At 39.1% G+C, this 144179-nt stretch overlaps 1 non-coding gene and 1 pseudogene across 1 annotated transcript; both read left to right on the top strand.

Annotated features, from left to right (window-relative positions):
• The first annotated feature begins 25862 nt into the window (after positions 1-25862).
• Positions 25863-91921, top strand: LOC129399909 (uncharacterized; annotated as a pseudogene).
• Positions 61563-61688, top strand: LOC129400716 (small nucleolar RNA SNORA27). The gene has a single exon (XR_008627898.1). It is a non-coding gene; the product is annotated as a small nucleolar RNA SNORA27 (small nucleolar RNA).
• Positions 91922-144179: the final 52258 nt, after the last annotated feature.

The raw sequence follows: 144179 nt of genomic DNA, 5'->3' as shown, positions 1-144179 counted from the left end.
CTAATAACAGAAAGCTGGGCTGGAGCTATAGCACAGTACTCCTTGCTCACAGCCGACCTGGGTTTGATTCCTCCGTCCCTCTCGGATAGCCCAGCAAGCTACTAAGAGTATTTCGCCTGCATGGGAGAGCCTGGCAAGCTACCCATGATGTATTCTATATGCCAAAAATAGTAACAAGTCTCACAATGGAAACGTTACTGGTGACCCCTCAAGCAAATCGATGAGCAATGGGATGACAATGACAGTGACAGAACAGAAAGCTACAATTCAGATCATGCTTCTTTCATCTTATCAGAGAAATCATATATGCATTGCCAAAAGAGATTTTCTAAAAGTGCTCTTCAGAGCGTTGAGTCAAGTTTACAATAGAGTAAACCATTGAGCTTATTATAAAACCAGATAGCTAATAAGTGTGCAAGAATATGTTACTATTAGAAGTATTATTATAATTATATAATAAGAATTAGCATTTGAAGAGTCATAGAGAGAGCTCAGGATTCAGTGACATATGCTCCGGACCTGAGTTATGCATCAGGACCTGAGTTATATCTTCAGCACCACTAGGCCTGGTAGCCACCAGCATTGCTACATTTGAGTTGAGACCAAGCAGTGCCACCAGACCTTAGCATTGAACTGTCCAGTTCAGTTGACCAGCTATCATCATAAGTGCCCCTACAAAATACTACTGAAGATACCCTTCCAGAGAAAAAGCAAATTTACAAAAATAGTTTGGCAAATTTTAATTTTAGTTATTTAAATTCTAATAAAATAGGCATATTTTTCCTGAGCATAAAGAAATATAAAGTTTATAAAATTTAAAAACTATGGAATAATAGAGAAATTTAAAATGTATTATAATCCCACCATTTAAACTGTAGTCTTAATGATGTTGATAATGTGGCAATATCATTTCATCTGATTGTTCTATGATTGTAAGACATCTACAGGTTTTATTTGGATTCTGTTTCCCTAATCCAGTGGTTCTCAAACAGAAGTGACCATTGCCTCTTTTCCCCATGACTATGGCCAATGCCAATGTATAAAAGTATTTTCTTGGTGAAATAGGGATGATGAATTTACTCTCATCCAACAAGTAGAGACCAAGATGCTGCTAAACAGGTAAATAACATCTTACAATGTGTAGAATATTCCCTCCCATGGAAGAACTTTCAAGCTCAGGAATATCAATGGTGGGCAGAGAGAAAGTACAGTGCATAATGTGATTGCCTAGCACATGGCTGGCCTGAGTTTAATCTCTGGTACTTCACAGAGTTTCCTGAGCATCACCAGGAGTAATCACTGATCACCACTGGGTCTACCAGTGCATACCCATTGGGAACTTGACTCAATGCCCTAAAGAACACTTTTGAAAAATATCTTTTTGTGTTGACAAAAAATGTCAAGTGTTAGGTTGAAAAAAATCTATTTTAATCTCATCTCACATTGCAATGTGTAATGGTAGGCTTCCTACCCAAAATAGCCATTGTTGGATGTTATATGAACACTATGGAAGATGTAATATTTATAAAACATTTATTTATAAATTAATAAGGAGGGTATTTTTTAGTGACCAGTTGCCGTTTGAACCTCGTTGTTTAACTACACATCCTTATATTAACAGCATACAAGTATAATTGAAAAGCAAAATAAAAAAAACATTATTCCCTGTTCCAGATAAGTTATTATTCATTTTGTATGTCATTCCCCATTTTATATAACTTAATAATCTTACTGTGCTAAAAGCATCTATTGTGATATTTTGATAATCTTAGGTGAAAATTCTACGACTACACTTGAAATGATTTACCCTTTCAATTTACTCAAACTAACCAAATAATCAACTTTCACTTCCAACTCAAATCCTGTTACTCCCATTAGACTGGAAAATACCTGATCAGGGTACATAAGCCATTGTTACTAAGCATGGAGAAACTCAAAAAATCAGGATTGGATCTAGTTTGACTAAAAATAGTTATTTTTAAATAGATTGCTTGATCTTACTCATCCAAGTTTGCTTGATTATAAAATGACTTACCTTCAAGAGCTGCACTCATGACTTCAGAAAGTTGCTATAAGGCTTGAATGGTACTTGGAATTCTTTTCAAGTTTTGAGCTACAAGACACAAAATACTACAAGACATAAGAAGAAGATACAGTGACAGTCATCATCTCTAAAGTTCCCATTGATTGTCATTTCCCGACACTCAAATTCTATGTGATCTAGATGATCATTTATGTCTAAGGAATAAAACATGGTGGAAAAATCAAACACAATGTTGAAGATTTTGTCACGCAAAGGCCACACCTTTTGTCATGGTTGCTTCTTGAGTCATTCATCCTTGGAGAAAACAGTTGTCACACAAGTAACTTAGAAGTGAAGCTTCTGCTATTTGAGCCTGGATATCACTGCCATTTTAGTCAACAACTTTGACTGCAACATTGAAAGATACCCTTCACCACAATCAAATGACTAATTCACTCATAGACTCCAATCCCCTAAGAATTGTTTATTTGGTTCTGGGCATTAAGTTTGAATTATTTGCTCAAATATGAGTTCAGGGACTCATCACCTTTTCTCAGTGTAGTGAGATGTATTATCCTGGATTCTATGAAAGGAATACACAGGAAGGGGAGACAAACCTTTCTCAGCAAAACTGGTGAGAGCTTGAAATTTCAGACATTAATTCAGATTTCTTATTGTTAGTTACAATCTTTGCGCTCCTTGACAAATTACAAAAGAAAAAAGAAAGCCGAAAAAGAGAAGACAGAAAAGTGAAGCATCACCTAAACTCTAATATTCAAACATTAAAGAATGTGTGTAACTTTTCCCAAAACAACTCAGTAAAAACTATTATTTAGGGAAATGACACATAGGAAAGATATTTTGTCATTTTTTAAATTATGTTTGGCTGCAATCTTGTTTATTCATGTATTCATTAAAGCATACTCTTTACTGTGCATTGTATCTCAATAGACTTGACTTTCTTCTGTAAAAATTAAACATATCTTTGCTTATGAGGTGGAATTTCTGCAAGCCTTTATGTGAATGTTACTAAGAATACTAGTAGTCAATTTATTCCAGTGTGTGAATTCAGTCTATATTCCTCAGGTGCCAAAGTCAGCCATGAACTTTTTATTATACATGAATTAGTTCTGCATATTTTGAAATGCTATGTACTTCTCAATTATCTCTATACTTTTAGTGGATTTTATAATTAATTTAATTTTTCCTGCTAACCTGTTTCCAAACAATTCCCTTTCTCTAACTGAAGATTTTGTACCTGAGATAACGTCTTCATATTGATATTAACTACAGTAAAAGAACAGAAGGAATATAAATGTGGAGTAAATTTTATGGGATCATCTCTTTATTTATTTAATTAATTTAATTTTTTACCCATTTCAACTCCTCTCTACCCCTAAACCAAGACTCAAAGATAATGAAAAGAATGCTGATGGAAGTTGAGTTGATAGCACTTCTGACTTAGTTATAATTTGGACAAAAAGGTGGTTCTGCTATAAACTTGAATATGAGTAAAAATAAGTCAGATCTACAGATTTATGAGAAACTATGCAGAGGGAAGATTTGTTTAGCCTAACACTAATTTTTTATTTATCCCTAAACTTTTTAAATTTTTATTAGTAAATCACCATGTGGTACAGTTGCAAACTTACAAACTTTCATGATTGTATTTGGTTTACATCCCTTCACCAGTGCCCATTCTCCTCCACCAATGATCCCAGTATCCCTCTCACCACCCCTACCCCAACCCCCTCCACCTCACCCTGCCTCTGTGGCAGGGCATTCCCTTTTGTTCTCTCTCCTGTTGGATGTTGCAGTTTGCAATAGAGGTATTGAGTAGCTATCATGTTCGGTCTATAATCCACTTTTGATACATCACTTTCAGGTATCCCTAAATTTTGATTAGTGTATCATAATATTGTGACCTTTGACCCCAGACTCAACAGGACCTGGAAACAGAGATCCTTTGCCTGCTTCTCCCGATATCTGGCAACCCTGGGATCACACCCGGACGACCCACCCTACCGCTGCCAGATAAATACCTCATCAGCTGACCTCCACTACCCAGAGACTGCCACCCTCCAGGCTGTTTTCTGGACTGTGCGGCCAATTTGCGGCCATGCGACACATCATAAGACACTTGATGCCCATTTTCCATAATTACTGCACCATATTTGATGGGGTTCAAATATGGTGTGAACTATGAGAACACCTATAAGGGTGATTAGAGGCCACTATAAAAGCCTCCATCCCTCTCGGAGAGCCCAGCAAGCTACCGAGAGTATCCCATTCACATAGCAGAGCCAGGCAAACTACACATGGCGTATTCGATATGCCACAAACAGTAACAACAATGGGCCTCATTCCCCTGACACTGAAAGGGCCCCCAATATGGCAGCATTAAGAAGATATGAGCAAGGAGTGGCCTATAAAATCTCAGGGATGAACTAGACTGCCCAAACGAAGAAGGACTAAAATGACTGTCTGTACTTTCAACACATGTACGTTGACATCGGAAGCATCCATTGAGGACCTGATGGTGCAAGCTCAGAAGATCAAGTATGACATTACTGGACTGACCAAGCCTAGAAGGCATTGGTCACATCACGCCATTTCCGAACTGTTCCTCAGAACATGCAACAATAGAGACATCAATGGTGTCGGTGTCCTTGTCAACACTAACTTGGCCATGAGTATTGATTCATTCAAATGCCTAACAACCCGAATTGATTATACTTGAATAGATGTGGCTCACTGCCGGCAGTTTCTATCTTCATCGTCTACATACCAACATCCTACTACGATGAAGAAGAAACTGAGAAGTTCTACATGGAGCTGGAGAAGTTCTATAAGGAAGACCACACCTTATACAAGATCATTGTTGGTGATTTTAATGCCAAGATAGGATTGAGAAGGTTGCCCAAAGAACTCCACATCAGAACCCATGACCTAAAATGGAATGAACAGGGTGAGAGACTGTCAGAATCATCATGTTGACTAAGACCATCCATGGTAACCTGTAGTTCCAGAAGGCCGAATCTAAACACTGGACATGGGAGTCTCTAAGTGGACAGTTACACAATGAAATTGACCACATCATATTCAATCAACGGTTTTGCCTGACTGTGTCACTGTTGTCCCAAAATTCCAAACGGGATGGGATCACCATCTCCTTCATGCAAAATTCTACTTTATGGAGCAGGGAGAAAGGTCTGCAAAGTTTAAGTTTAGGAAGAGAACTCCCAGAATGACCACCAACTGGGAACTCTTTGCACTATTGCAGCAATATGGAAAAAAGATGCCATCATTGACAACATTGATGAGGAATACGATCGACTGGTTCAGCACCTCCATGACTGTTCGAGGAATGCTGAGAGTGGGAAAGCCACAAACAGACGCCTATCTTCAGAAACCCTCAAGCTCATTTGCCAATGTGGTTTGGCATGAACCTCAGGCAATCACAAGCTAGTGTGAATCACAATCATGAGTTTGCAAAGATGTGCAGGGAAGCAATAGAGGAAGACCTCAGAGAGAAGAGCAGCAATATTGGCCGATACGGCAGAAGCCAGGAAAAGTATTCGCAACGCTCGCCTGTCGTTCACCAACTACAAGACCAAGATGACTGCCCTCCAATGTCTTGATGGATCTATCACATCTTCCAGAAGGGCAATGGAGAGGATTATTTATAACTTCTACTCGGATCTCTTTGATAGCTTTGTCCACCTGCTCATGTAACAAATTCTGCAGGTTGGATATATCATTCCCAAAGTTCTCCCTTCAGAAATCTGAAATGCCATTTCGTCGGTAAAGATGCATACAGCACTGGGTCCAGACAAGGTCAGACCCGAACACCTGAAGAATCTGCTGCCAGTAGTCATCAATACACTGGCTTAGCTCTTTACACGCTACCTGTCTGAATGCTAGGTTCTGTCTCAATGGAAAACCAGCAGGATCATTCTGTTGTACAAGAAGGAATACATCCACGACTTCGGCAACTATCCCCCAGTCTGCCTGCTGTCCGTAGTCTACAAGTTGTTCACTCGAGTCATCCTGAATAGAATAGGCAGAATACTAGATGAAGAACAACCATGCAAGCAAGCTGGGTTCCTAAAAGGATTCAGCACGATCGACCATATCCACACAGTGACCAAGCTCATTGAAGTTTTGTGAGAGTTCAACATGCTGCTCTGTCTAATGTTCATCGATTTAAAGAAGGCCTTAAATTCTATTGAGACTGAAGCAGTCATCGAAGCCCTAGCCAAAAAAGGCATTCAAATTCAGTATATCAAGATTCTTCACGAGCTGTATTATGGATTCACCCCAGGATCTCACCATTTTACAAAGATGTGATCATCGATGTAAAGAGAGGGTTTTGACAGGGTGATACCATTTAACCGAAACTTTTCAGTGCCACCCTCAAGAACATCATGCAACATCTAGAATGGGAAGGAATGGTAGTGAAGTTAGACAGTTGGCAACTACACCACCGCCGCTTCGCTGATGACATCATTCTAATAACACGAAACATTAGCTTTTACCACACCTGTGGAAAGGTCACACTACAGCTGAATCTCACCAAGGCAATGTTCATGAAAAATGAATTAGTCCCTGGTGCTCCATTTGCTCTCAATGGAATGAACATCTCCGAATGTAGCAGCTATGTGTGCCTGAGTCGAGAACTCAACAAGAGGAACAACTTAGCCCCAGGAGGAAGAGAGCAGTGTGGAAAGCCTTCAAGGGCATAGAAGAAGTTGTTAAGAGGATGAATAACCTCCGGCTCCAGGCACATCTTTCAACTTCACTGTTCTTCCTGTACGAACATGCACCTCAGAGACCTGGGCCCTACGAAAACAGGATGAGAACGCTACTCAGGTATCCCAAAGAGGAATTAAAAGAGCTATTCTTGAAATACCACATTTCACTCAAGTGAAAGGAGGAATTCAGTGTTCTGACCCCTGTCGATGATCAAGAATCAGGGACGCTGTCTCGTTTTCCAAGGCATTAAAATCAGATGGGCTGGATATGTATGCAATTTAGAGATGACCACTGAACTAGAGCTGTTACTGACTGGATCCCACGGGATGTCAAAACACCGCATGGCTGCCCATGGTCAGACCTCTTTGTCAAGACCCTGAACGAACGGTTTGAGGCTCTTTGTGTTCCTGGAGCAAGCAGATACCATTGGGCTACAGTAGCACTCAACAGGGATGAATGGAGACGTTACTCAAGCAAATCAAAGATCAACACGATGACAAGTGACAAATGATATATATCATAATATTGAGCAGCAGTAAGATAAGGTGTTTAGTACTCCCAAACAAAACAGAATACAGTTCATTACCTACTGGCATGGAACTTCTGGAATTTTGAACAACAATGTATATTTAATGAAAGAGATGGTTTTTCAGCCTTTATTCCACTTGAATTAACACAGCTTACTTGGTACAGTGCCTATATATTTCATTGATAAATGACATCTGTACAGTTTTCCTAAGCACAGAAGGAAGGGTAATTAAAATCAACCATCTCATCTCAGAGATGTGTGAAGATTAATAAAATGATTTCTGAAAAGGTCCCTGGGATTTTCACAATAATAATAATACACCATGCAACATATTACTATGTAGTTTAATTTATAGATATGTGAGGTAGTTTATAAGACTTTACGTCAAATGAAAAACATAATTAGTGCTACATTATGCTTTAAAGGTCATTTTACATACAATGCAATGAATGTAAAAGTTGAGAATTTAATCATGAATTAATTTATCACACAGCATATGTTATTTATATTGTGAAACATATTTCAGAATTTAACTAATAATAAGAATTATATGATAAAGATGAGTTAAATGATCTTCTTCAAATACTTTCATTTGACTCAAAATCAGAAGAGGGCTTAGAAGGTAAGTTACTAGCCTTGCACATGGCCAACCCAGGTTTGGTCACTGGAATCTCATACAGTCTCCCAAGCTAAGAGCCAGCAGTAATCCCTGAACACCTGTCGGTGTGGACCCAAAAATACAAAACAAAACAAAAATAATAAAAATTAGATGAAAAACTTTAAAGAATCCTTTCCTGTTCTATTTCTATGTGAATTCTAGATTTAAAAACAGATACCTCCAGACCATAAACTTGTATGTTGGCAAGTATTTGCTTCAATTCTGTTTTCAAACTCTTAATCTATGTCCAGTATCCAGGCAGACTGGAGTGAAGAGGTGGAATTAAAAAATTGAATAGGATAAATCCCAGAATTCATGAAACAGTGATGGAGGACTGTGCTTGGATGGTAATCATGGAAATAGAAAGAACAGAAGAGATGAAATGCTGCCATGAATGGTCAGGTTTGGGACCAGAGAGATAGCTCAACAGGCTGGAGTACGAGCTTTGCATGTAGCAAGCCATGTTTGATCCCCTGCACACCAGATGATTCCCTGAACACTGTTAGGAGTTACCTCCTTGAGCATTGAGCCAGATGTATCCCCTGACCACTGTCCGGTGTGGATTTAATACCCCCACCAAAAGAAAATAGTAGTAGTCTAATCTGGTAACTGATAGCACAAAGAGTGGTCCTTTTGCCACTGCCAGTGGAAACTGCCGGCATAAACAAATAGAACGGTGTGGTCATGGATTATTCAGGTTATAGAACATGTGACTAATAAGCTGCAAACATTTATTAGTCACTTTCTAGAGACCAAGAAGTTCAGGTTCATGGCACTGATAGATCTTCTATTTAATGAGGTCCCCCAGTCTTCTGTGTTCTCATACAGTGAAGGGGCAGGGGTAGGACATTAACCTCATTTATCAGATCTCTGCCCTCACAACATTACTATTACAATGGGCATCTGGCTTCAATATGAGGGGAGGAGGTGGGGGGACACAAGCACTGATAGACATTAGCATTCTAAGTGGGAAAAACATAAATAAAATAGCAGTAACAGTTACACACACTCTAACCCATAGATTGAGAACAACCCTCCTTGGCTTCAAAGGCTGACTTGCTTTCCTACTAGGGTTAGCATTCCACCTGAGGCTCTCCTGGTTTGAATGGGAACTGGCCCTTTACTGCTCTCCTGGGTATTGCGGTTAGTATTGGTATTGTAATGATCCTGATGGATAGAGACGTTATGTATATTGACATTGTAATGGCCCTAACTTATAGAGAAGTGGGAGCAATTAAGAGAGCGACTTCAATCACTAGTTTACAAAGACACTGAGAAGCAGACAAATAAAAGGCAAAACCAGATAAGACCTAATGTACTGAGAGGTTCCTTAGAAATTAAAATGAACTGGTGGTCTGATAAGGAGCCTCAGAAAGGTGAATAATAGATTGAAGCTGAATTAAGCTGGTCTGTGACACCATTTGAAATCTACATCTCAAATCCTAACCCTTCTCTGGATTGGAAAAACCTGACGGACTGTTACTGTCAGAAACAGTCTTGCCTTCTCTGCCATCTGCACACTTTTTGAACTAAGAAACTGTCCACTAGCCTATGGATCTTAGCTTTAGCTTAGTGATTCACGGCCCTCTTCCTAATTTATTGCCAGTTGAATTATATGTTTATATTGTGGATTAGTGTGGATTGCCTTTAATAAGTCCTCTATTGTAATTAGATGTGATTGGCTTGAGTAGCAAGTGAAATAGTCCCACCCATGTGGCAGCAAATTTGAGATCTGAACCAAATAAATATTACAGTTGCCTTAATGAGGATGCTCTGTGTTCACCTCTCTTTTACACAGCACTCTGGATTTCATGGAAGCAGTTAATGCCTTCAACCTTCATTTTTGCTATAATCATAAGCAGATTCTAGAGGTAACACCTTTTGAAGTATAAGTAGAGGGAGCCATGTTTCTCACGCTTTGCTGGTCTCAGTGCCTGCCACACTGGATGATGGCTGGAGTTTAACAGAATAGTAATATATGTGTGTGTTTGTTTTGAGACCGTGTTCAGGGTGTACCCCTGGCTCTTTGCTCCAGAATTGCTCCTGGGTGTGCTCAGGAGACCATATGTAGTGCTGGGGATTGAATTTAAGTTAGCCATGTAGAAGGCAAGCACCCTACCTGCTGCATCTCTCTTGCCCCCAAATTAATTGCAATCATTTTAATAATTAAATAATCAAAATTTTAAAAATGTTCTAAGAAGCTAATGGCTACACAACTGACCAATAAAAATAGAAGAAGAAAACAAAAGGAAATGAAAACAAAGGAAAAGAAGAGAAAAGGAAAGAAAAAGGAGAGAAATGGAGGGGGGAGGGTAGGGAGGGAAGAGAAGGGGAGGGGAGGGGAGGAGAACCACAGAAGTGACATCAGTAGGAAAAGAAAATCCAAGGACCATTTGAAGCCAGAGGCTATTTGATTGGGAACACACAGGAGCAGGATTGTGCAGGAAAATATCACACACCAAAACACACACACACACACACACACACACACACACAAATCAAACATTTGTGTTAAAAAAAACCTTTTGATTCAAAAATTATGTAAAAAGCCATTATTCTTCAAAGCAGTAGTAGTAGTTCAACAAATTAATGTTTGAAAATGTGCAGTACACAAAAATGGTAAGTATAAGGACATCTGTAATAAAAGAAAAAGCAATACTGTGTAAAATAAGAAAATTGGGGAAAAATTTTAATGACTATCAATGTAATTTTATACGAATCTTGGACATTGTACTAATAATTGAACACTACCAAATCAAAGTGCACTTATACAAAGTGCAATAATACTATAGAGAGAACAAAAACAAAAAGAATATAATCTGAAATTGAACGAGGTTAAAACATGTATGATGAATTATGCATGTAGTATTATCTATACATGTGAAAATATTTACACATATAAAGTCTTGTAAGCAGTTTCTGGAAGGTGTTTTGAGGGACTTTCTCTAGAGAGAAAAGTTAGTATTAGTGAGAGCATGGAGGAGCAGGTGTAAAATCAGGGCAGTTTCTGGTTGTAAATAAAGATATCTTGAATTATTTGATGGAAAATAAGTCCAAACATGCACTTTTTTTTGTCAGACATATCATTAAATTCCATAAGCCTAGCAACAAAGAAAGCAGGATGTTTGATATAGGCAGAGGCTAATAATACTTCACCTCCTCTATTTCCTTCCTGTAACCAAATACTCTATTTTTAATAGAAACTAATAGACCGCTGGAGGTTGTACCTGAAATTAAATGCTGCAAATTTCTTAAACTTCTTGATGTTTATAACTCTGTATCATCTCAAATTACTGTGGGTGAAGATTTGGCCACAAACAGCAGTGCTCAGTGCTCACTTCTGTTAGAGCTTATTCCTGGCTTTGTGCTCAGGGAACACTCCCAACGGGGGTTCGGAGAACATAGGACTGGCTGGAAGTGGTCAGATGTGTACAAAAAGCCTTCAGCCTTGTGCTATATTTCTATCCCTCAAGTTAGTTTTCTTAGTTAATTTTGGAGGGTAAAATTAAAACAGGTTTTATTTGGAAGTTTTGAGGAATGGATGTCAGAAGGAATGAGAGAGAGAGAGAGAGAGAGAGAGAGAGAGAGAGAGAGAGAGAAAGAGAGAGAGAGACTATCATGCTCAAGAAGAGAGAACTTGAGCTTCTTCAGAGTGAAAGAGCCCCTTGTACACATGGCAGCATTAGATGTGAAAGTATGAAAATATGCATCTCAAGAGGGAAGATACAGGCAACACATGTGCTTGTACAGCAGAAGTACTCAGCAGCAACACATCGGCACAGGCAGTGCATAGACTGAGGAAATTGTTCTGTTGAAATTATGTGCCAATAATTTCAAAATGTATCAAATATAATCAGCATTGAAATAATCATTCATTTATTCCTATTAATATTATATGATATCATATTATTTCATTAATATTATAGAAATGCATAAGAGCTATGCTTAAGAGCATATGCATAAGAGCTATGCTTGGCATATTATGTTTCACTCAAGTGGGAGAACGAATCTGGAGTTCTGACCTCCATCAACAGTGAAGAATCAGGGATGCTGTCTTGTTTACCAAAATATCGAAAATCAAATGGGTGACTTAGAGATGACCATTGGACTAGAGCTGTTACCGACTGGATTCCACGGGACATCAAAAGACCGTGTGGCCACCCACCAACGAGATGGTCAGACTTCTTCATCAAAACCCTGAATGAACAGTTTAAGGCTCTTTGTGTTCCTGGAGTAAACAGATACCACTGGGCTATACTAGCATTCAACAGGGACAAATGAGATATTACTGGTGCCAACTCAAGCACATCAAAGATCAACGGGATGACAATTGATACAAGCGATATAAGTGCATACTATATAATACAGTTTCAATGATCAATATTATAAATTTAAATTCCTGGTGATTTTAAACTTTTGGGAAGGCCCAACTCCATAGCTCCTCATGAGTCTGCAGCTGTTCCTGGCAGTGTCAGACTGATGGGCAGGTGCATGTATGATGGTTCAGATCCCACCTGGCACAGCAGAGCTTGGGGCAGCATTACAAAGGGTCATCCGCTGGTGCTTGGTGGCCACCCAGGCCTTTCCTCTCCATGCCAAGGGTCACCTGGTGCCAGGAATCAAAGCAAGGACCCCATATATATGCCACCTCTAATTTATTATCTATTTATTTTATTTTTATACATCTTTATCTAGACTATGAGACACCATTAAAAGATTTAGAAAAAGGCATCAATAGATGAAAAGTTATTCCAAATATATGGATGTGGACATTAATATATATAGTCATGTGTGCCCTAAGGGCACGTGAGGAGTGAGAGGGGACAGCGCTAGGAACTCAGGGCAGGCATAAAGACTTTGGGGGAAATTTTTGTGTTTCTCAGACTTCTGGAAATCTTCCTGATTACAGAGATACTATATTTTCAGAATCAATACAGACAAATAAGATCATTCCAAAAGGAAGTTGAATAAGGTTATATAGGGAGAAAAATTAAACCTAGTAATTTTAAACCTATATATATTAGCGAATAACAGTTTATTTAATAGTCATCTGTTCATCCTGTCACTGTCACTGTCATCCAGTTGCTCATGGATTTGCTCGAGCAGGCACCAGTAACATCTCCATTGTGAGACTTGTTGTTAGTGTTTTTGGCATATCAAATGTTCCATGGGTAGCTTGCCAGGCTCTGCCATGCAGGCGCGATACTCTTGGTAGTTTGCCAGACTCACTGAGAGGGGCAGAGGAATAATACCCAGGTTGGCCGTGAGCAAGGTGAACGCCCTACCCGCTGAGTGATCGCTCCAGCCCTACTGTTCATTCTCACAAAAATCACAAAATCCCGTTGATCATCTAGTGGCTCGAGCAGTCTCAGTCACCTCTACATTTGTCCTATCCCTGAGATTTTAGAAGCCTCTATCTTCTCAGCCTCCCCAACGATGCCACATTGGAGGCTCTCTCAGGGTCAGAGGAATGAGATTCAGCTGGTTACTGGCTTTGGCATATAGACACACCATGGGAAGCTTGTGAGGCTGTCCCATGTGGGCAGGAAGCTTGCGAGTTTCTCCCAGAGGGAAAAGTAGGTTATAAGATATCGCTTCTGGGAGCTTGCTTTTAAATCTCTGGATGTTGGCTATTGATGGGATTACACACACCTGGGTTCCTCTGCCCGTACCTTCATGTGTGAGGCCTTTCCGAACTTGCGGAGAGGGGTCTTGAGCATGGCTGCGGCTAGGTTCAGGTGGTCTTCAGCTGCTGGGAGCTCTACTCGGGGCAGGGAGGGAAGCTGGAGCCCATCCGCTCCGAGGGGCCCCGGGGAAGACAGCCAGGCGTTCAGGCAAGAGACTCTTGCCGCACTGTTCATCCTACCAAAAGCAATTTACAAATAATGCAATATTAAGCAAAATTCTGATGGCATTATTTCTATGAAAATAAACAAAAAGCACTAAGATTTGTATGGACTTAGGAAGTCTTCAAAGATGGGGCCGGAGTGATAGCACAGCGGGTAGGGCATTTGCCTTGCACGCAGCCGACCTGGGTTCAATCCCTGGCATCCCATATGGTCCCCCAAGCACCACCAGGAGTAATTCCTGAGCATCGCTGGGTGTGACCCCAAAAAAAGCAAAAAAAAAAAAAAAGAAGTCTTCAAAGAGCTATAAACATACTAAAGAGAAGGAAGAAGGGAAATGTAGACTTTATTCCCTTTAATAAGTAAATCCATGCCATTCACATAGAAGGAAGTTATTGAAATATTATTATCTTTGTATTGTTTAAAGATGTTTTCTTGAATTGTTACTGTTCCTTTGGGGATTTTATTATAGGTCATTCGTTTTCCTTTAGATGTATGTAGTTATCCTGGCCCCATCTTTATTACTTAACACTCATGGTTTATAATGTCTTGAGGTATATCTATTTATATTTAATTTCCTTGGGACTTTTGGGACTACTTCTACTCAAAAGTTTAGTTTCTTTCCAAAATTAGGGAACACTGTTGACTGTTGTTTCCTTAAAATAGAATTTCTACCCCTATCTCTATAATCTTCTGGACTCTATGGAATGCAGATATTGTTTTTACTATTATGCTCCCATACACAGTTGCACTGTTTTCACGTTTCTTATTCCCTTTTACTATATGCTGTTTTGTCTAGATATATTCCACCACATACTTTTCAACTTATTGATATCAGTTATATTTTCTTATTATTCATCCTCTTCACTGATTTTTTTGACTCAGTGATTATACTTCTCAAGTTTAGTATGTCTGAAGCATTTCATTTTACCTTGTTACAAATTTCATAGTTTGTCCACTGTTTGATTTCATGCAACATGTTTATAACTTAAAAAATATTAAACTGAATGGCCATGATCCAGAGACTGACAAATAAGTCTCCCAAGAGAGCCACAAGTTGTATCACCCTATCCAAAATGCTTAGAATCACTGGAGCAGGTGGCTGCTTTCGTGGCTGAGTGAGTTTTTATACTCCAAAGTGAGTTTTCATACTCCAATCCATATGACAGGCTTGGGTGGAGGGTAACTGAAGATGGTAGGAAGGTGTTATGGTGGTGGGATTAGTGTTGGAATACTGAATGTGGTAAATTACTGTGAACTACTTTATTAAAAAAAATAAAATCAGGAGAAATATAACTGTTCTCAAAGCAAGCTATGTAATTTTACTATATTCAAAATTTTACACAGATTATTATTTGCTCTGTATTTTATAAAAAGTTCTTCTGGTTCTTCCCTTTGTTTTATATTATACATTATCTACTATACGTTCAGCTCAGTGACTGTCTTTCCATAGCAGGATATAATGTTATGACCCTCATCCAGGACACAGTGATGGCTGGTGCTTATATGCTGACAGTTCCACACCTATATATGTGCTTTGAGGTCTTGTGCCAACAATATAGAAGCTGAAGCAATACAATTAAGCAATTATATTGCTGAAGCAGTATAATTTAGTTGGTGGGTACCATAAATTCAGTCCTCCAAAAGAGTTGATAATGTCCAAACTTCGTGTACAAGAGATGGGAACTGGTGAGATGGTCAATCTTTCTCTCCTCTAGGTGGATTCTATAGTATAAACTTTCTCAGAATCTCCAGGTTATAACTATCTCTTCTCTACCATGATCTAATCAGGCTCTGTATTATATGCACTGGACTCTGTCAAGCACATACAGACAAGATAGCCTGGGTTTAGGCTTTGGTCAGACAGCTTCTCTGTACTCACTGCAGGCCAACTTGATGTGGGCAATTCTCAAGTTGGACGGAAGCCAGAATTAATTATAAAAATGACTCAGAAAGTGGGCTGCACTATCACTAAGTATTTCAACACTACTGGATATGCCCAAGTTGGGTAGCGACCCATCGCAGAGGTGCCATCTGTACGACTCTGCTGTGTCTTCTGGGCTGTCTGACCTCTCCCACCATGGTGTAGACATCATGACTCAGAGAATAAAAGTCAACATTCAACATCTAACTCCGTGGTGTCATTTTCCTTCACATTCAGAACAAGAACCCACTGCTTAGAACATTATCAAGTTAACAAATAAATGATCAAATCAAATCAAAATGATCTATTTATTGCTATGAAAGAGTTAAAAGAGTCAAACTGCAAGATTTAGAAAGAAATAAGTGTTTTATCGCTTTCTTAGAAATTAAAAAAAATAATCTTAACATAACAGTTTTTATCATGCTATATGCTAGTTTGAAATATTTACTTTAAGCTTGTTTGTCTGAAGATATTTCACATAAATTTAGAGGAAGCATTTAAAATACAGCTAATCTTGGGGGAGGTGGGAGAGAATTGGCATGGCTGTTTTAATATGAATTGAAAGTATTTGCAGAAGCCAAAAATCAGATAAAATGAAAGATACATACAAAGCAGATACAAGTTTCATAGAAAACTAGCTCATAGAAAAATAGTTTATGAAAGTTCTAGTAGGTAAAAGCTTAAAAATACTTAAGAATTTGGAAAACTTTTATATATGTCTTAAAAATATGCTATGTGTAAAACATAGAAGTGCATTTATTTACCAGTAATTTTTTTTGATGATTCAGAGCCAGAAAGAACATAAATAATACATTAGGATGGGGCTCACAGAACGATAGTCCTTAGATACCATTCTAAGCTGCTTGCCCCAGAAGTTATTGCAGGGCATGTGAGAACTTCAAGTGAGTGCTTGGATATGATTTCACAGTAAATTCTTTCACACTACATAGAGAAAGATGGGGGCAAGGTGTTTCATAAACTACTGTACTACTGTACCACTGTCATCCCATTGCTCATCGATTTTGTTCGAGCAGGCACCAGTAACGTCTCCATTGTAAGACATGTTGTTACTGTTTTTGGCATATCCAATATACCACAGGTAGCTTGCCAGGCTCTGCTGTGCAGGCAGGATACTCTCTGTAGCTTGCCAGCTCTCCGAGAGGGGCGGAGGAAATCAAACCCAGATCGGCCATGTGCAAGGCAAACGCCCTACCCGCTGTGCTATCACTCCAGCCCTCATAAACTACTATGCTAATTAATCAAAAAGACCCTCAGAATCAATGAGATTCGAATATCAACATAAAGGAAGACTCATTAAATGTGATTCCAATCGTGAGCAACTTGCTGACATCACAAGAACTTCCTTTTACTTCGGCTATGGCAGTTTGTGCTGTTCTTTCTGCCTCAGTCTTTCCCTAGACTGACAGGAGCCCAGCTGTGTCTCTACATCAACTGACAGATGCTGGTTCTCAAGGTGAAGTCTTTCCTAATATTGTCAGGTTCTATCCCCTGGACCTTCCTGAGAGGACAGAGTACTGATTTTCTGCCTCTCCATGACCATTTTTCCCTAGAGCCACTTTGAGTGACTCCAGTAAGACCCGAGAAGCCAAGAAGCATGACTCACAGCCACCCACACAGGCCTACGTTTTAACCTAAGAAATGCAGCTTCTGAAAGTCAACCAAGAGAGGCAAAGACAGAAAATGCAGAATCCCTAGAAATAGATCTCGCTATTTTGGTCTCAGACAACACAGATTTATTAAGAAATCAAGCAGTAGGTGGGAGGAGTTTCCCCTGGGACCTGTGCAGAGTTGTATGAGAGAAACCCGGCTGAAAGAAGGAAGCCGGAAGAGGAATAAAAGAAAGCAATGAATCTTAGGCTTCATTCCTCAGCATGGGAGTCCATGGACATACAGAAAGCACAGAGAGTGGCCCAAAAAAATCCCCCTCCAGAATTACCATGTCTGGGTGGGTGACAAAGAAAACAAGGCAATGACATGAGCAAGACAGAAGAGAAACAAAATACAACCACTGAAAATGTCACATGCAGTAAACTCGGAGAAAATTTCAAGATCAATACCACAAGACAAATCTGGAAAGTAGAGAGGTATCTCAGCAGAAACCACTGATAGTAGGGTAATATTAGGATGAAACAGGGTAACATAAACATGCAACAGTTGAGAGACCCTAAGATGACTCACTGTTTGTTTTTTGTTTTTATTTTTTTATTTTTTTTTCAGACTGTAAAAATTTATTTTTTTTTGAGGGTACAGTTACAGATTTATACATTTTTGTGCTCAAGTTTCTCCCTTACAAAGTTCAATAACCCATCCCTTCACCAGTGCCCATTCTCCCCCACCAGTAAACCCAACATCCCTCCCCCCTCCCCAGTCCCGTCTCCCCCCACCCCACACTGCCACTATGGCAGGGTATTCCCTTTTGTTCTCTCTCTCTGATTAGGTGTTGTGGTTTGCAATAAAGGTGTTGAGTGGCCATTGTGTTCAGTCTCTAGTCTATATTCGGCCCGCATAAGATGACTCATTGTTATCAGGTTTCTGCCTGGCAAACTCAAGGCTGTAAGTTCAAACTCAGGTATACCTAACGGTGCTAAGGCACTCTGACTGGACCCAGTAGCTTCCTCAGAGGTTCAGAGAGAACTGACGGCAAGTGAGAGATTGTGAGCCAAATCCTTGCAATGGCGCATGCACTTGGGTAAGCCCAATACGTCCCGTGGCCTGGGATTCCTGAAAGGAGAAATAGGAGAAGTGATGCAGCAGGATAAGATGACAAGAGAGCATGCAAGAGAATAAACAAGGAAAATAGAAACCTCAGTAGAATTGAGATTTAGTAGGACAAACAGAAGGTGATAATGACAAATTTGAGAAGCTCTCCCCAAATAGAAAACATTTGAGGGGAAAGTATGGTTAAGTACAGAGATCATTTTAATTTTGTTTGTTTGTTTTTGGAGGGATGGTTGAGGTCATTCCCGAGGTGTTCAGGGGTTCTCTCATGCAAGATAAAGTACCTTTCTTCCCCTGCTATGCTCTCACCCTAATCATTTCTGTTCTTGAGATGAAAGCAAATAGATAAGCACTAACCAGAAAGAGATAAAAGGATAAAATGATCCTAGGTAGACAAATTTACAGTCACTCACCTTATTAAAAGCAAAACTGTAGCACTGTAGCACTGTCATTCCGTTGTTCATCAAGTTGCTCGAGCGGGCACCAGTAACATCTCGAATACACCGCATACACTGATGGTAGCTTGCCAGGCTCTGAAGTGTGGGCGGGATACTCTCAGTAGCTTACTGGTTTCTCCGAGAAGAATGGAGGAATCAAACCCGGGTTGGCTGTGTGCAAGGCAAACACCCTATCCGCTGTGCTTTCGCTCCAGTCCTGTGCTATCACTCCAGTTCAAAGAAAAATTAATTAAAAATATTTACACAGGTGGTATTTCTGAACATAATTAAAAATCTGTCATTTTGATTTTTCCTTGAAATCAAGTCAAAGACAAAAATTATAATAATATTAATGGAAAAATACTACATTCATCGATAGCCTTGTTGGGTGGGTAATTCTTTTAGGCATGTAACAGGCATTCATTGAATTTTTTTCTCATATATTCTTACTGTTAGACAGAGGGCACTAAGTTTAAAAAAGACATGAATTGGGGATACAGGGCCAGCCCCAGCTGGGGCCGGCGGCTCGGCTCCGGCCGGCCGGGTTTTCAGCCCGGGTGCCCATGTCTCTGCAGAGCCGGTGGATGTGGAACGAGCAGGAACCAGAGACAGCTTTAGGAATTGGGGTTCCAGCAAGTGCTTGCACCCATGTATGGAGACTGTGAACTAACTTTGTCTACATGCTGTTCCAGGAAGGGAAATGATTCATTTTCAAACTTAAATCTTGGCAGACTTAATTACTATAATATAGAAATTGTAAACCGCGCGGCCGCTACTGCGGCTACTGCGGCCGCGCGACATTTTATCTCTTCATTCTCATCAGTGGAAAACTTATTATCAAATATTTCCCTGTTAATAGAGCTGTATTCTTAGGGGATAAATTCCAACAAAAATAATGAGTCTGTTTTGAAACTCTAACAACAATACTGAGTTATGTGTTGAAATCTGGAATGTAATCAAGGTAAAGAGAAAAGGAAGTGAAATTATCACTCACGTGCGGGGTGGGTTGGGGGGTGAGGGGTGGGATGTATACTTTTTGTTTGTTTGTTTGTTTTGTTTTTGCTTTTGTTTTTGTTTTTATTGGTGGTGGAATATGGGCACTGGCGAAGGGATGGGTGTTTGAGCATTGTGTAACTGAGATATAAGCCTGAGAACTTTGTAACTTTCCACTTGGTGATTCAATAAAATAAATTAAAAAAAAATATAACAACAACCAAAAAAAAAAAAGACATGAATCACTTAAAGCTTATGACAAAGATTGCAAATGTCAAGAAGTAAAATTCAAAGCCCAAATTATAAATATAGCCTTATATCTTGACACATAGGGGATTTTTCATTAACAATAGAAAACTTTAAAGAATATCAAATAGATTCTATGCATTCAGAATTAGGAAGCAGATTTTAAGAAAAAGAAATCATATCCCCAAACAGAAGAATGTGATAAGCAAGCACATAAACATATATACAAGACAAAAGGAGCAATTAAAATTAAATATGACACTATAATAAGCATATATCAACTTGTCTATTAGAGAAGGAACCTCTAGGGGAAAGGAAGATCGTAGGAAGGTCAGGGCTCCTGCTTTTCAAGCATAGAAACCTGGCTTGATGAACCACATGGTCCCACAACCCACCATAGCGTCACCAGTTGTAGCTCTGGAATACTCTGAGTGCTTCCTGATGTGGTCCTGGTGACACCCAGCCCACCCTGAGCAACATGGATGGCATCCTTGGAATGTAACATTCAACCATCCTAACCAGTTTGGTTAGAATCATTGGAAGTAGCATCCCAGGACCCCTAAACACTATGTGGGACACCCCCCAAAATTATAGCACAGCGGGTATGGTGTTTGCCTTGCATGCTGCGGACCTGGTTTAGATTCTTCCATTCCTCTTGGAGAGCCCTGCAAGCTACCGAGAGTATCCTGCTCACATGGCAGATCCTGGCAAGCTACCTGTGGTGTATTCCGTATGCCAAAAACAGTAACAAGTCTCACAATGGAGACATTACTGGTGCCTGCTCAGCAAATCAATGAACAACAGGATGATAGTGCTAAAGTGCTGAAATTTGCATATAAATGGGTAGACATGGAAAGTAGACTTCTGGGAGCTTCATGACTTCATTTTTTCGGGTGGTTTTGTAGTATTCCATTATGTAGATGTAACATAGTTTCTTTATTCAGTCATCTTTTCTTGGGCACTTGAGTTGTTTCCATAGTCTGGCTATTGTGAATAGTGCTGCAGTGAACATTGGAGTGCAGGTGGCTTTTCTGCAGTGTATTTTTGGGCACCCAGGAAGTATTTCCAGAAGTGGTATTGCTGGGTCATATGGAAGTTCAATTCCTAGCACTTTGAGTAATGCCCAAGTGTTCTCCATAAAGTCTGGCCCAGTCTGCATTCCCACCATTAAGGAGAGTCCCTTTCTCCCTGCATCTGTACCAGCACTGGTTGTTCTTCTTTTCTTTGATGTTTGCCAGTCTTTGGTGTGACATAATATCTCATCTCCCTGATGATTAGTGACGTAAAGCTTTTTTTCGTGTTTCTTTTGGCCATTTGTATTCCTTCTTTGAAGAAGTTTCTATTCATTTATTTTGTTTTTTTGATGGGATTGGATGTTTTCATTTTCTTGTAAACTTCTACCAGTGACTCATCTATCTTGGATATTCACCCCTTTTATGATGGGGATAGGGATCACTTGGGACAACAACTGAATACGGAAAGTAGGTAAACAGAGAAACATGGTAACCTTTCAGCACCAGTGTTGGAAACCATAATGACCAAAAGGTGAGAGAAAGAGAGAGAGAGAGAGAGAGAGAGAGAGAGAGAGAGAGAGAGAACAATGCTTCCCATAGAGGCAGGATATGGGTAGGGAAACTGGGGACATTGGTGGAGGAAAATGTACACTGGTGAAAGAATGGGCAAAGGAACATTATATGACTGAAACCAACCATGAACAACTTTGTAACTGTGCATCTCATGGTGATTCAAAAAAAATTTTTTTGATTAAAAATATTGATTAGAAACTGCCATTTAAAATAGAATTGTTAAGGGGCTGGAGCGGGTAGAGCATTTGCTTTGCACTTGGCCAACCCGGGTTCGATTCTCAGCATCCCATATGGTCTCCTGAGCACTTCCAGGGGTAATTTCTGAGTACAGAGCCAGGAGTAATCCCTGTGCATCAACGGTGTGACCCAAAAATAAAATAATAATAATAATCACAATCATGAAATCCCATTGTTCGTCGATTTCTCCAGCAGGCTCAGTAACTTCTCTATTCGTCCTATCCCTGAGATTTTAGAAGCTCTCTCCATTCAGCCTTCGTAACTGTGCCGCGTTGGAGGCTCTTTCAGGGTCAGGGGAATGAGATCCTGCTTGTTCCTGGCTTTAGCATATGAATACACCATGGGAAGCTTGCTAGGCTGTCCTATGTGGGCAGGAAACTCTCAGTAGCTTGCTACTTTCTCCCAGAGGGAGAAGTAGTTTCTAAGATATCCTGCGGCTGCTTTGCAGGATGTTTTGCAAGTCTCTGGATGTTGGCCGTTGATGGAATTACACACACCTGGGTTCCTCTGCCGGTACCTTCATGCATGAGGCCTGTCTGAACGTGTGGAGAGGGGCCTGGAGCATGGCTGTGGCTAGGTTCTGGTGGTCTTCGGCCGCCGGGAGCTCTGCTTGGGGTGGGGAGGGAAGCTGGAGCCCATTCCCTCTGAGGAGCCCCGGGTAAGACAGGCATGCGGGCAAGAGACAATATAATAAAAATAAAAATAATAATCACTTGTATCACTTGTAGCCCCGTTGATCTTCTATTTGCTCGAGCGGGCGCCAGTAACATCTCCATTTGTCCCTGTCGTGAGCTAGTGCAGCCCAATGATATCTGCTTGCTCCAGGAACAGGAAGAGCCTCAAATCATTCATTCAGAGAGTTGACGAAGAAATCTGATCATCTAGTTGGTGGGCGGCCATGAGGTCTTCTGACGTCCCGTGGAATCCAATCTGTAACAGCTCTTGTCCAGCGGTCATCTCTGAATTGCATTACATGACCGGCCCATCTGATGTTTGATGCCTTGGCAAACCAGACAGCATCCCTGATTTTTGATCTTCGACGGAGGTCAGAACTCCAGATTCCCTCTCTCACTTGGGTGAGACATGACATTCCCAGCATAGCTCTTTCGATTCCTCTTTGGGATACCCTAATAGCATTCGCATCCTGTTTGCGTAGGGCCCAGGTCTCTGAGGCATATGTTAGTGCAGGAAGAAGGTGGAATCGAAAAGATGCACCCGGAGTCAGAGGATCTTTGTTCTCTTAACCACCTCTTTGACGCTCTTGAAGGCATCCCACGCTGCTCTCTTCCTCCTGCGCAGTTCTGGCACCAAGTCATTCCTCATGCTGATTTCTCGACCCAGATACACATAGCTGCTACATTCGGAGATGTTCATTCCATTGAAAGCAAATGGAGCTTCAGGGACCAGTTCCTTTTTCATGAACATTGTCTTGTTGAGATTCAGCTGCAATCCAACCTTTCCACACTCTCGGTCTAAGTCGGCCAGCATTTGTGCCGCTTGGCTAATGTTTGGCGTTATGAGAACGATGTCATCAGTGAAGCAGAGGTGGTGTAATTGCCGACCGTCTATCTTCACTCCCATTCCTTCCCATTCCAGTCTTCGCATGATGTTCTCAAGGGCGGCACTGAAGAGTTTCGGTGAATTGGTATCACCTTGCTGCACCCCTCTCTTTACATCAATGATCACTTTCTTGTAGAATGGTGAGATCCTGGTAGTGAATCCACAGTACAGCTCGCGGAGGATTTTGATATACTGAGTTTGAACGCCCTGTTTGACCAAGGCTTCGATGACCACCTCTGTCTCAACAGAATCGAAGGCCTTCTTTAAGTTGATGAATGTTAGACAGAGCGGCATCTTGAACTCTCTCGAAACTTCAATGAGTTTGGTCATTGTGGGGATATGGTCTATGGTGCTGAATCCTCTTCGGAACCTGGCTTGCTCGCATGGTTGTCCTTCGTCTAGTGTTTTGCCTATTCTATTTAGGATGACACGAGTGAACAACTTGTAGATGACAGACAGCAGGCAGATTGGGCGATAGTTGCCAATGTCATGGATGTCTTTTTTCTTGTACAACAGAACGGTCTTACTGGTTTTCCACTGGTACAGAGCCTTGCATTCAGACAGGTAGCATGTGAAGAGTCGGGCCAGTGTATTGATGAGTACTGGCAGCAGATTCTTCAGGTGTTTGGGTCTGATCTTGTCCGGACCAGGTGCTGTTCGCGTCTTTACCAGCGAAATGGCGTGTTGGATTTCAGAAGGGAGAACGTTGGGAATGACATATCCATCCTGCGGAATTTGGTATGTGGGCAGGTGGACATGTCTGTCAAAGAGATCCAAGTAGAAGTCGTGAATAATTTTCTCTATTGCCTTTCTGGAAGATGTGATAGATCCATCGGGACGTTGGAGGGCAGTCATCTTGGTCTTGTAGTTGGCGAAGAACAGGCGAGCTTTGCGAATACTTTTCCCGGCTTCTGCTGCACTGGCCAACACTGCTGCTCTTCTCTCTTTGAGGTCTTACTTTATCGCATCTCTGCACAGCTTTGTGAGCTCGGATGTTAGCTTGTGGTTGCCTGAGGTTCGCACCAAACCAGGTTGACGAATGAGCTCGAGAGTTTCCAAAGACAGGCTTCTGTTTGTGGCTTTCTCACTCTCGGCATTCTTCGCACAGACATGGAGGTGCTGAACCAGTCGATCGTATTCCTCCTCGATGTTGTCAAGGACGGAATCTTCCCATGTTGCTGCAATAGTGCCAAAGAGCTCCCAGTTGGTGGTCATTCTGGGAGTTGTCTTCTTAGACAAAAATTTTGCAGACTTTCTCCCCGCTCTGTGAAGTAGAATTTTGCATTAAGGAGACGGTGGTTCGATCCCTTTTGGAATTTTGGGACAACATCGACATCGGTCAGGCAAAACCTTCAATTGAATATGATGTGGTCAATTTCACTGTGGAACTGTCGACCGGGAGACTCCCATGTCCAGTGTTTAGATTAGGCCTTCTGTAACTGTGAGTTACCATGGATGGTCTTGGTCGACACGATGAATTCAGATAGTCTCTCACCCTGATCGTTCCATTCTAGGCCAGGTGTCCCAATGTGGAGTTCTTCGGGCGACCTTCTCGGACCTATCTTGGCATTAAAATCACCAACAATGATCTTGTAGAAGGTGTGGTCTTCTTTATAGAACTTCTCCAGTTCCATGTAGAACCTCTCAATTTCTTCTTCATTGTAGTTGATGATTCACTACCCAGACACCGCCACCCTCCAGGTTGCTCTCTGGATACTTGGGCCAAACCTCACGCATGAGTGAAGCCCCACAAAGCCAGGTAAGCAGATCTTTGCGACCTTAGCTCTAGGTTCAATGAGACCTGGAAACAAGATCCTCTGTCTGCCTCCTCCAATCCCTGGCAACTGAGGGAGGGGTCCAACCCAGATGCCCCACCCTACCCAAGATAAATACCTCACTGGCCGACCTCCACTACATCCACTACCCAGACACCGCCACCCTCCAGGTTGCTCTCTGGACTGACTGGCCGCAAAGCGGCCGAGCGACACACCATAAAACACTTAATACCTATTATTCCCATACCATATTTGATAGGGTTCACATTTAGTGTGAACCATGGTAACACCTCTAAGGGTGATTGGAGGCCTCCCTAAAAGCCTCCGTCCCTCTCGGAGAGCCCGGCAAGCTACCAAGATTATTGAACCTGCACAGCAGAGCCTAGCAAGCTACCCGTCGCATATTCCATATGCCAACAACAGTAACAACAACTGGCCTCATTCACCTGTCACCTAAAGAGCCCCCAATAAGGCAGCATTAAGAAAGATGAGCAAAGAGAGGCTGAAAAAAATCTTGGGGATGAAGTAGACTGCCAAAACGAAGAAAGACTAAGATGATTGTCTGTACTTTCAATGCACGGCCACTGGCATCAGAAGCATCCATCGAGGACCTGATGGTGCAAGCACAGAAGATCAAGTACGACATCATTGGTCTGACTGAAATGAGGAGACATCAATCACATCACACCATTTTTGATACTGGAGAAGAATTATTCCTCGGAACGTGTGACAACAGAGGCGTTGGTGGCGTTGGTGTCCTTGTCAACACGAACTTGGCCATGAGCATCGATTCATTTGAAGGCCTAACAACCCGATTTGGATGATTACGCTTGAATAGATGTGGCTCACTGCCTGCAGTTTCTATCTTCCTCTTCATTAATAATAATAATAATAATAATAATAATAATAATAAAATATAGTTGTTAAAAAGAATCCATGCCAGTGGTGCTTAGGGCCAGCAGCATAACACACAGCAGTGTTCAGAGACCCAGTGTTCCTGGGGTCAAACTCAGGGCCTTGAACATGCTAGGCATGTGATCTACATTTTGGCTAGTTTCCCAGCTTCTAAACTACCATCTACAAACAATTAGATGAATAAGCAATATGTTCGAGGATATTAATATATTTTGATTGTCATTAAATTTATCCAGTAATTATAAAAATAATCTAAAACATATAACTACTAATTCAGACTATGTTTTGCACATGAGAAAATTCACGTTATGATATCTTGGAGTACTTACAAATTTTGATGATTTATATAAGGCACAAAACAAAATTGCATGAACTCCTAAGAGCTCTGATGTTGTCACATTCTCTGATGTTGATAGAGTTAAACTAGAAATATAAAAATTTCAAATAGAAACTTTAAAAATATAAAGTCATTGTCAAGAAAACATTGTAAAATGCAACTAGTATTAATTATCATAATGCTGCATGCTTATTGGTCATTTTAATTTTTGTTATTGACTAAACTGAAAGTACAAGTACTTACATACACAGATATGTAAGCCTTTCCACATAACGAAGATAGCTGAATAGAGAACAAAACCTAACTTGTTTTTATTTAGAAAGCTATAACAAAAATTAAACAGAACAGACTATTTTTTTGCTTTTTGAATCACACCCAGAGATGCACAGGGGTCACTCCTGGCTCTGCACTCAGGAATTACCCCTGGCGGTGCTCAGGGGACCATATGTGATGCTGGAAATCGAACCCGGGTCGGCCACATGCAAGGCAAATGCCCTACCCGCTGTGCTATTGCTCCAGCCCAGAACAGATATTTTAAGAGAAAGATCCATACTAAAAAATTTATAGTATACAATGGAAATAATGCAAGACTTCACTAGAGTAATATATTATTCTTGATTTAAAAGTACAATTTTATAAAGCTATCAATTATCACCAGGTAATTATAATTATATTTATAATTTATAAATATTTATCATTTCCAAATCATATACTATAGTACATATAATTATAATTAAAATTTTGTATATATGAAATTATAAACTTCTGTAATAAATGCTACATATATGAGTATACTGAGTGAAAATCATTATGTCTTCAATTTATATTCTATATGTTATTGGATTTCTTTAGAAGAAGGCCAAGGGAGGAAGGCAATGAAAGAAATAAGTAGAACTGGATACAGTGGAAGGTCATACCACACTAAGAAGTCATTGTTGAGCAGAGGACAATGGGACAAAGTAAGAATCAGACAGCAGTGGGAGCTAATAGCTTGGGTTTCCTTCTATATCTCCCTGGTTCAGCTGTTCTCTTCTTTTGTGTCCTCCCTTTATGTCTTGCTTTATTTTGCACTTTATATATGTTTTACTCACATTAGAGAATACTGATTATGTGATCTACCAATTTCAATCCAGGGTTTGGGTTAGTATTGATGCCCCGAGCCTTGCAGAGTCTCAGAGTGACCACTTGTCTCTCTTGGGACCTAAGTTTTGAAATTATTGAAAGGTGGATGGTTGACTGTCTAGCTCCATAGAAATACTTCAGAACTCAATTCCAGTTTATCTTTTTAGAGAAGTATATGCTGCCAAGACATTGATAGATTTTCAGAGAGGTCCCTACCTCCACACTTAAAATTTACTATTTTCTAGATCTCTTAAACATAGCAGGACCTAGAGAGATAGTACAGGGTTTCAGACACTTCTCTTGCATGCACCTGTCTCTTTCCTGTCCCTGGCACTGCATATGGATCCTAAGCAAGCTCAGGAGTGGTCCCTGAACAAGAGCCTAGAGTAGTCCCTGAGAACAGTTGGATATAGCCTGAACTAACTGCCCTCCCCCCCCCCAAACAATAGCTAAAGTGCTTTTTCTCATATCAACTTGACAGACTTCTATGAAACTCTCATATTGTCTCACCACTTTTATTTTCGCATACCTTTCCGTAGGCTAATCTTGGTTGTCATCACATCAGTTTTCTTAAACCAGAATTCCTCAATTATGTTCTGTTGACCCTCTTGTCCGGAACCCAGCCACAGCCATGCTCAAGGCCCCTCTCCAGATGTTAGGACGAGCCTTATGCATGAGGGAACCACCAGAGGAACCCAGGTTTGTGGAACTTGGATCTAAGATCTCCAAGCCTGCTTGGATCGGGACGGGGCCTTTTCCACCCAGATCCCCCCTTTTCCAGTAGCTAGGTGATCACACCCACAAACTGCCCCCAAGGACGTGTAATCCCATTAATGGCCAAGATCCAGAGACTATAAAATCAAACTCCTGGAAGCACATGGCTGCTTTGTGGTTGCTTTACGAAATATCTTATAGCATAGTTCTCCCTCTCGGAGAACCTGGCAAGCTACTGAGAGTTTCCTGCGTGCATGGGAGAGCCTGGCAAGCTCCCCATAGCATACTCATATGCCAAAACCAGTAACAATGATGGGTTTCATTCCCCTGACCCTGAAAGAGCCTCCAATGCAGCACCATTGGGAAGTATGAGTAAAGAGAGGCTTTTAAAATCTCAGGGCTAGACAAATGGAGACGCTACTGAGACTGCTCGAGAAAATCAATGATTAACAGGATGATGATGATGATGATGATGATGATGATGATGAAATTATAACAGAATTTGATTTATAAGATGGTAAACTAACATAATATTAAAATAAGCCCTGGTATAAAAAAAGCATTTGATAAGAATGGGAATTCAAATGAGTAGAAAGAGTAGAAAATTTAAAAACTAAAGTTGATCATTAATTGATCACACAAAATTATCTTTCAGAAAATGCCTCTATTCACAATAATAATAACAACAACAACAAGAACAACAACAACAACAATAATAATAATAATAAAGCATCAGGGAACAAATATTAAAAATCTAAGACCTATTTTAATAAAAATGATAAAAAGTAAATTAGATATAGTCCAAAATTCTATTCAATTTAAAATAGCAAAGCCAAATTTACAAGGTGTTTGTCCTCTGCCACATTAAATTTAATATCTTTGTGTAAATTATATGTGTTGTGTTATGTAGAATAACATTGGTTTGTCCTTTTTCGCCTTTCCACAGGGAGCTTAGGTTTACTGGGTTACTCCCATTAAAGTGCTCCCATTTCTCTGTGTTTATTTGTAATCTCTTTTTTGTGCTCCGTTGACCTGTAAATATTGTTTTACTTTTATCCTTAAGTCCTTTGCATAGTTAATTCAGAGCAATGTCTTTTTAGTATGGACATGCTATACCTCTTGGACATATGTTCTCCCCACTTAACCCTCAGTTACCCTTACTTCCTAGTACCCCAAAAGCAGGGTACAGATGAGGGACTGGATGGACCCAGGGCAAGTGGTGAGCTACCCTGGCATCGAAATGGGCCTGGCCAAAGTGCCATAATGCTTAACTGTAAGTCAAGAGCATGGTCATGGACAAATCCTGTCATGATCCAAAAAGTAATAATTAGATTTAGACCCTGATAGGGTTAGGAATGATTAATCCGGCCTGAGCACTATAGTCTGAGTCTGTGGTTAGATGCCTCCAGGAGAGCCACCCTACAAGCTCAATGTATCTCTTACTGTGTCCATACAAAATAACGAATATTGAGAAGTAGAATTAAGATGTTAATTAAGATGTTAAGCTATTGGACTCAGGAGAGTAGAAATACCCCTTAGTGGTATTTGCCCTTGAACTGAAGAAGGTCTTTTGATATGTTGATTTTGCTACTGGACAGGGTGTGGTGTCTACCCCCAATACAGAGAGTTGGAGAGGAGAGGGAGACACCGGGGAAGCAAGATGGAGTACAGGGAGACTAGCAAGGGGGACAGTGGGAGAAGAATATGGGGAAAGAATGCAGGAGCAGGCGGGTGGAGAGATGAGAGACAAGGCAGCAAGAGGGAGCTCAGAGAGATGAGCAGGAGACACAGGAGGAGATGGGAAAGAGGAATAGTTTGGGACTAGAATGAGGGGCTTAGGGAGGATGGAATAAACAGCAGCTGATCATCAAACAGCCTGGCCCTCGTTTCCTCCTTCATCTGCCCATAGCTTAGGGCCATCCCGGGTTGGGGAGTGGCCCGAGTCCACCAAACCAGGTCAGCAAGAGATTACACAGTGTTATTCGACCTTTAATGACCAAATAAGAAAAAAGGAAACTATTTGCAATATTTAATTTTGAATGATTAATTTCATAATAACCTTGCATAAACTTTTATAAACTTAATTATGCAAATATATTAATTCTTCAAAAAGATATCTATAATGAGATGACAGGCAGGACTCCGTAGAAAATTGATATGCCATGAGTTGCAACTGAGTCCTCAATCTAATTGGGACAGCCCTTCCTAATTTCCAAGATTTATTCAAGGGGCCTAGGCAGTGAATCCTCCCATCAGCCAAGCATTGGGAAATCCACAATGAAAAAAGTAGTTGTAAGTCTTCAGGCACTGGCATTCTCACCCCTTGAGTAGGAAGAGCTCTACATCCTATATAATATTTATATACTTAAATAATATATAATTATAGAGAAGTGTTGCAACTCCCCGTCACCCCCAACATAACTCTGCAAAGTGATGGGACTCTTCCCCCAATAAAATGAGTGTAAAAAGCCTAAGGTTTATGTAGATGGTTAGAAGTTAGGCTATGATATAACAAACTACAAATCTCCACTGAGCAAGCTGAACCAAATTGTTTCCTTCTACTGTAATGTCCATTGTACATCCAGATACTTTTCGAGGCAGTTGTTCTTCCACTATTGGCTCACTTCTCTGGAGACTGGAGTAAGTACTTACACACGTGTATTGGAATTCTTACTCTCTCTGCTGGAAGTAATATACTATTCAAGCTTACCTTTCAGTACGTTTTTATTAACATCAGTTAATGGTAATAAAGAATCCTGGCACTGTAATTCTCACTATATATTTGCAAGCCATTTTCTTATTGCTAGTAGATGGTCTATAAGAGAGTGAAGCAGAGATAGTCTTTCAGAAAAAAGAAATGAAGTTTGATGTGTCTGTGTCTCTCATGCAAAAAAATGGCTTGCAAATATATGGTGAGAATTACAGTGCCAGAATTGTTAATTTCTTCATGGAGGGTACCTGGCCAAACAGCAAATGTGAACTGAGCAGGAAATAAATTTCATCTCTTTGAAACTATTGTACTTATTATTGTAACTTACTAGATTGAAACTACTAGAGTTATCTGTTATAGATAATTGTATTGTTCTTTTTAGCTCAAATATTCAACATTTAGGAGTCAGAAAAAAAAACAAAGTGGGCAGGGTACTTGCCCTGCTTTCAGCTGACCTGGGTTCCATCCTCAGCACCCCATATTCCTGAGTGCAGAGCCAGTGTGAGCTTTAAACACCACTGGGTGTGGCCCCAAAACAAAGAAAATGGTTCTGTTCAGATGTTAATATGGATTACTTTGTAACTAGGGAAAATTTTCTTTTAATCTAGAAATGACATAGAGAAAAAAATCTATGACTGTCTAATAGCAGTTCCCTGAACATTAATATCATACCCTTTGTGAATTTGTATGCATAGAATCAGGTTTACTTTTGCCTTCTAGATATGTTAAAAACTTCTGGAATTTATGCTTCCATAACAACAGCAATTAATTCACTAGCAGGGAGTAAATGCTCAGTATTTACTGTTGGAGAGCTAATTTATTGAATGGAAGGATAAACTAATAAAAGCAATAAGAATAGCCAAAACTCCCAATCATGCTTTGTGTTTTAAGAAAATTTCTGTTGCTTTCCAGTGCTTTTAGGAAAATTATGCTTTTTTTTTAACGTGAACTTTAAAATTTTTCATGACTTTTTTTTAAAATCTTACTTTCAGTGGGTATACCTAAGGATAATGATACTCAATAATCACTTGGGGTGGTCCTCCCCACTATAAATGTGTGCCAAAGGACTATAAATGTGTGCCAAAGATGGAATTTGGGTAGGCCACATGCAAGGGAAGCACCTTAACCCCTGTAATATCTCTCTGTCCTTAAAATAACACCTACTTTCCTAGAGCCATAATTCATCATTAACATACAGGCAATTTGCAAGGTAGCTCTCCTATAAATTACAATTTCTTGACCAATCATTGTGTCTATTCCTACACTTCTAAGCTTGTATCCAGGTTGTACCCTGTACCTGAAATGCTGCTTTTCTCCTTACGGTCATTTTTTGGTATCTAAATAAATATATTCTCTAAAAAGACAACAACCTTTTTCTGTCCCTCTGTTTTCTTTTTTTTTTAATTTTTTTTTATTTTTTAATTTTTTATTTTTTTATTAGTTTATTTTTAATCAGAGAGTCATCGTGAGGATACAGTTACAGATCCATACATCTTTGTGCTCATGTTTCCCCCATATAAAGTTCGATAACACATCCCTTCACCAGTGCCCATTCTCTACCACCAGTAAACCCAACATCCCTCCCCCCCTCCCCAGTCCTGTCTCACCCCACCCCACCCTGCCACTATGTCCCTCTGTTTTCACAAGTCCTTATCCAAAGTTCTATTACAAAGTTACAGCACTGGTTGACCAGATTGCTAAGAACTGTTCTTGCTTGCACATTTGTCTTATGCATCAGTTAGAACCTCAGAGCTCCCTCTTTGTCTTTAAATTGCACTTAATTATCTGTAACTCAGGATTCGCTATCGTTGCCTCTCACACTACCCCACACCCAACATATTTCAACCTATGTATATGAAATCATTTCCTTGGCTCAACTGAAGAAACATTCTTCTTTCTAGCCTCAGCTTCTACATCTCCTTACCTTGGATTAGGATGCAATACTTATCTCTCTAGGAGACTCAGGGGAGAAGGATCAATCAAGCTAAGGTTTGCCACTTTATAATGAATCTGGAAAGTCTTGCTAACTTGGGCTCTTGGTTGCTTTTGACAGGGGTGAGCCGATTTTTGCACTATAGAAGGCAACAGTTGGAATAATGTCCATGTAGGGATAATAAAATTATTTGAAAATGTAATTGGAAGCCATAGTTTTGCTATAACCATTCATTGAAACAAATTACTCAGATAAACAAATTTATATACATCTACACACATACACACACACACATATATATATATACATTTATATAGAGAGAGAAAGAGAGAGGATGAGAGAGAGAGATGTTATGTTCAAGAAAGAAAATAAGCTTCTCCAGAGCAGGAAAATCAGAGTAGAGAGAGAAATGTTTAAGAGAGAAAGGGGTTTGAAAACAAAAGCAAGCCAAAAATTAAAAATTCTTTCAAAACACCAGTATTTATCTTAAGTGATGTAATTGTGATCAAGATATTGAAATAGCTTTTAAAGACACCTTACAGACCGAGATGACTTGAAAGTTTAAATTTATGAATACAACAATTTTTCTTTAATCAAGAAGGATTTTGATAGACTCAGTAAAAACATTTATTTCAAGATGAAATAATTTTTAGTGAAAATGTTGTAACATAATCTTTTATGAAGACTATCAAATGACTAGTACAGTGAAAATACAGACATAAAATCATGTATCATTTAACTAAAACTTTTAATTAAATTTGATATTAAATACTATATATTAAGAATTATTAAGTCATTATAACTTTCATATGTGTATCACCCTCAAAATATAGGAGTTACAAAACACACATACGGAGCATATATTTCTTTTTTATTTATTTATTTATTTATTTATTAGTAAATCACCATGAGGGTACAGTAACAGATTTACACATTTCCATACTTGTGTTCCCCTCATACAATGTTCAAGCACCCCTCCCTCTACCAGTGTCCATTCTCCACCACCAGTGAACCCAGTATACCTCCCACCTCCCAATCCTATCCCTTCCTCCCCCCACCCTCTCCCCAACTCTGTGGCAGGGCTATCCCTTTTGTTCTCTCTCTCTCTTTTGGGTGTTGTGGTTCACAATAGGGGTATTGAGACGCCATCCTGTTCAATCTATAGTCTACTTTCAGCATGCATCTCTCCTCCCGAGTGTCGGAGCACAAATTTCTTTATAAAATATTGTTACAGTATATTATATTATGATGTCCAATCATTTTACATACAGTTCAAAAGATCCTTAACACTAGAAATCCAGACATTAGAAGTCTGCATCGTATACTGCTAACAGTGTCATAGGTTGCATGTGACGCTTGCAAATGATATAATTTTATATTGTTATATTCAAGTCACTCCTTTTAAATTAGTACAGTGTCCTTAATATACTTTTCCCAGTTATCTCTTTAAAGAAAGAATAGAACATGCTATTTAAAAGTTTTTTTTACTTTATTTGGGAGATTGACTTAGTCCTGGGTCTGTAACCAGTGATCAATCACTCCTGGAGGGTTCAGAGATCATACGGGGTGTCAGGGATCAAACCAAGGCTGGTTATGTTCAAGGAAAGCATCCTATGGCCTATACTATTGGGCCCCAACAATAGAACAATTTAAATTAAGCATGCTTATGCTCCAGACATATTTTTATTGGTCTTTGTATATAATCAGATCAATACATCTGTCAATTAAAATGTTTATTTTATAATTTCACTCACCATGGTGGTAGATTTTTATGCAGATGCATGGTCAAGATATATGCAATCATGAAAATAAGAGTTTTTAAGTACTTGTATTCACTTGGTTCAAATAATATTTTGTGTTTACAATTATAAAATGTCTACAATGTATCCAATATTATCCTTAAATTTCAAATTTTACAATTGCTGAGTAGTTAGTCAGAGGATAATTGGAATGTATATAAAACTGAAAAAGGTTGAAGAGTAAATTATTAACTTGACACATTATATAAAATTTTAGGCATCTTTGTATACTAAAAAATTCAGCACATTCAATCATCCTTCACTTTAAAATATTTCTAGGATATAATGCATTCTATAATCCTTTGGCCAATTTAAAACAGATAGTAACTATTGTGTTTCTATTTTACATTTATTTGCAAAAATCTGTGGCGTTCTTCATGTATGGACTGAATTTCTATTTTATCTCATTCTATATACAATTACTGATGCTTCGTTTTTTTCCACTTTATCAAGAGGAAAAAATGACATCAATGTCAATATCCTATGAAATATCCAGAGAACTGGCAAACTAGACAGTCATGGCACAAGTTCAATAAATTATCTGAGGAGAATCACTAACTATGTGTAATTATTTTAATACCTATTATTAGGCCATATCATTTTCTGGCATGCGGTTCCACTTTTACATTGTTTCCTTGTTTCCAGCCCAAGGACATATTTTAGTGTTATAATTTGTTCTTCCTAATGTGACTATTATTTGTATTTTAGGAGTGATTTGTAGATTTCTTGACAAGGGACAGGAGTTTCTTCATATTATAAATCAATTACAGAAAATTGGAACCAAATCACCATTGTTCCTCATTGTTATGCTGACAATTTAGAGAATTCACAGCTTGTGAGCTTCACTAACTTAAATTTTTAGTTCCCTCCCTTTCTCTACTTTTCTTTAAAATTCCGGTTCCCATGTTCTTCTTGCAGGGGTTTCTCTTCCAAATGGCTTGTCCTGTGTATCCATCACCAATGACCTGTTCTATCTATATCTAAATGATAGTGAAGTGTTCTAATTTCTGGTCTAAAACAGCCCCCCAGGGGCTGAGCAAACAGAATATACATTACTCACCCTAACTTATCTCTATAATTTTATAAATCTCTATAAAAAGAAAACTTCAAGTATCCTTTTTCATGTGGGAAAATCAGGGCCAGAAGCAACAATGATTTGCTTCTGAGATTCCAGAACTCTCGAGTCGTAAGTACAGGACCAGCCAGGATCTAAGCGAAGGTCTCTCATCCCAATCTATGCACTTTATCTTCACAATGTCAGAGGGGACAGTGCATAAGTAGCTAGAAAAGTGAGAGCAAGGCATTGCAATCAAAAGCATCTTCCTTGGTGAGTTATTGCAGCCATATATTCACATCTGGAGAAGATGATATTTGCTCCTTGTGTACTCAACGTAAGGCAGGGTGATGCAAAGACTATTCTACCACCTTTATTTTTCCTCTCTCATATAGAGCACCGAGTGCAGTTTTGGTCCTTGAGAACTGTAACAGCTTAAGGCTGTCAGCACCAACAGAAGGCTTTCTTGTAAAGGATGAGTATTATGTCTTTTTCATAAGAATTAAAGATCTAATCTGACCAGCGCTCCAACGATGCTGATCAGGGAGAGATGCTGCTTCAAAAATGGAAGACACAAGATTAGCTTTTATGGGTGAGATATTCTAATTATTCAGTGGGGATTCGTTTCAGGTTACAGGACTTTTATTGGAAACCATTTAATTTTCAGTACCTGTCATTTGCAGTGGACAGTGATGAGGCACATATAAGAATTACTGAAGCACAAGGCCAGGCCCTCTCTAATTTGCATACACCCATATAATATAATTTTTATCTTCTTTTCACATAGGAAGGCAGGGAAATTACAGATATCATCCACAGACTGCTGCATAGCATATTGGTCGTAGCAAACTGCTAATAATAATAATGCAGAAAATTCAATTTTAAGAACTAGCTCTATTTATCCACACAAGAAGAACTTTCTCAAATGCCAACTAAAGGAAATGAAGGGGAGAATGTGCATTTTCCTGCTCTACTGTTTCTTTACTGTTCAGCCAGTGAAAAAGTAAACCCAATGCATAATTTTCCATAACCATTTGATCATTCTAATAATGAAGATTAAACAGAAAGCACAGGAATGAGTAAGAGAAAAAACTATAAGCAAATAAGGGAGAGTTGAAATCGGTGTCATTGCACTAAAGTATGCTACTGATTGATCTTAGGTCTGTTAAAGTGGTTTATGAAGCTATTTAGTCTAGTCTGTGCAGCAGAGTTGTACCACCAAAGCCAGACAGAAAAATCCTCGCAGACCGAGCACTTACGCCCCTGCTCACTCATATTCTAAAAGAAACTGGTTGTCACCATTCAAATGAGGCTTCCCGGAGACACCTTGTCTTCATAAAATATCACCTTGTCAATAAATTTGCATTTCATATGTTGCAGAATTATTCTAGTATGTGTCTTTCAGGATCTTCTTAAGGCAATGCCTTTCCAACTGTTGAAGATTTGGACAGCTTTGCCCTAAAGGCTTCTCAGACTCCCACTACAGAATTCCCAGAAGTTCCCAGGATCCTCCCAAGAGCATCACTGAGCCCAGGATGAGAAAGGATAAAAGTTTTATGGTTTTAGTAAGGTGAGCTTTAATAAGTTGGGCTGGAAGTGATAGCGATAGTGCAGTGGGTAGGGAGTTTGCCTTGCACTCGGCCAACCTGGGTTCGAATCCTTCGCCCCTCTCAGAGACCCCGGCAAGCTACCCAGAGTATCTCGCCCACACAGCAGAGCCTGTGGCATATTCGATATGCCAAAAACAGTAACAACAAGTCTCACAATGGAGACATTTGTGGTGCCCACTCGAGCTAATCGTTGAGCAACGGGATGACAGTGAGCAAAGAAGTTATTTTCATTTTAGAGAAAAGTGTGGCAAGTGGCCATAGGAGGTACTTGGTAAATAATTAATGATGGATTCATGACTCAAAGATACTTCAAAAACAGTGGGGAGTCAAATACTTAATTGCTGGTGAAGAACTCTGAATCCAGATGGTAGAGCGAACAGGTAAACATGCAGGATATGATATCTTGCAAATGATGGACCACTGCCGTCCTTTCTTCCCATGGGGGCTAATGCCCTGGCCATTGATTCAAAATTACTAACTTAGGGGGCTGGCTATAGTACAGCAGGTATGGCATTTGCTTTCTGCAAATTCCCTGGCATCCCATAAATTCTCCCTGAGCACTGCCAGGAGTAATTCCTGAGTGCCAAGCCAAGAGAAAACCATAAGCACTGCAAAATGTGATCCAAATATTTTCTTTAAATAGTAATTGAGTAGCTGATCATTAGATCTGACTCGTTCTACAGATACTAAGATCCACTGAGCCTCAGCTATGACAGAGCTTTCAGGTACACATAAGGATTCAGGGCATGACAAATGAAGGGGAGAAAAGTCAACAAACCACTATCAGCAGTCAGAGAAACAATGCCTTTCTTAGCATTTTTGTTCGTTTGTTTTTTGTGTATTAGGCCATTCCTGGCATGCTTAGGGCTTACTCCTAACTCATTGCTCAGGAATCACACCTTCAGGGGATAATCCGCTGTGCCAGGAACTTAACCTAGGTCAGCCACATGCAAGGCAAGCTTCCTCCATTATGCTTCCGACCCCATGGATTCATTTTGCACATTAACTGGAGGTCCCAAAGCTGTTCTGAAAGTTTCTCTGCTGCCTGCTGTAGGTTAAGGCTGTTACAAACACACTGGGCCACTGTTGAGTAAGGGGCACACCCACTGCCACAGCAGCCTCCTAACCAGGAGGCAGAATCCCAGGCAGCCTCCCAGCTCTGGGGCCCCCCAATATCCCACCTGAGACATGGGAAAATTGATGTGAGGCCAGTGTAGCGTCGAAAAAGTTCCCATCCACACTTTGATCACAAGCAGCGTGGGACTGAAAGTTTTTGAACAACAAACCATTTGAGAGTGTGTAACGTGCTTGTGAAAATATTCAAGGCATAATTAGATAAATAACAGATCCAGTGTCTATTTTTACTTTGCCTTGATGAGAAGCTTTGCAGGAGAGACTGCTGGTAGTTAATTCTCCTCAACAACAATCTGTGTAATCACAAACCCCAATTAGCCGTGCCTGTTCTATGCTATACAAACTATTTCCTTAGCGCCTCACATCACTACTTTGTAATTAGCTTTCATCTACACGAGCTTTGACTAAAAAAATATAAAAGAGTGTAAGTGATTGTACTGCCACTCAGTATTCTGAGAAATAATCGCCTGCGATTTCAATCAGATTAATTTTATCACCCGTATTAAGGAAAATTACCTCCCTCTTCACTCTCTACAGCTGAGGGCTATTTCATTTCCTGAGATGTTCATAAAAGCATAATATAAAGCAATCTGTAATTGTAAATATCCTTCCCTAATAACTTTGAGATATTTCCTTAATACATCTTTACATTTGGAGTTTCCGTTCCATAAAATACAGTAACAAGTGCTCTATTATGTTTTAAGTGTGAGCTCTAAGCCGGACAACGCAGTGCTGTCCTTCCTGTTTTTACATAGGGTTATATTTAACTTGCAGATAATGGGAACAAGGTTTAAAAGTGATGGAGCGGAATAATGGCGTTACAGCAATAATATATCTTGCCTTTGTGAGGAATAGAACTTTACAGCCCTATTTCAGGTCAGCTCACACTGATGTCGTTTTTCACAGCCTGACAACTCTCACCTTCACCCAAACTCCAAATGTGTTTAAAATACCCGGGCCTCTTGTTCCTGGCATCCTTTCTGAAGAAGCCCTTTAAAAAGGACCCCCCCCCAAAAAAAAGAAAGAAAAGAAAAATGTAAGAAAGAAAAGATAAAAGATAAAAAGGAAGATTGAAAAAAAGTAAGGGAAGAAAAAAAAGACTATATTTACAGGCTGCTGTAATCTTTTGCTGTCTAGATTCCCAGTCATGGCAATCCAGAGAACTTAGTCATTCAACTTAGAATGAGTGATACAAGAAAGGTCTCAGTGCTGGGCTGTCGGGAAGATGGGAATTTCCTTTTGCAAGAGGGTATACCTCCAACTTTGTCTCTAGCCATCTGGGAGTGGACTGTGGTGGTGGCAACTCTGAACTCTGCACCCCACTGCCTGCCTAACAAGATTTTTACCAGGATTAGGTCATTAGGGTGATTATTGGAAGGTAGGTGTTTAAGGCACACATGATTTTGAACTCAAAAGTATGCCAAAGTTCCAGATCAGGAGACCAATGGGCGGCGACTTGAAATACTGTTGATGGCTACAAAATATAATTTGTATCCTGAACTATCAATCTATGGTTTTATGCATAAAAAGCCTATTGGCATCTAAGACCCAGTGTGCATATACAACTTGCACAACTCTCTCTCTGTTCTGGTGGGCATGAGTCATTTATATTTGATAAAGACTACAGTGGGTGGGCTTGGAAGGAAGGAAAGCTACACCCTTCTGTGAAATGGACCTTGAATTTTTCTCATATAGTCAAGCCCTGTAGAGAAATAAAGTGTTTAGATGGCTTTAATCTGCACCCCTGCTGCAAGCACAGTCATTTTTGCCAGCTCAACTCAGAAGTATTCTCCTTTGCTTAACATTCTTCCTGCCTGTCTCCTAGCAGTTTTCAACTGCCTTTCTCTGCAAAATAATGTAATGCAGACCAAAATATTGAAGTGAGAAATGAAAAGATGAAAGATGATAAAGTAAAATCATATGTTCTCTTCTTGGACTTGCAATACTAAGACAGGGCAGGAGAGAGGGAGAGATGCATGGTTTTCTGTGGGAAAGAATGTTCAAGAAGAAAAGTTTTCAGATTAGAAGAACAAGTGGGCATAGCCAGAGGCAAAGATAGAGAAAATATAATTGAATGTTCTACAGTATAGTGGTGGATGGAAACTCTGTATCACTCTCATCCCCTTGCTCATCGATTTGCTTGAGCGGGTACCAGTAACATCTCCATTGTGAGACTTGTTATTGTTTCTGGCATATCGAATACAAGCTACCGAGAGTATCTCACCCGCACAGCAGAGCCTGGCAAGATGGAAACTCTAAAGTTACAGATATAGATGCTGATTTCAAAATCTTTACACCTGAAACATATATCATGCTGTAAATGCATACTACCTCAATGAAATCAGAAGGGCATCTATTGTCGATATTGTTACTTTTGTTTGACAGTATTCTGAATCCTGATTGATGACATTAGTGATGTATGAGTGTGTCAAGTGAGGTTTGCAATGTCCAGGGGCTTCTCTCTTTCTCAGAGCACAGACCTTCCAGTGAGCAGGGAAACAAAACTGAGACCTCACAAACTAATTATCCTCCTTCATTTTCTTTCCCCTGCCTACTGCATCGTTTGAAGAAAGGGGTTTTTAACACATGTACTTGCCTTGTCTATTGCAGCGCTTCCATCAAGACAAAAGACCCTTTAGTGCACAAGAGTGTCATCTGTAATTATGAAGAAGACTCAAGCCTGAGCCTTGCACAAGAAATTCAAAGGCCTTGCAGACACTGCTGTAGGGTTGCCTTTATGCAGATTCATTTGAAAATATCAGTGCATGACATTTTTTTTCATATAGCATAAAATCTTAGTCCTGCTCAGGATATCCAAAGATAAAATTTCTACATTAACACATTAGCTCTGGATGCCAGTATTACAAATGTTTAATGTGCTGTTTAAAGAAGCCACAACCTAGAGACAAAGCAGGGTATTGTGTGGGGAATGATAATCTCTGACAATATAAGCATGTGTCTCCAAAAGAAGGTGTCTGTTTTGAAGATCACTCATCTGATATTGTAATATGAACAGTCCCCTAGAAGTTGGAGCTTTTGCTATTTTATTGGCAAGTTTTTGTGAAGTTCACTCTGCATTGGGAAGGGTGAAAGAATAATCTAGCAAGCACAGAGATTATGGTGATTGGGATATATTCACACTTGTCAGGTAAAGGAGTTAGGCTTGGACTGATCAAGGAAAAAATTCGCACTTCACAGGACCACCCAAAACTCTCTTCTAGTAGGGGGTGTTCACTCAGGAAGAACTCAACTGCTCTTTTCCTTTATCAAATTAAAATATTTTAGCATATTTTTCTTTCAAGGTATAGGAGAAAAAAAACCTAATACTTTAATATCCTTAGTCTGAATTTTAAAAGTGTGTAAAGGACAGTTTGGTTTAGAACAAGTACTTTCAAATAGAGCTTTGGAAGAGTCATGGCAATTCATTTGATAATTCGTTCATCCAATAGGCCATTATTTTTAGTGAACACTTTAGTGAATGCTATTCTAAAATTTAAGGTTTGTACAATGGCCTCTTTGAACACAATGAGGGAAAAGCATAATATTCAGAAATTTTGTTTTATATTTTTTCTTGGTACTTGGTCACTATTAAAAAGGTATTTACAAATAAATTAGAAGAGATGCAAATGAAAAATTATTAAATCCCATTTCAAGTTTTTGCCTTACATTACAAGAAAACTTCCCTTGAGAGCATAAGCAGAGGGAAACTCAAATAATTCAGCACATTTCAAATTTGCATTTGATAACAATACAGTTAACTGGAAATAAAATATGCTGTATCAAGATGCTAATTTCAGTAATAAATGTTTGTTTTTATCTTTAAGGGATGCTCTTTGCTAGGAAATCCATCTTCCTTATTAGGGGTACACAGATGGTTTGTCTGATTCTGACTCACAAAGCAGCCCCACACCCAAGAATTTCGTGTATTGCACTCATCTTGGTACATCTGCGGAAGCCGACTAAAAAGAGGGAGATTGACTACAATGTCAGGTAGAGCCAGGTGAGGTCATAGGTGAGTTCTCTTCATTGTAGAGTACTGAGGCACTGCTGACATGTAACTGCAGTAGAATGAGAACATTGAAACCAGATTCTCGTAAACTGAAAAGGAATTGACATGGTAAGACCATGAAGCTACTGAGAAATGTATTTCTGCAGGTTTAATGACTTTGTGCAACATTCTCCTTTACAGTCAGGAGATAGCAAAGACAATGCCACAGAATCCCAGTCCACAGAGTCCCAGTTCACCCAGTGGTGCCATGGGGTTCTATAGGGTTGAAGAGCATGCGATTCCTCAAGTAATGGTGTGAAAAAATCAGCCAACATTCTGCCTCTGATGATCAAGGACACAGATCATATGAAACTGCCAGTCTTAAAGTAGAATGCTTCTGTTGTTCAGGGACATATATAGCTGCTCAGGCAACTCCAACAAAATACCAATGAGTGTATGGCTTCCAAACAGAAATGAATTTTCTCTGAGTAGTCTATGATCAAGATACCAATAGGGCTGATGTTGATGAGGGTGCCTTCCTTCATTTGTAAATGACATTTATGATTCTTCACACTAGACCTTACCTAAGTGTACTACAGGATAGAGAGAGAGAGAGAGAGAGAGAGAGAAAAGAAAGAGAGAGAGAGGGAGAGAGAGAGAGGAGAGATGCCATACAAAAAGGACACCAATTGTTTGGATCAGAGCATACCTCTTTCTTAATGATTTCCTCAGAAGTAAACTGTCACTCCATTGCTCATTGATTTGTTCGAGCGGGCACCAGTAACATCTCTCATTGAGAGACTTATTGTTACTGTTTTTGGCATGTCCAATATGCATGGGTAGCTTGCCAGGCTCTGCTGTGCGGGCTCCAAACTCTCGGTAGCTTGCCGGGCTCTCCGAGAGGGGCGGAGGAATCGAACAGGGGTTGGTCACGTGAAAGACGAAAGCCCAACCGCTGTGCTATCGCTCCAGCCCCAGAAGTCAACATACTGAGGATATAGGAATTCAATAGACATATTTGGGCCAGTGACTAGAAGTGAATAATAGGATAAATCTTCAATGCATAACTAGGATATCTTACCAAAATTAATGCCTTAAGTAAAATCATCACAGAATGAATGTCCTAATTATCTCAGATTTCATTGCAAATCAAGATAGAATAGAAATAAGCTTGGGTCAATTTAATATGCAAGTGAGAAACTTAACTAGCTGCCTCTGACATTTGTCAGCATTTTCTATGTACCAAATGTTCAAGAGGTGTAAACTATGTCCTCCAAAAGTTTCCTCTCTCTTATAAGTTTCAAGGGCCACTGCTCCTAGAATAGGCGTGGTTCTCCTCCAACTGGAAATAAAATAGTGTGTCTTTTAGCTTGTTTTCCTTTTTTCCCCAGGTTTTGAAACAAAATGAAAATTTCAGTCTTCTGGGAAAGCCAGTGTGAGCTTGCCCTGCCTCAGCAGTGTGTATTTCCCCCTCCCCCCCCCACACACACCCTGGTGCTTTGCTTAGAACATTGAGCATTAAAGTATTGACTTCTTCCATAGACAGGCATATAATATAATCTCATACATGGGTGAAACTATAGTTTAGTACTCACCTATGAATAGGCAAGAAGCATAGTCTCATTTAAGGGAAGTATGCAGTATAGTCTCAATAATGGGCAAGTACACAGTATAAAACTCAAACATCTTTGTGAATTGATGTAAATTTAATTTAGACAAGTACTTCTAATGACTCATGTCGGCAACACAATTTTCCCCTGCTAAATAGTTTTCTGGGATGACAACTTGGTGGTCTGGGGTTTTTGTTTTCTGCTTGCATGTTTATTATTTAGTTGTTGTATAGATGTATCTTTTTTCTCTTAGTGATTGCAATAGCAATTAAAATAAATCTATTCAACCTTTCAGTTTATTTACCTTAAAGGAATAAAATAACCACATATATTTAAAAAACTTATAAGAATAGTCTCTTTTCAACTAATACGTTTTTACATAGTTCTTACATACACTAGAAATTTTACAATATTTTTACTTTTTACAATACATTTTATTCTGTTTATGCAGCCAATTCTATTTAAAATAACTACAGAAATTAAAAACTTCACATTCTCCTATATATTTGTTTTCTTTTGGTATTCTTATTCTGTGTAGACATGTAGGGAGCCAGAGCACATTGCGCATGTGCGCATGCGCATGATCGCGCATGCGCAACGACCGCATTGCGCATGCGTGGCGAGAGCCAATAGAGCGCCACCTTATATGGGGTGATGAGCGAGAGCCAATAGGAAAGGCGCCACCCTATGAGCGAGAGCCAATAGGAAAGGCGCCACCCTATGAGCGAGAGCCAATAGAAAATAAGCACCACCTTAGAGGCGGGGCAACCAGGCTATATAAGGACTGCCATTACCCGGTTTGGGGTTCGTTCTTTCTCCTCATGAAGTTAATGGAATAAAATTGCTGCAGAAGGATCCTCAACCCGTGTCGTCTCACTCTTTGCTGGCGAAGGGAAATCGCGACGCGGGCCACGAACAACTGGTGCCGAAACCCGGGAATTTCATCTTGCACCGCGAGGAAGAACCCCTCCTTTTGGAGGGAGGATTCAGAACTGCAGGACGATTGCTCGGAGAGGCGTGCTGCGGACCACTGCCCAGCGTTGGTAAGAAAAGAATGCCCGTTTCCTGGTGGTGGGGAGCACTCTTTGTCCTCCTTATTTGGATTTGCCTTCTCTTTTGCTCTTGTGTCTTTACTATGGGCACTGAGGCGACTTGGAAGATGGTTCAAAATTGTTTGGAGGATGAGGCATGCTCCATAGTGGTCAGGGAAGGCCGGCAGGTGTTGGAAAAGGTCCAAGACAGTTTGTCAGAAACCGAGCAATCAGGAGGGCTGGGCGCGCGTATGAAAATACCCAGCAATAAGGAAAAAGGACTGCCCGGTGGGGGCAAGAAGTTAGAAATAAATAAGGAAAAAGGACTGCCCGGTGGGGGCAAGAAGTTAGAAATAAATAAGGAAAAAGGACTGCCCGGTGGGGGCAAGAAGTTAGAAATAAATAAGGAAAAAGGACTGCCCGGTGGGGGCAAGAAGTTAGAAATAAATAAGGATGAAATCAATGGGAAGGTGCTTTCGGGTTTGATTGACACTGGTGCAGATGTAACGATCATTGCCAAAAAAGACTGGCCAAAAGAGTGGCCCCTCACCCCCTCACTGACTCACCTTCAGGGTACAGGCCAATCCCAAAACCCTATGTTAAGTTTGTCCCCACTTGATTGGCGCACCGAGGAGGGCAAATCTGGGACTGTATGCCCTTATGTTCTGCCTGGGCTCCCTGTCAAACTCTGGGGCAGGGATATTCTCTCACAAATGGGCTTTTTACTAATTGACACCTAGGGCCCCCTTCCCATTGAAAAATTACAGGCCGCCAAGTTGTTAGTGCAGGAACAGCCCGGCACCCCACCCCCATTTTTGTGATAAAAAAAGAAATCCGGTAACTGGAGGCTCCTCCATGACCTCCGGGAAATAAATAAAACTATGATCCCCATAGACGCCACCCAGCCTGGCATCCCTTGCCCGTCGGCTATTCCCCATGGCAGCTCTAAGATTGTCCTTATTCTTAAGAATTGCTTTTTCTCCATTCCCCTCCACCCAGAGGATTGCAAGCGTTTTGCCTTTTCTCTCCCTGTCACAAACTGCGCTGGGCCCCAGCCCTCGCTTCCATTGGAATCATTTTTTTGGGGGGTATGCACCCTCCCCAGCTTTTCCTTGGTTTTGAACTTGCTGCCGTGTCCAAATTATTTGCCTCGACCCCTCATCCCTTTAATCTTTATACAGATAGCTTTTATATTGCCACCCCCCCCCTTTTTTGCCTCTAGATTGCTAGCTTCTTATTAGAAAGAGCCCGATGTACATTGTAGCAACCCCATTGTCAGGGGGACAAGACCAAAGGTAATGTGGACTCCCGTAGGGCAGGTTTAAGAATTTCTGTGTGAATGTGGTGCGCGGGGTGCGCACCGGAATGAAAGAGGACCGGTCCGAATGAGTGCAGGAGTGTGATTTGTGCGAGTGCCTTTAGTATGTGTGTATATTTGTCTCATTATATTTCTCTTAGTTATGCTTATTATTATTAGCAGAGAAGTCAGGAAAATGCAAGATCATGTGGTTGAGTGTTTAATAATATCAGGAATGAAAAAGAGTGTCGCTAAGGTGGTTTATCCACCTCAGAAGTAATCTTGATCTTAAAATTGTAACATCTGACAACTTAGGTTTCAACAACTTTGTCATGGATTGTTTTGCCGGCTTATATCAACAAAAGCGCTTTCTTGACCCAATTTTAATAAGCAGGAAACTGGCTGGTCAGGCAGAGAAACGGGGAGCAATGTTCCCAATCGGCCGACAGGGCTTAACTTTGCCCTGGGGACTTGTTCCTTCCTTTCTCAGTCTATCAGTTTTTTCCCTGCCATTTCTGAAGGGTCAGATCGATAGATCAACTGCAGATGTGTGCACATGTACATGTGGTGTTTTTAGTGAACTTATTGTCTGTCTGTTTGTCTGTCTCTCTATGTGGAACACTTGAGTGCTGGAGCCAGAGTGGGAATCAGTGGTAAAAATTAGGCCTGGGGAAAACAGGATCATCTCAAGAGATCAGGGTGATATGCAGTTCAGCAATTTAAAGGATCTATATGATTTTGGAACCTGTTAGACCAGGTTTAAACAAAGATTTCTAATTAGAATATGGCACCTACAACGAAATTGAAATTTTTAGTCTAAATTTTTTATTGGAAGAACATTAATAGTTATTACCAATTGAAATTCTTTTGAATTCCAGTATCTGTACTATCTAGAAACAGCTACAGAACTAGAGCCAGAAATCTAAAAGTGAATTGGGAATTCAGAGTGCAAGGTTTATCTTATAAGCCCTGCCTGGAAGTGAGGACGGCGGGACAGGTGGAGCCTTGGCGCGACCTGAAGGGGACGTGCGGAGGCCTTCTCAGTCCCTTGTAATACAGGCAGTGGTGACCGCCACCCCCTTCTACCAACAGGATGGCTCCATAAACAAAGACATAAGGGGGAGATGTAGGGAGCCAGAGCACATTGCGCATGTGCGCATGCGCATGATCGCGCATGCGCAACGACCGCATTGCGCATGCGTGGTGAGAGCCAATAGAGCGCCACCTTATATGGGGTGATGAGCGAGAGCCAATAGGAAAGGCGCCACCCTATGAGCGAGAGCCAATAGGAAAGGCGCCACCCTATGAGCGAGAGCCAATAGAAAATGAGCACCACCTTAGAGGCGGGGCAACCAGGCTATATAAGGACTGCCATTACCCGGTTTGGGGTTCGTTCTTTCTCCTCATGAAGTTAATGGAATAAAATTGCTGCAGAAGGATCCTCAACCCGTGTCGTCTCACTCTTTGCTGGCGAAGGGAAATCGCGACGCGGGCCACGAACATAGACATAGTGTTAGATTATAGTTCTAAGCATTTGAAGAAGTAGCATTGGTTTGTCCTTGCTCCTCTAGCAGGTAGTTTAGGTTTACAGAGTTACACCCATTGCAGTGCTCCCAAGGCACACCCTATTCTATTAGGCACTGTTAATCTTCTGTTTATCTTTTTTTCAAAAAAAATTATTGTATGCCTATAGATTAGTTTCAGTCTTTAAAATTTTTTTTTTATTGGCGAATCACCATGAGGATACAGTTACAGATTTACATATTTTCGTGCTTGAGTTTCAGTCATACAATGCCCAAGTGCTCATCCTTCCACCAGTGCCCATTCTCTACCACCGATGATCCCAGTATTCCTTCCACTTCCCTCATCTGTTTATCTTTAACCTGTACTTTGTGATCTTTTTCCCCTCTCTGTTTGTCACAAAGATCCCCAAATCAGACCTTGTAACTTCTAGAGTCAAATTCTTCTTCAGGCTCTGGACTTTGTATATGTAAATGATATATTGCTTTTCTCTTTTCTCTATGTTCTTTGCATAGTTTGTTTTAGAGCAGTGTCCTTGCTATGCTTTTGTAACATGAGAGATAATTGAATTCCAATAATTTATTTCTAGGTGTCCATCATATTGACTTGACTTAAGCCTCACTTGCCAGTTATTTTTAATACCTCAAAATGGGGGGAGGTCCCAGCAAGGTATTGGATGGACAAAGGGCAAGCCGTAATCTACCGTGGCATCAAAAAGGCTAAGCACCATAGAAATTATAAGTTAAGAGCATGGTAATGGAACAAATTCTGTCATAACCCAAAAAAGAGTAACTGAATGAGGACCCTGTTGTGGTTAGGAAAGACTAATCTGGCCTGAGAACTGTAGTTTTGGATATATAGCCAGATGTCCCCAGGAAGAGTCACTCTTAAAGCTTACTCTATCTTTTACTGTGTCCATACAAAATGACTATAAATATTATTAAGAAGTAAATTCAAGATAATTGTTTAAACAGATGCTTGTTAAAGAAAGGAGAAAGCAATACATCCTTAGATGGAATTCCATCCTAGGGTGGATCTCCTAGCAGGAATCTAGAGTGTTGAGCATCCAGATGCAATTTTGTCCTTGAGTTAATCTCCGAGAATAACTTCCCTAAAGGAAGGGATTTACATCTATTCAGTGCTTATGATAATGTGCAGCCACACCTATGTGTAACTGCTATCCCTAACCTTTCATGATTTCTCTATAACTAACTCTGTGAGACTTGAATAAACAGCCACTGCTTACCAATTAGCCTGGTGGACCCCATTCCCCTGGTCGTCTGTTGCTGTTGGTCAGCAGCGGGTGTGGGGGAGGGCAGTGATTGACCCCAACTGCACCAGGGGACCCTCGGATCATCATGGGCGGGCCAGTGACCATCTACCCAGGACTAGCAACACATAAGTTTCAATTTTTTTTTTTTTTTTTTGCTTTTTGGGTCACACCCGGTGGTGCACAAGGGTTACTCCTGGCTCTGCACTTAGGAATTACTCCTGGCGGTGCTCAGGGGACCATATGGAATACTGGGATTCGAACCTGGGTCAGCCGAGTGCAAGGCAAATGCCCTACCTGCTGTGCTATCGCTCCAGCCCCCATAAGTTTCAATTTTATGCTACCTATAACTAGCTAAAGAACTCAATTTTTTGTTTGTTTTTGGGCCACATCTGGATCTGCTCAGGGTTTACTTCTGGTTCTGCTCTTGGGGGACCATATGTGATGCCAGTGATGGAACCTGAGTGAGCCACATGCACTAGGTCACAGAACTCAAAATTTAATGTAACTCAGGTCTATTTATTACCAATTCAACTTCTATTTGTCTTAAAGAGTCTTAATTTTTAATGCCATTTTCATAAGACAAAGTATTCTACATTATATATGTAATAATTCTGTTATTAATAACTAAAATAATTCTATGTTTATTTAAATGTTGACTTTCTTCTGTTAGCATTTAAATAAAATTTCAATGACTTATGGATTACTTTGGAATTCTAAGCAGAATTAATACCATTATTTATATTCATTCCCTTTATAGAATATAAATTTTTCTAAAATATTGCAACTTTCTCTTACTATTTCACTGCTTTTCAAAAGCGTCACTAACAACCACATTTTTGTTTACCTCATTTTGATTTTTCAGTGTCTTGGATCAATGGATTTTATAATTTTTATAATATTTGGAAATTATTAAGTCATTAGTTACAGGTTATTTGTGTCCCATTCTCCATCCTAGAACCCCAAATATGCTCATGCTAGACCACCAATATTTATTCAAAGACTTGCTCTTTTGGGGTGGATGGGGGCTTTTTCTTGTATTTTTATTCAGATATTTTTGATGATGTTTTACTTCAGTGTAACTGATCATACATCTTCATTATCTGACCTATTATCAATTCTCTTTGTTTATATTCTCATTTCAGACATAGTGTTTTTAGTTCTATATTTAAAATTTTTTATTGTTTGTACTTGTCTGTCCATTTATATTCATATTAAATTCTTTAATTTATTAATAATACTAGTATTTAAAATTCATTACTTGCTAATTATGTCATCTGTCATTTCTGTGTCTGTTTATATTTATTGATTTTTTAGGTCATGGGTTATGTTTTCTTGCTTTTTAAAAAATGTCTAAGAATTTTCATGGGATGTTGCACATTGCAATTGTTATATTATTGAGTGCCTGGATTTTGTGAGTTTTATAGTGAGTGTTGAATTTTATTCTGGCAGACTGTCAAATTACTTACAGGTTATCTTCACTTTTTGGAAGCTTGCTTATAAGCAGCATATTTGGATATTCTTAGAGTAGTTTCATTGGATGGTAGCTTAGCATACCGATTGGGTCTCAACCTGCTGGAGTCACCAATGAATGCCCTGCATAAGAAGGAATATTTCTGCACTTGAACTGCTTGGAACATGATGGATGCCTCTGTGTATGCTCTTGGAATATTCACCTTATAAGCCATCAGTAGTTACTGTATCCCTTGATTGTGGAGTTTTGCTCTATGGAGGTACACCTTCATCAGAAATTCCAGTGTCAAAGAAACCTCTGTAAGGTTTTCCTTTCTTCCCTCCTTCTCTTTCTTTTCCCTTCTTCTCTCCCTCCCCATTATCTTCTCCCTTCCTCCCTTCCTCCATCCTTCTCTCCCTTCCTTATATTCTTCCTTTCTACTTCCCATCTTTCCTTCCTTCTTTCCATCCCTCTACCTTCCTTCTTCTTCCTTTCTTTCTTTTATCCCTCCCTCTTTTCCCTTTCTTCTTTTTCTTTCCTTATTCCCTCCCTCCATCTGTCCCTTTCTTCCTTCCTTTATCTCTCACCCTCCTTTTTTACTTTTTTTCCTTCTCTCACCCTCCTACCCCCTTTACCAATCTCTGATTTATCTTCCTCCCTCCTTTCTTCTTTTCTGTCTCTCCCTTTCCTCTCCATGGAACTCTACTGTACAAATTCCAGCAACTTGGAACTAGGAAAATCCAAACATTGAGACCACTCTAGCAAGTGTAATCTGCACCTCCTCCCCTCTACCATGACATGCACACCTTACCCTAAAGCTTGGGAAATGCCTCTGGCAGCAAGCTGGGTGGCCAAAGGAATAGTGTCTCTCTAGAGCCTCAGTCCTGTGCCCCTTGGGGTTCAGTGAAAACCAATTATTTCATAGATTGCATCTAGTGTTTTAGGTGTTTATGACATGAGTTAAGGTATATTACTCTACCCTGGCCAGAAGCAGTACTCCTATTTTTAATATTTAAACCACATTTCTTATCTATATCTATAGTTATAGTATTCTCTGGGCAATTTTTATATAGAAATAATATTTTCATTTCCCCAACTCAAAGCAATACATTACATAAAGCAATATGTAGAAAATTTTTGAGTTACTTCTATATGTAATTTATAAAATAGGCAGGTATGCTGAAATTCATAGTAAGTGTCATCAGAAATGTTGTATACTTCAAATGCTGGATCTAAAGGAGCAATAGAGCAGCATGAAATCAACTACTGTTTATCAACCATGTTAATATTTTAGGGATCTGGAAGTGGTGTTAGCTTTCTGTAGCATAACATCATAGTTTATTAAATGCATATGGAGGACCTAGTCAGCTTTGATTATATTTTAGGATATTAGCTATTTTTGTGCTCACAGCAGAGTTAAGGCCATAATTTTCCTCATTTATGGAAATTTGTGGAAAATTTATGGAAATAGCCATCTAATGAATGTTTTCAGACAGATACCTGTTTTTCTCCATAGAATTTCTGACATGAAGCAAGGAATACTGCATTTATCAGCAGTAAAAACTCTCCCCAATCTCAGAGCTTCTCAGGGAACATAGTCTAATACTTATCACTAAATACTCAGTTACTATCTAAACCCCTAAAGAATAGATCCATTTGGACAAAAGTTTTAAAAGGTTATTATAGGATTATTTTTGAAACCTGACACTTGAGTCCTGCTCACAGATAACTAGCTAAATATTGAAACAGTCTCTTTCACAATTGGCACTAATAAAGAAACAATTTAAGAGAAAACTTGAAATCTTTAGACGTAAAGAAAAGTTAATCTCGTGAGAAGCTGCTCTGATGGTGCACATCCATAGAAAGTTCTTATTATCAAGGATATGACTGTTTATTAGAGTGTTACAGCAATATAAAAATACAATATTTGGAATTGATGACACCAAATTCACAAAATCACCCTTTTGACCAAATCCATTGATTTCAAGGGGTTAAACTAGACTGAAATCTTTTAAAACATGAGCACCCATTTTATTAATGATTTGTACCTATACGCAAATCAAATTAATTGCACTATTTCTGGAAATATTACAAGTAGAGAGGGAAATTTCACATTCATCAAACCCATTTAAATCCATTTGGAACCCTTTTTGAAAGGCATTAAAAAGATTTAGCAGTTTAAGGAATGAGCAAGGCTATTTGGACACAATTATTTAAAAGTATTAAAATGCACTCTCTGGTTTTCCCTTAATTTAGTAGCACAGGGCCCAGGACCTCTTATGCAGTGAATCCATTGCATTTTTGACATTGGGCCCCTTTGTTTTATTTTAGCAAAGATTCTGGCTTCATAAGAGCCCAGACCACTTTCTCCTTCAAGAAATATCTGTTATTAAGTCTCCAATTAGAAAGGAATCAAGAAATAAGTTGTCAGCTGAAATTTATGACCACAGATAAAATGCTAAGGGCCACAATGGTTCATTTTAAAATGCTGGCTGCCACTAACGTTTCCTTTCCTTTTGAAGCAATCACTTAACAAAGGAAAGCATTTCTGTACCACAAAAATTACCTCTAAGAACTCACAGGAGTGATGCTCAATGAAGTACTTTGCAGGACGGAATCTAATCATCCTGATGGGATTGGGTTTTGGTTTCACTTATAGAACCTCTGTTTTATTGGCGCCTCAGGACTCTTTGGGGGGAAATGCAACCATTTCCCCAAATTTCAAATGTCCTACTTTAGTAGCATTTATAGACATATATGGGTGAGGCTAGGAGGGGGCAAAGTGGCTGGGCAAGAGAGGCATTCAGTACTGAGCAGGCAAGTTGAACAGCATGCCTGCCATTTCCGTTAATAGAAATCACGCGGTTATAGCCCCATTCACACAGTGGACAAGTACAGTACCCCAGCTTGTCCTATTACAGCTTTTCATTAGAGAACAATTGCATCCCTCCCCTTTCTACATTAAATACCAGCTACACTTGGTGAAAAAGAACACCCAAGGTTTGGGACTGGTGACTTGGCTCCAGCTTCCACTTTGTTTACCACATGGTTGAGCCATTCCTGTCCAGAAAGCAGATGGCAGGCTCAGGCCAGCAGCAGCACGTCTGGCTCACAGGCCCCTGCACTGCCCAGAATCCCAGGAGAACAAGCGTTACCACATGCTTTATTTCATCTGCTCCTAGATGTCTGCTCATCATGACCATTAACAGAAAGGTTTCCTGCGATGTTAAAATAAAGGATTCTCTTTAGACATATGCTTCAGAATGTGTATCAATCTTCCTTATATTTTATTTATAAAATTTGAAATGCAAGACCAAGCGTCTGTCCTTGTTCAGTAAGGGCAGGTGTGGAGGGTTCATAATTTTGTACAGCAGTCCTATAAACTCAAACACTATTGCACCACTGTTATCCGAACTATAATTTAAACACTTTCATAATGTAAAATATGCAAAAATGGGAGCTGAAGAATATGCCTCAGGTTAGTTAGAGCATTTGGCTTTTCTGAGTCTGTATTCCTGTTTTTAAGAAAAGCCTAATCTCGTTGCTTTGCAAATAAATCTGGCTTAGTTTAATACATCTTTTTCATTTACCTTAAAAGAAAACTTTTGCTTTACTCACCAGGACATCATTAGGGGGGAGACTGGGGACTCATGCACCCAGTCAGAATTTGTTGCAGAATTCTCACTATAAAACACCCTGCACCTTTTGCATCATGCTAGTGTCTAAAGGGAGAACAGCTTCCAGCTCATTCTCCAGGCTATATTATGACCCACCTTCCTCTTTATAGTGAATTTATTTAGGGGGTTATTTCTGAAGCCACCCTGGAACCACTGTAATGCTCAGGCTCTTACCTATGCCTTCCCAGACTCAACTTATTTCTGAATAATTGATCTCTGAAAGCCGGGCAATCCTCTCTCTGGCTCCCACTCCAACATCATCTTAACCAATCACACTTAACCAAGAGATTTAACCTGCCCTTGTTCAGAGTATGACTTCTTCCAGGGTCCAGCTCATTTCATACCCAGGGGAGCAAATGCCCTAAGTCCTGTCTTGGGCTCTTAGTGTTCTTGTTCTCTCTCCAAACCTCTATGGACCCAGGATTGTTTTCACTGACTTTTCAAGCCCCATTTTACCTCCACCAAAGCTCAATGTACATTAATATATTGAACAAATCCTGAATCTGGTCCTAGAGAGATCATTCATATGGCGAGAACACATTTCCTGCATGCACTGGGCTCCAGGGTCTTAGAACCCAAGGCTGTAGCTCTGGTGGCAACATTCCATCAGAGAGGTCCAAAAGAACATTTTTAACACTTGGGCAAAGACAAAGAGCCCTGAAATTGTCTATCAGATAGTGAAAGGTCCTATCAGCCATGTGTCTTGTTATACAAGTAAAGACAGTGATGAAATTGTGTTGTCCAAGATCATTGAGCCCACCACAACAAACTGGTTGGAAATTCTAACTGGTTGGTATTTCCCCTATTTCTCAGCTATTCTTGCCCAGAGACAAAGTGTTCATGTTACCCTGATAACCTAGACATTTAACTAAGAGAGTCGGTGTTTCAATAAGAAGTGATGCTTATTTCTACAGTCAGATTGTTTTAAAACTGAATGAATCATGAGTAGGCACCATACCAAACATACCAAATCAAGATCTCTTCTCTGTAGCCGCTATTAGAATGCCAGCGACTCTCGTTGTGGACTGCGAAGAAGAAAACTTGACCTTCAATTCCATCCTTGCTGGGTCTTCTCCTTCAGAAACAATGGCATGTGTTTTTATTCTCCAGTTTAAGTTCCAAATTTTTCATCAACTCAGAAGGAACAAGAGAAACAACTTCGTTAGGAGGAATTTGCAAGTGCAAACAGGCACAACCATCTAAGCAAGGCCAAAAGAAAGATTCACCAGTTAAAGCTTTCTTTCAATTCCGAAGTAGCCACTTTGCAGAAATGTGTACTGTTGCTGGAGTGCACTGCATGCTCATAAGCAAGGCTACCCTTCTCCTTGGATGTGTCCAAGCAGAGAGAGGAGAAGACAAATTCTGACATTGTAAGAAGCCCCGCAGCACCATCACAAGGCTTTGTGGCTTTAGTACAGACTCTTCACATAACAACCAGGATATTTAATATTCAAAAGAATATTGCTTTTGACCTGGAAAGTCATCCCTTTGAGTGATCATCCACCCACCTCCACATCTGCCCCCTCTTCAAATGCATGCCCTTTTTATACCAATACAGGATCTATTGTTTCCCATATCTTTGACTCAGGCATCTATTTTTTGCCCTGTTTTCTTTTGTTTCTTTCTTTAGAAGCCATTGGCAGTCTTCTTTGGTGATGATCAAATAAGTACTTTGTAGATAAAAGATAAATGAGAATATATGGAACCTTGGAGGGGGGTGGAGGGAATAAAATACTCATTGGCATGCAAAGAAGCATAGTGAAAAGAAGGTAGATTTTGCTTTTACAATACAAGTAATGAAACTGCCCTCTGTCCTCCCGGAAAAAACGCCACCACCAAATTCAAAGCTGCCTAGCTTCAGATTGCACTTTGAGGAAGCCTCAGACTAAGGTGCAAGAAAAACCTATGTAAATTTAAGATACAGACACCTGATTTGCAAATACAAATCCATATTTTTGTATCTACAGAAACTCACATGTGAAAAGGAAAGTCACACTTGCAAACACATTTGCGCCTTCCAAAAACTTGGCCCTGAAAGTTGACTATATTTTGCCATCGGCAGATGTTGTTGTTGTTGTTTTTTTTACCATGGGAGACGTCGGTATTTTTACACACTTCAGAAAGGATCCCTGAAACCATGAATGTTTTCTCAAACAAACTTAAGTAAATCATTTACATTCAAGGTCTAAAATGAGGTACAAGGAGGAGCAGGCATCCTATACTGACACTTTCATGAGATGTCCTTTCCCCCGTCCCTAAACAAATGCAGAATGATATGCGATTCACTTCTCAAATGGGTCACCTTTAAGAGCCCAGGGATGGCTGCCGCCACTGAATTAGTCGCCAGCTCTCACCAGAGATGTCTGCCTGTGCACAACCTGTGACAAAGGACTGAAATGACAGCACTCTGACTCACTCCTACATTGTGTTTGTTTAGGAAGGTCCTAGAAATTGTATTTCACCAACCACATTCGCTATCAACACACAATTATCTGGCTTAATCATGTGGAACAGTGGCAAATTCACCTGGGGCTTAAGAACTAATGACATTCTCGTCTGAGCTGCTTTAGTGAAATGGCCTAGCACCTGAAGCAGGAACAGCAAGATTGCTCAAGAAAATTTGGTTTTCTCTTTTCATTTCACAGCATAGGGCCTCTGCTCAAATCAACAAACACTCCTGATTAAATAGCTGTGCTAGTCTACTTCTTCGCACGCGCGTGCGTGGCTCTGAATGTACATTGAGCGCCCCAAGCTTTACAGGAAAAGAATTGTCTGTGACTTGTTTGTGATGCATTGTCTTTTTGACAGGGAAAATAAGTAAATAAATTGGCGTTGAATAATTTGAGTATGATTACTGTTATTAGCACGGACAGCTCTTCAGTGGCCACAAAACAACTCCAACGCAATAGCCCCCTAATGCACTAATAGCCAAAGGTATATATTTTCATTTCCTCCTGCCATCAGTGGTGAGGGCATTAAGATTCTGCTTACTCCTGAAAAACCCAGCCCCTACCCTCAGCCTTAACCCGGTGTGCAAGGGCTTTGTAGAGTCATTGCTGACTCTGCTGCTAAATCCCAAGGAGAGGAGAAGCCAATTTTCAAAAACTGGCAGTGGCAAGAAATTGAGTGTTCAGACTTCCAAATGCTTCAAAGAAAGGGTCAGGTATAGCGTTCCTCCTGGAGGGCTGTGGGAGAAATGGCCTTCATTTATCAGAATAATGATTTGTTTTCATTAGCATGCAAAGGCGGACCTACTGAGTTCCTGGTTTCTCTCTTGGTATGTACCCCACAACAAATGACCCTTTATTTTTATTTTTTGTTTTAGCCTTTACTTTCACAAGACCATGCAGCTCAAAGGCAATAGTCAAAAGGTTTTAAATGATTTGGGGTTCTACTAGCTCCAGTGCTCGTCTTCTAGATCAGAACCCCAAAACCTGGTGCTGAGACAGATGTTGAAGAATGGCTCCATAGCTACAGCTTTCATGTTTTCTGCTCCGAATTTATCTATCATCTCCCTTTCTTCCTCTTATCCTACCACCTCTAACTCAGGATTAAACTGCCCTCTCCTTGCCCCTACTGAACCTGTAGAAAGAATTAATTGAAATAAGAAGTGTTTTGGAAAGAAGCTATAGTATACACAATTATGAAACACCAAACAAAACACAAACTAAAACATGAAACAATAAAATCTCACTTAACAAGACTAAGACGACCCATGACATGATCTCACAACAAGGCACCTCTAATTCTGTAGTTAAATAAGAGTGAGTCGCATTTTTACTTTTAGTTTGTCCATTTGGGCCTCGTTATTTTGATCATGTGGAAACATAATCTGAACTACTTTTGTTGAAATATTATCGTTGCATGTGAACATCTTTTCCTTTTCCATAAATCTTTTTATTGATACAATTAAAAAGAAAAAGGAAAGAAAAAATTCTGACCCGCTTATAAAATTATAAAAACACTGGGGCTGGCGTGACTGCACAGCGGGTAGGGTGTTTGCCTTGCATGTGACCGACCCAGGTTGGGTTTGATTCCCAACAACCCATAGGGTCTCCTGAGCACCGCCAGGAGTAATTCCTGAGTGGAGAGCCAGGAGTAACCTCTGTGCATTCCCAGGTGTGACCCAAAAGCAAATATATATATATATATATATATATATATATATATATATATATATGTAACAAAAAAAAGCTTTATTTTGTTTTTGGTTTGGGGGTCACACCCAGCCATGGTCATGACTTACTTCTGGCTCTGTGCTCACGGATCGTCCTGGCAGGAACTATATATTGTGCCAGGGATTGAACAAAGGTTGTCCCCATGCAAGGCAAGCATATTACCTTGCCTACTATCACTGCCTTGCCTACAAGTATACTATCACTCAAGCCCCATGAAAATATATATATATTTAAGTTTATCTCTTTACAATGATGGTTTTCTTTTGATATTACTAGTGTACTCCTTTGCCTCTGTTACTATCCTAGGAAAGTAATAATAATTCCCAGTTCCTTGAAATAAGGTTTTTATCATCTCCCACAGCAAGTTGGATTTTAGAACCTATCTGTCTACTCAAACTGACATGAAGTATTTGTCTTAAAGAATTACACTGTGCCATGCATCTTAGTAATAATATGATGGGATGAGAAATGTGACTGTGGTTGAGCACATGCTTTGCACATGCCCTGGGTTTGATCATTGGCACTACAATAATAATAATAACAGCAGCATTAACAATGCAATTACCATAATGTGTTTATTTAAAAAATAAGTTAAGTAAAAATATACAGAATAATTCATTACTAAAACTAACCCCAGTACTCTCTAAATTTAAAGACATATTTCGAGTCTCCAGGAAAATATCATTCATGGTCTATAAGCTGAGGACTGTCAGATAAATGAGGGAGGTAATTTTAATGAAAGCAGGGCAAAGTCCATTAATACCAGAATAGAAAAATTCAAAAATAATATAAATAAAACTAAACACTTCTCATCTACTGTTGCCACATGAACCTTTTTTTTTAATTTCATGATTTTTGCTTTGTCTCATATTCTTCATCAAATGTAGATGCCCTTAGTCTTCCATGCTGCATACGGACTGAGAAAATCAGTTGAACTGCCATAGCACACACACAAAAAAATGTTTATAAAACTGATCTATGTTTATCATACTGTCATTTCAAATGAAGTTCTCTAGACCATTTAAAGAAAGTAAAAGAAGAGAAATCTCTATCCATCAGCATGAGAACAAAGTCACTGGAAAACAGATTTTTAGAGATAAACAGAGATATCCACATTAGATTGCAAAACGAAGAGAAAACCCCACATCATAATCCAAAACTTTCTTATCCTGAATTATTTCTTAAGAACCATATATGAATTCCAAAGGTGTCTCTTGTCCTTTATCAAAAAGTCCTTCATCACTTTGACAAGATCTTAACACTAAACTCTCTAAATGTCTTTGGAAAAAAAAATTTTCCTGTCTTTTCTAGAAACCTAGCGCTTACAATGCTTCCTTAGGAAGAGTTGGGTTGGGGCTCCAGCTTCCTTCCTTCTGAGAGATTCTGGTTCAAAAGACAGGGAGAGGATCCCAAGAATGTGGATACTAAACAAATACCACAGGTAATATTATCAGGTAGCTTTGAAAAATACTTCTGCAGCATTGGTGAGCCACTAAAGAATTTTAAACAGGAGCTTGGTACACTCAATTTAAGTGAAAACTAATTTGCATACACTTATCTGAAAAGTTTAATACTTTGAGTCAGAAATTGGTCTCTTAAAGTTAGCTAGGGTACTGTCAAAAATTCCAGTATAGGGGCTGGAGCGATAGCATAGCGGGTAGGGCGTTTGCCTTGCACTCGGCCGACCCGGGTTCAAATCCCAGCATCCCATATGGTCCCCTGAGCACCGCCAGGAGTAATTCCTGAGTGCAGAGCCAGGAGTAACCCCTTTGCATCGCCAGATGTGATGCAAAAAGAAAAAAAAATTCCAGTATACAGACCAGAGCACCAGATAACAATTAACAACATAACTTCTGAGGGTAGGGTTCAGGCATAGTATTTCTGAAGCAAATGGATTGACTATGAACATGAAACACACACACACATACACACATACACACAACCCCTTTTATGGTATATTTCTATAATATTGGGACTTTGGCTAAAATAGTAGTGCAGATATATGCAAAATAATAGTATACAATCAACTCGGTTGTCCAAGGATGGAGGATGTAAATACTATGGTTAGCTAATGCAGCCTTAGTTAAACAGATAGATTAATAAAGGTAAAAAGAAAGGAGAAAAATCTGAGGATTAAGCTCTTACTATTGTTGGGCTGGAGTGATAGCAGAGCGGGTAGGGCATTTGCCTTGCATGTGACCGACCCAGGTTCGATGTTCGATTTCCAGCATCCCATTTGGTCCCCTGAGCACTGCCAGGAGTAATTCCTGAGTGCAAAGCCTGGAGTAACCCCAAGCATCACCAGGTGTGACCCAAAAAGCAAAAGAAAAAAAAACTTACTATTGTTGATAATAAAAAGATTTTACTATTGTTGATAATAGATTCTTGTATCTACTGTCTGAGAGATCCCTTAGATAGGATCTATCTAAAATTTAAGTATGTTATAAATACTCTTATTAATTAGACATATTGGTCATAAAATTTCCTCCTTCTTAAAGAGAAAAATCTTCATAGTTAACTCAATTCATGTAAATAAAAGCATTTAAGTAGCTATGGACCAATTTCTGCTACTTTTTTTTTTAGGTAGGCTTGCTCAGGGCCTCCTAGCTCTGAACTCCATGATCACTCCTGGTGGTGTTCAGAGAACTATATGGGATGGTGGCATTTAAAACCAGTTGGTTATGTAAAAGGCATATTCCTTACCTGCAGTACACTCTCTTTACAGCTCAAACTATGAACCCTATCTGCTCAAAACCCCATCCTTCTATACTATCTCATTTAACAGAAACAAATTGAGGTGATATATAATAGTGCCTGACAGAAACAAAATGCCAATTTTGCATTTAATAGGAAATGAATTGTGTTTATAGTCAACTAGTAGTTTAAGAAAAGAACCATTTATACTCCCTTCGCATTTTGCCTATTTGAGTTATGTCTTTATTGGTTACTCAAGTGGAGCAGAGGAAATATCCTTTTATAATTTAAGCAAACAAGTGTTTGTCTTATATCTTTTCAGAGGAAACAATATGGAAGATTTTAAAATATTTTAATGCTTCTGGTTGTTTTTATTTTGAGCATGATTGAACATTATCTAAATCATATAAATCACTTTTGAAATACTGTTATTTTCTTTCTGAACAACAAATTTATATTAGAAATGTAACTCTTAGCTCTGATGAAAATGCATATTTTGGTACACCTGAAAATATAATACAGACAAAATGTTAAATGCCAATTTAATCAAGCTCTTCAATGTTTAACAATTTTCCCATAGACAATGAATAAAAATTGTTAACTGCAGATGTTGGTCCCCTCATATTTCAAATCTGCTATCAGCAGATTGATTTGAGTACAATATAAACACAGGGATTATGAAATGATAGTTGGTGACATCTATGTTTATATCTGTGTATTTTCAGATAAACATTAAGAAGGATCTATGAAATAGCAGTCTTGTCAGGACAGAGGTTATAGATCATTTTTTTTTGTTTTTTTTGTTTTATTTAATTTTCTAAAATATATATGCATTTATAAATAAAAATCTGCACATTTTACTAAAAACTATTATATAATGAAGGATTTCAGAAAATTGACTATTCTAATCAGATAAAGATCATATATTCTAGCATTTTGAAAAATGGCTGTATGCATATATTCCTAACATTAACTTTTATTTCAGTGATAACACTAAAGATGAGTTATTTTTTAAAAACTCATGTCCTCTATTCATTTTATTTTTGGCTTTTGGGCCATACGAGGCAGTGCTCAGGGCTTGCTCCTTGTTTTGTGCTCTGGTTTCACTCCTTGGATGATTCTGGGTACCATGTGTCATGATGGGAGCTAAACGCAGATCTGCCAAGTGCAAGAGAAGCACCTTATCTCCTGTGCTATCTCTTTAGCCTCTATTTTTAGTTTTTGAATTTTGGGTTACACCCACTGGTCTCAGAGCTCTGTGGTCAAGGATCACTCTTGATGGTGTTCAGGAGACTATTGTGTCAGGGATAAAACCCAATTTGGCCATAAGCAAGGCAAGCAAAGCCTGTTACTCTCTATTTTATATGTATATGTCAGAGACCTACTCATGTGGCTTGCAATATTTCCCAGAACCAGCATTTAGGCCCCAGTATAATATGTTCATCTTAAGAGTGAGTGAATCTCTCTGAATGTCTGAATCTCTCTGAATCTCTCTCTTTCTCCCTGTCTCTCTCTGTCTCTCTGTCTCCCTCTGTCTGTCTGTCTGTCTGTCTGTCTCTCTCTCTCTCCCCCTCTTTTCTCTAAGGCTGTTGAGGAATGGGTATGGGAACACTGTATGACTGAAACCTAATCATGAATACTTTTGTGAGGGTCTATCTCATAGTGATTAGATAAAAAAAAAATCAAGGGGCTGGAACAATAGCACAGCAGTTGACCCAGGTTCAACTCCCAACATCCTATATAGTCCTCTCAGCACTGCCAGGAGTAATTCCTGAGTGCATGAGCCAGGAGTAACCCTTGTGCATCTCCAAGTGTGACCCACAAACCAAAAACAAGCAAACAAAAATTTTAAAAGCGTAAGTGAACTTACTAATTTTAATTTTATTTATTAGCTGCTAATAAATAAAATGCAGACGATTCTTTGTCTATCTTCTGTTCACTCTTGCTCTTTTTTTCTAATGCTTGTCCTAAGAAATCCAACCTCTTTTTTATGAAAGAGTCTATAAGGAGCTCCTATGGGAAGGTGCCATGGGTATCTTTTGAAGTCACTAATGATTGGGAAAACCTTCCATATGCCCATATACAGTTAATAAAATATAGCTTTGTCATGAAAATGTTACTTCAGTAATCAGAAAGAGCATTTTGGCAAAACGGTTTCTTCTTTTCTGTTTTCTTGTTTTCTCTTTATCGGAATGATATGGCTGAGTAGGGCTGAGGAGTGGCTTAACAGTGCTGTTCATGTCTCACATGCGGAATGTCCTCGGCTTGATCCCCAATGTTGAAAAAAAAAGCCTCAACAGGATTACTTTATTCTAGGACTCTAATTTTGTGGGCATTTGCTAGCATTATGCTTATTCTCCATTCTCTTATTCTTATTTTGATGAGACCCACATATATGACTTCCTACTGTTGACTGTGGTTTAAATCTGCCCGATTTGTAATTTTTAAACAGATTATGTAAAAAGTGACTCTATACTTTTAGGAACTCTACCCCGTCACCTGATATTATTCTAATGATAATTCTAACCCACTTTTTGAAACAACCTTTGTAATGAGTAAGTGGAAGAATCTTACATTGTAACTTGTGGTATCCCTCATCATAAAGACAGAGCAGTAATTTCTAAACAAGTAACATAATCGATTGATTAGATTCACTCTAAAATACTAAATCAGTCTCTCTGTTCTTTGCTTGGAACAAAAACAGAAAAATGAAAAGCTTGTGTTTTAAAGGAAAATGATGGAAAGCAAGAGGGAAGCCAAGTAATTTAGACATCTTGATGGAGGTGAGCAAGTATGTCCCACTACAAATGGCACAGAGAACCACTTGCTGCACGGGAGCAAGCATATATACAGCACTTACCAATGATCTTGGACTGGACCGATAGCACAGCAGGTAGGGCGTTTGCCTTGCACGCAGCCGACCCAGGTTCGATTCCTCCATCCCTCTTGAAGAGCCCGCAAGCTACCAAGAGTATCCTGCCCACACAGCAGAGTCTGGCAAGCTCCCTGTTGTGTATTCGATATGCCAAAAACAGTAACAACAAGTGTCACACTGAAGACATTACTGGTGCTCGCTTGAGCAAAATCTATGTATAACGGGACAGCAGTGCTATGGCAATGCTACCCCTGTATGAGATTCCATATGACACATTCCATATGACACAAATTACCAGGAATAATATGGTAATTTTCACAGTTACAGGAGGGGAAAATATTTATAGAGTAACTGATGAATGTGTCTTTATTTCACATTCTAAGAATCATGCCACAAGACGGAAGCAATTTTGAAAGAAATGTGGATAAAACCCAGGATTCTTGACTCAGAAGCTAGATAGTTTTTTGATAGAAAATAACTCTCCCTGTTCATTGGGCCTGCTAGCCTATGGTGAGCTTAATTAAAATCAATGGAGAAAAAAATTGAATACTGAGAAGCACTATTCGAGGCTCACAAAATATAAATGAGTCAAATATGAAATACACAAATAACCTTGGGTCATGAGCTTTGTGTGGGTGTCACCTTATTGGTCCCATGAAGGTCATTTTTCTTCTCCTCTTTTCTGCTCTCTCTGATAGAATTTGAATGGTAAAATCTCTACACTTTTGAGCAGGAGTTCCTACCCTGCATCTTTTTGTCAATCCTATCTCCATAATAACTCACCTTCTGTTCTGTTTCTCTGTTATCATTTTTGTCATTGATTCTATTGTGTTTTTATTAATATTTATAGAGCAGAAAGTATGCCAGCAAGTTGTAGGAAAAGCTTGTCATTTCCTACATGTGGCAATTCTAAAGGTCAAGAATGTGCACATTTCTTATATCTTTGACTTCATCTAGGCACCACCACAATTGCATTATATATATATATATATATATATATGTAATTAGGGGCTCTAAAAAAGTCAACCTCATGACAAGTGCATTCAATTCAGTTCAATTCTGGTGGATTCCTCCCAAAAAGTAATAATTACTTTTCACTATTTCTTCCTCTTTAATTTTGTTTGTAGTAAATGTACATTTTCTCAAAAGAGCCAGTTATTCACACACACCCCATCTAATAAAACCCTTTGTTATTGAGTCTGGATCTGTTTTCTTATAAATCAAAGCATATTTTCCTAATATTTGACCACACCACTAAAATAGAGTATTAGTGTGGGTTCTAAGTCATGACCTTAGAACCTGTTGTTTACATTCTCTCACTCCTATATCTCCACTCTCAAAGCTGACGCAGCAGGACGAGGCCACTGGAGAATGAGAACTGTGTGCAACAGATTCAAATTACACTGCCTGTTCAAAAGAATACCATCCAAGCTCTTATAACTTAACTATCAATTCCTAGATGTTATTCAAGCCTATCAACACCAGCACAGTTGTGCAGTCAACCTCCAAAACAGACATAAAAGAGATCTTTTTTATTGTGTGCTATGAAAGTTGTGTGTTTTTGCTATAGAATTAAAAATATACAAGGACCTGTCTCTATACAAGATATACTGATACAGCATAGATTGAGTTTCAACTCTTACTAAAAAATAAGACTCATTTTAGAGAACAATTTGGGAAATCCAACTGGCATGTTATGCATTGCTAGAGTGCATTTGTATATGCAGTGTATAACATGAAAGGAATGGGCAGAGTTAATATTGTTCTTGAGGGATGATTTACACACCAGGGTTATTTCTTTAATCTGAAACTAACTTGGGAACTCAGTCCAAGGACATGCATTCATTCATTCATTTATTAACTGATTTAAGAATGATCTTACACAGGTAGCTACAATTACCAGATTTCACATGCACAAAGAGAAATTAGTTTTAGTGATCACATCTAGTGAAGAGCCTCCTGTCTACTTGACAAAATATTGTAAAACAAAATAAAAGTTTTTCCATTTTCTCTTCTTGACAAACTTTAAATATGAACTAATCTTTCCCTGTGGCTAATAGTCTTTTTAATTTTGTAAATATCACCTTCTGATTTTTGTAAAATAAAAAAAATGTTTTAACTGAAAACAAAAGTCCATTTGCTTGTTCCTCAGTCTGGAATATCACACCTCAAGGTAGGATGGACTGTAAACTATGAAACTCTTGACATTGGCAGTATGGAAAAATAAAGTACATGTCGCTCAGTGGGTGCCAGGGATATATTATGTCCTACTGTTGGTTACAGAATTTTCAATATTTCCTTATCCTTTTTCACTCATATGAACTGCAGCTTATAGCAGTGGTAATCATTTCCTATGTTTGAAAAAGAGATGAAAGCATTCATGGATGAAAGCAAGTTGGATTTAATCTCCTTCTCTCTCATCCAGTTCACTGTACTGATCATTTTCCAAAAAAACAAGACTTAAGCTCATTTTTGTCATGACAAAACCAGTTTCATAATAATCAGATGGCAATTCCTAGTGTACACAATTCTAATATAATTACCAGGAGGAAATGTAGAGGGAGTTGCAGGTTTGAGATAAAGAAAAGCCTGTGAATTTTGTATTAATGTCTCAGACTCTCTTATTTGTGCAAGTAATCAATCTTTCGGGGAGTAGAATAGTAATTCTTTGTGAAAAAAATGACAAGAGTCAGAGGAAGAAAGAAGATAATCTGAGTTCCATTCGGTACACAGCAGGTCAGCTGTGATTGACAAAGCTCATCACAAAACTATAGCTCATGGAGTAATCCCAGTAGCAGAGTCTCATTTGCAGCCCAAGCAGTGTTAATGACATGTTTAACAGCTGCTTGTTGAAGTTTGGAATCTGCATTAACCCGCAGAGCAGTGAAGAGAGAAATGAGGAAAAGTATTGAAATCAAGCCTTCATTATTCTGACAGCCCAGGTGAAAGGGTGCCCAGGGGTGGTAGAGAGGCGGGTAGAAGGGTCTGGAAGGTGGAGGGTTCGATTGCATGTGAAGCCCATCTGAGAGATGATGGGGTCTGATCAATCAACACAGAGGACTACAAACGCAAATGGACAAACTCAACTCAGACACAATGAGGCAGCAAAGGCAGTCGATCAGAATGAAGTCTTAACTTGGCACACTAAATATTATTCTGGCATCACAACTGCTTTCAACACAGAGTTGATTCTGGCAGAGGCTGTTACGTTGGAGAGACCAAGTGATTCTATGTCTTCAGGTTACTCTGCCCCCAGGAATAGTATTTATCTACCCAAGTTCTTAACATATATATATATATATACATACATATATATATTTTATATATATATATATACACACACACACACACTACCACTTCAACTCATTTGACTTTTTTGTTTTAATGGAATTTAGTGATTCTGGGGAAATACTGAGTAGAGGACTATACGTTAACTTCCATCCTTGCATTCCTATTAAAAAGTAAATCACTAGGGCTGGAAAAACAGTATGGGGGTTTAGGGACTTGCCTTGCACACAGACGACCCCAGTTCACTCTCCAGCACCACATCTGGTCCTTCAAGCACTGCCAGGAGTGATCCTTAAGTGCTGAGCCTGGGATAATCCCTGAGAACCATCAGGTGTGGCCCAAAGAACAAAAATAAAATAAAATAAAAATCATCAGTTGTTTCTCAAAATCTGTTTTATATATCAGTTTGTACACAACTTCTATGTAGTCTGAAAATCAGTTTCTTCAACTAAAAAGCAACTTGAATATATAATTTCTAGCTTTATTTTCCTCCTGTTCATTTTGCACTTAGAAGTTGAAAATCAGTCCAGTAATAAATGACTAGTTTCTAGTACAACATTCACCAACTTCTTCTTTCCTAGTGATCATAGTAACTACAGAGAAAAATGAGGGAAAATGGATTGGTGAGAAGAAAAAAATAAAATTTTAAGAAAAAGAAGATAACAATTGCATGGTGTTTTTTCTTAGTTGTTTATTTTTATTTTCAATTGGTTTCTATATTTGTCTATCATCTAATTTAATCTTGACAAAATCCTGTTACATTATCACCAAACCTGTCATTCACATTTACTGTGGAGAGACATTGAAACACAATAATAATAATAATAATAATAATAATAATGTAACAAGTCACATCCTTAGCTAAAATGTCTGGATAATTTGTCTTGATTTACTTTGAACACAAAAATAGTCCAGGGGCTGGAGCGATAGCCCAGCAGGTAGGGCGTTTGCCTTGCACGTGGCCGACCCGGGTTCTAATCCCAGCATCCCATATGGTCCCCTGAGCACCGCCAGGGGTAATTCCTGAGTGAAGAGCCAGGAGTAACCCCTGTGCATCGCCGGGTATGACCCAAAAACCAAAAAAAAAAAAAAAAAGTCCAGTGTTTCACATCTTTGAAGTCTCCAAATGCAAATAGCTCTCCTTTTCCATAGATTATGAGTTGTGCATAAAAGAGCCAAGCATCTTCCTAGAGCTTTCTGACAGATGACACTGACATATTTCCCTGCTTTGCATCTAGATATTATCTGTTACAGATGCATTTGATAGTAATATGATCAAAAAACAGGTAAAAGATAAAATATTAGACTAAAATCTCAATGGCATTCAAATAAAAATAGATATTTTCAGATACTCAAAAGTTCTGAGACATGATAAGTATTTAAAGCACCAAATTTCCTAAATCTGATTCTCCCCTACCTCACCTCTCACCACCCTCCACTAGGAAAGACAGATCTTTCTTAAAATTCTTGAAACTGTCTTCAAATGAGGATCTGAGGGATAGTATACCAATTGGGGTTTATGACTGTGTTTCATCTCAGCACTTCACAGTCCCCTGAGAATCAATAGTAGCCCAAGAAGTTGCTAAACATCTTTGAGTGTGACTCTGGAGACCCCAACATCAGAGGTGACCCAGGTAATTCCTGACACCACAGGACCTGAAAAGCATGACATCCTTGGACACTTGCCCTGAACCACCAGCACCATTGGTTGGCCTAGAATTGTTGGTGGGCTCCTCGGATTTCCTGCATACTGATTTGGAGCGCCCTTCCCTCCAAATATCTTAAAATATAGATGGTTTCAATTTGTTTTTCTTATATATCCTTGTGTACTTCTGTAAATAAATATTTATTAGATGTTTATGTACTTTGAAATATATCTATTATGGTCACATGGACTGGAGCAATAGCATAGCGGCTAGAGTGTTTGCCTTGCACACTGCCGACCAGGTTCTATTCCTCCATCCCTCTCGGAGAGCCCGGCAAGTTACCTACTGAAAGTATCCTGCCCGCACGCAGAGCCTGGCAAGTTCCCCATGGTGTATTTGATATGCCAAAAATAGTAACAAGTCTCACAATGGAGACATTACTGGGGCCCACTTGAGCAAATTGATGATTGATGAACAACAGGACAACAGTGCTACAACAGTGCTACAGTGCTATGGTCACATAGCTCAGTCCTTTACTAAAAAGCCAAATCAGAGCACTAAAAGTGAAATGACTAAAAGAGAAAATTTTGGTCCCCCCCTTCTCTGATCTGACAAGTCATATTAATAATGCCTGAAAATTACAGAGCATTTGCTCTGGGTCAGATACTACATGGATGTTTTATAGTTATTATCTCATAACCCTCCCAAAATGAGAGTTGCTACAATTATCTCTTTTTTCTAAAGACAAACTGCAAAATACAGAATCTATGAAAATATTTAGAGAAACAAGGGAAAAAGTTCAAATCTAAGACGAGTTTTCCCTAGATTCTAAACCACTAAACTGTGTGGCCAGTATCTCATTTCATCGGGATCTATGTAAAGAGTTAATCCTAACTTATCCTACAAATGTCTATTGGGTATCATTTCTCTTAAAGGCTTTTTTTAAGGCCCATCGGATTCAGCAGTGGATAAATTGACGAAAATCAGTATTCATGGAGCTCATACTCCAGTTGGGAAAGATTAAGAATAAGGAAAAATAGTCATCTGACAGTAATTAGTATTTAATAGGCATATGTAGTGGAGCCTGTAGTTTTTTGAAGGAAAGGAGTGCTTGTCTTTTCACACAATTCTTCTGAAAGTCTTGCTATTCATACTGCCTTTAAAAGGAGGTGGGATGGTGGAATGTAAGGCACATGAGCAGATATGCTAGCAGCTTCCAAGGGAATCACATAAATCACAGTGGCCAGAAAAAAAATGGTTCTTATCAATTTCTACCCAATTCCTACTTCAAGTTTGGAAATGACTCTTCTTAAGTAGTGAAGTCCGTACATCAAACTAAGAAGCTTCTGCACTTCAAAAGAAACAGTGACCAAAACACAGAAAGAGCCCATAGAATGGGAAAGAATATTTACCCAATACCCATCTGATAAGGGATTAATAGCCAGGATATGCAAGACACTTGTAGAAATGTATAAGAAAGAAAAATCAACTGTATCAAAAATTGGGGAGAAGAAATGAACAGAGTTTCCTCAAAAAAAAAAAAATACAAATGGCCAAAAGGCACATGAAAAAATGCTCCACATCACTAGTCATCAGGGTGATGCAAATCAAAACAACAATGAGATATCATCTCACACCACAGAGACTGGCACACATTCAAAAGAACAAAAAGCAACCGGTGCTGGTGTGGATGAGGGGAAAAAGGGACGCTCCTTCACTGTTGGTGGGAATGCCGACTGGTCCAGCTTTTCTGGAAAACAATATGGACAGTCCTTCAAAAACTAGAAATTGAGCTTCCATATGACCCCGCAATACCACTTCTGGGAATATATCCTGAGGATGCAAAAAAGCACAGTAGAAATGACATCTGTACCTACATATTCATTGCAGCGCTGTTCACAATAGTCAAAATCTGGAAACAACCCAAGTGCCCTAAAACAGATGACTGGTTAAAGAAACTTTGGTACATCTACACAATAGAATACTATGCAGCTGTTGGGAGAGATGAAGTCATGAAATTTGCTTATAAATGGATAAACATGGAGAGTAACATGCTAAGTGAAATGACTCAGAAAGAGAGGAACAGACATAGAGGGACTGCACTCATTTGTGGAGTATAAAATGACATCATATGAGGCTGACACCCAAGGACAGTAGAGACAAGGGCAAGGGGAACTGCCCCATAGCTGGAAGCCTGCTTCATGAGTGGAGGGGAGAAGGCAGATGGAATAGAGAAGGGATCACTAAGAAAATGATGGCTGGAGGAACCAGTTGGGATGGGAGATGCATGCCGAAAGTAGATAATGGACCAAACATGATGACCTCTCAGTGTCTGTGTTGCAAGCTATAATGCCCAAGAGTAGAGAGAGAGTATGGAGAATATTGTCTGCCATAGAGGCAGGGTGAGGGTGGGAAAGGGGGGTTGTACCTGGGATATTGGTGGTGGGGAATGTGCACTGGTGGCAGGATGCGTGTTTGATCATTGTGAGATTGTAACCCAAACATGAAAGCTTGTAACTATCTCACGGTGATTCAATAAAATAAAAAAAAATTTTTTTAAAGTAGTGATGTCCAAGGAGAGCAAAAACTCAGTATCAAAGGAAAACTTGAAAGTATCCTGTAAAATACAGGTTTCCTTAGGAACATAATAATGTAAGTTAGGCATTTAATAACAATACCATGACTTCATGACCAGAGCAAATATGCAAATATGAGCGGAAATTTTAGGCCAGCTACCACTGAGGTCGAGATGCCTTATCAGACTCTACCAAGCATGTGTGACATAATTTAGCGAAGTTTTGCCTTTAAAACACATTAAGAGGTAACACAGTGTATTATTTTTTTTTACAAAAAATAGAACCAAGTTCAAGATGAATGTACTATGTCCCATACCATTAGTTATTATGAGAAATAAAAAATGATAATGGGGACATGGCAGTGCAGTTCAGTGGTAGAGTACCTGTCTTGCTTGTGTGACAATATCAGTTCAATCCCCAACACTGTAAATTAATACTAGTCTTAATAATATGTTAAAGTTTTGATGAATTAATATTTATCTTGATGTATTACAGTTGATACAAAACAGATTTTCAGATTCACTGTGTTTAGAGATATTTTCCAGAAATAACCATGAAGGCCTTGGTGGGATATACTGAGTCAGATATTCAGGGCATGAGCTCAGGACATGCACATGGTGAACTACTTGCATTCTTATTTATAATAAGTACTTAATATGTCTCTATAAGCTTCAAATTATAAAAATATTTACTTGCACATCAATAATTTATCCTAATGGGACAAAAATACACAGCAGGGGCTAGAGAAGTAGTGCAGAGAGTAAGGCACTTGCTGACCTAAGTCTAATCCAAAGCACCTCATGTTATGTGATTCCTAGGTGCAGTGCCAGGAGTAAGCAGGGCATATCTATGTGCAGCCACTTCCCCAAAATCATTTCATCTCTTGGCCATATTCTCATGAAAATCATATTTATGATATTGTCTTCAGAGTGACACATAAAATTTTCCATAAAATATCTGTAAAAAGTAAGATAAATGAGGGTTGGAGCGATAGTGCAGAGTTTAAGATCCTTCTTTTGTACCCAGTCAACCCCAGTTTCATCCTAGATACCACCTATAGTTCACTGAGCACTGTCAAGTCTGGCCTAAAACCCAAAACAGAAAAAGTAAAATAATTTGTCATAAAAACCAAACCAGTTCTTTCAACTTTGTGCCATGTGGAGTTTACAGTTCCTATGTTGTGGTAGTAATATTCGTGCTAGTAACCAAATATCTGTCCCTCTCAATGCTTTCTAGAGGAAGTGGGGTTCCACTTCCTCTAGACCCAGAGGTTGGAAGGAAGCTCTGCTTATATGACCGGCTTTGACAAATGAAGCATAGCAATGTTAAAACTCTGAGCATATGTGTGCTTGATCCCCTTCCCAAACCTCTGCTATCTGCAATCCTGAAAGTAAGTAGAGGAAAGGAACCTGACTTCGTATGAGTTACTAGGAGCAGGCTTTCCCAGGAGACCACAAGAGACATGCTACGTAAAGACCAAAAACTTCTTGCAGGTAATTCAGGAAAATGTGAAGTTAGCTGGTGACAAAAAACATCATAGTCAATTAGATTGATTAGGAGCAGCTCAGAAGGTGTCTGATCATGAGGAAATGACATGCTTTGGGCAATAACTTTTATCTATCCTCCAACCCTTATCGAGCTTGCTCCAGTGGGACAAGAACAATTGGTGAACAGACTTAGTAGCACTCAAAGTTCTGATTTGAGACGCTTATTTTCTCCCTTGTTTTAATGTACCAGCCATGTACTCCCTGATGTCACCTCCACCTTTGAGAACATCAACACGGCAGCAATTCAGATCGGATCATTTCTTTCCACATCAGAGAGCCACCAAATAAGTATAATGAAGTGGATCTCGCGTGCTGCCTCCTTTTCTAATGTCTCACTACAATGAAATGGGAGAATGGAAACAGAAGAGAAATGTCCTCTGCAGAGACTTCATGTGAGGCTGAGCAGGTTGGGTTGAATATCCACAAATTTAGCCACATACTTTCAAAATATCTGTGTGAGCCTTCACTTTCACTCATTATACAAAGTGTGGTCGCATGAAACGTGAGCATGCAAGTTCCTTTTCACTGTTATAATGGAAAGATATAAAGTATTCATCTACTACCTACTGCTTTCCTCATTCTGCCTCTGAATTTCCCAATGGTTTCTCCTGGTAACACTGCTGCTTTCCATCATATCAGGAGGAGCAACAGGAGGCTGGCCTTGTACTTGAGAGGGATATTTACAACATGATAAGAAATGGGTCTTTTCCAGTAGTCCTGAGATCCCAAAGGGGAGGATGCTGTGGAGCGTGACACCTCCTTTATTTTCAAAGGCACCCAGACCATTAATAACAGTTTTTTGATTGTAGTGATCATGGATTGCCACCATTTAACAGAAACAAAAAATACAAATAGACAATCACATAGCTCTGTCATTCGTATATCCAGACAAACTTGCTGGACTCTCCAAGGAAGGTAGCACCAGGCAAGCTATTACTAAGCCTCTGGGAGACCAAAACTCCCACATCACTCAGAAAGATGGGATGGAGCTTCCAGTTCCTGGGCTTGTAGAACAGAGATCTCTGTTTCTTCTTTTTTTTTTCATTTTGGATCACACCCAGTGATGCTCAGAGGCTACTCTAGCTTGTGTACTCAGGAATAACTCCTGGTGGTGCTCAGGGGACCATACAGGATGCTGGAAATTGAACCTGGGTCGGCCACGTGCAAGGCAAACGCCCTACCTGCTGTACTATTGCTCCAGCCAGTCCTGTTTCTTCTTTAATTGCCAACCAGGGCCACTAAGTTTCTAGAGTTTATCTTGATCCTGTGGCTAGATCCTCTTTGTCTTAAAAACTAGCAACTATGGCTTGACTACTTATACTTGGGCTCTTTCTGACTCAACTGCCACTTTGTTGCTGTCGCTCTCCCCTAGTCAAAAAAACTCACTGCTTTTATTGACTTGTGTGACTAAGTAGGACTCACTGGACTCATAAGAGGACGAGTCTTTATTGAAGAATCCTGGCCTTGACGACACAAATAAAAACTCCTCTTAGCCCTATACCATAACATATGAGTTTCCAGGAAGATGGCCATGAACATGTTTACTGTGCCATTCTATTGGTACCAAATCATCTGTCTGAGCTTCGGCAGCCATAAACTGAGTGGTTTGTAAACATTTATCTATCTCTCACAGTTCTTGGGCAATGTTCTGATGGTCAGCATGGTTGAGTGTGGATAAAGATGTCTCTTTGCCTTAGGTAATTTAGGGGAAGTTAGGTAGAAATGTTTATGCTACCTCAGGTTAGGGAAGATGAATGTGTCCCTAAAATTTGGGAGGCACAAAGGCTATTTGCCTGGAAATCCCTAAAGATAAGAGGCAACCGATGGACACAGTCTAGTCTAGGCAACCAATGGACACAATAAGGAAGAATTCTAAGGGAGCTCCAGAGAGAGAATACAGGGGTAGGGCTCTTGCCTTGCATGTGTGGCTGATCCAGGTTTGTTTCCCAGCAGCCCAGATGAGTCCCAGAGATACACCAGGAGTAAGTTCTAAATATAGATCCAGGAGTATACCTGAGCACAGCTGGGTGTGCCCTTCCCTCCCAACCCCCCCCCCAAAAAAAAAACAAAGAAAAATAAATTCTAAGACATTTGCACTCCTATGCTGGAAAGACCACAGAGATCTGAGGATTAACAAAGGCCGTCTAGGTGGGGTCACTCAGCAGAAGAAGTGCCATGTATAAAAGCAAACTTAGCTATCATCAGGAAGTGAGAGAGAGAAGAGGAAGAGTAATGAATTGATCAACAGAAATATGATTTCCAGGTGTCACCTTGACTGAATTATGGAGAAACCATATGCAATATTATTTGGGGGCATATCTGATGCAGTATTTCTGGGTAATATTAATATTTGCAGGAACAGACAGTGTAACACATTGCCCTTCTCAATGTGCTTGGGCATCATCCAATCCACTGAGCACGAGCACTTAAAATTAAAAAATACAGAGGTAGAAGAGATCCTTTCTTTGACTCTGTGTGAACTAGGATACCAAACAGAATAGTCTCTTCTCTTGGCCTATGATCTTCCTTCCTATTTCTCAGAACTTGAAACTTAAACTGGAATAAGAACTACGGCTCTCTGTCTATTCAGCCTACATATGGGAAATCCTGGGACATGTCTATCCTCTATGGTGAGCCAATTTCTCACAAAAGTCTCAATATATAAATGAAAGCCTGGAGTGGAAGGATGGAGCATCAGATGAGCTAGTTCATTTAGTTGGCCTCTTTAAACCTTGCCCACAGAAAAAATATGCGGTCAAAATAGATAATAGGATGGGTGGAATAGGAGATAGGAGCAGATAAAAGGAAGCCCCCGGTTAGGCAACACTCTCTCTTCACCCTCACCTACACCCAGAGGTGACAGCAGGACAGCAGGGATCTCACTCACAAGCATGTGGCCACGGTTGGTAAAGGACCCAGGGATCTAAAGTACAGATTTAGAGAGTCCCAGAGACAGATTCGAGCGGGCACCAGTAACATTTCTCATTGAGAGACTTATTGTTACTGATTTTGGCATATCCAATACACATGGGTAGCTTGCCAGGCTCTGCCACGAGGGCTTGATACTCTCAGTAGCTTGCAGGGCTCTCCGAGAGGGGCGGAGGAATCGAACTCGGGTCGGCAGGCAAATGCCCAACCTCTGTGCTACTGCTCCAGCTAGTGACAGATTATATAAGAGAAATACCCAGCAAGGGGACACAGGTGATAGCTACTGATTCCCAATCATAAAAATGTTCAGTGAACAAAAAAAATGTGTGGGAATAAGACCAAGTGAATGTACACTGGAGGTGAGCAGGGAGTGAGAGACAGAGTTTAGGATACGCTACACTGGACCAATCACTCAGGGACAGGACACGTGATATCATATGTGGGCAAAAGAAGGGGACTGTAAATTGGAGAGTCATACTCATCCACTTGAACTATACAAAAAACTTCTTAAGCTTATGAGTTTTGTCTGAAAACCTTTTCTAAACATCTCAAGAACTCACAAGCTCAGGAATAAATTCACTTTCACGCTAACATAAATACAGAGATAGAGCTTGCAATATATGGATTGATCCACAAATCACTAACTCTATCACCTATTGAATTATTTCTCTAGAGAACCTTGACTAATACAAATTGTTAGATGGCACTCTGTATTGCAAGTGCTTAAGAAAAGATAGTTCTTAACACTTAAGTTTCCTGCCTGGAAATGGATGTAGATTATTTTAGTGCTATAGTAGCAATATAGAATTTGGAAGTTAATTCATTCCACAACATTTGAGCATTTTGATGCTGAAAGCAGAGGAGATACGAATGCTGCCAAAGAATACAGAGATACTAATTTAGTATGTATACCTAAGATCATTTCACTGCTAAGTATAATAGCCAGGACATGAAAGTAACCTGAATATCCAATGACAGGTGAATAGATAATCTATTATCCATTGTTTCTATCTGGAGTGATTTTTCTTTTTATGAAAAATGTACATGTATTTAACACACATAATGAAATACTACTCAACTATCAGCATAGATGAGACATTTTAATGGAACTAAAGGGCCTCATGTAAAATGAAATAAGTCAGAGGGAGAAAGATAATTACTGAATGATCACACTCATCTGCGGCAAATGGGGCAACAAAACAAGGAAATAGTATTACAAAACTATAAACCCTTGGCCTTGTATTATAAAACTGAGGTTACCAAGCAGTGGGAGAGACAGACTATAAGTGACATAAGTTAGTCGTAGAGAGTCTGGGTCCTTTGGTGATGATGATCACCAAAGGATGCACAGTAACTATATATCAAAACCATGAACATTAACACCACTGTAACCATATTATCTAAACCACAATAAAATTTTAAATAGTTATTTAGCACAGGTTAAATTCACAGGGTATAAAGGACCAAACCTGATAACCTCTCAGTATCTATATTGCAGACCATAATGCCTAAAAATAGAGAAAGAGTGTGGGGAAAACTGTCTGCCATGGAGGTAGGGGGAGAGTTGGAAAGGGGGGGGATATGCTGAGAACATTGGTGGTGGATAATGTGGACTAGTGGAGGGATGGGTGTTTGATCATTGTGTGACTGAATCTCAAACATGAAAGCTTGTAACTGTATCGCACGGTGATTCAAAAATAGTTTTTTAAAAAATCACAGGGAATACAGACATTCAATGCAGCATGACAGTTCTCATCTAAAAATAAAAAGTACTCAGACACTAGTAAATGTGGACATTGGTAAGACAGTAAAAGTTATAAGAAAAACTACCCCAGAGAGAAAGTTTCCAAAGTCTTCAAGGATATTGAGAAACTGACACATGGGGAACCAAATCATAAACAATGTTGTAGTAGAGAAAGTATCAATCTAACAAGCCTTATCAGCTTTTATTAGAGGTTGTAGACAGGATCAAATTTCCTTAATTTTGAGCCCTTGACCAAACCAGTAAACAAAATTTTCAATTCCATTAAAAATAAATGTTAAATTGTTAATTTTAATAGACTATGATGAAGAGCCTGGCAAGCTATACATGGCATATTTGATATGCCAAAACCAGCAACAATAATGGGCCTCATTCCCCTGACCCTGAATGCGACAGGGACGAATGGAGATGTTACTGGTGCTCACTCGAGCCTAACGGGATGATGACAGTGATACAGTGATGCTGAAGAAATGCCATGCGAATACACCAAAATGTGTCTCTCTAAAAGTTTTTGTAATTGACATGTTGGTCCTTTAAATATTACTAATAAGAAATCTGCCATGCCCTATACAGCCTCTCAGAAGTAGAACATTGTGGCTTCACAGAGAGGATCTTGAGTTGCTTAAATGATACAAGATCCAACATATTGTAAACCTCTGTCCTAGACTAATTCATTCTGTTGAGTATTTTTTTTTCTTTTTGGGTCACACCTGGCGATGCACAGGGGTTATTCCTGGCTCTGCACTCAGGAATTACTCCTGGAAGTGCTCAGGGGACCATATGGGATGCTGGGATTCAAACACAGGTCGGCCACATGCAAGGCAAACACCCTACCTGCTGTGCTATCGCTCCAGCCCCTCATTCTGTTGAGTTTTAAGGCTTTTACCTTAAACACAAATACTATGTGTGTTGCCAACAGTTACTAGTAGCTTATCCCATGAAAGAAAATGATTATTAGGTATCCCATTATTATTTCAGTTAAAAATTTCAGTTAAAAATTCCACCAGCAAAAGAATCACTGACCTCCCGGATTTCCCAGATTAGATGTTTTTTCTCTGGTCCAAAGGACTGTTTGCTATTGTAAAATGATGAGGAGAAAATTCATTGTCTCAGTATTTATCTATCACCAGTTGATACTAATTACATTTTAATAAAAGCGACATTGTTATAAGTTGCTTCTTTAGTAACCAGGGTAGATTGTATATTATATTACTACCCAAAATATTCACTGCCTTTACCTCTGAGTAGTAAACTTATTTACACTACGGATATCAGGGTTGGCCTTTTGAATAAGAATCTCCTTTCTACAACAGAATTAATTATTTTCATTGAATCGCTATGAATTATAATGTTAACAAAGTTATTTATGATTAAGTTTTAGGGATGCAATATTCCAACACAAATCCATTCATCAGTGTCCATTTACCTCCACCTGTGTCCCCAGTGTCCCCAGTTTCCCTTCTGTCCCCCAGTTTACCTTTATAGCAGGCACGTTTTCCCTCGACCATTGTCTTAGTGTTCTCTTCCCTGAGTTATCCCTCCCACCCTCAGCCAGGTGGCACGCTTCCTACTGAAGACCAGTTCTCATGATTTTCATTTCTATTGCCTTTGAGCATTTTAAATTTTTTTACTTCATTAAGTAGTTCAGAATAATTTGATTACATTTAATATTAAAACACCAATCCCACCACTATTACACCCCACACACACACACCATATTTGGGATGTTTCCATCCTGAACCCCAATTCCTGTTCCAAAGTGAACCAAAATAATATATTTTGTATTGCTTGTTATGAAAAACCACTGAAAATACTACAAAAAAGTATTCTTAGAGGAAAGAGTGTGAAGATTGTTGTATTTCACCCAGGGGCCATTAAGCCCTTGTATAAGAGTTCACTAACATGTTGTTAAAGGTTGAGACTTGTGTGCTAATAGCAGCATTGTTGTCCTGTTGTTCATCTATTTGCTCGAGCAACAGAGGAATTGAACCCGGGTCGGCCGTGTGCAAGGCTGTGTGCAAGGCAAACACCCTAATCACTGTGCTACACTCCAGTCCATATATATATACATATATATATATGTATATATATATATAATTTGTAAAAAAAAAATCCCTCTAAGATAAGTTGTCTCTTACTTTGAACCCCACCAAATGTGGTGTGGTACTCTTGGAGTATGGGTAGGATGTGTGGTATGAAGTGTTGTGTAGCATAGATTCACTCATGGGTGAGTCTAGACTTGAGCATGTGGAGAGCGGCTGTGGGCATGGTGGTGGTTGAGTTCTGGAAGTTTTTGGCTGCCAGGACTGGGTCTCTTAGGGCAGGGAGGGATTTCAATTTCCCCCCTCTGAGGTGCCCCACCTTTGGGCAATTGTTATTCACCTACTATTTTTTTTTTAATTTATTTATTTTTAATTAGAGAATCACCGTGAGGGTACAGTTACAGATTTATACACTTTTGTGTTTATACTTCCCTCATACAAAGTTAGGGAACCCATCCCTTCACCAGTGCCCATTCTCCACCACCCGTAAACCCAGCGTCCCTCCCACCCTCCCCAATCCCATCTCCCCCCCACCCCACCCTGCCACTGTGGCAAGGCATTCCCTTCTGTTTTCTCTCTCTAATTAGCTGTTGTGGTTTGCAATAAAGGTGTTGAGTGGCCGCTGTGCTCAGTCTCTAGCCCTCATTCAGCCCGCAACTCCCTTCCCCCACATGGCCTTCGACTACAATGTAGTTGGTGATCGCTTCTCTGAGTTGACCTTTCCCCGGAACGTGAGGCCAGCCTCGAAGCCATGGAGTCAACCTCCTGGTACTTATTTCTACAGTTCTTGGGTGTTAGTCTCCCACTCTGTTATTCTATATACCATAGATGAGTGCAATCTTTCTATGTCTGTCTCTCTCCTTCTGACTCATTTCACTCAGCATGAAACTTTTCATGCCCATCCACTTGACTACAAAATTCTTGACCTCCTTTTTTCTAACAGCTGCATAGTATTCCATTGTATAGATGTACCAAAGTTTCCTCAACCAGTCATCCGTTCTGGGGCATTCGGGTTTTTTCCAGATTCTGGCTATTGTAAACAGTGCTGCGATGAACATACATGTGCAGATGCCATTTCGATTGTACTTTTTTGCCTCTCTGGGATATATTCCCAGCAGTGGTATTGCTGGGTCAAATGGGAATTCAATATCTAATTTTTTGAGAGTCGTCCAAATTGTTTTCCAGAAGGGCTGAACCAGTCGGCATTCCCACCAGCAGTGAAGAAGGGTCCCTTTCTCCCCACATCCTCTCCAACAGCGGTTGCTTTTGTTCTTTTGGATGTGTGCTAGTCTCTGTGGTGTGAGGTGGTATCTCATGGTTGTTTTGATCTGCATCTCTCTGATGATTAGTGATGCAGAGCACTTTTTCATGTGCCTTTTGGCCATTCGTATTTCTTCCTTGGTAAAGTTTCTGTTCATTTCTTCGCCCCATTTTTTGATGGGGTTGGATGTTTTTTTCTTGTAGAGTTCAACCAGTGCTTTATATACCATTGATATCAACCCCTTATCTGATGGGTATTGTGTAAATATCCTTTCCCATTCTGTGGATAGTCTTTGTATTCTGGTCACTGTATCTCTTGCGGTGCAGAAGCTTTTAAGTTTAATGTAGTCCCATTTGTTGATCTCTGTTTTTACTAGATTGCTTAGTTCCGTGTCACGTTTGAAGATACCTTTATCTTCAATATCGTGGAGGGTTTCGCCGACTTTGTCTTCAATGTACCTTATGGTTTGTGGTCGAATGTTGAGGTCTTTAATCCATTTTGATCTGACTTTTGTGCATGGTGTCAGGTCAAGGTCTAAACCCATTTTTTTGCATGTGGTTGTCCAGTTGTGCCAGCACCATTTGTTAAAGAGGCTTTCCTTGCTCCACTTCACATCTCTTGCTCCCTTATCAAAGATTAGATGGTCATACATTTGGGGTTGTGTGTAGGGATATTCCACCCTGTTCCATTGGTCTACGGCTCTGCCTTTGTTCCAGTACCATGCTGTTTTAATTGTTACTGCTTTGTAGTAAAGTTTGAGGTTGGGGATGGTGATGCCTCCCATCATCTTTTTCCCAAGAATTGTTTTAGCTATCCTTGGACGTTTGTTATTCCATATGAATTTTAGGATTGCTTGATCCATTTCTTTGAAGAATGTCATGGGTATACTTATAGGGATCGCATTGAATCTGTATAATGCTTTAGGGAGTATTGCCATTTTGACAACATTGATTCTCCCTATCCACGAGCAGGGTATATGTTTCCATTTCCTCATGTCCTCTTTGATTTCATGGAGTAGCGTTATGTAGTTTTCTTTGTAAAGGTCTTTTACTTCCTTGGTTAAGCTGATTCCGAGGTACCTGATTTTCTGGGGCACGATTGTGAATGGGATTGCTTTTTTCATGTCCCTTTCCTCTGCCTCATTGTTTGCATATATGAAGGCCATGGATTTTTGGGTATTGATTTTGTAGCCTGCAACTTTACTGTATAAGTCTATTGTTTCTAAGAGTTTCTTAGTAGAGGTTTTAGGCTTCTCTAGATATAGTATCATGTCGTCTGCAAATAGTGAGAGTTTGATTTCTTCCCTTCCTATCTGGATGCCCTTAATCTCTTTTTCTTGTCTAATAGCTATCGCAAGTACTTCCAGTACTATATTGAAGAGCAGTGGTGAGAGTGGGCATCCTTGTCTTGTGCCTGATCTCAGAGGAAAGGCCCTTAGTTTTTCCCCGTTGAGGATAATGCTTGCCGTAGGCTTGTGATAGATGGCTTCGACTATCTTGAGGAAAGTTCCTCCAAACCCCATTTTGGCGAGGGTTTTCATCATGAAAGGATGTTGGATCTTGTCAAATGCTTTCTCTGCATCTATTGATATGATCATATGGTTTTTATCTTTACTTTTGTTGATATGCTGGATTATATTGATTGATTTCCGAATGTTAAACCATCCTTGCATCCCTGGGATGAATCCCACTTGGTCGTGATGTATGATCTTTTTGATGAGTTGTTGGATCCTATTTGCTAGTATTTTGTTGAGGATCTTCGCATCGGTGTTCATCAGGGAAATTGGTCTGTAATTTTCTTTCTTAGTGGTGTCTTTGTTTGCTTTGGGTATTAGGGAGATATGTGCTTCATAGAAACTGTTTGGGAGAGTTCCTGTTTTTTCAATTTCCTGGAAAAGTTTGAGGAAAACAGGCAATAGGTCTTCTTTAAATGTTTGGAAGAATTCGCCAGTGAAACCATCTGGGCCTGGGCTTTTGTTTTTGGGGAGGTTTTTGATTACCGTTTCAATTTCCTTAACATTGATGGGTCTATTCAGGTATTCCAGGTCTTCTTTCTTCAGTGTTGGGAGATTATAGGAATCAAGGAATCCATCCATTTCTTTTAGGTTCTCCTTTTTTGTGGCGTAAAGACTTTCAAAGTAGTCTCTAATGATCTTTTGAATCTCACTGGTTTCTGTTATGATGTCCCCCTTTTCATTTCTGATTCGATTTATTAGAGTTTTCTCTCTTTCTTTCTTTGTGAGACTTGCTAGCGGTTTATCAATCTTATTTATTTTCTCAAAGAACCAACTCTTTGTTTCATTGATCTTTCGGATTGTTTTTTTGGTTTCGATGTCATTAATTTCTGCTCTAATTTTTATTATTTCTTTCCTTCGGTCTGGTTTGGGGTCCTTTCTCTGGTCCTTTTCTAGGGTCTTGAGTCGTGAAGTCAAGCTATCTATGTGGATCCTTTCTTCCTTCCTGAGGAATGCTTGGAGAGCTATAAATTTTCCCCTTAACACGGCTTTAGCTGCGTCCCATAGGTTTTGGTAGCTCGTGTCTTCATTCTCATTTGTTTCTAAGTATCTTTTGATTTCTTCCTTGATTTCCTTCTTGACCCACTCATTGTTCAACATGGAATTGTTTAATTTCCAGGTGTTTGATTTGATTTTCCGTATTTGTGAGTGGTTAGCTTCTATCTTCAGCGCATCGTGGTCTGAAAAGATGGTTGATACAATTTCTATTTTTCCGATTCTATTGAGGTATGTTCTGGGGCCCAGTACATGGTCTATTTTTGAAAATGTTCCATGTGCACTGGAAAAGAATGTGTATTCTTTCTTTTTGGGGTGTAAGGCCCTGTATAGGTCTATTAGGCCTCTCTCTTCAATTTCTTCATTCAGAGTCAGTGTTTCCTTGTTGAGTTTTGTTCTTGTGGATCTATCTAGAGGCGATAAGGCCATATTGAAGTCTCCGACTACAATTGTGCTTTTAGTGATGTCCTCTTTGAAGTCTGTTAGGAGTCGTTTTAAATATTTAGCCGGTCGTTTGTTAGGAGCATATACGTTTAAGAGTGTGATTTCTTCCTGTTGTACATATCCCTTGATAAACAGAAAATGACCTTCGCTGTCCCTTTTGATCTTTTTCATCCTGAAATCTATGTTGTCGGATACCAGGATGGCCACTCCAGCTTTTTTAAGGGGGTTGTTTGCTTGGAGGATTGTTTTCCATCCTTTGACTTTGAGTCTATGTTTACTCTGTTTGTTCAGGTGTGTTTCTTGCAGGCAACAGAATGTTGGGTTTAATTTCCGGATCCATTTAGCCACTCTGTGTCTTTTGATAGGTGCATTTAGGCCATTGACATTGAGAGAGATTATTGTGATGTGGTTTTGTGTCATCTTTCTGTGGGATTTGTTGTTCTTATGGGGCTCCTCCTTGTCTTACAGTAGCCCCTTTAGACCTTCTTTCAAGATTGGTTTTGAGTCTATGAAGTTCCTGAGCTGTTGTTTATCCGAGAAATAGTGTATGGTTCCTTCGAGTTTGAGTGAGAGTTTAGCTGGATAAAGTATTCTTGGTGAGGCATTCATTTCGTTGAGTTTTTTCACTATGTCCCACCATTGTCTTCGGGCTCGGAGGGTTTCTTCTGACAGATCGGCCGTAAATCTGAGGGGTGCTCCTTTGTATGTGATTTCCCTCTTTGACCTTGCTACTTGTAGAATTGTGTCTCTATCTACAGCATCCGCCATTCTGACTATGATATGCCTTGGAGTCTTTTTATTTGGGTCTCTTTTTGCTGGCACTCTTCGGACTTCTTGTATCTGGACGCCTGCCTTGTCCAGCTCTGGGAATTTCTTAGTGATGATGTCTTTGACTATGTTTTTTTCATTGGGGTTACTTCCCTGTGGTTCTGGTAGTCCAATGATTCTTATGTTGTTCCTCTTGAAGTCATCCCCCAGGGCTCTGATTCGCTCTATAGCCATTTTGAGGTCTTTGGCCATGATTTGTTGCTGTCTGTAAGCTTTCTGCAGCTCATCCTCAAGCTCGCTGATTCTGTCTTCGGCTGTAGTCATTCTGCTGTTGAGGGCATCTAGTGATATTTTTATTTCATCTACCGATTGCTTTATTTGTGAGACTTCGGTTCGAAGGTTTGAAATTTCTGCTCTCATTTCTGCTCTCATTTCTTCCTGTATTTTCTTGGTAGACCGTTCCAGCGCTTGATTCATCTCCTCCCTTAATTTATTGGATGTCTGTTCCATAGTTGCTTGGAGTAGGTCGACTCTCCTCCATATTTCCTCTCTGAATTGTTTATCTGAGATGTCGTAGATGTTGGGAGCCTCTTTTGAGGTTTCTAGTATCTTTTGTTCTCCCTCTCTTGGTGAAGGGGATTTTCGCTGTTTCTTCATATTGTCACGGAAGTGCAGAGTTGGAACCTTGTAGTTATTTATTCCTCTTCGTTTTTGTGGGAAGAAGGGGCTCCGATTGTGCTAAACTTCCCTTGTTCACTGATAGCTTTTATACTGTCAGCCTAAGCTAATGGCTATTTTGCGTAAATGTTTGAGATCGCAAAAGTGAGTTTTCAAAGGAATCCACAGTACGGATTGAGCTGAGGTAGCAAAGAATAACTGCGGCCGCGTTAGCGTTGGCCGCTCTGAGAGGAGGCCACGCCCACTTTAGACCACGCCCACTAAGACACAGATAGAATAAATTCTATCAATTGTGGCCAAAGGAGAAGGCCACGCCCACTTTTTAGGCCACGCCCCCTGAGATGAGGACACGCCCCTAAGCAGCAGAGTGGGGATTGGTCAGGATCCGACGGCGGCGGCGGCAAGGTGCCAAGGCAGGGGCTTCAGGAGAAGCCCCGAGCCGCGGCGGGCAGGGGGTGGGGAGGGGGGCTTCTCCGCGCTGAGGCAGGCTCTCCAAGGGATTGCCTGTTTACCTGCAGGATGGAGATTGGTCAGGATCCGACGGCGGTGGCGGCAAGGTGCCAGGCAGGGGCTTCAGGAGAAGCCACACCTACTATTTTTTTTTATAATCCGAATATGAGAGAGATTGTTCTGTGTCTGTCTCTCTGCCTCCAGCTAACTTTACTCATCATAATGCTCTCCAGATCCATCAACATAACAGCAATTTTCATAACTTCATCTTTTCTTTTGACTGAGTAGTATTCCATTGTGTACCATAGTTTCTTTATCCAGTCATCTATTCTTGAGCTCTTGAGTTGTTTCCAGATTTTTGGCTATTGTGAACAGTGCTGCAATAAACATAGTGGTTCAGATATCTTTTCTGAATTGTTCTTTGGGACCATTGGGGTACATTCCCACAAGTGGAATTTCTGGGTCCTATGGACACTCAATTACTAGTATTTTGAGGAAATCCCATATTGTTTTATAAGAAGGATTAAACCAGTCTACATTCCTCCAAATTGAGAAAGTTTTTCACCACATTCATGCCAACACTGGTTATTTTTTTTCTTTTCAAATATTTAATTTGCTTATTTGTATCATAAGAAAATGTTCACTACTGATTAGGTATCGACAAAATGAAAGCATCTAGATTTTCATATTTGTATATGCCGTATTTCCAGGAATATGATTGCAAACTTTTTGTATGTGAAGAAGAGGATAAATTAAAAAACTAAAATAAAAAAGGAAAGATATACAGGTACTGGAAGTATAAAAAAAAAAAGAAAATGTTCACCGGGACTGGAGCGATAGCACAGCAGGTATGGCATTTGCCTTGCACACAGTTGACCCAGATTCGATTCCCAGCATCACATATGGTTCCCTGAGCACCTTCAAGAGTAATTCCTGAGTACAGAACCAGGAGTAACCCCTATGCACTGCTGGTTATGACGCAAAAAGAAAAAAAGTATTCACTTAAATCTTAACAAATATAATATCTTTCAGAGATTCATGTTTATTTTTTTACTAAATCACTGTGGGCTACAATTACAAAGCTTTCATGTTTGAGCTTCAGTCATCCAATGACCAAACACGCATCCTTCCACCAGTGTACATTTTCCATCACCAATGTCCCCACGTATCCCTCCCCCCCACCCCAACCCATCCCACCCCTCACTCTGCCTCTATTGCAGACATTTCCCTCTTATACTCTCTCTACTTTTTGTCATTATGGTTTGCAATACAGATCTAAAAGGCCATTATGTTTGGTCATTTATCTATTTTCAGCGCTCATCTCCCATCCCGAGTGATCCCTCCGTCCATCATTGACTTAGTGATCTCTTCTCAATCTCAGCTGCCTTCACCCCAGCTCATAAGGCAGGCTTCCAACCATGCAGCAATCTTCTGGCCCTTGTCTCTACTGTCCTTGGAAGTTAGTCTCATATTATGTTATCTTATATACCACAAATGAATGAAGTCATTCAATATCTGTACCTGTCTTTCTGATTCATTTCACTTAACATGATACCTTCCATGTCCATCCACTTATAAACAAATTTCATGACTTCATCTTTCCTAACAGCTTCATAGTATCCCATCGTGTAGATGTACCACATTTCTTTAACCACTTGTCTCCAACACTAGTTATTGGTGTTCTTTTAGAATTTTTGTTTGTTTAGAAAAGCCACACCCACCATGGCTCAGAAATCACTCCTGACAGTGCTCAGGAGACCATACGGAATGCCAGGGATTGAACCTAGATCAACTATATATAAGGCAAGCACCCTATCCACTGTTTATATAAGGCAAGCACCCTATCCACTGTACTATCTCTGGCTAATGTTTTTATTGATGTGTGCTATTCTCTATGGTGTCTGGTGATATCTCATTGTCGTTTTGATTTACATTTCCCTCATGATAAGTAATGCCAAGTTTTTTTATGTCCCTTTTGCTTATGTGTATTTTTTTGAACAATTTGCTTGTTAAACCATTCTTGTATCCATGGGATGAATCCCAATGGATCATGGTATATGATCCTTTCTTTGTGTGTTGTTTTTTTCAACTTGCTTGTATTTTGCTGAGGATCTTTGCATGTACATTCACCAGACATATCTCCCTATAATTTTCTTTTTTTTGTGCTGTCTCTGTCTGCTTTAAGTATCAAGATAATGTTTGCTTCATAAAAGTTGAGAGTGTTTCTGTTTATTCATTTCCTTTAAAGTACCTGAAAAAATTGGAAGTAACTGTTCTTTAAAAGTTTTCAATAAGGGCTGGAGCGATAACACAGTGGTTAGGGCGTTTGCCTTGCACACGGCCGACCCGGGTTTGATTCCCAGCATTCCATATGGTCCCCTGAGCACCGCCAGGAGTGATTCCTGAGTGCAGAGCCTGGAGTAACCCCTGAGCATCGCCGGTGTGACCAAAAAGCAAAAAAAAAAAAAAAAAAAAAAAGTTTGCAATAACTCAATAATGAACCTATCTGTACCTGTGTTTTTTTTTTGGAAGAAACTTTTGAATATTATTTCAATTTCTCTGAGAGTAAGTGGTTTGATCAGGTGTTCTCTATTTTCTTGCTTTAGCCTGGGGAGGTTAAAGGAGACAATAATTTTTCTGTTTCTTCTAAGTCCTTCTCTTTGGTGGTATAAAGATTTTCAAAGTAGTCTGTGATAATTCTTTGCATTTGTGTGATATTTATTGCGATAAACCCCTTCACTTCTAATTTGTCTTATTAGGGTTCTACCTTCCTTCCTTTGTGAGTCTTGCTAAAGTTTTGTTTATATTTTTTCAAAGAACAAGCTCTTGGTTTCATTATCTTTTGTTTTTGAAGGGTGCTCTTCTACTCTGAGAATTTCTCTATTATAGTTTCTTTTGATTATTATTTCTTGATTGGAATTGCCTTCTTGCTTTTCCAATGATTCTTATGTTGTTCCCCTTATACCCATCCCAAAATTCTCTCATTTGCTATTATTTATTTTGAGGCCTTTTCCCTGTCTTCTGTTGTCTGAAAGTTTTCAGCGTCTCAACTTGGAGATCACTGATTTTATTCTCCAGTGCTGTTACTCTGCTGCTAAGGCCTTTTATGCATTTTTTTTGTTTCACTTACTGAATTTTGTTTGTTTGTTTGTTTGCTTGTGGTTGTCGTTTTTGTTTGTGCTTGTCATTTTTGTTTGTGGTTTTATGATTTCTGATCTCAAATTGTCTTATGTTTTATTGGTTGCCTGTTTCATTGTTTCTTTGAGTTCATAAAACAGCCTTGATGATTCCTCTCTACAGCCTTTACCTGAAAAATTATGTAGGGAATCCATACCGGTTGGGTTGCTCTCTCCATTCACTAAGAGTGGTGGGTTCTGCCTGTTGCAGATGGGGATGAGTCTACAATAGGATTATCTATACCTATCTTGACCAGATCATCAGATTGGACCAATAAAAAAAAGAAGAAACAGCATGTGACACTTCTAAGCAAAATTTTAAAAGTTTATATGTGGCTCTGTTATAAACTTTTTGTCTCTACCACAAATAAGCACAGTTCCAAAGAATCATACCTTTATCCTGGCCCAGGATGCATGACTCACCTATAATGAAACCTGCCAGTTTGTATCCATTGTGATTCTATGCCTTACTTAAAAATTGCTATTCCATTGGCCAGAAATGACAGGAAATTAATTTTGTTACTGCCATAATTTAAAATTTTATTTCTTTCAAGTCCTTTTGATTCATCATGGAAATGAACCATAATTTATTCCTTTATGTCTCCTATGCTTGTTAGTGTCTATTTGAGACATCCTGTGGAAGAAATCCTGCCTTCCTCTTAGCAGCACAAACGTGCGATCTGGATCACATTTCTAAACTCACTTAAGTCTCTTCTTCATAAAGTGAGATTAATAGCAGCTCCCTTGTAAAATAGTGGTGACAAATGAAGACAACATCTCTTGCAAAGCACTTAGCCCATACACAGCACATTGAAAATAAGTTTTAGCTTTTATTGTCATTATTATTGTGGTGATATTATTTCCATTGTCTTTTTTATTAGCACTTCTTTGCAATAATTATCTCTAAGGTAATTCTAAGAGAAAATAGAGAATGGAAGGTGTAAAGGGGAGATACCCTTTGCCCTTAACCATTGTAAACTTATTCCTAGGCAACAGAATAAGAACCTAGGAAGGCCTGGCGTACTTTCAAGAAGTTCTGCTATTCATCTATCCTTTTATAGGTGAGAAATAACATAACATGGTAAAAATCTTGGCTAAGTTAGTGTAGTACTTAATGAAATGTGGGTGAGCCTTTGAAATTCACCACTCCTTTTCCCTAGTAAACAACTTCCTTGTCAAAGAGTTACAGGTAGTTAGTTAAATCAGAGCCATGGAGGACGGGTAAGAGGGTGAGGAGAAATACAAAGAGAGAGGAAAATTACTTGTGGTGAATTATTAAAAAGCAAAACAAAACAACAACAACAAAAAAACCTTCTGAATTCCTAATCAATAGGGCCCTAGTGCAGATAGAACAACCTGGTCCTGTGGTCTCAGACCTCTATGCTCAGGTCTTGCTATGGCCACACCCTCTCTAGTAACCTTGTGGTTTCAGCGCAAGAGCACTCTATCAACTTCCTCTGGAGTGCTAGACTGATAAAGAGAAAACCAAGATCTCTGCACAAGCACAGGGCATCACTGTCTCCATGCATAAGCCTGACTACCCACTTAATTGCATCAAACCCCACTGGATCCAGGAATGAGAGGTCACACCCCTAAGGGCAGAGTAAGAGTATGCTAAATGGAAGACCAAACAAGACATCCATTTCAATAAGTAACAGGAAGTAAAAGATCTTGAGACTCTTGGGCTGCCTGCTCTGTGCCCTATCCCTTCAGCATATTTCTTGTAAGCAATAGATATCATCATTTTTTACTTCCCGTGACTCAGTCTGCTGACTGAGTTCTTTCTTTCCACCCACAAGCCCTACTTCCAGCAATTGGACGTGGTCATGGGTTGATAAATTGTAGAGGGGTGACATCATTCTTCATGACAAACACAACTACAAGAATTTTCTGCTAGCATACAGTTAATTGTTTGTGTGTGTGTGTATGTGTGTGTGTGTATGTGTGTGTTTGGGGGTCCGAACATCTCTGAATGCAGCAGCTATGTGTACCTGGGTTGAGAAATCAACATGAGGGACGACTTGGCACCAGAACTGCACAGGAGGAAGAGAGCAGCGTGAAATGCCTTCAAGAGCGTCGAAGAAGTGGTTAAGAGGACAAAGAACCTCCAACTCCAGGCACATCTTTTCAATTCCACCCTTCTTCCTGCATTAACATACGCATCAGAGACCTGGGCCCTACTCAAACAGGATGAGAACACTATTCAGGTATCCCAAAAGAGGAATCGAAAGAGCTATGCTAGGAGTATCACGTCTCACTCAAGTGAGAGAAGGATTCTGGAGTTCTGACCTCCGTCAACAGTCAAGAATCAGGGACGCTGTCTGGTTTGCCAAGGCATCAAAAATCAGATGGGCCGCTCATGTAATGCGATTCAGAGATGACCGCTGGACTAGAGCTGTTACCGACTGGATTCCACAGGATGTCAGAAGACCACGTGGCCACCCACCAACTAGATTGTCAGATTTCTTCGTCAAATCCCTGAATGAATGATTTGAGGATCTTCCTGTTCCTGGAGGGAGCAGATATCACTGGGCTGCACTAGCACACGACAGGGACAAATGGCAACGTTACTGGCACCCACTGGAGTAAATCAAAGATCAACGGGACAACGAATGATACAAGTGTATTTGTGTGTATGTGTGTGTGCGTGTGTGTGCGTGTGTGCGTGTGTGCGCGTGTGTGTGTGTGTGTGTGTGTGTGTGTGTTTGGGGGTAGGGGTTCCATGTTGAGTATTACTCAGGACACAACAATGCTTAGGTAACTGTGAGCTGCTGGAGATGGAAAAAACTCATCAAATGCCTTTACCAGTGTCTTATATCTTTTGCCCCTTTTTATAATAAAAGCATCTGTGACAATGGACTCTTTGGGGGTGTTTGTTTGTTGCTGCTGTTTAAAGAGTCTCAAGGGTGTAGGATAACATAGCCTCTGATAGTTTAGGTTTATTGGATTAATCCTGTTACAGTGCTCCCATTCCTCTGTGTTTATTTGTAGTTTCTTTCTTAGTGTTCTGTTGACTTGTAAATATTGTTTTTCTCTTCTCCTTGAGTCCTTTGCATAGTTTATTCAGAGCCATGTCCTTTATGTATAGACACAAGAAGACAATATTATGCTTTTGTAACTTGGGACTTAATTGGCTTCTATATTATTCATTCCCGGGCATCTGCTTTCTCCACTTAAGCCTCAGTTGCCCTCAGTTCCTAGCACCCCAAAAGCAGGGACAGGACGAATCCAGGACAAGCGGTGAGTTATATGCTACCCTGGCATCGAGATGGGCCTGGACAAAGTGCCTAATGCTTAACTATAAGTTAAGAGCTTGATCACGGACAAATGCTGTCATGATCCAAAAGTAATGACGAGACTAGGACCCTGCTAGGAATAGGAAAGACTAATCTGGCCTGAGCACCGTAGTCTGAGATCGAGATGGCCCCAGGAGAGCAATTCTATAAGCTTAATGCATTTATGCATTTCTTATTGTGTCCATACAAAATGATTAATATTATGAATGCATATATGTTTGCTGGACAAGGAGAGGAGAAACACACTCATGGGATTCCGCCCTGTCCTAGAAGGAGCATCCCCTGAGGGAAAGAACTTTACCCTTATTGATTGTGACCACACTTATGTGTATGCCCCAAACCCCTCATGCTAGGGGGTTTTAACTAGGCTGTAAGAGTGGGTTGGGGGGCCAGATCTGGAGATCCAGAGAGAGATCAAGAACTGGGAGAGAAGCAGAGAGAGAATGAAATAAACTGATCGAGCAACTAGTTAGGCCTTTTTTCCTTTCGTCACCTGCCCTTGACCAACAGCCACACACAGTGGTTCCAGAGCACCGAACATGGGTGGTGAGACAGAGCCACCCAGAGAGCCCGCGAGTACACACGCCCGTTGGAGAGCCTTAGTTTTTTACACAAGGGGATTTGCCTGATAGAGGGAAAAGAGCTTTCAGAGAGAAGGAGAGAGAAGAAAAGTGCCTGCCATAGAGGCAGGCTGCGGTGGGGGGACAGGGGGACAGTGATGGGAGGGAAACTGGGAACACTGGGGACATTGGTGCTGGAAAATGTACACTGGTGTACAATAGATGTTGGAACACTGTATGACTGAAATCTAATTATGAATGGCTTCCTAAGGGTCTATCTCACTATGATCTAATAATAAAATCTTTAACAAAAAAAAATAATTGGTTCTGGGACTAGAGTGATAGCACAGTGCGTAGGGCATTTGCCTTGCATGTGGCTGACCCGGGTTTAATTCCCAGCATCCCATATGGTCCCTGGAGCACCACCAGGAGTAACCCCTGAACATCACTGGGTGTGATGCAAAGGGAAAAAAAGAATTGATTCTTATACATAAATTTGGAAGACTAGAGGGAGCTATAGGTATTCCTAATTTTCTTTGTCTGTGTGTGTGTGTGTGTGTGTTTATTGTTTGTTCTGAGGCCACATGGGGTATTACTCAGGGTTTACTCCTGGTTCTATTTGGAACACTCCTGGCAGGCTTGGGGCATCATATTTAGTGCCAGGGATCAAACTCGAGTCAGCTACGTGCAACCTAAGCACCCTCCCCTCTGTACTATTGTTCCAGCCCCACAAAAGTGATTTTTTTTAGCTTGAAATATTTATTTAAAATATACTAGCTTTCCTCATTTGCCATGAAAATACAAACACACACCAATTTTGACTTCAACAATGACAATAATTTTAAATGATTATATTTTAAATAGTATTGTGTGGCACAATTCATTAAAAGTTAAAAGTCGATCCCTGTGAATCAGGATATGAGGAATTTTTAATCTACTAAAATATCTTCAGGAAAAAACTGTAATTTAAATTTGGAAATTATAGTGCTGTTATTTTATCCAGATCTCCATTTTTTAAAAATTTTTATTAGAGAATCATTGTGATGTACATTTACAAATTTATAAACTTTTGTGTTTGCATTTCACTCATAGTGATTGTTGACCCATCCCTCCACCAGTGCCCATTATCCTCCACCAATGTTCCCAGTATCCCTCCCACCACCACCACCGCATCCCATACCACCCCCTAGCCCCCGACTGCATCTGTGGCAGGGCATTCACTTTTGTTTTTTCTCCTTTTTTAAAGTGATTTCTTAATGGTGAGTCAAAGCACTGAACCTAAGTTGGTGTCAGGGGATGGGTCTAGAAGTGTGATGTTAGGTTTTTATTGCCAAAATGACCTAGACTGTATTCCTATATTTGTACTATCTTTTGACCTGGTGTCCCTTCGATAACTATACATTGAAGTTCTAATTCTATAACAGAATGTGGCTTTATTTGAAAGTGACTTTAAACAGGCAATTAAGTTAAAATGAGGTAATTAGAGTGGGTTAGAGTTAAATAATATACTTTAACTGCTGGATTATCATTCTCATTACCTTCACAGCAGTGCTACCAGGTATTTTTATCCCCATATTACAGATGACCACTCCAAGGCCTAGACCCTACTTAAAAATCCAGAGGGTGAATAGAAACTTAGACTTTCTCAAGGGTTTCATTAATTAAGCAACAATTTGGTTGAATAGGAGGGCAGTGAGGCCCTTGCACAGACAGGCGACTGGAAGAGAAAGACTTGAATGACCTGCTCAGGCTCACAGCTCATGCGTGGTGTGTGGCTAGTCCCGAAAGAGATGCTCCTTCCAGAGAGTCGCATACCTTTACAGTTCCCTATTTCTTCTTTGTTTCTGTGTGAAATCATCCTCTTTGGTGAGTTTCAGCTCCAGAAATCATCTCTGAATGCATCATCTGAATGCATCATCCTCTTTGGTGAGTTTCAGCTCCAGAAATCATCTCTTAATGCAGCACATGAGATTTTTCAGTATGATCTGTTCACAAAGTGAATCTGATGCTATAATATAATGGTATATTCATTTATACCATTCAGCTCTTTTAGCAGTCGCTCTTCTCTCATTTTCTACTCACGTATATGTTTTTCTACTGAACAAACGAACTTCTAACATTAGATTTATGGATATAAAATGTGTCCTTCTGGATCGCTCTGTCCTACTTCCATATATCACTTGAGTTTTCAAATTGTGAAACTAGAAAATAAGACAAAAATATGGCTCCAGGAAAGCGCCATTATTTTCCTAGCTACATCAAGACTGGAAGAGATGTTTATTTTATTAAAGAGATATAGTTATGGGATAGTCTCTAACATTCAGTTCCTGCTGCATTTGGCAGCTGATCCCATTCACAGTACAAATCCAGAATAACTAAGGTGGTACAGAACCCGGGCCCTGTGTGAGTCACTCTGCCATTCACATACATTGAACTTCAACCTGTCATAGCTGCAAATATGTCTGACTTCATATGATGCATCTCGGTTCTTCCTGCTGTATGCCCGTCCACACAGATTGGATATGGAAATAGACATCTGATCACTGTTTTCTATGGTGTTTTTATTTGGTGGGTTTTTTATTGTGGCTGGTAGTTTTACAATTTACAGAAAGAGTTCCTTCAAAAATACATTTATGGGGCCAGAGCGATAGCACAGCAGGGAGGGCAAAAGCGGTTGACCTGGGTTCAATTGCCAGCATCCCATATAGTCCCCCGAGCACCGCCAGGAGTGATTCCTGAGTGCAGAGCCAGGATTAACCCTGAGCATCGCCAGGTGTGACCCAAAAAGAAAAAAAATGCAATTAGACCAGATAAATAGTATAGTGGGCAAGGTACATATTTGTATGCAGCCCACACAGGTTGACTCCCTGGCACCTCGCGTGCCTTGGCAGGGCACTTCCCAAGCCCTGCCAAGAATTATTTTTGAGGAAAGAGCCTGGTGTAAGCCCCTTAAACCACAGAATGTGCCCCTCCACACACATACACCCCCCAAAATTAAATAATTGACATTTTTTTAATGAAAATGCACTTGGTTAGAAAACATAACCCAAGAGCATATCTTCAATTCATTTGTTGCCCAATCTGCATACTGACATGTATGCAGTTTAACATTAGGACCAAACATTCATTGTCTGGGTAGTATAGCATGTTAGACTGAAATGTCAGACAGACATTGATTCTAACCTCAACCCTCTAATTTGATTCCCTCAAAAGGCAATCACAATAAATGACAAAGTCGGTGTTTAATATGTTGAGATATGGGTTTCAAAAATGAAATTAATAGGAGATTCACAACACTAAATATAAAATCTAATGAATAAAAGTCAGGTTAAAAATATTTTTTAGGGCAGATTCTTGCAGCCATGCATTTTGACTGTGAACTGAACTACAACCTTGTGCAGCCCGGGGAGGGATTTTTTTTCCTCTCCACCCCATTTTTCTGAGCGAAAATGGCGGCAGCGGCAGCAGCCACACGGTGAGAGCCACCCTCTAAGACCCCTCCACCAGGAGGTAGGACTCTCTTTAGTGACGTAGCCTGTAGGTGATCCTGGGAGGGGAGGTGTTCCCGGCGCGCCTTCCGCCCAGAGATGAACCAAGAGCCGCGGCACGAGAAGCAGAGCCTCCGCGCCTACTGACTGTGATCCTGAGGTCTCCTAACCCATTTTGGCACCAGGGCAGATTCTTGCAGCCATCCATTTTGACTGTGAACTGAACTAAAATATTAGAAACCCAAAACCGCATCGCGGCCGCGCGGGCTCAAAGTCTTCACTTTTACCAAGGAAGAGAAATTATTAGATGATGCTTATTCAGCAGGCCTGATTGTTGGGGAAAATTTCCAATCAACAATAGTGAGTTCTGTATGGAAATATGAAATGTACTCAATATACAGAGAGAATAATGGGAATATCATTAGGTACTTAGATGGGGGATGGGGTGGGAGGGGGGTGTATTGGGGTTCTTGGTGGTGGAACGGATGCACTGGTGAAGGGATGGTGGTTTGATCAGTATTTGACTGTGACTTAAACCTGAAAGCTTTGTATTTTTTTTCTTGTTTTCACCGTGGTTCAATAAAATATTTCTTTAAAAAAAAAATATTTTTTCATACTTTCCCCTGAAATTCAAACCCAGGATAAACTGGACCATGAATTTAGCCAATGAACTACCTTGCTAACATAAGGTCATCCAGAATAGGATAGCCTCTTTTTTTCCCTTTAAGTCTCTTGTCGCCATAAAATTAAAACTTACTCTTTAAGAGAAAAGTTATTGCTGCACTTGTGATAAATGTTTCCCTGATTATTTCTAAACTAAAAAAAAAATCTATTGGCTGCAAATTTCATATTTTTACAAGACCTTTTTTTTAACCACAATAAAATATGAACTTTTCCTCAAATTTTATTCCAATTGGCTTAGTTAATGCTACAAGGCCTGTATGCTAGGAAATACGTGCTATATTATTAGCCACCAAATACACCACACGACGCTCCATGGTATTTCAGAAGAAAAGGGCACATTGAAATAAAATCACGCAAAAGTGTTCTTGTATGTTTCTCTCTCACAATAGCAATCATTACTACCACACAGGGCATTTTTTAAGTGTTTTCTCAGAGCAGACTGACTAGCTGAGGTTCACTGCCCAGAGTACAGCCGAAGGCCACCAATTCCTCCCAGCTACTCATTAATCCCTAGGAAAGCTCCTGAGCCCTGGTGGTTATTGTTCAATCCTTTATAGCCCATTTCCAAAGTATTTCGAGGTGCTTGTTCTCTCCCAAAACACCTACAGCCAGTTCAGTTGTGTTTGTATAAAGAAATACTGTTTTTCTTAAAAGTGGATTGAATTTCAGCCTCTACATAACCATCCTTTAAAGGCCAGTTGGTCTGATAAAAGTTTTTTTGTTGTTGCTTTTTTACTTCACTTTTTTTTTCCCCTAAGGAGGCAGTGGAAAAGCTCAAGAGAAAAAGGAGAGAAGGGGAACATGAAAAGGTAGAGGACGGAGATATTCTGAACCTTCCTCATTTCTAGAAAAGTAGGAGGTGTGGAGGGTAATTGAAAGCACGGAAGTAAGGAAAACACTGCCTGATATCAATGTTAGGAATAAGGACCCCTCAGGCAGAACCCAAGGCAATACCCCCTGCAACAACACAGCAGAGCAGATTTACACTCTGGGTTCAGGACCTCCAGAGCTTGGGAAGGACAAAAACTTCCAGAACTTGGGACCAGAACAAACAATGGGTAAGGTGTTTGCCTTGCCATTCAGGAGTGACTCCTGAGTGTAGAGCCAGGAGTAATCCCTGCGTATTACCAGTTATGCCCTGCCAAATAACTAATAAACCCAGAAATTCAGAGACCTTGACATCTCTGCAGAACTCAGGGATTTCTAAAAAGAGTCCCATACATGCAACGTCTATACTGTAAAATTTTGAAAGGCAAAGGCCAATTTGTCAATTTAAACCTACCAATTTAAGTGGGCAGAGATAGATGTAGGGTAGGGTGCTTGCCTTGCACATGTAGACCTGGTTTCATTTCCTGGCACCATCATGGTTCTCTGAACCAACAAAGAGGGAAACCTGAGCACAGAGCCAGAAGCAAGATCTGAGAACAGCTAAGTGTGGCCCCAAACACTTAAAAATAAAATCAAAATATAAACTTGGGACCAGAACAATAGGACTGTGGGTAGGGTGTTTTCCTTGCACACAGCTAACCTGGATTTGATCCCTGGCATCCCATATGGTCTCTTGAGCACTGCCAGGAGTAATTCCTGAGTACAGAGTCAGTAGTAACAGTAGTAACCCCTTAGTATCTCTGGGTGTGGCCCAAGAGCACACAGAAAAACATAAATTTATCTATTAAAATTAACTAGATATTTTCAGGACTGGAGTCATAGCACAATGGGTAGGGCATTTGCCTTGCACGTGGCCGACCCGGGCTCGATTCCTTCGTCCCTCTCGGAGAGCCCGGCAAGCTACCAAGAGTATCCTGCCTGCACGGCAAAGCCTGGCAAGCTACCCTGGCGTATTTGATATGCCAAAAACAGTAACAACAAGTCTCACAATGAAAACGTTACTGGTGCCCACTCAAGCAAATCGATGAACAATGGGAAGACAGTGCTACAGATTTTTGCAGGTGTTTTTGTGTGTCTGTGTGTGATAGTGGGACCAGATAATAAGCAAATGATTTTTTTTAGTCAATAACCTATGATGTCTATAGGCTAGTATTCTATTAGTGCTTCACATAAAAATAATAATCAAATAAAAGTATAGAATCTTCTGCATATACATTGTTAAACATATTTCCAACTATAACATAGTGTGTATGTGTGTTTGTGTGTGTATGTGTGTATGTATGTATGTACATGTGTGTGTATGTGTTGCCAGGGAGGGAACCCAGTGCCTCACATACGAAGAATGGAAATAAGCCCTCTAACCTTAGCTTCATGCCTTGGACCTGTCTTAAAATTTTTAACTTCTCTTACTTTTAATTAAAGATCAAATCAAAAGACCTGATATATGTATACATTAAAAACAGATGGACAAAGGTTGTTCATATCTTATCAACAGGGAAATGCAAATTAAAGCAACAATGAAATATGACTTCACATCAGTGAGAATGGCACACATCATGATGAATAAAAACAATCAGTGCTGGCATGAAAGTGAGGGAAAAAGAAATCTCTTCCACTGCTGGTGGGAATTTTCACTGTTTTGGGGGGACAATGTTACTTCCTTTTAAAACTAAGAATCAGGGGCCGGAGCGATAGCACAGTGGGTAGGGCGTTTGCCTTGCATGCGGCCGACCCGGGTTCGATCCCCGGCATCCCATATGGTCCCCCAAGCACCGCCAGGAGTAATTCCTGAGTGCAAAGCCAGGAGTAACCCCTGAGCATCGCTGGGTGTGACCCAAAAAGAAAAAAAAAAAACTACCCCACACCAGGAATCACTCAATAAAACCCAATCAGACTTTAAAAAATAAATAAAAAATAAAAGAATCAAGCTTCTATAACCCAGAAATTCTACTTCTTGGCATCTAACCAAAACTCTCTTCAGAAAAAACATTTGCATGCTCATGTTCACTGCAGCACTATTCCTAATAGCCAAACTCTGGGAACAACCCAAATGCCCAAGAACAGATTACTGGAAATGGAACTATGGCATATATACACAATGGAATACTATTTGGCTACTTCAAAACAAAAGATGAAATCATACAATTTGTTTGTTACACAGATGAACTGGAGGGAGAAATTTGTTCTCCTCTAATCATTGATGCCCTGTTCATACTAGCCAAAATCTGGAAATAACCCAAATTCCAAGAACAGATGACTGCATGAAGAAACCATGGTACATATACACAATGAAGTATGACTAAGCTATAAGAAAATATGAAATCATGCAATTTGCTGCTATGTGATGGATCTAGAGGGTATCATGCTGAGTGAAGTCAGTCAGAAGGAAAGTGACAGAAACAGAGTGATCTTTCTCATATGTGGGAGATACATAAACATAGTAATAAAATAGCATATCCTCAAAGATAACAGAACCTGAGAATGTTGTATACAGACAACTCTATTGCTAACAGTATTGTAAGTCATGGTGACTAAAATAATTTATAGATTTATCTTGTTTATTATGCTTTCAAAAGCTAAAAGCTCATCTGAAAGCACCGCTAAACATTTTATCTTAAATAAAATCATAGACAAATCTTCACAGATTCTTACTTTGTAAGGAAAAGGAACACTTTTTTGTCAACATATTACTAAATTTCCTTACATTTATACACAAAATAGCCTTCATCCTCTGATAATTAATCTCTATGTAGATGAATAAAATGTTATTTTAAATCAGTCCAGTAAAAGTCAACAAGAAGTGAATAAGTGTCTTACAGGAGAGGATAACCTTTATTTATTGGGAACTTACAATTTAGTTGCAATAAGGTAAATGCAAAGGAAATAGAACGAGTTGGTATTTTAATGGGTAAAGCCCAGGGAATTTTCTGTTAAATGTTTTCCAATTTGATGTTAAATGTTTCCCAATTTGACAATGTCTGCACAGGTGAAATTGTGGAATTGAACAAAGCACTTGTTGTCTTATGTATCATCTGTTCTTGTAATTTGGGTTATTTCTAGATTTTGGCTAGTGTGAACAGTGCTTCAGTGATTATAGGAGCGATAGTGTCTCCCTCGAGTCATGAATGCTGCATTAACACACGGCAATTCAGTAATTCAGTAAAACAGAAGTAGTGTCAGTCGTGTCTTTTTAGCGATTTGTTACAGGCTTTATTTTTTTCATAAAATACCACAATGCCCAGAACTGAAAATGGAGGTTATTTTTTTTTCCCCAACCCTTTTTACAACTTCTAACCCAATTCACTCAAGAAAGACTCCAAATTTACAGGTATGAGGATAAATGCAGTCAGAACTGACTCTAGTCTGGCACACAACCATTTTCTCCCAGAAGACTGTTGTTCTAAATACTAAAGAACCTGTTGAAACTTATAAAATTGTGATAAAACAATTGGATCAGAACTTCCACAATAACTATTTGGATGTGTAGGTATATAGTTAGTTAATTTTTATGCTTTTCTTCACCCTTTCTGAATTCATAAACTCTACATCAAAATCAGGTCATGATTTTCCTGTACTTTCATTTATCCATAAAATGCTTTTGTTTTTGTTTTTTAAAGGGATGGTGGGGAGAAATAACTATGCAGCTCTAGGGAAAACTAAAAAAGCAGGTTAAGGAGAGATTGAACCATAATAAATGGCAAAAATGTGTGCTATTATATAATATGAAATTATGTAATGTTTTAATTCTTTGCAAAAAACTACTATTTTACTTGAATATGTTATTATTTTATCTTGAAGATTTTTTAGAAGCTTTGCATTTAAGAATAATATAAAAATCCAGGTGTTCTGATAAAGGTTTTACTTTAGTTACCTTCTTTCATTTCCCCAACAAGCATATGTAGGATGTATTTTCACTTTTCTTATTGGAAATTTTAAAAGTTCAGAGATCACACAACAGATAAAAGATTTGACTCCAGGTATATTTTGACTGAAATTCTGCTTATCTTAATCACAGTATAATTTTACAACAATAAGTTGTTTTATGTTTTTGCTGTACTAGTTCAAATAACAAAGTGAAATTTGCATTTTCTCCCATACAATCATGTTCAGTTAAGCAATTATTTTTTAAAATATCATAGCACATATTTAGTGTCAGAAACATCCATTTTTTAAATTTTTAGTTAAGTGTCTAAAGGCACATTTCAAAAGACCAGTCTGAAAACCTCAAGTGATTTTTTTTTCCATCTCAATTAATTTATCTTAAAGAAACCTTGTATAATTAAAGAAGAAAATGAATACCCATATGAGGTTCATCTAAACCTCTGGACTTTGTAATGGCATGCTAAAATGATGACAGTTTTCTATTTATGTTGGACAAGTATTAACCTCTAGAACAGTTACTAGTGTTAGTATGTCAAAAAATGAAGACCACCCTTTGATCTCCCTTGGAAATGTTTAATTTTATAACTTTATAAAGGAATTTTTAGGTCTTCTCTATCCCAAGACCTTTCTAAAAAATAGTGGCAATATCATCATCATTACCCTGATACACACGAACCAGATATACACACATACAACACACACACACACACACACATGCACGCACCACATACACACACGTCTAATTCTCAGAGGGATAGTAAGTGAATAGAGTATTTGAATAAGCATATAATTAAATGCACTTAACCTACATTGCTATCAGCCTTCTATTCAACTTAACATATATTTCTTTACCTATGTAATCAAGGAGTATAACTCCAGCTGTCAACACCTCAGCCCAAATAATCAAAGCAGCTCCTGACTAATAGAGAAATAATATGCAAACAAAGTACATCTTTATCCTTGTGAATTTTTTGTTTGCATGGAAGTTCTCAGATACTCTTTCTGTGCATTCAGTCAGCATTGCCAAAAAGTAATTTCATATGTCAGTTTACACTATTACTTATAATTCAAACTTTTTTGTAATATACATTTTATGCAATTTTAAAAGAATATTTATTTTCAAATGTAATAATTAGCATGTATAGAATAATTAAATACAATGTACCCCTTCTTTAAGACAGTGTCTTTTAAAAGTTTAAATATACCCATTACAATGGCAATTTTAGCCAATTATACATTTGCACAGGAAAATGGATCAATTTCATTTGTTTTACAAATATTATTCACACTGATTGCCAGTTCACTTTAAGTCTGAAATAAAATGTTTTACAGACTTTCAATAAATATGAAATGATCCTTGAGTAAAAACTGCATAGAAACCAAATTGCAGTTGCCTTGTTTCTCAAATGCAAATTTGTTAATCTGTGACCATTATATATCACAACAATTCTGATGGGAGAATTAGATCACCAATGGATGTGGCTGAAAAATGGAGATTACAGTAAAAATGACAAGACATTTTTCAACCAAGCTTTTGGTATTACAAAAGTACATACCACAGTGTGGGGCCTTTTCTAATAAAACAGTGATCAGTACAATTGAAATAAATATTTCACTATCTATGGCTAGAAACCAAGCAAATAGTCCTGGGTAAATTATTTTCTTGTATAAACAACACAATGCAGATGCATATTTCTATATTTCCACTAGAGTCGATAATGCGCAAAGGTTTATGAGCATTCAAGATGTAAAATACGACGAGATCAGGCACATTCAGGATGATATACTGGGAATGATCATGTGGACAAGAACTGAGTGTTAAAAGTATTTGGTAAAGGTATATTCTTGATAACCTTTCAGTATCAATATTTCAAATCACAGTGCCCAGAGAGAGAGAGAGAGAGAGAGAGAGAGAGAGAGAGAGAGAGAGAATGAGCGAGAAGCACCTGCCATAAAGGCAGCCAGGGGGTGGGGGTGAGGGATGATGGGAGGGAATCTGGGGACCCTGTTACTAGGAAATGTACAAAGGTGGAGGAATGGGTATTGGAATACTGTATGACTGTATGACTGAAATCCAATCATGAACAGTTTTGCAAGGGTCTATTTCACGGTGATTCAACTAAAAAAGTTTAAAAAAAGATATAAAATCCTTTTAATATCACTATGGTGTGTGCCAAGAAAATAGAACAGTGATATGAGGAAAAAAATTAAAGAAAGGTACTGATTTTGAAAAAGCTTAAAAGTTCATAAATGTTATTTTATTTTATGTAAGTGTGGTACTAATAACTTGACTTGAATAAAATCATAATTGTTGGCATATAGCTGTTATTGGATAACAAAATCAGCCCATTAGAAAGTGACCCAATATCTCTCTTAGCATGTGACATTTAAAAAGTGACACAATTTATTTCTCTGGGACAAATATAATGGGACTATAAATCAAGCTACCAAAGCAACTAGAAAAACTTCTTTTGAGATTCTCCACCTCTAGGCTCACCTCTGTCCAAAGAAGATTCAGGACCCTTCTTATTCAGTAGACAATGTTTTGGGACATTTATCACACCCTGTGAAAAGGTGGTTTAACTATTACAGTCAAGTGCCTAGAGACTTGATTTGTCTCAACTTATAGTCTTGAGAACAAAGGAAAATTTCACTCACTAGATTGAAATGAAATGTATCCATATCATGGAATATTAGGACCTTTTAATTGTCTCTACGTAAGAAAAGATTAAAGTGCCTTCGTTTTGTGAGATTAAATGCTCATTCAGTAATTGCAATGGACAGTATGCTTTCAAAGTGGGAGAATTAAATTAAAATAAAGACAACTCTGGAAACTGTACTAATGTTAGAATTAGAGAATGTTTCATCAGATCCTGATGCCTCTACAGTAATGAATCTGCCAAAAAATAATAATATTTTAGTAAAAGGTGTGATTGGATAAGTCATTTTATTTATTAACTGTTACCCTAAAGTTATCACTTTTGTCTTATTATTAAGAATGGTTCTAGGGCAGCAGAAATGCCTGACACAAGGCATTAAAAGTGGATCATGTCCATCAGTGACCCTGGGGGAGGTGGGCTGCTGAGCTCTGTATTGGGTGATGAAACTTACTAAAACCCGATAACCAACGCTCTCACAGCCCATGGTTGAAAGGGTCTCAATGCAGTCCCCAAGATCAGCGTGTCATTCACTCTGTTCTTTTCAATTGTCTATGAAGAAGTGATATTTAATCCTGAAGCTTTCTTTTTGAAGAATTGAAAACATACATCCAGATTTAAGGACTCCATCGACAAGGGCTGAATAGTTAGCATAGTGGAAAAGCCATTGCCTTGCATGCACCCAACCTAGTTTTGATTCCTGGCATCCGCTATCATCCCCAAGCATCACCAGGAATGATTCCTGAGTACAAAGCCAGGGGTAACTCCTGAGTATTTCCAGGTGAGATCCAAAAGGCTAGCAAACAAATAAAGCAATAAAATAAAATAAAATAAAACAAAAAACAAATAAAAACCCAAGAGCTACATAGACAGTCAGGAAGATTAAAATTATGAAACTTGGTAGAAAAATTCCATCAAAGCAATCTTGGCAATGATTGGCATTCTTCTGGGAAGGAAACTTTTTGTGTCCATCTCAAATTAAGTAATTTGATTTCCAAGGAGAATATACGATAAATATTTTGATGACAACTAATAGACCTACCAAACAGCTTCAAGCAAAGCCTGGAGCCTAGGAAAGCAACAGACACTTTTGTTAAAAAGAGCTCAGAGACCCTGGAATATACATCCAGAGCAGGGATATTTATCTACATTTAAGCAATGCAAAGTAACAGTAATTTAGTGACTCACAGGAATAGAAAAGGAGAAAAGAAATGAAAGGACAAATTGAATAGAAAACTAACCAATGAAGGAGTCCCTGTCAAGAAATACTAGAGAGAGAGAGAGAGAGAGAGAGAGAGAGAGAGAGAGATACAGAGACAGAGACAGAGACAGAGAGATACTGGAGGAAGGGCACAAATTCTGATTATATTTCTGATTGTCGTTCTTAGGGATCATAGACTCTCTTAGAGCTGGCAGGAATTTTAGGATGGTCAAGCTTAGCAAATGGGGCTTACAAACAAGAAAGGAGTCTCTGTGGCTGGAGAGATAGTATAATAGGTGGCTGATCGGAGCTTGATCCCCAGCATCTCATATGGTCCCTGAGCACTTCCAGGAGTTATTCTTGAGCATAGAGCCAAGAGTAACCCCTAAACATTCCTGGGTAAATCCAACTGTCACTGTCATCCCGTTGCTCATAGATTTGCTCGAGCGGGCACCAGTAACATCTCTACTGTGAGACTTGTTGTTACTGCTTTTTAGCGTATCGAATACACCAGGGGTAGCTTGCCAGGCTCTGCTGTGTGGGCAGGATACTCTTGGTAGCTTGCCAGGCTCTCTGAGAGGGGCAGAGGAATCAAACCCAGATCGGCTGCGTGCAAGGCAATTGCCCTAGCCACTAGGCTATTGCTCCAGCCCGGGTAAATCCAAAAATAAAAAAAAAAAAATGGGGGACTTCTCAAAATTTCCACCAATCACACTTTAAAAGACTCAGTTCTAGGACTCTGAACTCTAAATCCTTGCATATATAAAATGCCAGATTTTGTTAAATAGATCGTCATTTAGTCAGACTATGTCTATAGGATACAACAATTCTAAAATAGTGAAATATTTTGTAAAGAGAAATTGACACTGGTAGTGAGATAGTTCTTGAGATATCATTTGCCTGAAATTCTATTGTGAACAACTTTGTAAATCATGGTGCCTTCATAAAAAAAATAAAATAAATCAAAATGGGAAACCCTCTTCCTTAATACTCACATAATGACAGCCTTTTCATGAGTTGATTTAGTTGTTTCAGAAGACATCCTAGCTCAGTACCTGGCATTCTCAATATTTCTAGAGCCAGTGACCCTGTTCATCCTTATAAATGAAACATAGCCAATCCCATATATTAACTACATCACATCATTCAAAGAATTCACATTTCAATCTGCCCTTAAGAAAATATCCCCATTTTTAAAAAAGGGAAATAATTATAATTTCTGCTAAACATTAATAACAATAGGAATAAAAATAGCTACAGGCAGCTACGGCTACACTTGTAAGGTTCAGTGATAGATGAAACTGTGGAGCTTGAATCCAAATCAGAAAACAGGTTTTCTCCCCTACAGGCTCTCTCTTGAGCTTGGTATTTTTTTATTGTTATTTAGTGTTGTGATCCCTTAGCGTAAAGTTATTTGTTGGAGAAGTGCCGGCAATGATGGAAGAGGATGATATGCCACAGCCTGAACAGAAACCAGGTATCTGTTAGCTGGAACTTCGTAAGAAGACAGGACACATCTAGTGCAGGGGGTAAGGGGACTATGGATATAGCAAGGTTCTGGAAAATACTGCTCAGTTCCACCCAAATTCAGTTAAAAAATATACATTCAAAGACAAAATTGGAAAAATGCAAGCTGTGTATCAGGAACTATGGGTCAGTGATAAAGCTTTTGCCTTACATGTATGAAACTCTGGGTTCACTATCTCTTATTGATAAAAAGGTAAAGAGAATAAGCACTGTAGCACTGTCTGTAGCACTGTCATCCATTGTTTATCGTGTTGCTTGAGTGGGCACCAGTAACATCTCCATTGTGGGACTTGTTGTTACTGTTTTTGGCCTATCGAATATGCCACGGGTAGCTAAAGAGAATAAGAAAGTCAAAATGTAGAGCGGGAAACTGCTTCCCAGCACCATACTGGGTCTCACTTGGTCCTTGAGAAAATGTAACACTTACTCATTGATTAATATGACTAGCCTTGCTATTATTCTGATGCCTGCTTTGACTGGATATAATATTAGGGGTAGCTTTGAAATCTTAAATCAATGGCTACCTCTATTTTATATGTTCTTAGACATGTGTTTCATTGTTCATTGGATTTGGGGGCACATCTAATCATTTCTGGGACTACTTCCTGCTTGATGTTCAAGGGGCAGTCTTATTAGTGATTGGGAGAGTATGCAATAATGGAATTCCCACATGAAATGATGTATTTGGGACACAACTGTTGTTTTATAAACATTTTTCAAATACATACCAGTTTTGAAATATGGTATACACTCCAAGTATATTCATTTTTTTGTGCAGGCCACCTACTGGTGATTCTGGCCAATACTTGGGGGGACCAAGTGAGGATCTAATGAGGGTGAGTCACATGTAAAGCATGCATCTGAATCCCTATATTATCTCTCTAGCCCCATTTTGAAAGAGTATTCTAGATGTTCCAATTTCTGTCACAAATACGTCTCCTAATGCATCAGCCAGGATTCTCCAGAATGCAGAAGCAAGAGCCATTAGGCTCTCTCACTCACTCTTTCTCTCACCTTGTGTGTGTGTGTGTGTGTATGTATGTAATTTATTTACCTCTCATCTATCTATCATCTAAGTGCATATTAAAGAGAGACAGAAAAAGAGAGACAGGGAGACAGGGAGACAGACAGAGAAAAGAGAAAGAGAGAGGAACAGTGGGGGCTACCTTTTAATTGTTGACATCTCCCATTTCCAGCTATCACATTATCTATTTTGATTGGATACTTTTTCTTTGGGTGGGGTTTTAACTGACAAACTAAGCCACTTGGTGCCCCCACCCTTCTACTCTTGCTGTACCAGGCTGTGTCAGGGGAAGTATATGTGGTGTTGGGCTCGAACCCAAGTTACTTTGTTTTTATTATGGCACCAAATCCAATTAATAAGTAAAATTTTTGAATGGTTATTTAAGCTCTATGTTAAAGGTTATTTAATTTATTTTTACAAAAGTGATTCTTATATGTAAAATTCATAATTGTCAGAGTGAAACCCAGTATGAAGAATGAAACTAAGAATCCTTGAAACTTGTTCACTACTTTGCACACAACAAATACTTTTTGAATGGCTAAATTTTACCAATAAACTGACTATATTACAAGGAAATTATCTGTTATCTCTATAAAACTAGTCCAATTTCATGAAGAGAGTTATAAACTTTTCATTGTATTTCTAAATACACAGTGGAAATAAGCAACATTCTAGAAGAGCCAAACTCTCGAATTGGCTTTTACTAAGCCTCCTTCATTCTCCAAGACTCACACTTCAGCAAGCTGAAACGGTTTCCAGAATTTTTTTATTAGCTTCCTCAGTAACTAATTCCAGAATACATAATAAAGAAACCCACCTGCATTCTAGAAATGATGTTTACTTGATAACATGGAAAATTAAAATGAGTTTCTAATTTAGCTAACAATACGGTAAAACCAAATATATGCACAAGCGAAAATATTAAAGATTTGTTTGTGTGGGACTCTGATACTTGTCATGAAATTTCCTACAATTAAAATTTGACTTAAAAATAGATTTTTTTCCTTTCAAAATCAGTTTTGAGAAACCCTTGATAGAATCAGCTAATTAATTCTTGGCCTTTTTAACTAACTCATATTTGAAGTCAGGTGCTATAAATCAGTTTCAGTTGAGATATTAAAATCAGATTATAACAGAAAAGCCTTGTAAATATTTGCCTCCAAATGAGTTTAAGAATAAATATATATTCAGTAATTCATCCATATTTAGCAGATATTAATAAGACAAAGCATAGCTTTAAATTCACTTATCATTTAATATAAAGGAGGAAATATGAAACTGGGACTGATTATCTTATTTATTCTTGGTCTTGGTAATACCTTATTAAAATCTGAAGCACAAAATGATATAATCAGACAAGTTTCAGCAGAAATATTTATTCTGTAAATTAAACTTAAGTTAATAGAAACTTAATTTGAAGTATTTTACATTTTCTTCTCCACCATAAAAAAAAAAGGCAAAGGAGGAAGGAGAACTATTGGTAGGAATGTGAGATTAGCAGAAAGCTTGGATTTTTCTTCTAGAAGTAAACTAACATTTGAAATGAGTAACTTCCAAAATTGACACAACAAATCTGTGTTTACTCAAATTAATATGAGTTTTTGTGCCAGGAAAGTCAGAGAATTTTGGGTCAGGAAATGTATCCTCACTTTTTCATTTACTCTTTTCATTGGTAAAGGGAATGAGGTCTAGTGAGTTCAAGCAAGCCAACATGTCTCAGAGCTGTAGGGTAGGACTTAATTCCAAACACTGTCAATAATCAATAAGGTTGAAGATGACATTTTTGTGGTGACGAGAGCTTAAGAAATCAGGTTCTGTATCTTAAATGTGCATATAACTTTTCAGACTGCTGGAAAAGTTCAAGGGAAAAGGGAGGGGTGGAGAGGAAAACTAGAAAACCATAGGTTTTTGAGGAAAGACAGGAGTAAGAAACTGAGGAGCATGAAAACAATTTAGATTTACCAATTGTAAAGGTCCAACTACCTCTTCTATTGTTCACTTCTGCTTTGAGCCAGTCCAAAGCTTGGAATATTGTTTCATTTCTTTCCAGATTCTAGGGGAAGTTCTTGTAGGGAAAGTTGTCCCTGTTTTCAACTAGTCCAGGCTCATAGCACTCAGAACCACATCATGAATGACCTTGAATGGGAGCAACAGGAACATGCTTGGCCAGCCCCAATCTATTTTCAATCAAGGAAGAATCTTAGACCAAATAACCAGGATGTCTCTTGTAGTGTGTGGTGCAGCCTATCAGAAATCACCATGAATGGGAACTAGTATGGAAAAGTGACTATACATGGGATTGTGGGAGACAGAGTGCTATTTTTACTTTACTTTATTTTCAAATTTTATTTTCATAAAGTTGTTCACGAAAATTTATTACATTCAGTATTCCAACAACTATCCCACCACCATTACACCTTCCCACCAATATTATTTCAAATTTTCTTACCACCACCCAAGCCTGCCCCCAAAGCAAGTCCTAAATAATTTATTTTGTATTGCTTAATATGAATAATCTGCTAAAAATGAGCAAATATATGTTTCTTGAAGGAAAGTGTGTGAAGATTGTTGTGTCTCACCCTGGAGCCATTAAACCTTTTATAAGTGATTACTAATTTGTTACAGGTTGTACCTTGAGTATATATATATATATATATATATATATACATACATATATATACATATGTATACATATATATGTGTGTTTATGTGTATGTGTGTGTGTGTGTTTTATGTTGCCTTCTACTCTACATCCCATCAGATGTGGTGTGCTGCTCTTGGTAAATCAGTGGTGTAAAGTATGAGATGTCTCGGCCATATGTTCCAGGAATTCTAAAATTTTAAATAGGGTGATTCAGCTGGAGTTAAATTGTTAACTGGATGGTGACTTTGGGGTCTGGAGGCATCTCTGAAACTTGTCGCTGTCTTCTGAGATTTATTTTGTGAGCCTCTGGACCGTGGCCATTAATGAGCTGATATGGTATCAGAGGCAGTCCGTGGGATTGTCTTCCAGGATCCTGTAAGAACAGGGATATGGGGGGAGGTTGCCCAACTCCAAGATAGCCTAGAGATTTCAGTCACAAAAGCCCTTTACTGAGTTTTTTAGCAGGTTCATTCTCACAGATGAGGCTCACCCCAAGCCTGTAAAGATCGGCTGTGAAAATGGCGGCAATTGGGTTCTGGAGGTGTTTGGCTGCCAAAGGTCTGTTGGATCAGGTGAGAGAGCTATTTTTAAATTCCTTCCCTGACAGTAGCAGTGCAACTATAGTCTTCTTACTTAGTTCCTCTAAGTTCCATCTTTCTCATCTATGTAAAGGAAATCCTATCAGTACTTGTCTCAAAAAAATGTTAATTGCATTATATAAGTTGTGTTTCCAGGAATTTTTGAAAATGAAAGACTCGAACCAAACTGTTTTATTAAAATAATATCATGGTAGTTAGATGGGAGGCAATGTCTAGGCACTTAACTGTCAAATCCAGAGTCTTAAATTTTTCCCTGTAGCCTCAATACTTCTTTGTGATGCCTGTTGTGTCCAAGAGAAAGTGTCTTTGCCCCAAGCATCCCTCAAATCGATCCCGGTAAAGAACTAGCTTCCTTCTTCTCCCAGTAGTAATGAGAAGAAGGTCCAGAATGTATTCATCATCATAGGTTTGTGTTGGTGCATGACTGAGAGTTCCAGAAATGTCAGCGATCCTTATTCTTGCTGTCATTGTTTCAAGTCACACACATTTATATCTTGCTTATCCACAATTTAGGGGAGGAAAACAAAAAAGAAAAGGAGATTCAAGGATGAACAAAAATATCTGTTCACATGTTCAAGACTCTTGGGATATTATTTTCTCCCACCAACTTCCAATCCCATTGTTTTTTTCTGAACATAAAACAATCTAAAACTCCTTTTTGCAAGAATGCATGTCACCCAGGAGAAATGGAAATTACTCATCTAACACAAATTGATGGCAGTTCAGCATGGAATCAAAACAATTGTTTGAAAATTTGTTTTAGAACGCAAAAAAAAATTTATTCTAATCCATATATTGTCTTTGAAACACTGAATAATCAATCGAATATTCTTTATTGATAAAACCTACTCAATTCCATGTTTCAAGTGCCATACAGGCAAAACCTAAATGCAGAGATTTTGACAAAAAAAATAGCTTCTGAATATGTTCCATTTCAGACTTGTGTAGTTATAGGATGGGAGATGTTCAGCATTTTCTTTAAGAAGTACTCAAAGTCTTCTACTCCATGACGTTCAATAGTTATATTACACCCGGGAGATTAAGACCACACTGTTTTTGTTTAGCAAGAAGTTCAAACAGGTGTTTTGTTTTGTTTTTTCTCCCCTACTGACACTGGAGATTATGAAAATACAGACAAACACTTAAGTTTATAACTCCTGAAAAGCCCATTAGAAAACTAGCTTAGTGAAAATGTAGAGGGATCTAAATAATTAATCCCAAAATTAAATGTTGAATCATGATAATTTTAAAGTAAAATAAACAGCCTCTACTATAAGTAAATTCAAATAACATAAACAAAAATTACTTTTGATTTTGGGAAGTGGATGAACTACATGCAAAGTACTTCAAGAAGTAGATTGCCATGCAAAAACACCCATTCATAATTTACAATTGTATATAAATTGACTAATTTTGTTGCTCAATAACTTTTTTCCAATTTTATAGGTATGTATTAGAGCATTAGTAAACAAATAAAAATGGGAAGGCTAGTCTTATAGAGAATTTCTTACTATGAATTAAAATGTTAGATTGACTCCTAGTGTTGGTACATTAACAAAAGAAATTTCTTAAGAGAGAAAAGATTTTACAAACAAAAAAGTTTGTTTTTTATGTACTAGAAGACTTATAAGCAACTGTTTTGTAGTTTTAGTTTTTAATAATTAAATCATTTTACCCTTCTTAAATTAAAAAGAGAAATTGTTTTTAGAAATAATTTAGTTTTTTTATAGTGTCAGTAAGAAGCAAGAGATTATCACAAAGCAAGTACATAATAAGTACATAATATCTTACCGTAAGTACTATTTTCTTACAAAAGAAAAAGAAAAAAGAAAAAAAGAGAGTCTCTTGTCTGCGTACTTGGCTGTCTTCTCTGGGGCCCCTCGGAGGGGATGGGATCCAGCTTCCGTCCCTGCCCCGAGCAGAGCTCCTGGCGGCCGAAGACCTTTAGAACCTAGCCACAGCCATGCTCAAGGACCCTCTCCACACATTTGGATGAGCCTCATGCATGAAGGTACCGGCAGAGGAACCCAGGTGTGTGGGACCCAGGGCAGAGACCTCCAAGGCTGCTCAGATGGGGACTGGGCCTGCTCCACCCAGATTTCGCATTTCCCAGTAGCTAGGTGGTTACACCCAGGGACTACCCCCAGTGCCATGTAATCCCATCCACAGCCAGCATCCAGAGACTTAAAAGCAAGCTCCCAGAAGCGTGCTGCTGCTTCTCGGCCGAGAGATATCTCATAGCCTACTTCTCCTCTGGGAGAACCTGGCAAACTACTGGGAGTTTCCTGTGCACATGGGAGAGCCTCGAAAGGTCCCCATGGTGTATTCATATGCCAAAACCAGTAACAAGCTGGGTCTCATTCTCCTGACCCTGAAAGAACCTCCAATGCAGCATATTGGGAAGGATGAGTAAAAAGAGGCTTCTAAAATCTCAGGGCTAGGACGAATGGAGACCTTACTGAGACAGCACAAGAAATTCGACGATCAACGGGATGATGATGATGATGATGATGATGATGATGATGATGATGATGATGAAGTACTATTTTCAAGCCCCATCACCTCTAAGTATTATATTGATATTAGTATCAAGAATTACTTTGTCTCTACAAATCTCTCTACAGCAATATAATGCTACATACTCACAAATTTTTCATTCCAATTCAACAAAAATTTTAGAATACCTGCCAAATAACCAGGATTCTTAGAAATTCCATTGAGATCATTGTAAATAATTGTTTGAATTTGGGTTGGGGTTTGGTTGTTTTTATAATAGTTGTACTACTTTGAAAGTGTGTATTTTGAAATTATTTATGAGATATTAGTATCACAATGAAGGTAACAGTAAAAAGCTGATTTGTATTCCTTTAAATATTAACCTCTAGTTTATAGGGATTTAAATATCACTTTTCAGTAAAGCCATCTCCAATATCATAAGATGTATCAAACTATTATACATAAAGCCAATAGATAAGAGTACAGCAACGTCATGGTTGATATTGGAGGAATGCGGATCAGTGAAGAAAGCTCTTGGGATATTAGAACAAGGTCAGGGAGACAACTTGCTTGGCATCTCTTGTATCACTAAATTCAAGGAACAGTTTAAGATCTCACAGCTGATGTTGCCTTGTGACTTTTATTCCTTTGAACTTTCCTTCTATGAATTCATGTAAAACTATAATACTGTTTGCCCTGACTCTTGTCTTTAAATTTAATGCTGCATGGAATTATATTGCTTTCTAATTACTTACAGTGTAGGAGGAGAAACATCTATCTTCGTATCCCCTTGGAATAGAATTTATGCCATAAACTCCCCTGGCTTTTGAACTTGAAGTAGAATTAGACCACAGCTTTTGGTGGATCTCATGCTTAGGGATGAAAAGCCAAGGAAATTTTTATCTTCATACTCTATAATCACATGAACCAATTCTTTATAATAAGTTTCTCTGTGGAAAGAGATAATTCCATATATATGTATATGTGTATATATATACACACATATATATGTATATATATGTATATATCCCGTTAATCACCGATTTCTCAGGCAGGCTCAGTAACATCTCATTTAGTCCTTTCCCTGAGATCTTAAAACTCTATCTCGACTTGGCCCTCCTAACAATGTTGCACTGGGGACTCTTCAGGGTCAGGGGAATGAGATCCAGCTTGTTACTGGATTTTGCATATGAATACACCATGGGAAGCTTGCAAGGCTATCCCATGGGGGCAGGAAACTCAGAAGATTGCCAGTTTCTCCTAGAGGGAGAAGTAGGCTAAAGATATCGAGGCTTTGCGGCCACGCGCTTCTGAGAGCTTGCTTTTAAGTCTCTCTCTGAATGTTGGCCGTTGATGGGATTACACACACCTGGGTTCCTCTGCCAATACCTTCATGCATGAGGCCTTCCGAACGAACGTGTAGAGAGGAGCCTCCAGAATGGCTGTAGCCAGGTTCCCGTGGTCTTCGGCCGCCGGGAGCTCTGCTCGGGGTGGGGAGCTGGAGCCCATCCCTTCAGAGGGGCCCTGGGGAAGACAGCCAGGCGTGCGGGCGAGACTTTTGTGATTGTGATTGTGATACTAACTAGATAGTTGTATTGTATCTGTTCCTTAAGCAAATACTAACTAATGCACCACTCATTTTAATTTTTTTCTAATTGAATCACCATGAAATATGCAGCTGCAAAGTTGTTCAAGCTTGCTTCAGTCATACAATATTCCAACATCCATCCCTTCACCAGTGTATATTTCCCATCACCAATGTCCCCACTTTCCCTTCCACCAACCTACCCCCTGCAGCAGCAGCCTACCTCTATGTGTTATAGCAGACACATTTCCGCTACCCCTCCTGCCCTATCATTCTCTCCTTCTCTACCTTCTCCGTCTCTGTCTTTGTCTCTGTATCTGTCTGTCTCTATCTGTCTCTGTCTGTCTCTGTATGTTTCTCTCTCCCTCTCTCTCTCTTCCTTTTGTCCTTTGTCCTTTTAGACACTGTGGTTTAAAGTGCACTGTTAATGAAAGAGTATCATGAATATCACTTTACCCCCACTCATCTTTTTTATTTAATTAAGTAACAATTTTAGGAGCAGCTTCATCTTCTTGGACTAGCAGATCAAAACACCAGACTTAATCAATGGGCATTTTTTCCCTTCTTAAAGTTTCGGGGAAGTTCATAATTAAAATGGCAGCAAATTATTTTTCTACTAAGATATGCTTCACTTTTCTGCCGTGTCTTAATCTGGTCTTTCCTCAGGTACAGAAGGCAAAAGATAATGTTGGTATTTTCCTTTTAAGGATGATCACCCCTTCTTAGACCCATACTTATCACCAAAGTGAAGCTTAGTCACTTCATTATGGCTCCAGATGCCATCCTGTTGGAAGTTTGTACTTCAACATATGAGTCTGGGAGGAGACACATAGTAGTGTTTGTATATTTGTGCAAAAACTTCATTTATCAACCTCCTTTAAGGGAAAGTGACTGAGTTATCATCACTTACATGGAAAAAGTATCAAGACAATTTCTAAGAACTCACCTCCAGAAACAACTCTGTTCCCATTTAGTTTTCCTTTCTCCATGTTGCAACTTGGAACACAGTTGGGGGCAGATTATACCCATGCAATGACTGGAAAGATTTTGGGTCTCTTGGGGTGCTTGGAGCAGAACTGCAGAAATAACCAACCTCCCTCTTTTCTGACTTTCATGAGAATAAGACCATTCTAGATATTATAAAAGTTCTTTTTATGTGAGAAACGTAAAATTCATTTATTAATCATTTATGTTTTTTCTACTTTGACCTAATATAATCCTAATTAAAATACTTAACAAAAGTCAAATACACACACACACACACACATATATATATATACACATATATATATATCACTAGACTTAAGTTGAAAGGTCATAGAATTAGCAGGTGCTCTGGGAAAAATGTGAGTGTACACTTTAAACTAGGCAAAAAATTAATAGTTAACTAACACAGGCATTTACAAACTAGAAAAATCTGGCTGAAAGTTAGTGCGGTGTCAAAAAACACATTTTACCTCTTCTCATTGGAACTGGCATGTCTTCAGTTTGCCTCAGGCTTATTCAATCCTAGCATTTATGCTAGACCTGCAGAACATATGCCATGACCTGCCTAGTTACCTATTTAAAAATTACAGTGACTGATTGACTTTAACCAGAATCTTTTCTATATATAAGAAAGCTGAGACCAAGAAAAATCAACTAGTGGTTGTGGAAGAGTAAAGACTAGCATGTAGGATGCTAAGTAGCAATCCAGGTTTTTTTCAGTTGTGTGGACAAGGATAATCCCATTTGAACCACCCTGGGGTAAAAATGCTCTCTAGAGCATAGACAACGCTGTGTCCTTGCAAACTCTCCTTCGACCGCACCCTTTCCTACCATCTGCTCCAGTAGCAGGACCAGTGGCAGACACCTCACTCTGCAGCTATATTCCAGCACAATTGCCAAAAGATCTCCACTGCCTAATCCTCCTTCTCTATGAAGGAACTTAGCAAAACTGCACATCTATCTTTTGGCAGTTTCTCTCATCATTCAATTTTTATCACACAGACTGAGAACCCAGTATATTACATTCTCAACTCTGTGTCATCTCCTATCACATTAACACGATACCATTTTAGTCTATTAGAGTGCCATAACAAAAAAAAAAAAAAAAGGAGGTGCGAGAGCCTGACAGCACCTGTCAGAATGCTGCAAATACCTATTTGAAATATTTGATTAAACCAGTTTCATGTGACATTCGTGGTGGCAACTCATCCCTTTAGACCAAGTTCATTGATTTGCACGATAGAAATGGAAGTGTCTAATGCAGTCTATCATTAAAGAAAATGTCCCCTCATAGAGGTATGGAATCAAAGAAATCCTGGAATTGAGAGGCACTTAGAGACCAGCAGAACTGCAACGGCATTCCTCTGCTGGAGAGTTGGCTACCTCATTATTTAATTCTGAGCTCACCAGCCACCTTTTCGACAAACACTTCCCCAATCTACAGGGTTAACACTGTAATGTTTTGACTTTTGACACTTTTCAAATAGGCCTTTGAAAAATACCAGCACCTACTCTATAATCGAGCTACATCTGAGTCTTACCTTGACTAAAGAACCCTTGAAAGAATAGGTATGAACTTGCCATTTTTCCCTTCACCATTGCATTGGGTATCACAGTTTTGTTGCACCCAAAACACGGCATATTTTTGTTGAGAATCTCAAATAATTCTTTCTTAAAATATGAGTAAACCAATCAACATAAAATAGTTTCTGGGCAGGGGGGAGGTTAGTCACAATTTTCACATTGTCATCGAGTTGCTCATCAATTTGATCCAGTGGGCACCAGTAATGTCTCCAAGTGAGACTTGTTATTGTTTTTGGCATATCGAATACATAACGGGTAGCTTGCCAGGCTCTGCCATGCGGGCGAGATACTCTTGGTAGCTTGCCGGCTTTCTGAGAGGGACAGAGGAATTGAACCTGGGTCGGCTGTGTGCAAGGCTGTGTGCAAGGCAAACACCCTACCTGCTGTGCTATTGCTCCAGCCCGATTTTCACATACATACCTTTATTGCACAGAGAAAAAATCTCACTTGTGGTTTTTAAGGATATATACAAATTCAAAGTTAGGAATATAAAATTAGGTCTACAAGTCCAAAAGCGGAATACAGAGCTGGGGAGATAGTTAGAAAGGTTAGACTACAGGCTTTGCATGGACAAACCCTGGATTTGATTCTTGACACCATAGGATTTCCCAACTACCGTAAGGCAAAACCCACAGCACCAAACTTGGAGAAGCCCCTGATCTCTTAAAACTGTGCCCAAATCGAATAAAGGAAAATTCAGATAGAATGTGACCTTATTGATCTGGATTTTGAAGGTTTTAACTAGTAGCCACCTATTGTTACTAGGCAGCTGAACAACAAATACTGACTTTCTTATATCCTTCATAGCTCTAAATTAGACGAGCTACTAGAAATCAGAAGCTCTTCTGCATAATAGGTGAGTTAGACCAGAATATCATTAGTAATGAGTGATAATTGGTAATGATAATTGGTAATGATCACTATTGGGATATAAGAAAGCAACAGTAGCCAGAGAAAAGCTCAAGAAAATTATCTGTCTTTGTAGGACAATATACATTCCTAAATACTGTAAAACGTTTTACCTTTTGGGGAATTTCTTTTCCTCAAAATTAGGTTTGTGAAATTAATGGACAGTTTCGCTTCCTACTTAAGAGTTTATTTTCAGTGCATTTTAATGTGTTATCACATGAGCATGTTAAAATGCGTGTGGGGTTTTGGTGGGTTTTTATTATTATTATTATTATTATTATTATTATTATTATTATTTGGGGGCCAGAGCAATAGCACAGCGGTAGGGTGTTTGCCTTGCATGCAGCTGACCCGTGTTCTATTCCTCCGCCCCTCTCAGAGAGCCCGGCAAGCTACCGAGAGTATCCCGCCTGCATGGCAGAGCCCGGCAAGCTCCCTGTGATGTATTCAAGATGCCAAAAACAGTAACAATAAGTCTCTAGATGGAGACATTACTGGTGCCCGCTCAAGCAAATCTATGAGCAACGGGATGACAGTGAGTGATTATTATCATTTTAGTTTGGGGGCCATACTGCCAGTGTTCAGGTCTTCATCTTGGGTCTGCATTCAGGAAACAATCCTGGTGGAGTTCAGGTGTGCTGGAGTGTGCAAGGCAAACATCTTAGCTACTGTAGTACCTCTCCAGCTCCTAAAATGCATGTGTTTGACAATACACTATTTTCCTCTGTTCGAGAACCATTCATTCTAGGGTATATTTCTACACATGTAATTTCTGAGTCAGAAGTTTCATTTCATTATTTGTTTATTTGTCTGTGCTCGAGGCTTACTCCAGATTTTGTGCTCATGGATCACTCTTGGTGGGCTCAGCGTGACTTATGTAGTGCCAGCTATTGAGTGTGGTGGTCAGCTACATTCAAGGCAAATGCTCTACCCACTGTCCTATCGCTGTGGCCCTAGATGCGTAGCTTGGGTTGTTCAAGTCTTCAACTTTAGTAGTATCTCTAAATTATTGTGATTTTACCAAGATTTGTCATCATGGCAGTGTACAACAATAAATATTGCTTCTCACAGATGAGCACATTACCAGTATATTTCACTGCAACTACTCTGAAGGCTACTTGCATAGTTATTTTTGCTTTGATTTGAGGGTCACAACCTGTGGTGCTTGGGGCTTACCCCTGGCTCTGAGCTCAGGCATCACTCCTGGCAGGCTCTGGGAACCGTATAGATGCTCCTAATTACGAACAAAGTTTAGTATCTTTTAAAATGCTTCTCAGCCACATATCAAGTTTGCCCTTACATGTAGCTCCTCATTTCTTAATGTTTTAACTATCTTTTTCTAACTAATTTGTGGGTTCCTCATGTGTTTTTATAAGAAAATTTTGGGTTAAAGATCGTGGAAACATATGCTCCAACTCTATGACTTTTTTCTCATTCCTTAATAAATGTCTTTTATGTAAAAAAGTTTCCAATATTTAAAATCATAACTTCTTGCTTTTTAATAATAGCACATTGTCTGGATGTAAAATTTTTAAATATTCTGTCTAGTTAATTCTATCATAAAGGTTCAATAATGTCAACTATCTTTAGATCTTTGCATTGATAGCAATTTTAAAATAAGACAGTGAGTTCAAAAACATAGAGAGGTGGATTTTCATTGAAATTGTTTTGAAACTCTAATACCTTTGGAACTAATTATAAAAGAATTTAGAAATAAAACTCTTAAATTTGGATATTTTAAAAACTTGATCATTAAAATTTGCTAGCTTGATATACCTCTCCATTCACCTAAATCTGTAATTTCTACCAATAAGGCTTAATACAAAGGCTCTATAATATATTTAACTGACTGAAATATATATAGTTCAGTTTTTCTGAATTAATAATTTATAGATTATTACAAGTTTTATGTATGTAATTGTATTTCTGCTATGCTTGTGTTTCAACCCTTTAATTTTTAAAAAATTTTATTTATACTATAAAAAATAAAATATTTTAAAATTTTATTTCTGTTATGCATTTGTTTTAACTCTTTAAATTATTTATTTTTCTTCTCTTACCCTACTACTTGAGTACACCAAGTATACAACTGAATAGAGCAGGTCAGAGTGACAGTTCATGGGTAAAGGAGAGCATTTACCTTGCAGGCAACTGACCCCAGGCACTGTGTCTTGTCCCTTGAGTACCACTAGGACTAATCCCTGAGCACAAAACCAGGAGTAATCCCTGAGCACAGAGATAGAAGTAAACTATGAGCACTGCCAGGTGTGGCCCAAAAGCCAAATCTCCTACCCTCACACCAAGTTTTCTACACCGGAGCCCCTCGAAGGGGACTGGTTGAGATTCCTTTTCCACCCCAAGCAGAGCCCCAGCAGCCGAAGACCTCCGGAACCCAGCCACAGCCACGCTCAAGGCCACTCTCCACACATTCGGACGAGGCTCACCCATGAAGGAACCGGCAGAGGAACCTAGGTGTACAGGAACTGGGACTGAGATCTCCAAGACTGCTTGGATCGGGACTGGACCTCCTCCTCCAAGATCCTCCATTTTCCTGTAGCTAGGCAGTCACACCCACAAACTGCCCCCAGCGCCATGTAACCCCATCAATGGCCAAAATCCAGAGACTATATAAAACAAAGTTCCATGAAGAGAGCGACCCAGAATCTCCTACCCGCTTGCCAGGCTTTCTTCACTGCTTTGCGGCCGCAAGACCTCTTTTAGTATAGCTCACTGATGAGCCTAAAGCAGCACACATGTGTTTGGTTTTAACATACTTGCTTGTAGTCTCTGATACACATTCTCTGTCCCTCTCAGAGAGCCTGGCAATCTACCAAGAGTATCCCACCCACATGGAAGAGCCTGCCAAGCTCCCCGTGGCATATTCGATATGACAAATACAATAACAGTAACAAGTCTCATTCCCTTGACACTGAAAGAGCCTCCAATCGTTGGGAAAGACAAGTAAGGATAGACTGCTAAAATCTCAGGGCTGGGACAAATGGAGACGTTACTGGTGCCCACTCGAGTGAATCAAGGAACAACAGGATGACAGTGATACAGTGATTTATATATATTTATAAATAGAAATGGAAATGTATATATAAATAAAAATGGTGACCTGAAGCAAAATTCATTTTATATATGAATCTTAAAAAAAGAAATATCTCTGTTATTCTTATAGATTTTTCCCAGCTTAATAACATTTTATTCTCTCAGTTTATTTTTAAAATTATTAATTCATGTCAAACTATATTATAAAATGTCTACATGATCATATACTGTTTCTCCTTTATTCTGTTAATGTTATGAAGGACATAATTTATTTTAAATTGTTAAATCAATTTTATTTTCCTGAAATATACCCAAAATGTCATAGTGGACTCTCTTTCTCACAACTTTTAAGGTTAGACATAATGCTCTTCTCTTTAGATTTTACATCTATGTTCATCAGTTCATCTATAACGTTCCTTTCTCATATTGTCCTTACCAAGTTTTGATTATATTGGCACCTTGAAAGTAGTTCAGGAAAGTTATCCCTTTCCCTGTTGTCTGTGAGCATTTGCAAAACATTTATGACACTTAATCTTTAAATGCTTGGGGAAATTCATTCTTAAGCCATTTGGGCTTGGAATTTTATTTGTGAATAAGATTGCAATCATTCTCCAGGTATTTTAGAAGTAAAAGGATTATTAAGATTTTATATTTATGTAATGTGCAGTTTTCACTTTCCTACAGATTTAACATCACTTAAAATGTTCATATTTATATATATTTATTTATGATATACTGCTATGATATTCTTAACGTCCTCATGACTCTGCTAGCTATCCTTTGGCATTCCTGCAATTGCTTATTTGTGCCTTTCCACACTTTCTAGATCTGTTTCACAAGTGCTATTGAGGTTTAAAATCCTTTTTCAGTTAATGATTCATTATTAGCTATTGCAACTTCAATTAATTATTAATTATCTTATTTTCATTTTATTTTATACGTGTTATTTTGCTTTCCTACTTTATTTGAATTTAGTTTGCTATTCTTTTTCAAATGTCTGACTAGAAAGTTGTTTGTGTATGTTTTTTCAGTTTCTGTATTTTTAAAACTTTTTTTTTCTTGTCTAGCAAGCACTTACTACTATGAATTTCTAAGTGTGGCTTTAGTTGTAACCCATAAACATGATGTTCATTATCTTATTTTAATTTTTATTAGACTTAGTAATGCCAAATTGTGATTAATTAAATCGCATACGTATATATTTTTTGGTTGAAAGAGAAAAAATAAAGCATATTTAAAAGAAAGCTATATATACATAAAAAGCATATATACTTAAACTTCCAAATTAATGAGAACTTTGTGGGGTTTTGTTATTTTGTTTCTGTTCTTTTGATTATTTTTTATTTTAATTGCATCATGATCAAAATATGTGCTGCATGAATTCAATTCTTTAAATCTCTGAGTTCTGAGGAAAATAAAATTATTCTCAGAACTTGCACTGTACCTCCCTCTGATGCTTCTTTCTGCATTGGGATTAGAGCCCTCCATCAACATGTCTGTCTAAAGCCAGGTAACCTACTTTGTCCAATATTAATGGAAATATTATGAGAGCTTCTAAGACCTTTTTGATTTCAACTAAAAAATAATTGGTGTTCAGGGTAGATGCAGCTGAAATAGCTTAAGACTTGGATAAAAGCCACATGCATCCACATTAATATTGTGGTTATATGTGACTATAATATTGTGTTTATATGAGCCTCATGCATGAAGGAATTGGCAGAGGTACCCAGGAGTGTGAGACATGGGGCTGAGATCCAAGCCTGCTTGGATCAGGACTGGGTCTCTTCCATCAGATCCCCCATTTTCCAGTAGCTAGACAGTCACACACACAAACTGCACCCGGGGCCCTGTAATCCCATCAATGGCCAACATCCAAAGACTATAAAACAAAGCTCCCAGAAGCGCATGGCTGATAGCCTAGTTTTCCCTCTTGGAGAACCTGGTAAGCTACCAAGAGCTTCCTGCCCACACAGGAGAGTCTGGCAAGCTCCCCATGGCATATTTATATGATAAATACAATAACAATGATGGGTCTCATTCTCTTGACCCTGGAAGAGCCTCTAATGTGGCACTGCTGGGAAGGACAAGTAAAGAGAGGCTGCTAAAACCTCAGGGCTTGAGTGAATGGAGACGTTACTGGGCCTGCACGAGCAAATTGACAATCAAAGGGATGATAGTAATAGTGATAGTGATATATGTGACTATGATCTAAGAAGGCTGAAAGATGGTAAGATCATCTTTCATGACCTTTGCCTCCTGGAATTCATGGCCTTGAAAATATAAAGACATCTAAATAGAGTGCAGTCAATATTATGGGATGAAATTTAAGAGATTAGTTTACAAAAAGATTGTAGCTTCTGTCTGGCCTCCTTTTCCAGTTCTTGATTTTTCTCTCTTTCCCTTTATTTCAAGATTCAAGAGATACAACATTACAATAACCCCCCAGGTATCCTATGCAGGATAGGATAGGATATGGTAAGATCCACATGGTAAGAAACGAATATTTGTTGGAAACTGAAGGAAAAGCAATCCTAGTTATTTGTGATGAAGAGGTATATAATTATCACATAATGAAATAGAGCATTGGTCAAAGGAACAAGAGATTCCTAAACAAGTGGTTTACTTTTGTTGTTTATAGTAAATTACAAAAGAGAGATAAATCCTGTGAGGGGTATTAATTGCAAGTGATCCAGGACTAGCTAGAACCCAGATTACAGAACCAGGAGTAATCCCTGGGAATTGCCAGGTGTGGCCCCCAAACAAAAGCAAAACACATAAAAAAAGATTTGAATTCCAGAGAGATGACACAGGGCACCTTGTATAATTTAGATGATGGTTGAATCCCCAGCACTGCAAATGTCTATTGAGCACTAGGTGTGGCCCCAAGCCAAAACAAAAATTTAAAAATTGAATTCTGTGTAAAAGTAAAATTCAGAGTATTAGCAGGGTATTGTCAGATCAGCAGGGATCAAAAAATTTTTCATTAAAATGTCATAGAGATAGAGCTTTTTTCCTAATCCTTTTGATTCTAGATTAGGTTTTGTTACTTGCTTCTGTTGTATGTGACAGTTTTCGGAGTGTCATTTTTAAAGGTTATTTTGAAAATGATGGGGGCATTAGTTTTGAGTGCCTTCTCTCCCTCCCCTTATTTCAAAAGGTTGATTCAAAAGATCCTCTTCACTAATAGGATCTGTCATAAACTTTTTATTTTTTAGTTTTTAAGCCACATTAGACGATACTCAGGGCCCACATTTGACTGTGCATCCAGGGGTCATTACTAGTGATTCTCAGGAAACAAAATGTGGTGTGGAGATTGAACCAAGGTTGACTACTTGCAAGGCAAGTGCTTTGACCTTGGAATGATCTTTCTGAGTGTATTTTTTATATATGAACTTCAAAGAAAATTTAAAGAAAATCATGAACTTTCTGAGGAAATTTTGCTAAAAGAAATTATGGATCTGGGTTGACTCACAAACAATACAAAATGAAAAGAGTTTCCCATATTTTACTGGCAGGAAATGGGCTGAGAAGATTGCTCAGTTGCAAAGAAATGCAACATTTCATAAAAATAGAAGAGAACAGGATCAAGGACAGTGGATAATTTTTCCTAGGGATTGAAAATGCTGTGAGGAATTTATAATAATAGATTTTTCAAATACATTTCAAAATTACTATGAACCAGTTAGTTCTTTGGCCTTTATCATTCCCATCGATGAACAGGATATCTATTGAAATTACCCTATGCCTGACCCACCATTGTAAATTGGATATATGGAGACATATTACTTTTCTCCTAATCCTTTTGATTCTAGATTAGGTTTTGTTACTTGCTTCTATTGCATGTGAGAGAGTTTACGGGGTGTCATTTTTAAAGGTTATTTTGAAAATGATGGGGGCATTAGTTTTGAGTGCCTTCTCTCACTCCCCTTATTTCTTGCTGTGAGGTTTCTGCTGCCTATTAGGTGGTGCTTAGTGGAGAATCCTCTATAGCAAGAATCTTATAAAGGGTCCAAACTAGACTAGACTTGAGGCTAACGCCAAAATGTTCTCCAGAAAGCCTGGCCTGTTAACTGTGACTATCAGGAGAAAAAGACAAAAAACTGAGACCAAGCATCCAGAAGTCTGTGAAGCAATCTGGCATGCCCACAACATCTAAGAGAGCATGGCCATTTCCTCCTTAACTTAAAAAGGTTTAGAATTACCTAAGAGATGCTGAGATCATACAGTAAATGCATGTGACATGGTATAAGCTATCCTGATAAAGTCAGACACAGTAAAATAGGAGTTAACAAACAACTGGAAAACTGAAAATTATGCTTTTCACGACAAAAAATTTTTATAAGCACAACAGTAGGGCATTTTTCTTGCATGTAGCCGACCCGGGTTCGATTCCTCCACCCCTCCCGGAGAGCCTGGCAAGCTATTGAGAGTAACTCGCAAGCTATCCATGGCATATTCAACCTGCCAAAAACAGTAACAAACAAGTCTCACAATGGAGATGTTACGGGTGCCCGCTCAAGCAAATCGATGAGCAATGGAATGACAATGACAGGACATTACAAATGTCAGTATATGTGTTACTCTGGATACTGTTCTTAGTTTTTCTTTCTGATTGGAGTCATCAGTGACTAAATTATTTAGCAATAACTGAATCTCAAACTGGTCACTGGCATTTTAAATCTTTAGTCTATGTTCATGATCCTATGTCTATGAGGCCAGCTGCCAAACCTGCTCTCCAGAAGCTTATGTCCAAGGAGATTAGATTTCCCCTGTCTACCTGGACAAGAAGACAAGATTCTTTAACAGAGAGACCCCCCTGGGACAACGTCAACAAATAGAATATGAAAGACTAGAGATAGGGTAAATAAATTATTTTGCCTTATTTTTCCCCAGGGGATAAGCTGATTCAAGAAAGGAAACCTCAGCAGATTAATACTACATACCCTGCTATCTGTGTCTTCCTTTCCTACTTGTTTCTTTTAACCTTTACTCTAGCTTCCTAGGTCTGCATACCAGATAAAATGATAACTTTTTTTTTTCTCATGCTTTGTTTCTAGATAACCGGAACGAAAATGTATGCTATGCAAAGTGAATGCATTCTCATGTTTATACCAGAGCGGCTCAGAGATCCCCAAATTGAAATCATTTGCTAAATGTTAAAAATGAAAATCCTCAGGTTTCATTACAGAATTAATAAATCAGAAATTCTGGGAATGGAACTCAGAAATCTGTTTTAAAATCTCTCCGAGGGTAAAGGACCTCTATGAAGAATACTACAAAATGCTACTCCATGAAATAAAAGAGGACACGAGGAAACGGAAACATATCTCCTGCTCATGGATAGGAAGAATTAACATTGTCAAAATGACAATACTCCCCATAGCACTATACAGATTCAATACAATTCCTATAAGGATGCCCATGAAATTCTTCAAAGAAATGGATCAAGCAATTCTAAAATTCATATGGAACAACAAATGCCCATGAATAGCGAAAGCAGTTCTTGGGAAAAAGATGATGGAAGGCATCACCCTCCCCAACCTCAAACTCTACTACAAAGCAGTAACAATTAAAACAGCATGTTAGTGGAACAAAGGCAGAGTCGCAGGCCAATGGAACAAGGTGGAATATACCTACACACAACCCCAAATGTATGAACATCTAATCTTTGATAAGGGAGCAAGAAATGTGAAGTGGAGCAAAGAAATTCTCTTCAACAAATAGTGCTAGCATAGCTGAACAACCACATGCAAAATCATGGGTTCAGACCTCAACCTAACACCATGCACAAAAATCAGATCAAAATGAATTAAAGACCTCTACATCAGATGAGAATCCATAAGGTACATAGAAGACAAGGTCGGAAAAACCCTCCATGATATTGAGGCTAATGGTATCTTCAAAGATGACACGCCACTGACCAAACAAGTGAGACAGAGATAAACAAATGAAACTATATTAAACTAAAAAGCTTCTGCACTGCAAAGATACAGTGACCAAAATACAAAGACAATCTACAGAATGGGAAAGAATATTCACCCTATACCTATTAAATAAGGGGTTGATAAAAAGGATATACAAGGCACTGGTTGGAATCTGCAAGAAGAAATCATCCAACCTGATCAAAAAATGGGGCAATGAAATGAACAGAAACTTTCTCAAGGAAGAAAAGGCAAAAATTCACAAAAAAAAATGCTCTTCATCACTAATTATCAGAGAGATGAAGATCAAAACAACTATGAGATACCACCTCACACCACAAAACTGGCACACATTCAAAAGAAAAAAAGCAACCACTGTTGGCATGGATGTGGGGAGAAAGGTACACTCCTACGCTGCTGGTGGGAATGCCGACTGGTTCAGCCCTTTTGGAAAACAATGTGGACTCTTCTCAAAAAATTAAAAATTGAGCTCCCATTTGATCCAGCAATACCACTCCTGGGAATATATCCCAGAGAGGCAAAAAAAAGTATAGTCAAAATGACATCTGCACTTGAATGTTCATTGCAGCACTCTTTACAACAGCCAGAATCTGGAAAAAACCCAAGTGCCTGAGAACAGATGACTGATTAAAGAAACTTTGGTATATTTACACGATGGAATACTATGCAGCTGTCAGAAAAGATGAAGTCATGACCTTTGCATATAGGTGAATAAACATGGAAAGTATCATGCTAAGTAAAATGAGTCAAAAAGAGAGAGATGGACATAAAAAGATTGCACTCATCTGTGGAATATAGAGTAACGGAATGAGAGACTTTGGCTCCATGGCTTGGAAGCTGGCCTCACATGCTGGAGGAAAAGGCAGCTCAGATAGAGACGGGAACACCAGGTAAAGTGTGGTTCCAGGTCCGCTGAGGATGGGAGATGTGGGCTGAAAGTAGACTACATATCAAACACAATGGCCACTCAATACATCTATTGCAAACCACAATGCCCAAAATGAGAGAGAGAGCAAAAGGGAATGCCCTGCCACAGAAGTGGGAGGGTGAGGGGGATGGGATGGAGGGGTTGGGGTGGGGAGTTGGGAGGGATACTGGGATCATCAGTAATGGGCACTGGTGGAAGGATGGGTACTCGAGCATTGTATGACTGAAACACAAGCACGAAAAGTTGTAAGCCTGTAACTGTACCTCAAGGTGATTCACTAATAAAAATTTAAAAAATAATAATAAAATAAAATCTCTCCAATTGTTTTCTTACAAGCATGTGTAAGAACCATCCCTTCAACTGGTAGTTAGAACTAGTAAAAGCTTCTTCCCTTTATAGTTACAGTAATCTTGATCTAGAAACTTAGCTCAAGGATAGATCAGTTTTTTGATGACTTTCATTGTGTTATACAACCTTAAAATGGTAAAACATGTAGGAACCCTCCATGAAATTAAAATTAAAGCCATCTTCAAAGATGAAACACCACTGACCAAGCAAGTGGAAGAAAAAATAAACAAATGGAACTGCATTAAATTAAGAAGCTTCTGCATGTCAGAAAAAAAAAAGTGACCAAGATACATAAACAGCTATAGATGGGAAAGATTATTTACCCAACTTTCATCTGATAAGGGGTTAATATCAAAAATATACAAGGCACTGGTAAAGCTTTACAAAAAAATTCATCCAAACCCATTAAAAAATGAGGAGAAAACATAATTAGAAACTTCCTCAAAGAAGAAATTCAAATGGCCAAAGGGCACATGAAAAAAAATGCTCCACTTGACTTATCATCAGGGAGATGAAAATCAAAACAACAATGAGATATCATCTTAGACCACAGAGATTGCCACACACCAAAAAAGAATAAGAACAACTAGTTCTTATCATGGATGCAGGGAGAAAGAGACTCTCATCCATAATTGGTGGGGATACTGGCTGGTCCAGCCTTTTTGGAAAAGAGTATGAATATTTTTCAAAGAGCTAGAAATTGAGTTTCCATTTGACCCAGCAATATCTCTTCTGGGAATACACCTGAAGGCTCAAAAATACACAGCTGAAACACCATCTTAACTCCTATGTTCATTGCATCACTATTCACAGTAACCAGAATCTGGAAAAAATCTGAGTGCCCAAGAGCAGACAACTGGATGAAGTAACTATGACCTAGATACACAGTCACCAAGTAAAATGAAGTAATGAAATTTGCTTATAAATGGATGAACTTGGAGATATCATACTGAGTTAAATGAGTCAGAAGGAGAGGGACAGACGTAAAGACTTCACTCATTTGTGGAGTATAAAAAAATACCATGAGACTAATGACAGGAAAAACATGGTCCAGGAGTATTGGCCCATGGGTTGGGAGCATGACACAAGTATGTGGGGGTAGGAGAGCAGTTAAGATAGAAAAGGGACCACTGTACCAATAATAGGTGGGAATGAGCACTCTAGAAAGAATTGAGTCCTCAAAGCAGATAAACGGACACTTATGTTAAGCTTTCAGTATCTGTATTGCAAAACATAATGCCCAAAAGGAAAGAGAAAGAGAGGGAAAGAGAGAGAGGGGAGGGAGGGAAAGAAGGAGGAAGGGAGGAAAAGTGCCTGCCATAGAGGAGGGGGGTAGAGAGGGTAACTGAGGACATTAGTGGTGGGAAATATACACTGGTAAAGGGATGAGTGTTGGGACATTGTATGACTGAAACCCAATCACAAACAACTTTGTAACTGTGTATTTCACAGTGATTCAATTAAAAAAATAGATTAACAAGATAAATGTAGGGATTTTTTTGGTCATAGTACCATATCACCTGAAAACAAAAATACTACCTGTTTTATATGGTATGATTTCTACTTTTTATATTTATTTTTCTCTTATGCTTTTATTTTGTATAGCTTGCACCAAAACAAAGCAAACTCAGTCCTTAACATCAATGCTTATTTTTAAATGAGACCAATGTGGCATTACATATCCTGAATTTTGCACCTGCTTTTTATTTAACTCTTATTTAACTCTTTCAGAGATGGCAGAGCCATCTTGTTTGCTCTGCCATCTCTGAAAGCAATATAAATAACTCACTACTTTGTTTAACTTTAAGACTTGTATAAAACTCTTGTGAACCTTGGAGATCAACAAAATTGGATTCTTGGACTGTTGACAACATCAAGGTTTGAGACCTCTGCTTTGGCTGGTAATAGTCACCTGTACCACTTTGAAAAACATCCTTAAACATTAACTTCAACTCAGATACTTATTTATATTGATCTTGGTTGTGACCTAGGTTTCTTCTATTCAAAAAATATCAAGTAAGTATTTCATGGGTCATCAGGGTTACAAAACAATTTGAAGGCAGCTCCAGTTTGTGGTGTAATTACCTTTTGTTCTTTGACTTCACAAGCCCTGAAGCAAATACAATTATTAAATAGACTTATGATTTTCAAAGGCAATTTTTAAGAAGCTGCCAACACCAACACCTCAGAAGAATCGTGTGGAAGTCTTCTAGTAAGATTATATTCTGGACATGGAAATCAAAGGATAAACCATATTGCTTTCAAATGACTCTTAATATGCATTTCCAACAGATTTAGGATTTTTGGTTTCTTTCCAGATAGTTTTTGAGCTTCTAATGAAATTTCTGTGACCTGTGAATTCCTTATTCCAGGTAGCAGGCACAGAGAACTGAGTTCCACTAATTCCAGCCCTAGGAGTGTTTCTGTTGCTCTCCAAGGTAAGGGGCAGTATGAAAGAGGTCTGCACTTTTACCCAGAACACGGGTTGTCTGCCCCCATACAACTCCTGGATACAATTTCAGGGGACCGTCCACTGTCTCCCAGGAAGGCTTCAAACAACAAGCGCCTAGAGCCAATAGCCTAGATCTGCACTGCAGCCTTCAGCCTTATCCTGTTAGCTGGTTTCTGCTGAAATATTTTGTGTTTGATTCTCACCTTCTATTCCCTCAGTGAAAATCCCATTATCTCTAACAGCTGTATGTCAAGAAAAAGGCATGAATCTTGTGTAACAATAAAAGGATACCATACTTGTTTTTCCAGGTAGCCTTAGGCAAAAACATTTTATCTCACTTTCTTCATTTAGAATACAAAGACTGAAACTTACTTCAGCAAAGGGAGACTTCTGAAGGAAGGAATTAAATCTCTACAGAAAAGAAGTTTGTATTGTTTGTTTTTATAAAAAAAAAATACTGGGATCCCCAAAAATGGTAGAAATTTGTCAGTGAATTATTGCTTGCAATTTATCATTTCTAGATAAATTCATAAAGTGAAAGAAAACTGGGAAGGTGACATGCACTGCGTAAGCTTTGAAATTGATTTCAGAAGCATCAGCGCTCACTACAAAAGAACTTCACAGTTTAATTAGGATGGCTTAAATCCAGTGTCTATATTTAGGATAAGCTGGAAATTACAGTGTAGAAATGAGAATCATCCAGCTAGTCTAAATGGGAAGATGAGAAGAATCTTCAGGGGAAAAAAAACTACAGATTTTTCTCAGCTAACCTTAAAAGTTAGTAACTTTTGATTTTCACTGGACACAAACTGAAGTGATCTTAGGGATGAAGGTGGGGGTTAGTTCAATTGAACAGTGAGATTTTACTTAGATACTTTAAATGTGAACTTTTAATTTGCCCTCATCCAAATCATGCACATTCTCTTTAATACCTGTGTTATCTGCGTAAGCACAGATAAACTTGGCATTTAACTTATATCATATCATAGAAACCTCATTAAAATTCTGAATGTATATAAACATATTTTATAGCGTTAATATTTTGGCTTCTTTTTGTAAGTGTTTGGCAGAGCTCTCATGGCACTATATCATTAATTCCTTAAATATTCTTGTTTTCTTTTCATCATTGGTATATCATCAAATAAATTAGTTCAAACCCAAAATGTGACAGAAAGAGCCATATGATTGATTTTTTTCACTGAAGGCAATGTTTTAAATGATTTTGTACAGTGTTCCAGAGATTAAACAAGGTTTTTCTTCTCCTTTTCTTCTTTTTCTTCTTCTTCTTCCACTTCTTCCTCTTCTTCTTCCACTTCTTCCTCTTCTTCTTCCACTTCTTCCTCTTCTTCTTCCTCTTCCTCCTCTTCTTCTTCTTTTTCTTCCTCTTCTTCTTCCTCTTCCTCTTCTTCTTCTTCTTCTTCTTCTTCTTCTTCTTCTTCTTCTTCTTCTTCTTCTTCTTCTTCTTCTTCTTCTTCTTCTTCTTCTTCTTCTTCTTCTTCTTCTTCTTCTTCTTCTTCTTCTTCTTCTTCTTCTTCTTCTTCTTCTTCTTTTCTTCTTCTTTTTTATGTTGGTCACTAGTTTCCCTGCAAGCTATTTAAACGTTCTAAATAATACACTGGAAGTTGTTGGAAAATTCGTCACTTAAGGAGTTCTTCCACACAATGACCACAGCCAGAGAGAGGCAGAAATAAACTAGAATTGCAGCAGCAGAGTTGGAAATCCCTCCAAATTAAAGTTACTTGCCTTGGTTTAATTTTAAATTACAGGGAAGTAAATATTCCAGGTTAAAGTGTTCTTACCCAATTTCCACTAATGAATCATGGATCTGTGGTTTTGAGCACCCATGTGCACTAGCCACTTGTGAGGGATTATGTTTCTCTGGGCTTATAACTATTACAATAGTTTAATCATTGCCCTATTCTGCTATCTAATGCCAGATCTCTTATTCAATGTGAATATTCAACTTCTAAAATAACCAAAATTCACTAAATTTCAACCCTAAAGACCCAGTGTAATTCAGCTGAGTTTGCTTGTCTGCATGTCAATTTTAGTTAACAGCAACTACATTGCAGGAATGCCAATTAATTCATTTAATCGCCAGAATGTCAATTAGGGGTAGGGATTCACATTCTAGAGATGAATAAACTGAGGTTATGTATCACCAGTAATTTACGCAGTGATTTAGTATGGAAAGCCATGGAATTCAATATCAACTTTGTCATTCCCTCCACTGGACCAGTCACAATTTTAGTTCTCCAATGGAAACAATTTTAGAAAAATATGGCTTATCTATTCCTATGTGGCCTGATATCAGGATAAAAAATAGTGTGTATGTGTTTACCTGAAATTGTTTAAGTAACTAAAAGGGAAAAGGACAGATTTGATTGTTACCAATTTTTTTGTCAACATCTGTGATGGAGAATTGGAGATAAGTATTGAACGCAGAAGCCTCAGTTTCCCCCTTGCCAGCTGCTGTTAACAGCTTCATTTTTAGCTGTTTGTATCCTACATTCAGGCACTGAGCAGCCCCAGGAAGAGGGTTGGATGAAAATAAACTCGTGGTTTTCAGCTAACTGCTCCTGTTGTTTTTGCTTGGGTTCAAGGGCACCAAGTACGGGCAAAGGATTTAGCAGGTGAATAAGGTCAGTTACAAAGTGAAGACTCTAAAAAATATTGTATCATGTCATCAGGTGATCTTTGCTGGTAGATATTTATTAATTTTTTTTAAACTCCTTTGAGATTTTCTTGCTAATGATCAGAATTTAATACAGTCTCAGATCTATCAGCAGTTTGCATGTCAAATAACAAGGGAGGATTCAATCAGCCAAATCCAGAGAGCATGAATCTGCAGAACAAATTACCCACTTGCTTCAACAAACTATTGGTGGGAAGTAAAAAGGAACCAAAGCAAGAAAAGGGGAAACCTCTCTGCAAATGACAGTTGAGAGAGAAATTTGGGAAATAAGTAAGTGCAACATAGATCCCTTACTTAATTTTGATTCAAACAAATCACTTGTTTCAAAAAACAAAATGTTGGGCTTATGTTAAAGACATGGTACAATAGGCTAAGTACAGGCTTTACATGAGGGAGATGTGGCTTGATCCCAAACTCTGCATGGTTGCCCTGATACTGTCACTGTAGCACTGTCGTCCCATTGTTCATCAATTTGCTTGAGCAGGCACCAGTAACGTCTCCATTATGAGACTTGTTGTTACTGTTTTTGTCATATCGAATACGCCACGGGTAGCTTACCAGGCTCTGCTGTGCGGCCGGGATACTCTCAGTAGCTTGCTGGGCTCTTCGAGAGGAATGGAGGAATCAAATCCAGGTCAGCCACATGCAAGGTAAATACCCTACCCGCTGTGCTATCACTCAGGGCAAATTATTCTTTGAGCACCATTAAGTATAAGCAAACAACAGCACAATTTTTGAGCTAATGTAGACAATTGTTATCAGGTGATGTTAAAGAATAATTATTAATAATTTCAATCATTGATAACATTATTGAGATTTATTTATTTATTTAGTGATATTGCATTTTAATTTTCCCTCTCAGCTTCATTGAGTCAACAAGTCAGAATTATTTCTCCTACTGTATATGTAGTATCCATTGTTGAGAGGTATGAAAAATTGTTTTAAATATACTTCAGAGAGAAATGGGGTTGAAAATAGATAAATGGAGTTTGGAAGAATACCAATATTTGTGGAATCTAGGGAATGAGGACATGAGAAACTCTTTTACTGTTTTTTTTTTATATGTTTGAAAATACACTTTAAAGGAATTTTGTTTCTTTGGGAAAGAAAGTTGGACCCATGCTAATTTAGAGGGAAAATACCGTATATTTTAGTTAAATATTATATATAAATAAATATTGTTTTAATTTGTAGGGGGATGCTCCTGAAAATTCTCAGGTATCAATTCTGGCAGGTCTCAGAAAAAAATATGAAGTTCCTAAGGTAGAACCAGTATTGGCTGAATGCAAGACAATGTCTTGCACTATGTCTCAGATAAAAACCTAAGACCCAGGTTTTTAGCACGTTATCTTTTCCTTTATTTTTTTCTTTTTCTTTTTTTGACCACATCTTAACAGTGCTCAGGGGTCACAACTGGTGGTGCTAGGGACCCATGTGCAGTATCAGGATTTGAACCTGAATCCTTTGTCATAGCCACAACTCTGTACTTAAACTTCTGTACTGTCTCTCTCACTGTGCTTTATCCATCTTGTAGAAAATTTTATTCATATTGTCATAAAATTTCTCAAAAACTTTTCTTATGCTTACTATCTTTCTCTTTGCACATAGAAATGTATATTTACTGTAGCCAGTAGTATCCCATACCCACGTATGTTATAGCAAAAACTCTTCTCAAATCCTGCAAAAGAAAGTCAGATCGTGAAGAAAAAACTTTGTGAATATTTATAGAAGTCCACAAATTTCACTTTGAAAGCCCAGCAACATTCCATATTGCTTTGACTTCTCTGGTTAAAGTCTTCTGTTAGTGAAACACTTTAAATTCTGGTGTCTACACACACACACACACACACACACACACACATACATATACATATGTATATATATATATATCCCTTTTAATTTCTTTGACATGAAGCATATACACAGCAATTTACAAGGTATTTCTCTTTCAAAAACTGACATTGATTGGGGTCAGAGAGATACTACAGCAGGTAGTGTACTTGTCTTGTACAGGGTCTACCGAGGTTGAATCCTCAGCACCATCTATCAACCTCCAAGCCCCACAAGGAGTATTCTTTGAGCACAGAGCCAGGAGTATGCCCACAGCTCCACCTGGTGTGGCCTAAAAGTAAACAAACAAAAACTGCCATTGCTTAAACATATTTCAGCATCTCCCTCCAGACACCAAGGGAAGAAATCATCACTGACAATGAAATAACAATAGCTGAACTCTAAAAGTCAAATTAACATTTTGTATTTAAATTCCAGGAAGGTAACATCTTCACACAGCACCTTGTTTATATCTGCAGGAAGAGGAACGAATCTGAGTATTCTCTTGAAATTGGGTGGTAGACAACTGTGGCTTTCTGATTTCACTTCCCTAAGAACAAGAAAAACATAGCACTACTATTTGCTTATAAAAGGTTAGAGCTCCTGGAAATAAGATAAATTTTCAAACAGGTAAAGGTAAGCAAAGATATTTTTACACCTTTTTTAAAAAAAATTCACTGAAGCAGTAGCTACACAAATGCTTCTTTCAAAATATAACTTTTATTTTTGGTGGTTTGTATTTTCCTTGGGGCCAATGGAAGTGAATCCTAAGTGTAGGTACCATGTATGATCAGAGCACTAGTAATCTTCCTTGTGATGGTAAACTCCCTGATGTCTTTTCTGAGTAGAGTTTTTGGATTAAATGCTAAGAAGGAATTGCTGGGTCAGATATGTGTGATTCTTAGTTTTTCATGATGTTCATAATACTTTTCTAGAATTCTGAGCCAGTGAACATTCCCACCGGCAGTGGATGAAGGTTCCATTCCCCCTACACATCCGTGATAGCATTGGTTGTTTTTATTCTTTGCAATGTGCATCAGATTCAGTGGTGTGAGGTGGTATATATCATTGCTGTTTTGATTTGCATCTCCCTGATGATGGGTAATGCAGAGCACCGCTGTTTTACCACAGCTTTTAACTACCTCTATGTTTTTTTTTGAGGAAGTTTCTATCCATCTTGTCTCCCCATTTTTGATAGTGTTTATTGGGTTTTTATTGCTAACTTTTACAAGTGTTTCATAGATCTACGGTATTAACCTTTTGTCTGTTTTGCAAAACTTAACTCAGATATAAAGATGGTATAAATGATGATTTTCTTGGGGACAATCTAGACACTGCACTGTGAGGTACAAAGCAGGGCAAATAACCACTCTCTTCCTCGTACACCCACAAAGAAGGAGACAGGTAGAGGGCTCTGTTCGTGCTGGTGACTATGCATCACCTCCTACCAGTTTCGTCCTTCCTATTTGAGAGGATTTATACATTTCAGACCTATTTTCTTGAAACATTCCTCACCCTGTTTCACGTGCCAACTTATTCTTGGTTTCATACTGACTGTCAGCCCTTCAGGAAGCCTTTTTGTTTAAGCCCAAATTTCCCTGCTCTTGAAGAGGTAAAGTTCTCCTTTAACTTTTTCCTGGATTTTCAATACTTATTGGTAGAAGACGTGAGTTTGCTAATTAAACTTCACTTCTGCTAGACTGATTTCCAACGCAGAAAGAAACAGCCTGACCTCTCCATGGCTAGACTCATAGGTTTGGGCATAGCAGATTCTAAATAAATTGGTGTGGCAAGAGGGAATAATAAGGACCCTGCAGGGCAGAGGGACAGTTTGCAGGAGAAAGTGCTGACTTCTGGCAGTCAGCTGTAAGTTCAGAGAAAGAAACCAAGTAGTGAGGATGAGAATGGTTGTGGCTTACTAATTGCTTGCTGGTACTGGCCTAAGCAAACTTAGAGTTTCAAACTTCCTCTTCCCTACAGTTCTCCCAAAGAGAATTGTGCTGATTGCCACTTTATGTTGAGCCACAGGGAAGTTCAGTTAGTGTTGAAGATCATAGTGCTAGTGAGGAACAAAGCCACTCATGGATAAACGGAGGTGAGCTGGGTACTTCTTTCCCTTCCACTGTGTCCTGTTACATACAGTCTGACCAGACCCCTGGATCTGTGTTTGTGCTTTAATTCTTTGGGCCATTGATGGCTGTAGGTATCCATAGCCATGGCTGGAGACCACAATGACGATAACCCGAGGATAGAGAATGAAAACACATTTAATTTTTCCTAAACATAATAACAAGTTGAGAGAGGGTTAGGGAGTTAGTACTTCTTTTCCTTCATAAAACAATGCTACCATGTTAATGGGTGTTCAATAAATAACTACTAAATGAGCAATAAGAAGGCTCTTACTAAACATCCTACCAACTTGAGCCCTGAAATCCAGTGACACAATTTCTATGATTGACATGTAAAAGTTCATGCACAAGAGGTCTTACAGAAATACTCTGCTATTTTAAGAAGTCCTCACTGTTCTCATAAGAATCTTATAAGAATCCTTATTATGAAACAAGAGTTTTGCAACTTTGGACAAGTGACTTAAAGTCACTAACAGAAGACTTTAAGGAGAGAAGGCAAAGTGACATGGAATGTTGCTGGACTTTCAAAGTGAAATTTGTGGACTTCTATAAGTATTCACAAAGTTTTTTCTTCACAGTCCGACTTTCTTTTGCAGGATTTGAGAAGAGTTTTTGCTATAACATATCGGGGGCATGGGATACAATTGGCTACAGTAAATATACATTTCTATGTGCAAAGAGAAAGCTATTAAGCATAAGATAAGTTTTTCAGAAATTTCATGACAATATGAATAAATCTGTCTCTCTGTGCTTTCAGCATTTTTTTTAAAACAGGCCAAACATTCTCAATTCCACATGTGAGGGTTGAGTGAGAAAATCCATGGAATATTTGTAACACTGCACAGGGACCAACCAACTAGTTCTTGTCACTACTACTGCAACATCCGCCTACTACTACTAGTGTTGTTCCAAGTTCAACTCCTTGTCCAAGTCCAAGTACTGGTGCAAGTTCAAATGTTCCAAGGACTGGGCTACTGACTGGAAGGGAAAAACAGGAGCAGCTGCAGGTGATGATCCTCTGACTTTCCTAGGAAGCAGAGACCTGTAAAGCCACCTTTGAACGCCACACTTACTCTGCCCCAGAACCTGAGCAACCTTCTGCTCTTAACTCAGGCCATTATTATTTTCCTTCTCAGAGAAGAGTTGGTGCTCTACACTGAAATAACAGAGATAAAATGAGAGTTGAAAGTTAATTATGAGGTTTAATAAGGAGATAAACAAGAACATCTGTGGCAACATGAAGAAAGAAACTGTTAGTGAGTCCTTAAATCTTAGTAACCGGCCCCTTAGCCAATACCAAAGGAGCATGAACACAGAGTCCCTTCCTTCCTCATACTGCCCTTGTCTTTCCCTTGTTCTGCAAGGCCAAAGCATAGACCCTTTGCCTGAGATGGAAGCAAAAGCAAGGCAGACCAAAGCAAAAGTCAGCCAGAAGGGAGAAATGTCTTTGGCCTAAGGCGTTGACCTGGCTCCAGCCTGGAATGACAGCTCCTTCTCCAAGCCAGAGGATCTGGTAAGCAAATCAGGCCTACCTCCTGGATATAATTAACAAGCAACAGACTCTGGGAATTTGTATGCAAATGTACCCATAATGCAACCTTAGTTACTTCCAAAGGATAATCAAAAAAAAAAAGAAAAAAGAAAGAAAAGAAATATCAACCTCCACAGGGGTAGAAATATCTGAGACAAGGTGGCCTCTGCTGACCACCAGGTCACCCTCCTGGTTCCTGGTCAAAAACCACGACCCATTAATCACCCTGACAGGAGCAATTACAAAGCAGACATTCTACAAAAGGAACGTTGCTTTTCCCTGCTACATGCGAATTGATGAAGGAGTGGATAATTGGAAGCATTTTTGGAAAAACAAATACTATATTCCCAGTTCCCTTTAATTATAAATATAAGCAGATATGCATTTCCTTCATTCATCCAATAAATATTTATAAGCCATGGTATAGTAGGGAAAAAACAATTTTAATAGTAGGCCTTTAAGAATCAGTGGGAATCATTTAAACATTAAGCATAAAAAGAAAAACACCTTGAAAAACAAAATTCAGAACTTGTTCAATGCTTTCAAGTGGATTGCAACGACTTGGAAGATGCACCATATCCAAGAAATATGGTGAGAGATATAAAGCCACATGTGACCCACATTCAAGCAGTGGTTTATACCAGCAAGAATTCCAAGAATTTGGAGAAATAAGACATTGTTTATGAGTGATGAAATATTCAGAAGGGGCTGAGAGCCTTAAGTAACAGAGAGAAGGAATTACACCTATAAAAGGATGGAACTTAGGAGACCCCCCTTATTTTAGACAAGAAATGATGAAATGACATAATCAACAGGGGCAATCCCCAATAATATTAAAGGATGCTCTGTGTGCGCTAACAAGACAGATTCACTTTCGTGACTTGAATTAAAAGAGAAGAGACTCTTTAAGAGGAGATGTCAGGATGACTTAGGACAGCATAGAGCTGTACAGGCAAGGCTTAGCACCGGCTTTCGCTGGAAACAGTATCACAAATGTTTTAAGTGCAGAGATACCATTTATGGAAACAATTTTTATGACTTGTTTCTGTCTCTATCCAGATCTCAAAATCTTGGACAGAGTGTCTATCTGCCTGCCTTGGGTTGAAAACCTGTATCCTGAGTACACAGCTATGGCCAGGAGCACTGCAGTGCTTGTAATCCTTGCATTTATCAAGATAATCCCTGAAGAAGGGGAAATGGCTATCATCCAGGCTACATCAAGAAAGATCTATTATAAGTAGACACTTACTAGTTCCCAGGCACTTTACTATGTGATGAGATCACTTCACTATGAAGTGCTGCTCCCAAAGATCTACAGCGGGAGAGAACAAAAATAGCTAAATAAAATAAGAATGTGGTTTTATGAAGAGTATTCTATCCTTAAAGGGTATTTTGGATTTACAGTGAGGTCAAAGATGTATGTTTGCTAATGTATCAACCTGCCATACTCCCCACACAATTCTGAAAACATGGATTATGGAAGGGACCCTGGAATTGGTATTTGGGATTTCCTCTATCATATTCAAGAACCACCAAGGCAGAAAATAGACTAGTCAAAGCAATAGACATTCAAAGGAGATGGTGTAATTGTTAATTGATGGTACCAGTTTAGGCATCTTTTTGGTTAGAGAAAATAACAGTAAAGAAAAAGCAAAGGAGGGCTCAATAAATTAAACTCAAAACGTTAAAAACTTGTTTTGAGTCTTTAAGAAGACTTAAAGACAGATATATGGGGGGAAAAATTATAAGAAAGCAGGACAGAATACTGGACTTTTAGCTCTTGCTTTTGAATCCTACCAGGACATCTGAGCAGAGATAATAGGTACCCCAAATGAGAAAAACGGGTCCTTTTCTTAGAAATGATTATTTGCACATGGGTGATAATGTATGAATGTCATCTATTCAAAATGAAATTAAAACATTAAGATAACAATAAACTCTAAACAGTTTTTAATGCTGCATCTAGATTCATATTTAACTCACTGTGCTCACTGAGTACTTTTATGAATATCCTTTTATTTTACCCTAACAATGAACCTGTCATGGAACTGAGCCTCAAAGCTTCAAATGATGTGAATTGTCCAAAGCCACAGAGGAAAAGAAGAGTGAGACTCTAAACACTGATTTTTGAATTCCTGAATTCTTTTCATGGCAAGTTATATTCCCTAACTTTAAAATATATATATATATGTACATATATATATATATATATATATATATATGCAGTTACTGGACAAAAGGAGCACTGAGTAACCCAAAGAGAACACCCACAGCATGTTCAAAGCACACGGAAATAAGTAGAAGGCAAAGCTTTTATGATTCATCCTGCAATTTGGGCTCAAGGATCCTTACTTGGGGCTCAGCTTGCTAAAGCACAGCTCCTAGCTTTTGCTCTATTTTAGCAATTCCACAGTGACCCCTGCTGGGAAGGAAGAATTGCTCAGCCCTGGTTCCCAGCAGGAGAGCTCCAAGGCTGCGTGCAGAGGGCATCCAGCAAGGGCAGAGGCAAAGAATTGTGATTTCTTCCTTTCTACACTGCACTCCTTGGGGAGTCCAGGGTGAGAGAAGGATATGCACGTGGAGTTCTTCCTGGGTGGTTAATACCCAGGTTCTGGTCCCCCTCAGACCTGGGCCACCTCTAAGACGGCCAGCTAGGACCGGAAACAGCAGCTATCATCTTGTCACAGTTCTAGCAATCCCTGTTCCTCCACCACCCACCCTCCTTGACCCACTGAGTTTTCTCCGAAGAGCGTGTGGTACTTAATGGCAAAGAAAAATAAAAACAGCATCCTCTGGCATAACTGAGAAGACGAGTTCCACGGAAAGTGCCAAAATGTTTTCAAAAGCAACACAGACAACAGAGTACTTGCATATTTCACCAGGCAGGAGAGTAATTTATGTGATGTATTTTTAACCATGAGAAGTGATAGGGAAAACCACTTATACATAATGAGAATTGAAGATTTGTCAGTTATATGTGGTTCCTGCAGTGGCAGATCTGGAAAATGTTATAAAAATTGCTTGACTACCAACAGACAATGCCTAAAATCGGAGTACTTGTTTCAGTTCTCACCTCTCCTGGCATTGGTTGGGAGTTTGGTGCTTGCTTGGAAAATTCTGCTGACCCCGTACCACCCCTCCGCCCCTTATTACAATCACCTTGCTTCGTTTTTGTAATTCTGTTTCTCAGCTCCATTTCAGTCTCTCTATGGTGTGAGGATAGCCTAATGTCAATTCGGGGCAGTGCCATCTCTTCCCCAATATCATTTTCCAAACCCAGATATAGCTAATATTTACGTCAGTGTCTGCTCCATATCAAGTATACAGTGTCCTTCAGCAGACGGTGGAGCATTTGCTAAATCTGGGTCCACTTTTTAGAATTTAGGTTGGCATCGAGCACCTTTGATTTCTCCCTGGAATAGGTATCACTGTATCACTGTCATTCCATTGTTCATCGATTTGCTCAAGCGGGCACCAGTAACGTCCTAGCCCTGAGATTTTAGCAGCCTCTCTTTACTCATCCTTTTCAAAGGTGCAGCATTGGAGACTCTTTCAGGGTCAGGGGAATGAGATTCATCATTGTTACTGTTTTGGCATATTGAACACACCACAGGGAGCTTGCCAGGCTCAGCCGTGCAGGCAGGATACTCTCCGTAGCTTGCCAGGTTCTCAGAGAGGGAGAACCTTCACGCGTGCTTCCAGGAACTTTGTTTTCTAGTCTCTGGATCTTGGTCACTGATGCGATTACAATGGTGCCGGGGGAGGAGGAGACAGTTTGTGGGCATGACTGCCTAACTACTGGAAAATGGGAGATCTGGGTGGAGGAGGCACAGTCCTGATCCGAGCAGGCTTGGAGATCTCAGTCCCAGTTCCCGCATGCCTGGGTTCCTCTGCCGGTTCCTTCATGGGTGAGGCTCGTCCAAACATGTGAAGAGTGGCCTTGAGCATGGCTGTGGC

This window comes from Sorex araneus, chromosome X (assembly GCF_027595985.1).
Source record: "Sorex araneus isolate mSorAra2 chromosome X, mSorAra2.pri, whole genome shotgun sequence".
NCBI lineage: Eukaryota > Metazoa > Chordata > Mammalia > Eulipotyphla > Soricidae > Sorex > Sorex araneus.
The sequence above is the reverse complement of the archived record's forward strand: the minus strand, read 5'-3'. Positions and strand labels throughout refer to the sequence as shown.